The sequence below is a fragment of the Antechinus flavipes genome, chromosome 3, assembly GCF_016432865.1.
Source record: "Antechinus flavipes isolate AdamAnt ecotype Samford, QLD, Australia chromosome 3, AdamAnt_v2, whole genome shotgun sequence".
NCBI classification, from domain to species: Eukaryota; Metazoa; Chordata; class Mammalia; order Dasyuromorphia; family Dasyuridae; genus Antechinus; species Antechinus flavipes.
The window spans coordinates 422280519-422406189 of record NC_067400.1 but is presented as its reverse complement, the minus strand read 5'-3'; the positions used below and the strand labels follow the sequence as shown (position 1 = coordinate 422406189).

The following is a 125671-nucleotide window of genomic DNA, read 5'->3' as shown; positions in this document are numbered from 1 at the left end:
TTTTGGCTGCCATGTCTCACTGTTGCTTCATGATGAGTGTGCGGTCTATTAAATCTACCAACTATTGATTTTTATCTTTCTTTCTCAAAGAAGATAATCGACATCAGAAGGGTGATGTCTTGACTTTCAATGATTTGGATTTAAGTGAGGACAAGGTTATGCAACATCATCAACTTCACTCTCTCCTTTAGAGTCATATGATGAAATCTGCCAACTGGTTTTTAGATGAACTTTCATCTAGCAATACTTCTATATTTCTTTTTTTTTGTGGTGCTGAGTTTTTAACCCAGTGTAAAGTCTTACATTTGTCCCTACTGTTTCATCTTATTAGATTTAGTCCATTGTTTTAGCCTGTCAAGATATTGGATTCTGTCCTTTCTCTGAGCTTTGAGTCAACTACAGATCTGATAAATATGCTATGTTTTATCCAAATCATTAATACAAAATGTTAAATTAAGTGCAGATCCTTGACCCACTCAAATTGAAACTTTAACAAACGTTTATTAAGTACTTCTGTACCAGGCATTGCACTAAATAATGGAAATATAAATACCAATGAATAGAAAGACAGTTCCTTCCCTCAAGAAGCTTGCTTTATGATGTAAGCTCTAATGGGGAAAGATAACACAAAAAGGGAAAGTATAGGTTCAATGGGACTCATTGTGGGAGGCATGATAATTTGGCATGCAGCCTGAAAAGAAACAGGGCTGTTCTAGTTTGTTGTTGTGTTGTTGAGTTGCTTCAGTAATGTCCAGCTTTTCAAGACCCCATTTGGGATTTCGATAAAGATACTGAAATGATTTGTCATTTCTTTTCCTGCTCATTTTACAGATAAAACTAAGGCAAATAGGCTTAAGTAACTTGTTCAGGGACACATAACTAGATAAGATCCTGAGGTAAGGTTTTTATTCAGGAAGAAGAGTCTTACTGACTTTAGGCCCAGTAGTTTATTCACTGCCTCACCTAGCTGCCCTCTTTATCCTAAATGTCCTTCTTAAATGGAGATTTTGGAAGAAGCCATCCAATCAGAGGGAAAAAATCACAGAAGCAGAGGGTACTTCTAATATCTGAATTTCAGAGCCAGAGTAAGTTTCCAAGATGTATAAGTTTGTAGGGAATGGTAAACAAGGGTCCAGGATGCATCCTGGAGAGAAATAAAGTCTTTCCATTAACATTAACATTAAAATGTTTACATATATGATATGTATATATACATACCTATAATATATTATGTATATATAGTTACATATTATTTATATATATTTACATATTATATATATATATAATAGTAGTGTTTGTGTGTGTAAAAATTAAATAGATACTATATGATTCATGCCTAGGAAAGTTATTTTACTTCTTAGAAACTCAGTTTCTTCAGCTATAAAAAGAGAAAATTAGAACAGAGGATCTCCAAGGTCCCTTCCAGTTGTAAATCTATGTCTCCATTAAATTAAAGAATTTGGCAGAAGGAGACAGATGCCCTTCTAAATATTGGGAATTTTATGAGCAAAAGTAGGAAGATAAGAATAAGTCAAGAACTTGAACCAAGAATAAGTCAAGAACTACTCTTGTTGAGTAGTACAACAAGAGCAGAGAGTATATGAAGGGGAATGATGGAAAATAAGACTGGTCAGATAAACCAAAGCCAGATTTTTCAGAGCCTTTAAGTGAAGCAATTTTGAATGTCTGAGAGAGATCAATTAGGAGATTGTTATGGATAAGTCAGACTTGTGATTGTATAGACTGAAAAAAAAAAAAAAAGAAAGGTTTACTGATATAATCAAGACTTCCTAATAGGTAAGATAATGAAGGGAAAGGGAAAGAGGAAAGTCAGGAATGACTCTTGGGTTGTAAACCTGGGTAATTGAAAAAGTGACAGTGCTCTAAATAGATCTAGAAAAATTTGGAAGAAGAGTGGGTTAAAATGGAGAAGGGAGTAGATAATGACTTCCATATTGTATATGATATCTAGTTGATGATTCAGAACAAGATCTCAAGAGAGAAACTAGTATAGAATAAAGCAGACCTTAGAGTCATCTGACTAAAGATACTAATTAAATTGGGGCTGATCAAAAGAGAAAATAATCAATCAACAAGGATTTGTTAATAGATTATTAATATATGGATGATAACTAAGAGAAGCAATATCATGGGAGTAAAGGTAGGAGAGGCCCAATCCACACCTTCCATCCAATTAAAATTCTGGTAGGTATTATTGACAAACTTATAGGATACTCCTTCCTTCCTCAATGAGTTCAGTATCTGGCTAATGATCTTTCTTTCCTTCCCAATTTTTGCCTCATTCTAGGGGACTTCAACATACATAATGACAATGCCTCAAATAAGACCTACCTAAGTCCTCAACACTTCCCATGACCAACTCTTCCATCCCAATAGAGTCACACATAGAGATGGTCATATCTTTGACCTTACTGTCACCCATAAATACAACATCTCCAGGTTCAAAAATTCAGCAGTGCCTTTATCTGATCACAACCTACTGACTTTCCTTCTCTTGCTCCCTTCCCATACCAAATTCTACTCTTCATTCACATTGTCACTGTCAATCCTTCAATCCCTGAGTTATCTCCTGAGCCATCATCCCTTCACTAGCCATGTTCTCTTCTTCTCCCTATTTTGACTCCTGCATGAACCAGTTCAACTTGACATTGTCCTTTTCTCTTGAATCCCTGCCCACTTATCATATTGTCTATCGTGCCCTGCCAAGCTTCAACCTTGGATAATTTGTACTACCTCTGATTCCTTTGTTCCTACACACATGCTGTCAAATAAAGGAGAAAATCACATAAAAGTTCTGACTGGATCCAGTAAAAAATTTGTTACACAACTTCAATTGGATCCTCACTGTACTAAATAATCTTTCTATACCACTATTATTAACTTTCTATTGCATGCTCCATAGAGGCAATTCCTAAACTTTTCATTCCTCTTCAAACCTTTCAGAGGTACACTTCCCCACCCTATAAGCTGAGAAACTTGCTTCATATTTTAATGAAAAAATTAAAATCATTCATGAAGATTTCTCTCTTTTCCCCACTTTATTATATTATTCAAATGCTATTATCTCCTCCTTGATCCCTATTACCTATTTCTGCCTATCTTCCCTTGACCCCAGCCTCACATGAAGAAGGAGTCCTTTGCCTTGCCAAGATTGCCTACACAAGAAATCCCATTCCATCTCATTTCCTCCAACAGATTGCCCGTCATCCCTATTCTCTCACTTATCTTCAATCTCTCTGTCTACCGTCTCCTTCCTAACTACCTATGACAATGTCCATAGTTCCTTCATCCTCAAAAAATTCTCACTTGATCCTTCCATCCCACAGACCATCATCTTATACCTCTTCTGTCCTATGTGGCTAAACTCTCTGAGAAGATAAATGCTCCCACCTCCTCTCCTCTCACTCTCCTCTTAACTCCCCAAAATTTGGCTTCCAGCCTTGTAACTCTACTGAAACTGCTCTCTTCAAAGTTACTAACAATCTCCTCTTGTCCTTGACATTCTCTTCTCTTTAGGTTTCAGAAGTTGCCTGGTTTTTCTTCTATCTTCTAATGACTCTTTCTCAGTCTCCTTTGCTGGATCTTCATCTAGGTTATACACATCAACCATGGGACATAGAGCTCTGTCCTGAGTCCTTTTCTCTTCCCTCTCTACTGCTTCACTTGGTAATCTTATCAACTCACATGGATGTAATTATCATCTCTATATTAATGATTCTTAAATCTATCTCTGTGCTAACCTCCCATTTCACATTTCCAGTTTTCTTTCAGTAATAGACGTTCAAAATGTCCAAAATTGAAGTCACTCTTTTCCCTAAGCCCTCCCCCTCTTTCATTCTTCCCTATTTTTGTCAATATCCTCCCAATCCCTTGAGCTCACAACCTAGAAGTCATTCTCATCTGCTCCCTACTTCTCAACCCATTTATCCAATCTGTTGCCAAAACCTATTCTTTTCACCTTTTGTAACATCTCTCAGTTATACCACTTCTCTCCTCTGATAGTACCATCACCCTAATGCAAGTTCTTATTGTCTCACATGTGGAGTATTGCAACCACCTGCTTATTGGTCTGCATCCATAAGTCTCTCCCCATTCCCAATACATCCTTTTTTCAGACTCAAAAAGTATTTTCCTAAAGTACTGATCAGGTCAGCTTATCTCTATACTTAATAAATTCTAGTGGTTCCCTATGACTTCCAGGATCAAATACAAAATCCTCCACTTGCCATTCAAGGTCCTTCAAAACCTATCCCCTTCCCAACCTTTCCAGTCTTCTTGCATCTTACATTTTATCATGTATTCAATCCACTGACGCTGGCCTTCTGGCTGTTCCATGAACAAGATAATCCATATCTCAGTTCTGGGAATTTTCTCTGACTGTTCCCATGCTAAGAAATGGCTCTCTCCTCAATGCTTTCTGGTTTCCCTAGTTGTTTTCAAGTTCCATTTAAAACCTCACAGGATTTTACAGGAAGTCTTTCCCAATCCCTTCTAAATTCTAGTGTCTATGCTATTTTCTTGTATGTAGTTTGTACATATTTGTCTGTTTGTTGTCTCTCCCATTAGATCCTGAGCTCCTGAAAGGTAGAGACTGTCTTTTTTGTCTCTCTAGAACTTAGCATATGGCCAGGAATATAATAAAACACTTTATAAATGCTTATTGAGTTACTGAGTGACTGAAGAGAGACTATGGGAATGGAGATGGAGGTTGGGGTGAATACTATCAAAACTGCAGCAAGGTCAGAATGACTCAGAGTCATCTTTGACTCTTTACTTTCATTGACCCCCTCCATATCCAATCTGTTGCCAAGCCCTGCAGATTATAACTTCAAAACATCTATGTACTCTACAATGAAGCCAGAGAAGAAAATATGCATATAAATACAAAATATATACAAGTTAATTTTAAAAGGGTACATTCTAAGTATGACCAAATCCAATGCAAACTGCTACATGCCAGTTACTACACTAAAGTCTGGGGAGAATGGGGAAGAAAAGCAAAAAATGAGGAGAATCCTTCTTTCAAGAAGTTCACAGTCTAATGGGGGCAACAACATTCAAACAAATAAATTCAAACGGGGTACATAAAGGATAAATTGCAGGTTATCTCAGAAAAAAAGGCACCAAGACTGAGGAGCACTAGGAAAGGTTTCTTGTCTGCCTGCTACCTCTATCTATCTTTTCCAGGTAAACCTATACATACAAAACTCTTCAAAAAATCATGTTAAGCAGATAATTTTCAGACAAAGAAATTAAAACCATTTTTAGTTATATGAAAAATGCTCTAAATCACTATTGATTAGAGAAATGCAAATTAAGACAACTCTGAGGTACCACTTCACCCCCTCTAAAATTGGCTAAGAAGACAGGAAAAGATAATGATAAATGTTAGAGAGGAAGTGGGAAAACTGGGACACTAATGCATTACTGGTGGAGTTGTGAAATGACCCCACCATTCTGGAGACAATTTGGAACTATGCCCTAAGGGCTATAAAATTATGCATACCTTCTGATCTAGCAGAGATCACAAGAGAGAAAAGGACATATGCAAAAATATTTGTAGCAACCCTTTTCGTAATGTCAAGGAACTGGATATCCATCACTTAGGGAATGGCTGAATAAGTTACAGTATATGAATTTAATGGCATGTTATTGTTCTATAGAAAATAATGAGTAGGATAATTTCAGAAATGCCTGGAAAGACTTCCATGAACTGATACCAAGTAAAATGAGCAGAACCAGAAAAATATTGTACACAATAACAAGAAAATTATGTGCTGATCAACTGTGAAGGACTTGGCTCTTTCAACAATTTCAACATTTTCAACAATGAGGTAATTCAAGGAAATTCCAACAGACTTGTGAGGGAAAGAGTCCTCCACGTCTAGAGAGAGAATGATGGAGACTTAATGGATCCATGCATACCTTTGTTTTTTGTTTTCTTGTTGTTTTTCTCTCATGTTTTTTTTTCCCCTTTTTGATCTGACTTTCCTTGTACAGCATGACAAATATAGAAATATGTTTAGAAGAATTGTACATATTTAACCTGTATCAGATTGCTTAGTACTTGGGAATGGTGGAAGGAGGAAGGAGAAGGAGAAAATTTTGGAACACAAGGTTTTGCAAAGGTGAGTTGAAAACCATCTTTGCATGTTATTTGGAAAAATAAAATACTATTTTAAAAAACAATAATGTTAAAGAATGGGCACTGAAAATGGCCCCCTTATAAGTCTTCATTGACTCTTTATTGTTTCCAGGACCAACTTCCTACCTAGCACTTGAGGCACTTAAGGGCCTCCATGATCTATTTTTATTATTTCATTATTTTATCATTTTTTCAATTTTACTTCATATTATTTCCATGAACACATCTGATTCTACAACAAAACTAGATTACTTTCTATTCCCTAAACTCAACAAAGATCATCTCCTATGCCTTAAATTCCTTCCTCATCTCTGTCTTCAGAATCTTTATCTTCCTGCAAGGCTCAGTTCAAATAATAACTCTATGCATCTTTTTCCTTATTTCCTTATCTTAAACAATTGTCTTCTTCCTCTAATAGTCTTAGAATACTTTGTTTACCTCCCCTTAGTCTCCACTAATCCCTAACTTGTATTATATTTATTCACCTGAGCTCTCTCAGTAAAATGTAGTGAGCTCCTCATGAATAAAGTCCTAGTTTTGTTTCTGTATCCCCAGTGCCTAAGATAGTCCCTTTCATACAGTAGGCATTTAATAAATGTTTATTGAAATGAATCAGAGAGAAAAATTGTGCAAACTTGAAAACAATAGGGGTTTTCTAGGACAGAACTTAAAAACTGAATCAAAGAAATGAGGCCCAGAAAAATATGTTTTGTTTTTTTTAAGGCCAGAGTCAGGAGAACACAGTCTATTGTGTCCCCACAACAGTTTCATCTCTCCTTTCCATAGTAAATATAGGTCCTTGAGTAAGACATGTGGTTACTCTACAATGATCTTTTGTTCACAGCTAGCTAATTTTATAAAATTGAAAAGAGAAACAAATATTTGCAAGGACAGGTGGAGGAGCATGAGCACAGAGATAAGCAATATAACAAAGAATACATAGACATCATTTTCATGAGAAAGGAGGAATGTCAATAATAATACATATATGAGAGGAGAATATGAAACTGGAGAGTAAATATAGTCTGATTGATTTGTGGGCTCCAAGTTTTCCTGAAGGCTAGTTTCATCACTCAATCAGAGTAGATACTTAATAAATATTTGCTGATTGATTGATGGGTAATTTCTTAGAAATCAGATTCTCTCTCAAGTCTACTCAAGCATGATGGGATATAGACATGTTTTAATCCACTGTATATGTGTATGTGTGTGTGTGTATTTTTGTGACTTTTTATGTTTTCAGATTATCAGAGGCTTATTCTCTCTCTCTGTCTGTCTGTCTCTCTGTCTCTGTCTTTGTCTCTCTATTTCTGTCTCTGTCTCTGTCTCTGTCTCTCTCTCTCTCTCTCTCTCTGTCTTCTCTGTCTCTGTCTCTCTCTCTCTCTCTCTCTCTCTCTCTCTCTGTCTCTCTCTGTCTCTGTCTCTCTCTCTCTTGCCCCCCTTCTCTCTCCCTCTGCCTAATCAGGAGTTTCACCATACTAAGAATAGTATAGTAGGACCCTAGAAAAAGTATCATTCCTACTCTGTCTCTTTTTTTTAATTAAATTTTATTTTTTAATTTAAAAAACCTATTTTGAGGGCAGCTAGATGGTTGAGTGGATAGAGTGTCAGCCTTGGACCTGAGTTCAAGTCCGGCCCAGACACATTACTTACTGTGTAACACTGGGCAAGTCACTTAACCCCAATTGCCTCACCAAAATAATAATGATAATAATAAAAATAAGTTAGCAAAAAATCTATTTTCTGCCCTTCCTACATCCCCCCATTAAAAAAGAAAGACAAAAAATATATATAATAACTTATATAATATTATAATATATAGTCAAAGAAAATAAATTCCTACATTGGCTATGTAATATACATAATAAATACATATATGTGTATGTACACATACACATATGCATATGTGTACTTCAGCCTATATCTTGAGTTTAGCACCTCTCTGTCAAGAGATGTGTGGGTATTACATTTCATCATGAGCTTTCTAGAATCATGATTGATTACTGTGTTGTTCAGAATTCTTAAGTCTTTCATTATGTTACCAATATTATTATTATATAAACTCTTTTGATTTACTACTACTACTACTACTACTACTACTACTACTACTACTATTACTACTACTATTACAACTTCTTCTTCTTCTACTACTACTACTACCACTACTTGGTCTATATCCCAAAAAGATCAAAGAAAGAGGAAAAGAACACACATTTACAAAAATGTATATCACAACTCCTTTTGATTTGGCACAGTACTAGAAACTAAACAAGTACCAATCAAAGAGGAAATGACTGAACAAATTAAGGCATAACAAAAAGTCATCACTTTATGCTATAAGAAATAATGAAAAACCTGAAAGACTTGTATGGATTGATACAAATGAAATAAGTAGGATCAGTAGAATTTGTACAATAACAATAATATTGTAAAGACAAATAAAGCCTTAAGAACTTTGATCAATGCAATGACCAACCATAATTCCAGATGGAACATGCAAACCATTCTTTGCTAGAGAAGTGACAGATTTAATGCAGAGACTTTGTTTTTTCATGACCAATGTAGGAATTTGTTTTCCTTGACAATACATTTGGAGAAATGACTTTGTTTTTTTTCTTTCTTAATGGTGGGAAAGGGGTGTGTAAAGTAATACATATGAAGAAGAAAAGATAGTTTTCCATTTATCAAAAGAAATTTTTTAACTAAATAAACAAAATGAAGGAGAAAAAAGAAAACAGTCTGTTCATATTCTTTTGTCCTTTGTCGGGGAATGACTCTGATTCCCATAAATTTAAATCAACTCCCAAATATCTTAGAAATTAGATCTATACTACAGAAACATGCTGAAGTGATATTTCCCCAGTTGTCAGCTCACTTCTACTCTTGACTATATTGGAGGTTTTGTGCAAAATTTTAATTTTATATAATCAAAATTTTCCAATTTAACTTTTGTGCTTATCTTCTCTATCCTCTCTATCTTTTGTTTGGCTTTGAATTCTTTACCTACCTATGCAACTGAAAAGTACTTTTTTCTCTGCTTCCCTGAATTTGTTTATGATATTACTCCTTATATCTAAGTCTTGCATTTGGAGCTTACCTTAGTTTGTGGTATGAGATGTTTGTCTATATCTAAGTAGTTTTAGATTTTTCCCTAGTTTCCTTAGCAATTTTTGTCAAATACTGAGTTTCTACCCCAATACCTGTATTGCATTTAGCAAACACTAGGATAATATGCTTGTTTTCTTCTTTTTATGGTGTATTTTATCTATCCCACTGATCTTTCTCTTTATTTCTTAATTAGCACCAAATCACTTTGATGATTACTGCTTTGTGGTAGAGTTTGAGGTCTGGATTGTTAAGCTTCTTTCCTTCCCATTGTTTTTCATTATTTTTCCTGATATTATTGACTTATAGTTCCTCCAGCTACATCTTTGTTGTAGTTTTTTTCCTACCCTTATAAAGTAATGCTTTCATAGTTTAATTGGAATAGCACTGAATAAGAAAATTCAGGTAATCAATATTACATTCTTTATTACATTTGTCCATTCTCTCTTTGAGTAATTAATGTTTCTCCAGTTATTTTTATGTTTTTTGTATGTGCAAAGAATCTTTTAGAATTGTATTCAAATAGTTCCTGTGTGTGTCTTAACAAATAGGGTCTAAAGTATGTCATGCCTTCTCTATTTTTAAATGGAATTTCTCTTTCTACCTCTTCCTACAGGGTTTTGTAAGTGATGTACAAAAATGCTGATTATTATATTGTTTTATTATATGCTAGAACCTTGTTATTATCCCAATAAAAAATTGTTAATTTTCTTTACTTACATTTATTCACTGAATTTTTTTTCATCATGACAATAGCTAGCATTTTTTATACTATATCTAATAGTGATAGCAATAATAGATACATTTGCTTTATCCCTCTTCTTATTAAAAAGGTCTTTAGTCTATCCCCATTGCACATAATAGTGACTGACTGACTTTAAAGAGATATTATTTTTCATGTTAAGAAATTATCTATTCCTTTTTTTCTAATGTTTTTAATTGGAATAGTTGTGACTTGTCAAAAATTTTGTCTGCTTCTATTGATACAATTTTTTGGTTTTTCTTATTATTTTTATGATCAAGTATATCAATAGTTTTCCTAATATTTAATCAATCATTCCTGTTATAAATCCAGTCTGATAATATATATCATATAACATATATAATATAAAGAATATAAGTTTTATAATATGCTGCTACAATAGCATATTTGTACAGACATTTTATTTTGATTTTGATAACATTTTATTTTAAAATTTTGTGTCAATAGTCAGATATTAATCTATATTTTTGCTCTATTTTGACTCACCTGTTGTGGTTATAGAACTATATTTATAGCATAGATATAATTTTCCCGTTATTTTCAACAGCTTGTATATTATTGGAATTAATTTTTCTTTAAATGTATGGTAGAATTCCTTTGCAAATCTGTCTGGTCTCAGGTTGCTTGTTTTCTTTTCATTTAGGAGTTCATTTATGATTTGTTCACTTTTTTCTGAAATTACTTGTCTTCTATTTTTTCTTCTGTTAATATGAGCATTTTATATTTCTTTAGATCCATTTCATTTTTATTTCTGCTTAATCCATTTTAATTCATTTCATCTAAATGATCAGTTTTATTGGCATGTAACTGAGCAAAAACATTACCAATTTTTTTTTATTCTATTACTTTATCATTTTCTGTGAATTCATATTTTTATGTCTAATATTGGCAATTTGCTTTTCCTCTCTCTCTTTTTTAATCTAATTAGCTAATGGTTTGTCTAATTTGTTGGAGATTCTTTTGGTGGTGGTGGTGGTGGTGGTGGTGGTGGTAATTATCCATTTTCAAAGTGGATCAAAGTTACATCACTATGTTAGAATCAAGTTACAATATGTCCATAACTAACTGTGACTAATCAGATCAATACAAATTCAAAATGCTCTGCCACAGTTCAGCCACAAATAATCCATATGAACATTTGAAGTAGCATCTCAAATTTTGTGTATTTCACATTTCCTTTGGGCTAATTCAATTCTGATTTGCTCATAGAGCACAATACCTTCTCTGATGAGGGCACACCATGCTGGATGATCCTGTGTCAGAGTCTCCTATGTCATACAATCAATTCTAAAGTTCTTAAGAGATATTTTGAAATTGTCTTTGTATGGATTTTTCTGACCACCTTGTGAGCATTTGCCTTGTGTGAGTCCTCCATAAAATTTTTTTTACTGAAGTTATTGTTTTTATTATTTCTTCTATGGCCTACCTATGCTTTAAGATTGAGTCACTGACTTTTCAACTAATTAGTCACATTAATTTTTAATCTTTTATTCAATGGCTTAATATAATTTTATTGCATTGTGATCCACAAAAAAGTGTTTAATATTTGTTTTCTTTTCTAAATTTGTGGTTTTATGACTTAACATGGCCATTTTTTGCAAAAATGTCACACAGCTGACATTTTTTCAAAAATATATATACTAATGTATAGCTAATAAATATGTATAGTTCTTTATATTCATATTCAATAATTATCAGAGATCTATCATATTAAACTTTTCTAAAAATTCTATTCATTCCTTTAATTTCTTTCTTGTTGGGTTTTTTTTTTTTGGGGGGGGGAGGTTGTGTTGTTGTTGTTTAATTTGTTTTGGTCTGAAATTAGTACATTAAGATTCCCCACTATATGGGAGAATCTGTTTATTTTTCCTGTAACTTGTTTAACTTTTCCTTTAAGTGTTCAGATGCTGTGTCATTTGATGCACCTGTCTCCTATTGCTATTAATTCATTATCTATAGTAACTTTCAGCAAAATGTAGCTTTTTATTTATCTCTTTGTCAATTTCATTTTTACTATTTCCTTTTCAGCAATCATGATTGTTATCCCTACATTTATTGAATTCAGTTGAAATTTATTTTTCTAGCCTCTTAACTTTGGGCATTCTCTGAACCTTTGTTTCAAGTGTGTTCATTGTAAACAATTCTGTTTTCTAGTCCATTCTGCTATTCTCTTCCATTTTATTGGTGAATCCATCCCTCCACCTTTTCTTTTATAATTTCCCTTGCTCCTTGTTTCCTATCACGTATTTATCATGAAGGGCAAGCTAAAGGAATGTCTAGGACTAATTCAATCTGATTCTGCTCTCCCTTTTCCTCTTCTCTTTCCCTCAATCCAGAATCCAATCACAGATTCTTATCTTTTCTCTCCTTTTAAACTACTCTTCCTCAAGGGACCCATATGTGCAAGAATGTTTGTGGCAGCCCTCTTTGTAGTGGCCAGAAACTGGAAACTGAATGGATACCCATCAATTGGAGAATGGCTGAATAAATTGTGGTATATGAATATTATGGAATATTATTGTTCAGTAAGAAATGACTAACAGGATGATTTCAGAAAGGCCTGGAGAGACTTACATGAACTGATGCTAAGCGAAATGATCAGGACCAGGAGATCATTATATACTTCAATAACAATACTATATGATGATCAATTCTGATGGATGTGGCCATCTTTAGCAATAAGATGAACCAAATCAGTTCCAAAAGAGCAGTAATGAATTGAACCAGCTACATCCAGGGAAAAAACTCTGGGAGAGGACTGTGAACCACTACATAGAATTCCTAATCCCTATATTTTTATCGGCCTGCATTTTTGATTTCCTTCACAGGCTAATTGTATGCTATTTCAAAGTCCAATTCTTTTTGTACAGCAAAATAATTGTTTAGACATGTATACTTATATTGTATTTAATTTATACTTGAGCATATTTAACACGTATTGGTCAACCTGCCATCTGGGGAAGGGGATGGGGCAAAGGAGGGGAAAAGTTGGAACAAAAAGTTTGGCAATTGTCAATGCTGTAAAATTACCCATGCATATAACTTGTAAATAAAAAGCTATAATAAAAAATAAATAAATAAATAAACTATTCTTCCTCAGCTGCCCTCTATGGTTACTGTTTGCTTGTTACTAATCCCACCTTGAATTATGATACCTCTTATTTCTTGCTACTCCTTTTTCCCCCTCCCTACTGTTTTCCTGTTGAGTAACTCAACTCTGTTTGCATTCTTCCCTCTTTTGACCAATTCAAATGTAAGTTATCTTCACATATAATTCTTTCCCTAATCCTTTTCTTGTTTTTATAATCTTCTACTTTTGCAGCTCGATTATGTCAAATAGTTTTTCTGACAATTCCTCTCGTCTTCCTACACTATTGTACTTTTTTTTTTACTCTTTCTTTCCTTTCTTATTTTAAGATTATCATTGAACCTAAAGGCCTTCTGTCTTGACTCTCACTATGATCCCTGATAATATTCTAAATTCTAGGGTAGCATTTACATGATCTCCTATTATTTGAATATAAATGCTTCATTATTCTTTAATCCCCTATTATTGCTTACTTATACTTAACTTTTTAATGTTTCTTTTTACTTTTTTTTTTAACATTTTACTCTTTTTTACTTTACTTTTCAAAGTTTCAACTCATCTGGGTTCTTTCATCAGGTATATCTGGAAGACTTCCATTTTATTAAGATAGCATTTTCCCTTTGGAAGATTATACTCAGTTTTGCTAAATTAATTATTCTTTTATCATATATAATATCATATTCCAAGATCTTCACTTCATTATCTTTGTGAATGTAAAATCTTATGTCATCTTCCCTGTGGCTCCTTAGTATTTGAATTATTTCTTTCTGGCTGCTTTCAATGTTTTTATTTAAATGAAATGAAGCTCTGAACTTTAGTTATGAAATCCCAAGGAGCTTTCTTTCAGGACTTTCTTTTAGGAGTTAACAGGTGAATTATTTCTATTTTTACTTTTCTCTTAAGAAATCTGAGAAGTTTTCTTTTATAATTTGTTGTAGTATGTTATTTAGGCTCCTTTTTGGTTGTAGCATTAAGAGAATTGGATGAGATCTCTCCTTGATCTGTTTTCCATATTGGTTGTTTTTTTTTGTTTTTTTTTCACATGAAATGTCTTACATTTTCTTCCTTTGTTTAGTCTTTGGACTTTGTTTTAACATTGCTTGTTGTCTCATGTAGTAATTAAATTCTATTTGGTATATTCTAATTTTCAAGGAGTTTATTTCTTGGGGTTAGGTTTTAGTCCTTTTGTGCTAAACTGTTAATTCTCTTTTCAATTCTTTTATCTATAACTTTCTCCTCTTTTCTATGTTTTCCTCTAACCTCTCATTTCATTTACAAAGTCATTGTTATTTTTTTTAATTGATACTTCATTTCTTCTAGGAATTCTAACTAAACTTGTGCCCAAGTGATAGTTTGCTTTGAAACCTTATTTGTTGAGATTTGGACTCATCCTCTTTTTCTGGGTTTGTATTTTTGGCATACCTATCACTAAAATAACTTTTGTTAGTGGGAATCTGTACATTCCTCTACCCTTAATTTCTGACTTTATGCTTTATACTAGAGTTAGGTTCTATGCACTGTTGGAGGGAATATTTGTACTGTACTTGAACAAGTTTTGTGTTCTCTCTGGCCCTGTTACTACTTTCTCTGGGAATAGGATGTTTATATTTTTCAGTGATCTCAGTCTCATTTCAGATTGGGGATCTGTAACATTTAGTAATCCCAAAAAATTGTCATCCAAAGGGAAGTATGATCACTGTCATCCTTGTCTGAGTTTCAAAGGCTGCTTGAGCTGAATTTACTTCTAAGCAATACAACTGTGAGCTTGACCCTGGTTGTAGTTTCAGTAAACTGACACCAATCAACCACTGTTAGCTACCTCAAAAGGTGCACAGGTTCAAGATTACAAAATTACAGGCTTCTCTTTAGTCTAACTTCCCTGTCCTAGTTATTTCATTGCAGTCTTAAATGAAATATGAACTAGGAACTACATCTGACAAACCAGTCGCCTTCTGGAACAGGGTCACACAGCTGCTATTTTTCCTGTTTTTTCTCCACACCCCATATATAATTTCTGTTCTGTCCAGAACCACCACTCCTATGCCTAGGTCCACACTCCCTTAGTATGCACTGGTTCTATACCCAGCTCTAGTGTGTGAGCAACAGAACTTCCACTTGACATCTATTCCCATCCCTTGCACCATGTTGTTCTCCAGTACTAGAAGGATTTATAATGCACTATCCTGACTAGATGCAGTCCCCAATATCTATAGACCTCTCACCCTATGTCAATTTGGGCTGGTAAAATGATTCAATACAATTTTTTCAATTGCATTTCCCTATCAAGATTCAGTCTTCTAAGTCTTTGTGAAGCAGTTGTGAGAGGAACTGTGATGTACTGTTTCCTCCTACTCTACCATCTTGGCTGATCTCCCTGTCCTATTATCTTAAAGTTACATTCTTTGAAAGTTGTGGCTTCTACTTCTTTTCCCACTTTTAGAAATTATTTTAATTATAAATTTATAGATGACTTTTGCTATTATATATAGTTATTTCCAGACATACCCCACCAACAACATCATGAAATGAGATTTCCCTATAAGAAAGAAAGAATAGAGTTATAAATGAATTTATGTTTTCATTAGTTCAAGAAGATACATACTAGTGAGGGATATTCCACAAATATAAGTCAGTACCATTTCTGTAGCTTATTCTTAGAATTACCAAGAGCAGTGAAATCTTGAATTATTTGCCCAACATCCACAGCCAGTATATATCAAAGGTGAGGCTTGAACAGAGCTCTGAGACATGGATCTGAAACTAACTTTCTGTCCAGTATACCAAATGATTTGATGAGTACATTTTACAATATATTCAATATGTTATAATCACAGTCAGTAGATAAAAAGCAGCTTAGTCTGCCATTAAGAAGACATGAGCTCAAAATCAGCCTCAGATACTTACTAGCTGTGTGACCATAGGCAAGTCACGTAACTTCTGTTGGCTTCAGTTTCCTCGTCTGTAAAATGGAGTTAATAATTACACCTATTTCTCAGGGTTTTTTAAAAGATTAAATTAGATAATGCTTATAAAACACTTCCCATAGTGTCTGGCATATTACATAAACTATTAGTTTATATATCTATATATTAGTTTATATATCATAATAAACTATTTTAGCTATTGACTATAATCACCTTCCTTTCTTTCAAAAGAATTGATTCCATATTCTCATAAGAATACCCTTCTTTTCAACCCTTTCACTATCTTCTAAATATATGTCTTCTCTATATAATGAGCTGTACATTACTGGTGGATTTATTAAAGTAATTCTATATGCATAGTAATTATCTGGCTAAGCTAACATCTCATTTTTGTAATTATTTGCACATTTATGTTTAGAATAAAATTCCTCCCCAAAGAAATTAGTAAATAATCTCTTTTTTAAACTGTTTAATTTTTCTGTTTATACATGTACATTAACTTTTAAATGCATATTTCTTTTTGAATCATGTTAGGAGAAAAAAATCAGAACAAAAGGGGAAAACCATGAGGGGAAAAAACAGAAGAAAAAGAAAAACTAAGTGAACATGGCATTGTTGACTTACATTCAGTCTTCATATTTATCTCTCTGGATGCAGATGATGTTTCTATACAAAGTTTGTTGGGATTGCCTTGAATCACTGAACCATTGAGAACTAAGTCTTTCATAGTTGATCATCTCACAATCTTGCTGTTATTGTGTACAATGGATTTCTGCTTCTGCTTGTTTTGCTCAGCATCATGTAAATCTTTCCAGACCATTCTAAAATTAGCTTGTCCTTCATTTTTTATAGTACAATAATATCCCATTATTATTCATCCATTTCCTAATTGATAGACATCTACTCATTTTTCAATTCTTTGCACCACAAAAAGAACTGCTAAAAATATTTTTGTACTTGTGGGACTTTTTTCCTCCTTTATGATTTCCTTTGATAGAGACCCAATAATGGCTTTGCTGGGTCAAAGCATATGCCTAGTTTTATAGAACTTTTGGACATAATTCCAAATTACTTTCCAGAATGGTTGGAGCATTTCATAACCGTACCACTAACATATTAGTGTCCCAGTTTTTCTACATCCCCTCCAACATTTATTATTATCTTTTCCTGTTAGTTGATATGAGAGGTGTAAGGTGGTATATCAAAGTTGTTTTAAATTGTATTTCTCTAGTCAATAGTGATTTAGAGCATTTTTTGATATGTGTTTAGATGGCTTTAATTTCATCCTCTAAAAATTGTTTGTCCATATCCTTTGACCATTTATGAATTGGGAAATAACTTGAATTCTGATAAATTCTTTATATATTTTAGAATTTTATCAGAAACACTGGCTGTAAAGATTTTTGCCCAACTTTGTACTTCCTTTTAATCTTGTTTCTGTTGATTTTGTTTTTAATTTAATGTAATCAAAATTATCCATTTTGCCTTTCATAATGTTCTCTAGTTCTTTTTTGGTCATAAATTCCTCCTTTCCTCAAATATCTTATAGGTAAATTATCCCTTGTTTACCTAATATGTTTATGGTATCATGAACATATTTATGTTTATGACCAAATCATGTACTCATTTTGATTTATTTTGGTTTGGGGTATGAGATGTGGGTCCATGCTGAGTTTCTGAGATAGAGCAAATGCTACAATGCTATAATCCATGGCACTACTAAGATCAAATGTGGAGAGCATTCATCCACCTCTCCCCTTTTATTACCTCTTTTAAGAGAATTTTGTTCCCAAAAACTTTTATCTGTTCCTTAAAGAAACTGATTTATCTTTCTGTTCACTTACATAGTTCTTAAGTTGATATAATATAAACATGCTTAACTTTTTCATTTCTAGCCTTCTATGTATTGTACAAATACAACAGAGAACAATATAATGTCTAGGGGGGAAGAAAAACAGACTTTGCAATATGTTATCAGAATAATTTGTCTAGCTACAGACTTGAGATGTAAAAAGAGAAATAGTAATAATTTTACTTCTCAGAGTAGAGAGAGAAAGAAGTCTTATTCTAGAACCTTTTACTAGACAAGGAATGAGTAAGTCTCACAACCGGGGGGTGGAGGGATTTGCTGAAGCAGGATTACTTAGCTAGTACTAAGAGGTAGGGACCATCAATGTTTTATGTTTTCTTAGTCTGGTTTGGAAGAAAAAGGTATACCTTCAGAGGAGAGGAGTGAAGGGAATGACTGAAGAGAAAGTTATACATAAAGGGAACAGCAAAGGAAATTAAGAGGAAGGAGCAACCTGTCAACAGGAGTCAGAATGAATTAAAGAACTATGCTCACTAGCCGGAAGAATATCACCTCACATTACCACTGTTAACTGCAAGATCCATCATTTTAAATTAGACTTGGATTCAACAAAGGAAGAAGAATCTGGATTTTATCTGGAGGAAATTTAAAGATTACCTAGTCTAAGTTCCTCATTTCGAAGACAAGAAAACAGGCCCAAGCAGTTTAAGGAACTTTCTCAAGACAACATAGCTGCTTAGTAAAAAAGCAAGACAAGAATCCAGACCTTTTCACCTTCAGACCAGAAGTCTTGACATGGAAAAAGAAAATCAGTCAGCTAATAAACATTTAACATGTGCCAGGAACTGTGCTGGGAATAGAAAAAAATGTACTTGAGATAGAAGATTAAGAGCATTAGAAGCCCTGGGTTTAAAAAATAGAAACTGAGTCCTAATTCTAGTTCTACTACTTACTACTTATGTTGCTTGGAAAAAATCAATTAAACTCCCTAGGCCTCATTTTACCAATCTGTAAAATGAGAGTAGATTGCCCTATCTTGGTCATTCACTATTGATTAAATTGTTTTCCTAGAAACTAACATAAACATTTACATCCTCTTCAAAATATAATTTAACTTATAAACAATGTATTTTTTTCAGTAAGAAAAGTCTATCCAGATTTTTGCAAAATATTATATAGACTTTCACAGCAACACAAAAGCCTATGTATTCTCAATATTCAAAATATTCTCCAGTGGAGAAGCAATGATTTATGATCTTTTCTTTGTGTCCTGCTAAAATAGTTATCACACTTCATCAGGTGATTGATTGACAGATTATTCATAACTTTCTTTAAATGGAAATTCCTTTTGATGTGCTGCTTTTAATCCCTTAGATTCTCTCAATCATAATCTACTTTTTTCATCCTTTAGCCTTTCTTTTTTTTTAATAGTTATTGATATTTTTTACTTTTACATGATTTTTATTTTCTGATATATTCCTTCCCTTCTCTCTCACTTAGTCATCCCTTATAATAAACCAAAAAAGCTTCAAGAAAAAAAGTTCAGCAAAACTAACACATAAGCCAAATGTTACATTATACATATACATATATATACACACACACACACACATACACACACACACACATATATATATATATATATATATATTGTTCCATACTTATGGTCCCCTATGCCTACAAAGAAGAAAATTTGGTATATTTCTATATCTTCTATTTGGAGCCAACCTTAGTTATTATTTTCATAGCATTCAGCTTTGATTATTATTGTTATTGTCATTGTTATTTTACATTTACATTTTTCAGTCATTATAGATAGTATTTTTCTGATTTTGTTATTTTTTATTAGTTCACAGAAGTTACATTCATATACCTATCATTTATATTTGTGTTGAAATTTTTTATAATCCAAATCATCCTGCTTATTCTTCAACCAATATGAAAGATTGGAGAGAATGACTCGGATGATCACAAATCCTCAGGTTATATATTTTGAGAGCATAAAAACATGTTCTGCCCCCCATACCTAACAATGTTTCTAGTACCTACTATATACAAGGCGCTACAGTAATAATGATTGTGTTGGCTACAAAGTTACATGTGGCAAGGTCTCTGCCCTCAAGAAGACCTTATTGGGAAAGATAACTATAAATGCAATGTAATACAAAGCATCATTATCTGATTCAGTGCTGAAATAAGTGCTCTAGGACTAGAAAGGAGGAGGAATAACTTCTGACTAAGATAATCAGGGAAATTAAGAAGGTATTATAGAGGATGTGGTAGTGACAAGTTGCATTAATAAAAATAGAACATCGAAAGCATTGTCTTTTACTTTGGTCAAACCACATTAGGAGGATTATATTACTATTAACTGGAAACTACTCCTGGTGCCATGTTATAAAAGCATTATTAACAAACTTGAGAATATCCTGACAAAAGCATACATATGAGATGATGAAGGCACTAGAGGGCCATGTCATACTGTGATCTTTTCGATGAAAAGAGAATATTTAGCCTGAAGAAAACAAGACAGTGTGAATGTAATTCTATCTTTCAATATCTGAAGAATTATTATAGGAGGAAATTATTAGAAGACAGATTTCAACCTACTATAAAAATGAACCTCTTAATAATTAGCTCAGAAAATTGAGTGTGCTGCCTTGGAGGAGTACCTAAGTAATGCAGAAATACTGAATACTGAAGCTGGAATCAAGAAGGCCTGAAATTTTTTTTTAATAATTTTTTATTGATAGAACGCATGCCAGGGTAATTTTTTACAGCATTATCCCTTGCATTCATTTCTGTTCCGATTTTTCCCCTCCCTCCCTCCACCCCTTCCCCCAGATGGCAAGAGTCCTTTACATGTTGAATGGGTTGCAGTATATCCTAGATACAATATATGTGTGCAGAACCAAACAGTTTTCTTGTTGCACAGGGAGAATTGAATTCAGAAGGTATAAATAACCCGGGAGGAAAAACATAAATGCAAGCAGTTTATATTCATTTCCAGTGTTCTTTCTCTGGGTGTAGCTGCTTCTGTCCATCTTTGATCAATGAAGGCTCTCTTTATCAAAGAGGTCCACTTCCATCAGAATACATCCTCAAACAGTATCATTGTTGAGGTATATAATGATCTCCTGGTTCTGCTTATTTCACTCAGCATCAGTTCATGTAAGTCTCGCCAGTCCTCTCTGTATTCATCCTGCTGGTTGTTCCTTACAGAACAATAATATTCCATAACGTTCATATACCACAATTTACTCAACCATTCTCCAATTGATGGGCATCCTTTCGTTTTCCAGCTTCTAGCCACTACAAACAGGGCTGCCACAAACATTTTGGCACATACAGGTCCCTTTCCTTTCTTTAGTATCTCTTTGGGGTATAAGCCCAGTAGAAACACTGCTGGATCAAAGGGTATGCATAGCTTGATAACTTTTTGAGCATAGTTCCAAATTGCTCTCCAGAATGGCTGGATGTGTTCACAATTCCACCAACAATGTATCAGTGTCCCTGTTTTCCCACATCCCCTCCAACATTCCCCATTATCTTTCCCTGTCATTCTAGCCAATCTGACAGGTGTGTAGTGGTATCTCAGAGTTGTCTTAATTTGCATTTCTCTGATTAATAATGATTTGGAGAATATTTTCATATGTCTATAAATAGTTTCAATTTCTTCGTCTGAGAATTGTCTGTTCATATCCTTTGACCATTTATCAATTGGAGAATGGTTTGATTTCTTATAGATTAGGGTCAGTTCTCTACATATTTTGGAAATGAGGCCTTTATCAGAACCTTTGATTGTAAAAATGTTTTCCCAGTTTATTGTTTCCCTTCTAATCTTGTTTGCATTTGTTTTGTTTGTACAAAAACTTTTCAGTTTGATATAATCAAAATTTTCTATGTTGTGGTCAATAGTGATCTCTAGTTCTTCTTTGGTCATAAATTCCTCCCTCTTCCACAGGTCTGACAGGTAAACTATCCTATGCTCTTCCAATTTATTTATCATCTCATTCTTTATGCCTAGATCATGAACCCATTTTGACCTTATCTTGGTGTACGGTGTTAAGTGTGGGTCAATGCCTAGTTTCTGCCATACTGATTTCCAATTTTCCCAGCAATTTTTGTCAAATAATGCATTCTTATCCCAGAAACTGGTGTCTTTGGGTTTGTCAAACACTATATTACTAAAGTTATTGGCTGTTTTGTCCTTTGAACCTAACTTATTCCATTGATCAACTAGTCTATTTCTTAGCCAATACCAGATGGTTTTAGTAACTGCTGCTTTATAATATAATTTTAGATCTGGTACAGCTAGGCCACCTTCATTTGATTTTTTTTTCATTAATTCCCTTGAAATTCTTGACCTTTTGTTTTTCCATATGAATTTTGTTGTTATTTTTTCTAATTCATCAAAGTAGTTTTTTGGGAGTCTGATTGGTATAGCGCTAAATAAGTAGATTAATTTAGGTAGTATTGTCATCTTTATTATATTTGCTCGCCCAATCCAAGAGCATTTAATATTTTTCCAGTTGGTTAGATCAGACTTAATTTGTGTGGAAAGTGTTTTGTAGTTTTGCTCATAAAGTTTCTGATTTTCCCTTGGCAGATAGATTCCTAAATATTTTATACAATCAGTAGTTACTTTAAATGGAATTTCTTTTTGTATCTCTAACTGTTGGGTTTTGTTAGTGATATATAAGAATGCTGATGACTTATGTGGGTTTATTTTATATCCTGCAACTTTGCTGAAGGTGTAGATTGTTTCTAATAACTTTTTGGTAGAATCTCTGGGGTTTTCTAAGTATACCATCATATCATCAGCAAAGAGTGATAATTTGGTTTCCTCATTGCCTATTCTTATTCCTTTAATTTCTTTCTCAACTCTTATTGCCAAAGCTAGCATTTCTAATACAATATTAAATAGTAACGGTGATAGTGGGCAACCTTGTTTTACTCCTGATCTTATTGGGAATGGTTGCAGTTTGTCCCCGTTACATATAATGCTTACTGCTGGTTTTAAATAGATGCTACTGATTATTTTAAGGAAAAGTCCATTTATTCCTATACTCTCAAGAGTTTTTAATAGGAATGGATGTTGGATTTTATCAAATGCTTTTTCTGCATCTATTGAGATGATCATATGATTTTTGTTAATTTGATTATTAATATGGCCAATTATATTGATAGTTTTCCTAATATTGAACCAGCCCTGCATTCCTGGTATAAATCCTACTTGATCATGATGTATTATCCTGGGGATGATTTTCTGTAGTCTTTTTGCTAATATCTTATTTAAGATTTTAGCATCAATATTCATTAGGGAGATTGGTCTATAATTTTCTTTCTCTGTTTTCAACCTACCTGGTTTAGGTATCAGTACCATGTCTGTGTCATAAAAGGAGTTTGGTAGGACTCCTTCATTCCCTATTTTTTCAAATAGTTTATAAAGCATTGGGGCTAATTGTTCTTTGAATGTTTGGTAGAATTCACATGTAAATCCATCTGGTCCCGGGGATTTTTTTTTTAGGGAGTTGATTAATAGCTTGTTCTATTTCTTTTTCTGAAATGGGACTATTTAAGCAATTTACTTCCTCCTCTGATAATCTGGGAAGCCTATATTTTTGGAAGTAGTCATCCATTTCACTTAGGTTATCAAATTTATTGGCATAAAGTTGGGCAAAGTAACCCCTTATTATTTCTTTAATTTCCTCTTCATCAGTGGTAAGTTCTCCTTTTTCATTTTTAAGACTGCCAATTTGATTTCCCTCTCTCCTTTTTCTAATCAGATTTAGAAGGCCTGAAAATTTTAATCTGGCCTTAGATAATTACTATATGATTTGGGTTTATCATTTAACCTTTCTTTATCTCAGTTTTCTCACTCGTAAAATGGGAATAAAAATAGCATATACTTCCCAGTGTTAACTAGAGGACCAAATGAATTAACGGTTGTAAAATGTTTTGCAAAACACAAAGTACTATCTTTAATGAGATTCCCAGTTTTTAAAGTTCTTTTTTAAAGTCTTCCATCAGAGGCTAGATTATTTCTCATTCAAGATGTTAAAGAATGTTTGAATTAGGTGATCTCTGAAATCCCTTTCATGTCTGAGATTTTAAGATTATGCAGTTTGGTCCTTTAAAGATGGGTGAGATTTTTAACAGTTAACAAAGAAGAGAAAGGATATTAGACTGAAGAGTAAGCAAAAACTCAGAGGTAGAAAGCATCGGAATCCAGAGTAACTTGAAAACAGGGGGCATGTTGGGAGTTTTTATGGGATGACTGGCAGGCTATAATTCTGATTTGTACAGCCAGAGACAGTGAAGAGAATCAGAGCATATAAATACATGCATCTCAACTCCAAGGCATGCTACAAATTGTGAAATGTAAAATGTGGGAATGGCTTAATTTTTCATCAGCACTTTGAGCTGCATGTTCCAAAAGTTTCCCAAGCTGACTTGATTAAATTTTATCTAATGTGAGATTAGTGAGGCACGTTAGATTAGTCAGTATTGTAAAATGTTAGAGCAGCTATAGAAAGAAGAAACCTCACTAGACAGATGATCTGAATAAAGTGGGTATAAGTATAAATGTGTGATTTTATTCTCCCAATAGATTACTCTATCATTAAAGGCAGCCAGAGCTTCTCTTTTGCTATAGGTTTTGAAATTTTTACTGGGATTGCCTGTCAAGTATTTTGAAAGACATTTAATGAAAGTGCCCTGATTCCCCATAATCCTTTGTGACTGATTAGGTAGATGAACTATGTTAGAAATCCAAAGGTCATCTGCTCCAGGCTTGATATTCACTAAGTAGTCAATTTTTCACTCTTCTTCGAAGGTGTTTGCTTGGTTAAAAATCTTCACAGAAAATTAGTTCTGAGGAAAGAACAAATCTGCAGACCTTGAACCCTGAGATTATTAAAGTAACTATTCTATTCAGTCAACCACAAAGGAGATTAGAATAAGAAACCTAATACTGCTACCTTTGTACATCATTAAATGTGCCACTGTCAACTATGTGATTCATATGAACATAAGATTTATGTGAACTTTATACATATAATGAAGGAAACAATATGAATGGAAAAAATTAAAAAGGGGGAAGAACCAAACAATAGACAAACTAATGTTATGAAGTTATAATGACCATTGAAGCATTTTTAAATATATAGAAGAGAACAAAAGGAACACTGGAAAGAAATCAAAGTTATAGATTGAGTTTATTACTCTTTTTTAAAGCAAACCATGCATGACAGATTCACAGATTCATATGCAATACATAAAAATGCCTCTTTTCTTGGAGGGGAGGGGAATGCAATGGATGGAGTATTAGACCTGGAGTCATAAAAATATCTTCTTGAGTTCAAATCTAGCCCCATATATTTACTACATGTGTGACCATGGGCAAGTCACTTACCCCTTTTTGCCTCAGTTTTCTCATCTGTAAAATGAGTTGGAGAAGAAAATGGCAAACCAAGCAAGTATCCTTGCCAAGAAAACCCCAAATGGCATCATGAAGGGTCAGGCAACAAAAATGTTATTTAGTGTTCAAGTTCAAATTTATTTGTTTGTTTGTTTTTTTGCTGAGGGAATTGGGGTTAAATGACTTGCCCAGGATCACACAGCTAAAAAGTGTTAAGTATCTGAGGCCAAATTTGAACTCAGGAACTCCTGACTTCAAAGCTGGTGCTCTATCCACTGTGCCACCTAGCTGTTCCCCAATTTTTTTTAATTTTAAGAAATTAAAATGAACTCAATTCTCCTTCCCAAAAAAGAGATATAAGAATTCCTTTTCTCCTCATTCTCTGTTTTCTACTACTTTGGGTCAATAGTGTGCAAGTAAAAAAGGGGAAGTTATACCCTAAGAATGTTTAGGCTACTTAGGTGATATTAGGTATCCATTGTAACTGTCACAACTATTTGAAGGAGGATCTCAAACCTATAAAGCTGCTGTTGTTTTGAAAGTAAGAATCCCTGTTAACTTCTTTGTGAGTTTAATTTGTGAAATACACTGCTGAGAAAAACTCTAGGGGTCCTTGAGTTCATTTTCCAGTCAGTCCAGGGCAAATGAATTACTTTAACCCTCTCTACTGTCTTCATGCAGAGAAAAGTGAAGTCTAATCCTTTCCTGTGGCTTTCAACCTATTTCCCTGGTTACCGACTCTACCCATGACCCCTGAAATTATAGGGACTTGTGTGTTTCCTCTGAAAGGCAAAAAAAAAAATCACTAAAACAAGTCAACTAACATTATTCGGATGGAAAGCTACAACTGTGATTCTCATGAAAGGATTATGTCGATGGTTGGTGTTTTAATAAATCTAGCCCTACAAATTTGACATGTCAGAGCTGAATTACTTAATATGTAACTGTATAGATTACAATCTTTCAAACAGTAATTAAAATAAATTCTAGAAGCAGATATACCCACTTGATGAACAAAAGCTCTTAATTTTTTTTTTTGTCCTGGATTTTTTTGGTAGTCTGGTAACTCCTACAGACCACTTCTCATAATAATGGTTTTAAGATTTAAAAAAATAAAATATATAGGATTTTTTTAAGTTTTAATGAAATAGTTGTTTTAGGTATTTTAGGCAGCAAGGGTTTGGGGGAGGGAGGGGCCATCAAGATTAAATGACTGCTCAGGATAGTAAGTATCTGGGGTCAAATTTGAACTCAGATCCTCTTAACTCCAGGGCCAGTGAACCAACTAGCTGCCCATAAATGGCAAGTATTTTTAAAAAAACAAGTTCATTGATCCAAGATTAGAGTCAAGGTACAACTTCACACTTCTCTGATTGATTGAGTTGACAGGAAAAGATAATACTAATGCTGGAGGGGATGTGGGAAAATTGGAATACTAAGGCTTTGGTGAAGTGTAGAGTTGTGAAGTGATTCAACAATTCTAAAGAACAATTTGAAACTATACTTAAAAGGCCATTAAACTGTGCATATCCTTAGATCTAGCAGTATCTCTATTGGGTCTGTACCCCAAAAAGATCATGAAAAAGGGAAAAGGACCCACATGTGCAAAAATATTTGTAGCAGCCCTTTTTGTAGTGGCAAAGAACTGGAAATTAAGTGGATGTCCATCAGTTAGAGAATTGCTGAATAAGTTACGATATATGAATGAACTGACAAGCAGTTTGATTTCAGAAAAGCCTGAAAAAAACTTACATGAAGTGATGTTGAGTAAAATGAGGAGAATTAAGAGCACATTGTACACAGAAAGAACAAAGTTTTGATATTCAACTGTGATGGACCTAGCTCTTTTCAACAATGAGGTGATTCTAGGCAATTCCAATAGATTTGTGATAGAAAGAGCCACCCACATGCAGAGAGAGAAGTATGGAGACTGAATATGGATCAAAGTATGGTATTTTCATCTTATTTTTTTGTTGTTGTTTGTTTGCTTGAGTTTTTTCTGGTGGTTTTTCTTTCATATTTTCATCTGATTTTTCTTGTGCAACATGGCAAATATGAAAATATGTTTAGAAAAAATGTACATGTTTAACCTATGTTGGATTGCTTGCTGCCTATGGGAGAGGATGGGGGGAAGGGAGGGAGAAAAATTTGGAACACAAGGTTTTACAGAGATGAATGTTGAAAACTATCTTTGCATGTCTTTGGTAAAATTTAAAAAACTAATAAAAGTGAAGGGGGAAGAAAAAAAAATCAAGGTACAGGGAAAAGTTCCCTGGCTCTGGAGGTTAAAGGACTTGAGTTCAAATTCCAATCCTAATGTTTGAGTTAAGAACTTGAGTAAGCTCACCCTCCCTGGGCCTCAAGTTTCTCATTTGTAAAATGAGGACTAGACGACCTCTGAGATCTCTTTCAATTTAAATCTATGAGCTCATCATCTGTATTATTCTTCAGACATATAGCCTTTCAAAAACAATGATGTAGGAGAAATTTGTTTCCCTGTTCTACATTTTCCCCTCTTCAATGGAACCCTTAGATTCCCAGTGTCCTCTTATTTTCTTCTTTTTCCCTGTAAGTCTGCTTTGGGGGAAAGATATAATCATTTCATTCATACTGTTATGAAAATGACTGAAAATGATACATAAAATGCTATCTCTCCTGACAATATTTTCATTTTAATAGAGAACAAGGCTTTAAGCCAAAAGAATAGAACTATGATGAAATTTAAGACATTAGTGAGCTAGAGGGAGAGTAATTGAATTCAAATTCTTACTATCTAGGAAGTGTAACACTGTGCACTAGGAATACAAAGACAAAAAATGAAAAAGTCTTCACCTTCAAGTATAATAAAAATGCATAAGTAAATACAAGGTAATTTGAGGAGAAAAGGAAAATGAACAGTTAAGATGGTTCAGGGAAGTATCACAGAGGAGGTGGCACCTGAGCTGAATCTGGAAAGAAGATAAGAATTCTGATCATTTAAGATGAAACAAAGTGCATTCACATAGGGGACAGCTTGTATGTTGCATCAAGGCAAGAGATAGAATGACAAGTTCAAGGAATAGCTAGTGATTCAATTCGGCTGTCATATAGTATATGTAAAGGAGAATAATATGAAATAAAAATATGAAATGATATTAGAAAGGTAGATTGGGGGTAGGTCATTTAGGGTCTTAAATGCCAGGCAGGATAAGTTGTTCATATTTTACCTCAAAGACAATAGAGAGACAATGAGGGAAGGGAGTAACATAATCAGACTTGGGACTTTAAAAGATTTTGTCACCTATTAACAGGCTCCCCCAGAAGAATGAGAAACTGGAAACAAGGAGACTAATTAGGAGACTATTATAATAATCCAGATGAGACTCAATGAAGGTCTGAAACACAGTGGTAACAATGAATGAGGTGAGAAATATATTGGAGAGAGAGTCATCAAGACTTGACATTTGACTAGACATGAGGTGTGAGGAAGAGATAAGAGTCAAAAATGACTTGGAAATTAAAAAAGAAAAGAAAAGAAAACTTGTATGACAAAGATGTCAGCAACAGCTAGGAAAAAGAACCACAAATGGCAACTTTGGGATCACAGAGAAGCTTCATAGTAGCTCAGCTGATGGCTGAGAAATGGAACTATGAGATATGTTGCAATCAGGATGCAGTGTGAAGAATATGAATTACCTAGAAAGTGTTTCCTCTCCCTTCAATAGCTAGAAATTCTGTGGAAAACAATACCCTTTTGTATATTGGAGGGATTTCCCCTTATTATCTACTTTATTATTCTGTCTTAATTAAAAGCTTTGCTATCCAATGTACTTATATTCATGAATATTGAATAATATTGTTTTCCCATCCAGTGTCTTATATCCCAAACAACTAGGGACTCAACATCATCCTTAATTGTGAGTATATGCTTTTTTGTGTTCTGGACAAAAGTTTTGATTTCATTTGTTTCCTCTTCAATTAATGTATGTTAGCAATGGCTCTGTAACATACAGATAATTTCCTGTGATACTGAAAAGACCAGTGACTTGCCCAGGGTCACACAACTAGTATATATGTCAGAGGTAGAAGAGGAATCCAGGTCTTTCTGACTTCAAGGTAGAGACCTAGGATAGAGATCTAGTATAGCCATGTTTCTATTTTATCTTGGGAAAATATTGATGTGATAACTAGCTTTCTTGCAAAAAAAAAAATAGTATGTACAGTTTCTATACATTTGTGGCAATTTACACTTTTATCATTTGCAGACAAGAAAATAATTAAAACAAAGAGAAGAATTGATTTCAAATAAATAATAAGTACATTTCTGGGAATCACCTATGACAATTTCTTCAATTATGACCAGCCTAGTTAAGTGTGAAAAGATTTATTACCAAAGGCAAGCCTGACCATCAAGTTGTGAAAAAAAAAATTTTTTTTATTTTCAGTACCCACAAAGACTACCTGTTTTAAGACTCTAGCATTTTTGGAATAAGGAAATCTCAGGTTCTGACAATGGATTAAAAAACTCCAATTATTAAATATGATCATTTTTCTTTCCTCCATGGTTATTTGTCCTTCATTATTAGACACATATACATACATTTGCAAGTGTCTCTTGAATATATATCCTGATTTGAGGATGATTTTCTGTTTTATGATTATAACAAAATTTATATAGTATTTTAAAGTTTACAAAGTATTTTGTATATGTTAACTTATTTGATCTTCAGAAGTTCTGTGAGGTAGCTATTATTATTATTCTGTGAGGTAGCTATTATTACAGATAAGGAAACTGGAACTGATAGATATTAAATGACTTTGGGAGGAGTTAAGGAGAAGGGAATGAAAGGGAAAGGAGAAAGGGGAAAGGGAAGGGAAGATGGAGAAAGGAAAGGGGAAATATATGGGAAAGGGAAAGGGAAAAGGAACAGGAAAGGGGAAGAGAAAAGGTTTTCCCAGGGAAGTGAAAAGGAGAAATGGAAGGGAAGGGAGAGGAAGGAAGAAGAAGGGAAGGGAGAAAAACTTATAAATAAGCATTTATATAGCATTTACTCTATGCCAGGCACTGTGCTAAGTACTTTACAAATATTATCTTATTTGATCTTCACAATAAACTTGCAAAGTTAATGCTCTAATTATTTCCATTTTATAGTTGAGGAAACTAAGGCAAACAGTGGTTCTGTTTGAATTCAGATCTTTCAAAGGCAGCTAAGTACTACATCATAATAATAATGATAGTGCATCAGAGTTAAAAAGAGCTGAGTATGAATGGTACCTCAGACACTTATTAGCTATGCAACTCTGACAAATCACTTTGTGTCTGTTTCCTTATACATAAAATAAAGATATAATAGCACCTCCCTCACAGGCTTGTTATGAGGATCCAATATGTTAAAACAAAAAAGTACTTGTAAACCTTAAAACATTATATAAATGCTATTTATTATTATTATCATTATTCCTAACTCCAAGTCTATCTCTTTTACTTATGCATCAGTTGAGAAATTAACCAGTTTATTGGCCAAGAGACATTCGGTGCTTCTACATTCTTTCATAAGGTATGAGCCAAACTTCCTGATATAGCCTTTTAAGTAGTAGCAAAAGAAAGAGAATGAAAAAATGATCATAACCAAAAGTTGTTTACTTATTTTAAAATCATAATAAGAAGGAAATTGTCCTAAATATCATATTAGAGGAAGGAAACACCTGTTTATAATATAAAAAGACAAATGTTTTAAATCATTCTAGACAGCATGATTGTGTTGGAACAAGAATAGTCCATCTTTAATTCACTCATGCAGTAAACATTTACATTTATTTTGTCTTTGTAAAATCATATGGAAAACAATCATTATCTCCTAGGGCAAGGTATAATCATCTCTTAGTCAAAAACAGTCTAAAAATTCCAGGACTTTGCAGCCTGAGAAATACTAACTACCTATAATTCATTCACAGGGTTTAATCTCATTCACTCTATAAGTTCAACTTCATTCATCCAAGTTGAGTTTAAAATCAATAGTCCATGACCCAAATAAAAGCACTATCTTGTTTTTTAAAAAAGGAAAAAGATTGAAAGTATTCTCATTTTGCATATGGAGATGACTTTTTCAAGATTTTCTTGCAAGGTTTAAAATAAATTTATGAAAACAAAAATTGGCAAGCATTTCCCTAGAGCAATTCTAAGTGAAGAAAGCCTATCAATTTACTCTTTTCTGCTAAAAGCTTTCCTGTATGCAATTAGTAGAGTAGAATAATCAGCTTTTTTGAAAGTTGTCACTTTGAGATGGAATTCTGTTTCCTCCCTCTCCCAAGAATGGCAAATTAAAAAAAAAAAAAAAAAAAAAACTCAAGCTGACTAACTGCAAAGAGTAGAAATTCCTATTTTATGAAATCTCCCTTCACTTTAGCTCTCAGATCTCTAAAATGGAGATAGTATTGGAATGTGGATAGAGATTGTAGTGGACTGTGAGCAAAGGATCTGCTCAATGGATAGTTCAGAGGCAACAATTTTTTTTCAAGCAAATTTCCCAACATCAGTCAATGAAAAATACATGTGTGCAACTGCTCTCAGGGCCTCATATTTCAATACCTAAGTGAAAATCATGGCTACATTCCATTTGGATCAGATACTCATTGGTTATTTTTTTCTTTCTACTAAAATTGCCACCGATGTTATGCAATATTGATATGGGAGCAGAGTTTCAATGAGTGGTTATGACTAAAATGACAATTGTATTCAAAATATGAGAATAGTTTATCTCCATCTGATTGGTATTTTGAAGAAATGACTTTTTTATAGTGCATAGAACAGAATTGGCCACACTTTCAAAGGTTCAGAAGCTCATAGGATTTTAGCATTAAAAGAGATTTTTAGAGATCATTTATTCTAAGTCCCTCATATTAAAGATATGAGATGATTGGGTCAGAGAGAGGTTGAATGACTTACTCAAAATTACACAGAAAATTAATGTCAAATAAAGGACTATTTATTTATTTATATATTTGTTGAACTGAATAAAATTGTTAATGTCAAAAGAAAAATAAAACCAAAATGTAGGTTAAGTCTTCTGAAAAATTTACTTTAGGCAAAATGTAACCCTTCTGTACCCCTTCTCTCTGCTGATTTGCCCTCCTTGATTATCCCCCCTGAAGCCTCTTTGAATTTCTGTCTGGTTTCATTTACTCATAGGTGCCTTTGATCTGGTTCCTGGCTCTGTGATCCATGCAGCCAGAATCTTAAGAGTCTCCACATACCTTAAGTAGGGAGCAAAGGGATGATGAATAATTACATGAAACAAAAAGAAAAGCTGACAAGGGACATTTCAATTTCTGGGAGCTTATTTCAAATCAGAATTCTCATCCATTCCTTAAACAGATCTATGTGTTCAAACATGAACACACTATCATATAGAAGAAATGGACAGCTATCAGATGTCAAAACATAAAGGTTTTCTTTCTCTGAAGAAAAAAATCGAAAGTTGAAATTAATAGTATTTCCACTATGGGAAAGAAAAAATTTTGAATAATTTGGAAGAAATAAAGGATGTTAGAAATGACTTGCAATGAAAAGTGTCATTCACATCTAGAGTAAGAACTATAGAGACTAAATGTGAGCTGAAGAATAGTATTTTCATCTTTGTTTGCTTTTTCTTTCTCATTTTTTTTTCTTTTTGATCTGATTTTTCTTGTACAACATAGCAATTATGGAAATATGTTTAAAAGGATTGTACCTATTTAACCTATATCAGATCTTGGAGGGGGGAGAAATAAATGAGGGAGAAAGAAAAAATTGGAATACAAAATCTTACAAAAATGAATGTTATAAACTATCTTTGCATGCATTTTTTAAAAAAATAAAATACTATTGAGGGAAAATATTAATTATTTTTAAATAGTTTTCTAATAGAGGTTTTCAATTTTTTTAAATAGATAGAAAATGTAGTACCTCTGATATGGATACAATTGTACTACTGAAAAATCATTGTTTAAGATACATGGCAACCACCTTTGCATGTGATTAATTCAGATTTTTAAAATGTGTACAACTATTAATTCCTTAAGGGTATCCACCCTTTGCTAAGTATTATGACTGATTATGCTACAAAAGTTGCATTTCAAATATTGTATTTGCTATGGTGGGTCCATAGTGAAACCATATTTTCTTAGAGGAAGCCCTTAATTAAAACTTGCAAAGGTGAAAATCATGGCAAAAGATCAAACAAATGAAAAATGGGTGGCAGGCTTTGGGCAGTTCCACATCAATAGCATTCAGCCTCCTCCTCCTCCTTTTCCTTGATAAAAACCCATTAATTCCTACTCCCTTTTGCTCTAACATTCATTGCAGGAAAAATATGCTTGGACCTGCCTTCTGCATGCCTTTCAAACTACCAAGAGTAAGATCATATAATCTTGCTAAAAGTCAATCAGCAAAGAAACAGCTCTGCTTTCCCTTGCACACATATCTGGCATCCAATGAATGCTTTCAACTTTCTATCAATATACGACATCCCTGAAAGGTACAGAATAGGTACCATGAGCTCCCCTGAACAGCAAGAGAAAACTAACAGAGGAAACACAGCTGCTAACTCAGCTATATTTGCTTACATCCCTGCATCTCCAAACATGTCTTGTAAATGGTTACCATGCAGTATGTTTTATTAACTATAATTTTTTAAAGTAAGTACCTTTTGAACTGCAAACTACAAACTGAATGGATGCCTATCAGTTGGGAAATGGCTGAATAAATTATGGTAAATGAATGTGATGGAATATTATTGTTCTATAAGAAACAATCAGATAGAGCACCAACCCTAAAGTCAGGAGGACCTGAGTTCAAATTTGATCTCAGACACTTAACACTTCCTAGCTATATAACCTTGGGGAAGTCCCTTAATCCCAATTGCTTCAGGGAAAAAAATCAGCAGGAGAGACTTGCATGAACTGAAGCCAAGTGAAGTGAGTAGAACCAAGAGAACATTGTACATATCAACAACAAGATTATATGATGATCAGATTTGACTGACATGGATTTTTTCAACAATAAGATGATTTGGACCACTTTTAATAGACATGATGGAGAGAGCCATCTTAATCTAGAAAGAGGACTATGGGGACTGAATGTAGAGCACAGCATCATATTTTCACCTTTTTAATTACTATTCAACTTGCTTATTTTTTTTCTTTTTGATCTGATTTTTCTTGTACAATATGATAAATGTGGAAATGTATTTGAAAGAACTGTACATGTAACCTATATTGGATTACTTACTGTCTGGGGGAGGGGAAAAGGGAGGAAGAAAAATTTTGAACACAAGATTTTGCAGGGATGATTATTGAAAGCTATCTTTGCATGTATTTTGAAAATAAAAGATTATTATTAAAAATTAAACATAAAGAAAATAAATGAAAAAGAACAAAGTACCTTTTGAAAAAATGAGACTTGAAAGAAAAGTAGAACATTTAAAGTGCAACCTTTATTATTCTTGATGACTATCTGGAATCTCATTTATTCAGGAGTTTTTTGCATTAATACATACATATCACAGTCAATCCAGGCATACCCTTTTTGTTCAGGTCTTGTTCCCATAAGATCACTACAATAGTTATATCCAATGTGCTTGAAACCATTTTTGCTATGTCCTATTAGTCATCCACCTTCCATACCACATTCTTGCCACATGACCAAGTCATCTTTCTCTTCTAAATCATTATATCATAAGCAAATATAGTTTTGTTTTTTCTTTGTTGTCTTTGTGGCTTTAATTCTTTCCTGAAATCTTTTACTTCTTTTATTCTTTGGAACTCATTGATCATATATTTCAATTTGTTTATATTCATTATTTGTCTCTTGATTGTCCTCAGTGTCTTGATACCATGTCTTGATATCACATAAAAATAATTTGTTTTCCAAGAATCTTGGGGTGAGTAAAGGAGCTTTGTAATTTCCTAAAGGCAATCTAACCCTTTCACTATTTCCAGCTCAATTCTGAGCTCAAATCATGGCGTCCAATCATATGTATGTTGAAACCAGAACAAAATTATGACAAAATGCAAACAATATGGAGGCATAAATTTATCAAAAAACCATAAAATATTTATATAGATTCATTTACAAAATGCTCCTTAAAGAAATAAAGAACAATTTAAATAGTTGGAGTAATATTCAGGGTTCAAGAATGGGCAATACCAATATAATAAAAATTACAACATTGCCAAAGTTAATTTACACTTCTAATGTTATACTAATCAATCCACCTGATCTTTCCTGTGTGAATATATAAGTGAAACTCTTTTAAGTGATTACACATCTCTTCCAGGAAATCGGTTGATGCAATCACCACAATGCATATAGAAACAGGAGAGTCTGAAGAACTTCATTCTCAGGGAACTTTTCATTTGATCCTCCATCATACTGTGAATATATTTGATGAGTACACATATCCTAGTTTTATCCTCCAGATATCTATTATCAGATGGTCATTGAATAGTATTATTTATGTTTTGATGTTTGAGTAGAGGATATTTTAAGTCAGAGTTTTATTTTATGAAATTGTGCCCTTTTTGGTAATCAACAAACCTAAATACCATAACATCTTATATTCTCTACACCTTTCAGTTAATTTTCAAATAGAAAAAAATATAGTCTATTGCTGCCATTGTTGAATTTTAATTATGAAAACCTGCTTGCTCCCTGTTAAATTCTAAGAATACCTTAAACTTGTATACATATAACTGTCATTAAAATTTTTATATACAGGGGTAAAACAGTGATGCCTATTCCTTGAACTCATTTATTATAGTTCTCATAATTCTAGCAATATTAATAACACAAGAATAAGAAACTAAAGCCATACAGATAGACAAAGAAAAGATCAAACTATCTCTATTTGCGAATGACATAATGATTTACTTAGAAAATTGTAGGAAATTAGCAAAGAGTGAACAAGAAATAAGACAATAGCTTCAGCAAATTTGAAATAACCCTCCAAAGAAAATAGAATCTATATATAATGATAATAACAAAATCTAAAGGCAACAGTAGAAAGGGAAATCTCATTCAAAATAACTCCAAATGCATAAAATATTTAGGCATCAATCTACCAAAACATAAAAAATACTTATATAGATTCAGTTGTAAAACATTCCTTAAGAAAAAAAAAGAAAAAAGAAAAAATTAAAAGCAATTAGATGACACAGTAGATTGAGCATTGGTCCTGGAGTCAGGAGTACCTGAGTTCAAATCCAGTCTCAGATACTTAAGACTCATGACTTTTGTGACCCTGGGCAAGTCATATAACTCCAATTTCTTTGATGCAAAAAAAGAAGGAAGAAAAAAAATTTTAATAGCTGGAGGAATGTTCAGTGCTCATGGCTGAATCAAATTGATATGATAAAGATTACAACATTGCCAAAGTTAATTTACAGTTTTAATGCTATGCTGATCAAACTATCAAAAGGAGATTTTACAGAACCTAAAAACAGAAATAGAATTCATTTGGAGAAACAAAAAGATCTAGAATATCAAAAAAAAACCAATGAAAAAGGTAGGGATTAAGAGGAAATAGCTCTTTCCAGGCATGAAATTATTTCATAATACATCAACCTTCAAACCATTTGGTACTGATTAAAAAATAGAGAAGTCTATCAATGGAATAGACTGGACAAGAGAAAACCATGTTGTATCAGTGGAACAGAGTAGAAGTATACAAACACTATGTATGTATGTATGTATGTATGTACATATATAACAGAGTAAATGATTATAATAACCTTATGTTTGACAAATGTAAAAATTTAAGGTTTTTATATAAGAATTCCCTATTTGGTCAAATTATTGGGAAACTGGAAAGCAGTTTGTCAGATTAGGTCAAAATGGATTCATGACCTAGATATAAAGGGAGATATCATAAGAAAATTAGAAGAACATGGAACATATTACCTAGCAGATTTATAGATAAGAGAAGAATTTACAAATAAATATGAAATAAAGAGTACTGTGACATGTGAGTATATACTGTTTATTACTTTAAATTTTAAAAGATTTGTATAAATAAAACCAATGTAGTCAAGAATAGAAGGAAAGAATAAAATTGGCAGGAGAAAGAGAATTTTAATATATAGTTTATGGGATAAAGACTTCATATCTCAAATACATGAAGAACTTTGTCAGATTTATAAGAATATGAGTTATTCCCCAATTGATAAATGGTCAAAGGCCATGAACAAGCAGTTTTTCAATAAAGAAATTATAACTATAAATAGCCATGTTAAAAAATTTTTCTAAATGATTATTGATTAAAGACATGAAAATTAAGATAATTCTGAGATATCATCTCATATCTATGAGATTATTCAAAATTATAGAAGGGGAAATGGGAGAGAATATAGAAAAATCATTTTGAAAAGCAATTTAAAATTTTATCTAAAGAGTTGTAAAATTGTGTATACCCTTTGAATCTGCAAAGCACTACTAAGTTTGTTTTCCCAAATAATTAGGGAAAAAGAAAATGATCTATATGTTCCAAATATTTATAGCAGCTTGCTGTGGTAGCAAAGAACTGGAAATTGAGGGAATGCCCATCAGTTGAGGAATGACTGAATAAACTGAGGTGTATGATTTGGTGGAATACTACCGTGCTGTAAAAAATTATGAACTGATTTTAGAAAAACATGGAAATACTTTCATGAACTAATGTAGTGACATGAATAGAACCAAGAAAATATTGGATAGAGTAACAGCAATATTGTTCAAAGAACAACTGTGAAAGACCAAATTATTCTAAGTATTATAAATACTCAAACCAGCTACAAAGGAGCTATGAAGAAAGATGCTTTCTACTTTCAGAGACAGAACTGATAAATAGATGCAAAGAATGGTTTTACACATTTTTATATATCTGTGTCAAATGGCAGCCTTCTCTGGGTAGGAAGGGAGGGAGACAGTTCAAAAATTAAAATGTAACAAAAACATTAATCAAAATAACTTTTAAAGAGAAAACCAGAAACAGTGGAACTCAGTAAGATACAATGTTTGACATACCTAAAAATATAAATTTCTTAGGCAAGAATTTTCTATTTCATTTTTTTTAAACTGCTGGAAAACTAGAAAGCAATATGGAGAACTGGATAAGTCATTAACCATACAAAATGAACTGGAGAAGAAAAGAGAAAAACACTCAGTGTCTTTACCAAGAAAATGTCGTTTGTGGACAAAGAGTCAGACACAATTGAAATAACTGAATAAATTACCAAATCAAATTGACAAACATTTCTGAAGTAGGTGCTATGTAGAGAGAACTTTATTAAGTACTAACGAGAATATAAAGTTTATATGACAATGCATCGGAGAGCAAAAACTCAATACTTCATTGTCCTGTTTCCATTATTAAGGGAAGTTTCTCTAACGGAATTGAGACACAAATCAAAAATCAGTAATAAATAAATACATTTGTCTCCAACTCCTCAAAGATCCTTTTTTAAAACATTTGCCTAAGTAAGTGCCTGAGTCCAAATTGAACTCAGATTTTTCTGACTACAGGTCCAGCACTATTTCTACTACAATTGTACTACAAATACATAAATTATTTTGCCTTTAAGGTAAAAAAGGAATAAGTGCCTTGATGGTTTAGGAAGTAGAGAGAATGTGTTTGCAAAACCATAAACAAGATTCTAATTAGAACCACAGAATAATACTTTTTGACTGGAAAGAAGAGCAGAATCCTAAGAAGTAAAGATTCTTAGGGAAAGTAGTCTTCAGCAGGATAACTTTTATAAGCAAAGTTTATTCCTCTTCTTCTCTTCACTCCATTCTCCATCCACTCCCCCACTCCTGTTATAGATGCCTACTACTTACTATCTACTTCTTCTTTCTTCCCAAATATGAAAATCTGTTCACACAGGAAAGATTTGTTTCATCCTTAATTAATGGTTCTTCAGCTTTTGGAGTAGATCCTTTTGCTATCCTGGTAATGCTTATACACTCCTCAAAATTACCTTTTTAAACACAGAAAATAGATATATAGAATTATAAAAGAAACCAAATTAATTGAAATAATAGTCATCAAAATATTTTTAAAGAAAAAGTTCATATGCCCAAAGGGCTATCAAACTTTGCATATCCTTTGATCTAGCAGTGTTTTTTACTGGGCTCATATCCCAAAGAGGTCATAAAGGAAAGAAAGGGGCCCACATGTGCAAAAATGTTTGTGGCAGCTCTTTTTGTAGTGGAAACTGAGTGGATGCATATCAGTTGGAGACTAAATTATTTCAGGCAATGGTTAGGTAAAAAAGAAATGTTATGCCAAGAGAACAACAGGACAGAGTAGAAAGTCTATGATATCTTTTTACCAAAAATCATCCAAAGGCAAAGTCACTCAGTTGTTGTTGCTATTCAGTCATGTCTGATTCTTGGTGACCTCGTTTACAATTTTCTTGGCAAACATTTGGTATTTCCTTTTTCAGATCATTTTACAGATGAGTAAACTGAGACAAACAGGGTTTAAAAAAAACTTGCCCAGGGTCACACAACTAGTGTATGAGGTCAGATTTGAATTCAAGAGGATGAGTCTTCCTAACTAAGCCTGGCACTAACTACTGCACTACGTAACTGCCCTGAAATCATTCAAAGAGAAAGGCAAAGGGGGCAAAACCTCCCCTTAGTTCCCTCATATTTATAGTAGCTTTTTGTGGTGACAAAAAATTGGAAATCGAGGGGATTTCCATCAATTTGGGAATGGCTGAACAAAAGTTAATGTAATTGTGCTATAAGAAATGATAAGCAGGTGGATTTCCATGAAACCTGGAAAGATTTGTATTAACTGGTACAAAGTAAAGCGAGCAGAACCGGGAGAACATTGTACATAGTAAAAGTAACATTGTGCAATAATCAACTAAAATGGATTTAGCTCTTCTCAGCAATGCTATAATTCAAGACAATTCCAAAGACTCTTGATGGAAAATGCTATCCACATCCGGAGAAAGAACTATGGAGACTGTATGTAGACCAAAACATACTATTTGCACTTTTTTCTTTCTTGTGGTTTTTCCCTTTTGTTCTGATTCTTCTTTCATTACATGACTAATGATATACTAAATATGATTTTACATGTATAATCTATATCAGATTGCTAGGGAGAGAAAAGGGGAAGAAGGGAAATAGAAAAAATTTGGAACTCAAAATCTTATGAGTGAATATTGAAAACTATCTTTACATATAATTGGAAAAAAATAAAATACTATTAAGTGGAGGGAAAGCAGAAGGACAAATTTGGGCTAACTGGTTCCTAAGGTTCCTTCTAGTTCTAATATTCTATAATGCTATGTTTTCTGTCTGCCTTATTAGTCTTGAAGGAATCAGTGCAGCTTCAAAAAGAAACTATGTTGCAATAATATGGTAGTGGATCTTCCTACCTCAAGTCTTTTCCTGTTTCTGTCCACTTTCTACTCAGTTGTCAAAGCACAGATCATGTCTTATCTCCCCATTCAATAAACTCTATTGGCTCCCTACTATTTCCAGGCTTAAATATAAAATCCTCTGTTTGGTGCTCAAAGCCCTGCGAAACACACCTCCTGACTGTTTAGTCTTCCTACACCTCACTCCTTTCTATTTGTCTGTGATCCAATGACCTTAATGTCTTCCTGTCTTCCAAGTCCATGAAATACAAATAGTTCCAAAGCTATTTTGAACTGGTTTTATAGATGGCAAGAATTCAGGGCACAATAATTCATTTTTTAAAAGAACTTCATTGAGTTTTCTATAGATCTTAGTGTAGAAGGAGTAAAGGTGGAAGAGAATGCTGTAAAATTCAACAGCAGCTCCCTAAAAATCTGGGGGTACTTGGGTTTATACACAGAAACAACAGGTAACAATTACATCAATTTTAGACAAATTAGTGGTATTATTTATCCAAACTAGTTTCCGGGTAGGTTGAACATAATGGAAAGATAAATTTAAGAAGGAAACAGTATGGATTAATTGATGATGAGACTCGTTTGAGCAATTTAGCTTGGAATCACAGATATGAGCCTTGATATTCCCAATCTGGAATGATGGAAACATGCTAAATTTGAGTAACTCAGAGATAGATAAATATATTCAAGTGACACTAATTTAATAGAACAATTTAATTCTATTTGTAAATAGCTGATTCGATCTCATTCATTTAGAGGAGAATCTGCAGGTTATTTGGAACTTTATCTAGCACCCAATAGTGGATATTCTTGCTATGTAGTTCCTGTGATTGTGTTCTTAAGGAGATTTATTCCAGATCTTATAAAATAAACAGAAGTTAGATGTATACTGGAGACTGGTGAGTGTTTGGACATGGGGGTAGGGAAAAACAAAGGGGCAGGGGCAGATCAAAGACTTGCAGACCACTAGAGGTGAGTCCTTTCATACATATCTGCTTTCTATTTCTTCTAATCTGGATTGCCAGGTCTGGTCAAATTCTTGCCTTTTGGTCCTGCTTCTTTTTTGAAATTCTAAGAGATAAGAACCTCAGGACATTCACTGCTATCATTTTTTTTAAAATACATTGCATCTCAAAGACACTTCAGCCCCCACAAAGAAAGCTATGTTTTAGAGCCAATAAATCACCAAGATTTGACTTACAGAGGGGGGATCTGAAAAAATCAATCAGCATAAATAATTAGAGCATTATCCAGAAAGGAAATCGAACTAGTCATCTCTGACGAAGATTGCAGCTTTGCAGAAAAAGGTTAATAAATAAAGTCCAAATGATGCTAAACATTTTTTTAACTAAATAAAGCTTTGCTTCAATTGCTCCATCTTCATTTTTCTCCTTGCACTTTCTGAAGGGAAGATTAAGTTCTGCAGTGGAGAAAGAGTAATCACAGAGACTTCAAAGGAGAGGATATGTCATTACGTTCATTATTAAATGAGATTGCTCCTAAAACTCTCTGCAGAGATAATTATCAAGAAGCTAAGTCACTGCTTTTATTTTCTAAAATTGTTCACTAATTTTAAACGTGGGTCAAGATTGACACCCAGTGGCCAAATGTATTCCACCACCAACTTTCCTCTCAGTGTGACTAGCTGTTTTCTGAAACTTTCTTTATCCTTAATTCAACTCTACAAACAATTATCAATTGCCAACCATGTACAACAATGTACAAAAATATTAAGCACACAAAGAGGGAAAATGGCAATCCCCAAACTCAAGCAGCTGAAGTGGTAGGGACCAAGTAGGAGGTATATGACATAACGCAGATATGTATAATAAAAGCTAAGTGATAAGGCCAATGAAGATATGCACAGTATTTAGGAATATTTGAGGAAAAGAAAACTTTCATATGTGTGGGATTAGGGGATCCAGAGAAACTACAGAAAGAAGGTGGCATCTGAAATAAACCTCAAAACCTTGAAGTAATATTCCAGCCATGGAATTTAGTCTGTGAAAATTCGTGGACATTTAATATTAAATATGGGGAATAGTTAATGGTCCCATTTGGCCATCAAGTGAAGAGTAATATGAAATGAGGTTGAAAAAATTAGATTAAAAATGTCCTTATATAAATCTATATAGTATTTTCTGAACCTAAACTCTACCTTTAAAAAAAAAAAGACTAAATAAATAGAGGTGACACAATGGATGGGACCCCACATTTGAAGTTAGGAAGACCTGAGTACAAATCCAGCTTCAGGCACTTACTAAGTGTGTGACCCTAAGCAAATCTCTTAAGTTTTCTTCAGTTTCCTCATCTGTAAATTGGAATGAAAAAGGAAATGGCAAACCACTTCAGTATCTTTGCCAAGAAAACCCCAAGTAGGGTCATGAAGAGTCAAACAGGACTTAGATAACTGAACAATAACAAAATAAAGAGACTATTATACAGGTTTTACTAGATATTTGCCCATTTTTTTCAAAGTGTTTAACCAAGCATCAAATTGCAATTAGTCTTGATTATATAAGTTTAAAAGGTTTTCTACTAAAAAGTCAAGACAACCAAGATTAGAAGGAAAGCAGAAAGCTGGGAAACAATTTTTTCAGCCAGACTTTCCAATAAAGACCTCATTCTAAATATATATATTATATTATATTATATTATATTATATTATATTATATTATATTAGGTAGCCATGTGGAGAATCTCTGAGAGACCAGAGGAAAGATTCATAGAAGAAGAGACAGTAGAAATGGATTACTATCACCTGCCATAGAGGGAGTGTCCTCATGGATGACTGAAGTTTTGGAAGAATAGCAAAACATTTTTACAGTTAAGGAACTAGGGCCATAGGGCCAGCAGTTGGCTAAAAGAAACAGTTCATCTTAAAATTTTAACCTATGTTATTTCTAAAACAAATTTGCTGTTTATATATTAAACTTATTGGTTTCCTAATAAAATAATTTTTTCTCAATAAAATAAAATAAAACATAGAGTACTGAGCCAAAATTTTAAGAATATAAGTCATTCCCCACTTGATAAATGACCAAAGGACATGAATAGTTTTCAGTTGAAATTACAATCACCTATAGACATATGAAAAAAAAATGCCCTAAATCACATCAGTTAGAGAAATACAAATTAAAACAACTCTGAGGTACCACCTCACACCTATCAGATTGGTTAATATGACAGAAAAGTAAAATGCTAACTGTTGGAGAAGATATGGGAACATCTAATGCACTGCTAGTGAAATTGTGAGCTTGATCCAACCATTCTGGAGAGCAATTTGAAACTAGGTCCAAAGATCTATAAAACTGTGTATTTCCTTCAATTCAGTTATACCACTACTAAATCCATTCTAAAGAGATTATAAAAACAAAAAAGGACCTATATGTACAAAAAATGTTTATAGTCAACTCTTTTTGTGGTGACAAAGAATTGGAAATTGAGAAGATGCCTATCAATTGTGGAATGACTGAACAAGTTGTGATATATAAGTATAATAAAATATTGTTATGCTATGAGAAATGATGAGCAAGTGAATTTCAGAAAAATCTGGACTTACATGAAGTTATACTGAGTGAAATAAGCAGAACCAATAATTGAACATAGTAACAGCAACATCACAACTATGATAAACTTAGCTCTTCTCAGCAATACAGTGATCTACAAAAATTCCAAAAGGCTTGTGATAGAAAATGTCATCCATATCCAGAGAAAGAACCATAAAATCTGAATGCAATCTGAATAGCATACTGTTGTTGCTTTTTTGTTTTTTCTTTCTTGTAGTTTTTCCCTTTTGTTCTAATTCTTTGACAACATGACTAATGTGGAAATAAGTTTTAAATGATTGTACCTGTATAACCTCTAACAAATTGCTTGCTATTTTGGGGAGAGAGGTTGGAGAGAAAGGGAGGGAGAAAAAAATTGAAACTCCAAATCTTATAAAAGTGAATGTTGAAAACTACCTTTCCACGTAATTGGAAAAAATAAAATACTTGGGGGGAGAGGGGAGAATGCAATTGGTTCCATAAGATCTTAGATTTAAAGCTGGAGGAAACCAGGTAACTATGAAATAGAGTTGGAAGAGCATATAACAATTAATAATGGAAAAGCTAGTTCCCTAGTGAAATTCATAATTAACTAGGAGAAAAGGATTTCTAACTGGACATTGCATAGTGGGAATATAAGGTTAAATCGATTCTCATTAGTGCCCTTCCCTGTTTGCCTCAGGGAAATTTTAGAAACCAAATCCAGAGACACTTGTTAAGTAGTGTCCAGAAACTGGAAGTGAAATACAGTGGCTAGTGGGAAGGAAGAGTTACAGAGGTCAAAGTTTGGTGATACCAGAAAGGTACAAAGTTGGTTACCAGGACACAATAAAGATTAGCACAGGGTCAATTTGCTCTTTAATAGGGAGCCTACTCAGACACTGGATAATATTTTGCTGGAGTCCATTCACCCAAACAATCAGTTTCCCCCCAAACAAATCAAGCCCAAAGTCCTTTGGGATATGGGGCAATGAACTCATCTTCTGAAACCAGTTCCTGCTGGAAGGGACTTCTGCTGAGTCATCCTACAAAGTTCTAATTTGGAGGGATAATCAACCAATCCCACCCCCTCACTTTTGAATAAGGCAACTGAAACCCAGAGAAGCTAAATAATTTGCCCAAAGTGATCCAAAAGAAGTCACTGAAGTTGGATCTGAACCCAGTACCAGTTTCAAATTCAGTGCTTTTTTCCACTACTGAAAGCCATTTGGATTATCAAAGAATTTGCCTATTACTAGCAAACTTTGGGAAAAACTATAATAAGATTTTATATCCAATTAGATGAGAGAGGGGGACCAGTCAATGAGACCAAGTTCTTGGAGCACATGCAGTCTCTTCTGTGTAATATATAGAGACAGATAAAGATTGTATATATATGTTTGTGCGTGTTAACGTGTATTCATATATGTGTGTCTATGTATGAATATATTGTAGATGTGGAAACTTGAAGAGCCTATTTCCATAATTATGAAATGATATGTAATAGAAGGGTCTTGTTCCCATTCAGAGAATGTCCAGTTATTCTATGATTTCCCAGTTGATTTACAGAGTAATGATAAAATAAGCCAGAACTGGAGGGGGGGGTTGCCTTCTTTTTTTTTCTTTCTTTTTTTTGAGACTGATTCTCCCTATCTCAACCATATTAGAAGTTCACCAGCTCACTGCACCAATTCCAACAAGGATCAGTTCTCTCCTCTTTAGACAACTCAGCAGCACCCTGATCCTAGGGAGCTCCCCATAGGGTGTGAGACTTAGAGTGGACATCCCAAACAGTTTAGTCCTACTACAACTCAGAATTCCTGAATTTAAGTTATCTATCAGCTTGGTAGCTGGTTGGTAGCTGATTACAGGCATGAACCACCATGCCTGGTTTTCAGAGCCTCTCTTTGAATCCAACTGATAATTATTTGTGAACATATTGCTCCAGCATTTTTTTTTTTGCCTGTTTGTGTTTACTTTTCCCTAATCTTATGGGAAGGTATAAAAAGACCAGATGAGTCAGGTCTCTAAAGGATGGTTGATCCACTAGATATCCAGCAACTTAGGTATATAACAAAATCTGTCAACAGCAGCAGCAGCCAAGCCTGAAGAGTAGCGAGCCCTGAGGAGTTATCTACTTGAGAAGTACACCAGTGAATCTACTAGGTCACCAAGACATCAGGTTCTACAGATAAGGGATTTAATTGTCCATTTGCTATGCTCTCTATCAGAGGTAAAATTGATGGGACAAATGTGTGCAGGAATCACTTTTAGTTTGAGCTCACTTATCTTAGAGACCATGGTGGCAGATAAAAGTCTGCTCTGCTTTAAAATATTTCTGTATTTCAGGTCCTACTGTATTTTCTCAATAAATATCTCTTTGTAAAAGATAATTGAAGATAATTGGTTATTAAAGATTTAGCTGGGTCAATGATAGACCAGTTAGATGATGTGGAAGAGATAGTAACTGGGTTAATGATAACAAGAAAACACATTGGATGGGGGTTCCGGAGCAATAGTATTTGATAAAATACCCCCGATCACTAAAATTACCCCTAGAATCCTAAGGGTAAGATGAAAGGAAGGAAGATGGATGGAAGGAAGGAAGGAAGGAAGGAAGGAAGGAAGGAAGGAAGGAAGGAAGGAAGGAAGGAAGGAAGGAAGGAAGGAAGGAAGGAAGGAAGAAAAGGAGAGAGGGAGAAAGGAAGGAAGGGAGGGAGGGAGGGAGGGAAGGAGGAAGGGAGGAAGGAAGATGTAAGATGTAACCATGTTCTGGGAAGCCACGCTATCAAAGCAAGTTGAGATTAGAAAAACAATTACAGAGTATATTCTAATGTGAGGCCTCTTCTGGAATAAATATTGGGCCCTTTAGATTTGTAGGGGCACATTAAAGAGATATTCTTCACAGAAACATTTTCCAATTTACTTATTTCTCCTCAAATTTTCAGTATCTCCTTTTTAGTGCTTATTGTTAAGTTTGTTTATTTGTTGAATTTCTCATTTTCAAATATATATATTCATTTCATTAAACCTCTCCTTTCCTATTTTGTTAATGTATGCTTTTCCTCGATACTTTGGTTATATCCCAGAAATTTTGATAGGTTGTTTCATCGTTATCATTTTCTTTCATTCAATTATTGTTTATATGTTTTATTCTTTTTTGTTAGATTTGTTAAAACCTGAGAGAATATTAAAGTATCCTACTATTATTGTGTTACTCTCTCTGTCTTCTTAAAATTCAAATCAATTTTTCCTTAATAACTTTAGAAACATTTGGAGTATACACATTTAACATTGATATTGGTTTGTTGTCTATAGTTCCTTTCAGCAAATTTAATTTCCCTGTTTATCTTTAGATGGTAGTGTTTTCATATGGGAAAAATGCTGACATACAGGGTCTAAGATAATGTTACTTTTCCAAGAATTGGGACAAGAACACATAGAAGAGAAGAGATCACAATCTACTTAGTCAGTCTAGCCTATTACTGTTTCCATTTTTTCATGACCCTCTTCTGAGTCATTCTTACAAATAAAATAAATATTAATAATTTTATGTAGAATGTTTTATGCAGGTCCCATGAGTGATATTCCAAGAGAAAAACAATTTTTAGAAATAAAATAAGTCCTTAAATTGACTATTTTAACCCTTGATTTTGCATAGAGCTTTTAATTTCGCTACATATAGAATGTTTAGGGAGTATTAGTATCTCTGGTGTGTGGGCTAATTAAACCTTTTTAGGGCTACTCATCTATCTCTGGTGTCTACCTGTCACCCAACTTTCACCTTTGACTCCAAGAAGCATAACAGCAGCCACATCCCAGTAAATTGTCTCAGTAGATGGGTTAAACCAAGAAGCCTCAAATCTGTCAGTGCAGTAGAGAGATATTTATTCCCAAATATGTGAAGACTTGAATTCATGAGTAAGAAAATTTTGTTCCAACAACCATGAAGGAAACAGAAGCAAGCACTTTGGACCACTTAGAACTTGGTTAGACACCAAAGGTGCCAAGTTCATCCACTGCATCATGGGCCAGTTGTCTTTTTATCCTGTCACTGGATTTTGGTAACTCAGGAAGAAAGAGTAAGTGCAGCTTTACCTCACTTAAATACAATTCATGCACAAGTCAAAACATCATCCATGATGTCATTTGTCCTCTTTGAAAAAGATGAACAACAAACCAAGTTCTCAAAATTTTCTCATATTTCTAAGTGAAGGGCTAAAAATCAGACAACTTGTTGGTGGCAAGGTCAGGGCAAATACCCAGGTTTCCTAGCTCTATGTCCTGTATTCTTTTCACTACATGTCATTTTGTCAAGAAAGGAGTAGACAACTCTGTGCTATGGAAAATTCACTAGATTTGGAGGGAAGACATGGAGTTGAATTCAATTTCTTACACTTATCATCTGTGATAAGCAGGTCTTTAGCAGGTTTCTTCATCCTCATATTTCTTGGTTCCCTTTGCCTCCTCGGTCCCATATTAATTAAAGCCTTGATAAAATACCAGACTTGGAGTTTACTAATCATAAGACAGTGTTATAACAAAGCAAAGTGTCAAGGCAAAACTCAACCTCTCTAAGCCCCTTTTTCCTCAACTGTAACATGAGGATAAAATATATAGTGCTTCAACTGTAAGTCTTTGTAGGATTCAAACAAAGCTTTTTGTAAAAAATCAAAGCACTATAAAAAATATCAGTTACTATTATTAATGTTTCTGACAATCTCCCAAAAAAAGTGTTAGCTGACCTTCAGGATCCCTTTCAACTCGAAAATTCATGAGTCTATCATCATGAAAGAGTTTTTGTAGGTAATTACTATCCTCCAATCAGATCAAAATATACTAAAGCAGAAGCTTTAGTATATGCTTTTTTACCCCCAGTAATAGGCCACATTATCATGAGATAGCCAACTGACGTAGTGAATAAAATGCTGGATTCAGAACAACCTGAGTTTAAATCTTACCTCAGACACTTACTTATATGACCCTAGGATAGTTATGAAAATCTCTTCCTTGGCCTCTTTCCTTATCTGTGAAAATGAGGATAAAAATAGCACCTACCTCACAGGATTTGTGAGGATCCAAGGAGATGCTATACACATACACATACACACACATACACACACACACACTCTCTCTCTCTCTCTCTTTCCCCCTCTCTTTCTCTTTCTCTCTCTTTCTGTATATATATATATGTGTGTGTGTGTGTGTGTGTGTGTGTGTGTAAGTATGTACATATGTCACTTTGCACATTTTAAAGTGTTATATAAATGCTAGCTGTTATTACTCTTATTGTTATAATTTTTATAGAATTGTACTGAACCTTAGAGGCCATATTATCCAACCCCTTCATTTTGCCAATGAGAAAACTGAGTACAAGAAACATTAAATGATTTGCTCAATGTTAATAAATAGCAAGCAATAGATCTGAAATTAGAACACAGATACTCAGACTAAAATCAAGATCATTTTCTCCTGCATCAGTTTGCCTCCACAATCATGAATCTTTAAATTTTGCCAATAAGACATCTACCAGCACTCAATTACATAATAGTAGAATCAACTAGGTAATTTCACCCTAGTAGTTCACTAGTTAAATACATTCAAAAAGGCTACATCCAAAGATCAAGTAGACTATATTTGGTTCAAGGGCACCATGTTGAATAGCCATATTTGCAGTATGAAGACTGTATTCTCTCAGTAAGTCCATGAAAGATAGCTTTTTGGGCATAATTTTAGCTACTAGCTCATATCTTGCTATTATTACTATGATTATTTATCATACCATTATTTCTTACACACATTTGAGGTGACTGTATATTTGGCTTTCCATTATGTTATTATATTTGTAAAATTGAAAAAAAATTTGTGAGCATATGAAATGCTAGTCAATAGAGATAGAGCATTGTTATAAACAATCTTACATATATTATGATTTCTGAAGACTCTAGTAATCAGGCAGCTATTCAACATGGTGCCCTTGAACCAAATATAGTCTACTTGATCTTTGGATGTAGCCTTTTTGAATGTATTTAACTAGTGAACTACTAGGGTGAAATTACCTAGTTGATTCTACTACTATGTAATTGAGTGCTGGTAGATGTCTTATTGGCAAAATTTAAAGATTCATGATTGCTCTTTGAAAACTCACCCAATAAATTGTAATGAACTGGAACACTTTACCTCAGATGAATTGTTGCCCACAATCACCAAGATATATTTTTGGTTTATAAAAATTTAAGAAAAAAAATTTTTGCAAGGAGAGACACAGACAAAACTGTACATGTACTCATGAAAAAATACATACACATTCCTTCAGATAAATTATTGAGAAGACTTTTAAGGTTAAAGAAATGACTGAGACCATGGAACAATTGATTTTTATGTTCATTTCCAAATGACCGTTTGTTTGTTTAATTTGAGAGTTTATAATTGACAAGGTAGTAAATCAAAAAACAGTTTTGAAATTATGGGAAAATTAAATTAAGACTGTAAAATTTATGGCTGAGCATAAATTAGATGTTTACTTAATAAGGGATAAACAAGACATGACCACCAAAGGCTCTGATGTGAGGCATTTGAGTAATAAAGACTGAAGAAGTAGAGTTAATAAACCAGTCAAAACAATTTGAAAAAGCTAACTGAGGAATCAACTGATAAGAAAACTTTAGCTGCTGTGTTGGAAGCTTGATAATTGGAAGACAGATAATACTTTGCAGAAAAGTCTGTGGCACTTGCCAGAAGCTCATTAGAAGCTCTAATATAACACCAATTTTAGCTTGAGATAGGTAAAACCTCCCAAAGGTAGTTGCTCTCCCCAATCTGATTCAAGAGGAAGAAATAAAAGGGAAAAGAAAGTATTTCCAACAGCTTTTCTGTGAGAAGATGATAAGAATTAATTGAACAAAGCAGAATTCCATTGAATAAAGAGCCGAGTTTGTCTGCCTTACTTAAAGATCCAATCTGATCGAACCAGTTCCACTTGATCAGTAATGAAGAGAGCCATCTATATCCAGAGAGAGAGAGAGCTATGGGAACCGAGTGTGGATTACAACATAGAATTTTCATTTTTTCTGTTATTGTTTGTTTGCATTTTTGTTTTCCTTCTCAGGTTTTTTTTTTCTTTCTAGATCCAATTTTTCTTGTACAGAAAAATAACTGTATATATATGTATATATATATATACATATATATATATGTGTGTGTGTGTGTGTGTGTGTGTACACACACACACACACACACACACACACACACACACATATATTGGGTTCAACATATATTTTAACATATTTAACATGTATTGGACTACCTGACATCTAGGGGAGGGAATGTGGGGAAGGAGGGGAAAATTTGGAGTAGAAGGTTTTACAAGGGTCAATGTTGAAAAATTACCCATGCATATCTTTTGTAAATAAAAAGCTATACTAAAATTTTTTAAAATAAAAAGATCCAATCTGAGAGACTACACTAAGAATATGGTTTAAAGGAGCTGTTTTCTGACTTTGTTGGTGCCTTTTCAAGGGTGATTGTGAATTAAAAGAGCTTGCTTCTTATTGCTTATCTGTTCAAGAGAAGAAAAGTAAATGTGTTCATCAAGAGAACAGTGAGAATCAAAAGGAAAATGGAAGAAAAGCAATTTCAAGTAGTGTCAATTACTTCTGAAATCATAAAATACATCAAAGTCTATAGCCCAGAATGAGTTGCCCCAAGCATAGGAATTTCCCCATTCATATAATTAGCTCCCTACTAGATTTTTATAAGTGTGCACCCACTATCCTTCAAGGATGCAACATGTATTAATATGAGAGTATACTATTATATTAAGTTGATAGGTAGACTGTGATATGGTGACTGCTACTGTGTTTGCCTTATATTGAATGATTATAATGTTTTGATTATTCTTGCTTTTGCCTTCGTGTTCAATAAATGTTTTATATTTAAGAGCTAATAGTGTTTATTATGACATTTATCATGACAATGATCAACTGTGAAAGATTTAGCTACTCTGATCAGTACAATGATCCACAACATTTTCAAAAGACTCATATTGAAAAATGCTTTCTATCTCCTGAGAGAGAACTGATGAATTCTGAATGTAATTTGAAGCATATTTTTCACTTCATGTTTCATTCTTTTATTTGCAACACGGAAGTATATTTTATATGACTTCACATGTATAATGGGCACTGTATTGCTGACCTCCTCAATAGATGAGGGAGGAGCTAAAATGAAGAAGAGAATTTGGAACTATTTTAAAATTAAGGTTAAAATTTTTTTAATAAAAATATTTTATTTTTATAAAAACAGTGAGAAATAAGATATTATCTCCATTTCATTTGGCAGACAGGCTAACTGACTTACTCAGAGTCATTCGATTTGTAAGTGCCTGAAACCATATTTGAATAAAGATCTTCCTGATTAAAGGTTTAGTGCTCTGTACTCACTGGAAGACATTTCAGTTGAATGGTATGAGTGTATATCTTGAACAACAGAATCCTTTGGATCATTGGACCCTATGAGAGCTTGATATGTAGCTATATGGTGGTGCTCCTTCTTTGGGAATCCCAGATCTTCTGATATGAGGGCGGGTTGGAGTAAGCCAATTGAAAGAGTAGGGGTAGCCATAAGTGCCCTATTAAGAGTGATGGTACATTAAAACAATCTGGCCTACACTCAAAATTTCCAAGCTAAACAAAACTAAAAGCTTCCAAATTATAGAGACATAATCCTCCCCAAAAAACCCAAAACATGTAGGAACAGAAAAAATACATATTAGTGTCATCATCTGCCTCTGCAATAATTTGAACAACATTAATTGTAAAATAAAAATAACAGAATAATGAACCAAGACTATTTCTATTTAAATTTCACAAAATAAGATGAGAAGAATGATTTTTGATAACTTAATTAGTTCATCATCACTATTCTCCAAGGTTACTATGGTTCACTTGGTTGGACTTGGAGTAACAAAACCTGGCTTTACATCCTCTCTTAGACTCAAGCAAGCTGTGTGATCATAAGTAATTAAACCTCTGAGAGCCTTGTTTTCCTAATCTAGAAAATGGGAATAAGGATTCACCACTTACCTAATATAGCTGTTTTTGAGGAAAGTGAGTCTATAACAGTATTTAAACACAAAGTAGTAAGTCATTCTATCTATTCCAGTCCAGTCCATAATATTCATTCTATCTAATTCAGTCCTCTGATTTGGAGTTGCTGAGGGTGCTCTCCATGATCAGACTATAACAAGGTCATAGGAATCCCTATCCAGCATGTTTTCCCTATCTACATTTACTTCCTACTAATCAGATATATTTCATCTTTTAGTGTTATGGAATATGGCATGAAATATTAATATCAAAATTTCAGGAGCAAGGTATGGTGCTCTGTCAAAGAGCAGGCTCTAACATGAGGGGAAAATGTCTTTGGCATAAAGAATAACTTTTCCAACTGTCAAGTAATAGTTTTTTCAGTCTTGAAAAGGTCAGGTCATTTTATTGTCTTAAGGAAACCAAAATGCAGGTTCCAATTTTCTTATTCTTCTGAAAATTTATATTGTCTATTTAGGGAGTGATTGTGTTACAGGCTGGAAGTAGAATAAAGATACACACACACACACACACACACACACACACAAACTATACAAGTATAATCCTCATAGCTATCAAGCTAATCCATCACCAATGTGGGCATGGGGGTGGGCAAGGTGGAGAGTCAGATCACAGCAGAAGACCTGAGGATGGCAGCAGGTAAAAGCAACTGGATGAAGAAACTGTCCTGCAAATAACAAAGAGCAGGTGACATTAATGTGATATAAGGGCTTTAATAAATGTTTATTGGTTGACTTGAGTGACTACTTAAAAAAAATGACTCTTTCCTTAATGAGATAGCTGTAGCAGTTAATGTAGGGGAAGACTTGGACTTTTGATTATAAGATCCTTGAGGGCAGAGATAAGCATAATACCTGGCTTTCTCATGGCCCCAACAGAGTATACTTAGCACAGTCCTCAGACAAGTACAAAGTTTAGCTGATCTATCAATTCTAGCTGCTCACTTGTGATGCCTTGTGATCCTCTTTCTTGAAATGCAGTGTTGTATAGTGGAATAGTGTTTAAACTCTTACATCAAAGGACTGAGGTTCAAATCCTCTTCCATTATACAAATTTATGTCTATGTAGCCATTTTTATCCTCTCAGAACCTCAGTTTCCTCAGCTGTTAAAATGAAAATAAATCACTACCTATTTCACAAAGGTCAATATCCTTGAAACTTTAAAATGCAGATAATGTGAGTAATTATGTGGATACAAATATATTCCTGCTTACTAAAAACAAAAACAAAAATCCCAAACTAAAAACAAACTAACACTTCATTACTAACGTATTTTATGAGTATATTTTAACAGAAGATGAAAGAGTAGTTGCCCAGGTGTTCATGTTACTAAATGTTATTTCTAAGATGTGAAAGTAAATTTTAAACAATTCTCTTTCAAAGTAGTCTTTTCCAAGCAGACAACTAGATTGCTAAAACCCTTCATTTTGATTTTAGAAAACTAACCTCATGGTGCCTCAAGGTTAATAATTACTGCTATTGTTAAATATAGCATTGGCAGATGGTGGAGGAAGGTGTCAAAATCATCAAAGCCCAAAAGTTTCATCTTTTGAACAGTAGATCATTCTTATGTTAGGGAATTTTGCCTTTGAATACATTCACAGCACATACAGGGGGAAGTAGCTTCAAGAAAGACACAGAATTATAGCTTTTGACAACACTCATTTTTTAAAATACTGTACCTGTTTTTACAAAATAATTATTATAATTGCTTTTGTATATACTCTATATAGTTAAAAAAATTTTAAATCCATAGTGAGGAACATTTTGTTCAATGTAATGAATGTTCTTTAAAGTTCAGGACAGCCTACAGTATAATTGACAGTATTCATTCTGTAAGTCATTATGGAGCCTCCCTTCCTCCTTCCACCACCCAAAACCTCAATAATAGGCATTATTATAATCAAGTAAGCATTCTCCCCAAATTCTCTTCTGGCAATTGCCAAAATCTAGAATTTTTACAACCATCATCTAGCAGAGGTAGGAGGAAGGAGAAGAAGAGTTGGAAGGATCAGTAGAGTCTAGTGAATGAAATACTGAATTCAAGAGACTTGGATTTGAATCCTGGCTCCAATATTTACTAAGTGTGACTTTGGACATCAGTTAACATCTCAGAACCCAAATTCCTCATATGTATAACAGTGCTTTAACATGTACCCAGATAATCTAATATGATAGATTCTAGGGATCTCCTTCTGGGAGAAAACATTTTATTATTTCTTAAATGTGGGTAGAAGTCACCTTTTTTCATGTAGTGGAACCACCAGAGACTTTAAAACTACTAGACTGAGACATAAACCCAGGGAAGGCTTTGGACTTAGAGCTTAGTGCATTAACTGTGGGTAGCATGGAAATTTGTTTTGTTTGTACACATTTACTATAAGGGTTTTATTTTTCCCCTATTTCAATGGCTGGAGAGGGAACGAGGGGAGATAAAGAAGGTAAGTTTTTTTGTAATTGAAAAACATTTCATTTTTTAAAAGGGAGAATATTTTAAGAATCATTGAACTACCTAAAAACCATGATTTTTTAAAAAGGAGCTTAGACATAATGTTTCAAGAAGCTATGAGATGAAATTGCCCAACCAAATTCAACAAAAGGGCAAAATAAAACTAGTTATAATCACTGTTCACTCTTGAAAGAAATCTTAAAAGGAAAACCCTCAGGAATGTTAGAATCAAAATCAGTTCTTCAAGGTCAAACGGAAATTCTATAAAAAGCCAGAAAAGAAGAGTTCAAGTATTAAGGAAACGCATGATTAGCATGATTTACTATAAAGAATCAGGAAACAGGGAATACAATATTCCAAAAAGGCAAAATATAGAAATTTACAAATTTTCAATTAATTCTAGCTGTTTCAAGGCTTGTCCCTAATGATTTATCTTAACTACATTTATATCAGAGCCAATTATATGTAAAATTATTCTCAGTAAATCAGATTGCAATGCTATAGCAGGAAAAAAAATGAACTTATAATGAAACAGAGGACTTCTAATGAAAAGATTGGAGCTGAATAAAAATTTTGAAATACAAACACTAGAGTCAAGTGAAACATTAAAAAGAGAACAAAAACTATCAATAAGAAAATTCAGGATGAATGATGAGGGTGGATGATATAAACATCTTCTGAAAACCATACTGTCAGAAGGACTATAGAAGGGATCAAATAAAGTGGGAGTGATTTGTATTATACTGTGATGATCTTTTAAAAAGAAGAGGATGTTCTGTAAGGAATGACCAGCAGGATGAATACAGAGAGGACTGGCGAGACTTACATGAACTGATGCTAAGTGAAATGAGCAGAACCAGGAGATCATTATATACCTCAACGATGATATTGTTTGAGGATGTATTCTGATGGAAGTGGATCTCTTCGATAAAGAGAGCTAATTCAGTTTCAATTGATCAAAGATGGGCAGAAGCAGCTACACCCAAAGAAAGAACACTGGGAAATGAATATAAACTGCTTGCATTTTTGTTTTTCTTCCCGGATTATTTCTACCTTCTGAATTCAATTCTCCCTGTGCAACAAGAAAACTGTTCGGTTCTGCACACATATATTGTATCTAGGACATATAACCTATTCAACATGTAAAGGACTGCTTGCCATCTGGGGGAGGGGGTGGAGGGAGGGAGAGGAAAAACTGGAACAGAAGTGAATGCAAGGGATAATGCTGTAAAAAATTACTCTGGCATGTGTTCTATCAATAAAAAGTTATTTAAAAAAAAAAGAGGAAATGATACTCTAAAAAGGAAAAGGAGAGGGATGAGAAGAGGAGCTTATTATCTCATCTATATAAATGAAGGAAAAGCTGAGGGTAGCAGGCATCATTTGAACTTTAACCTGCTGTAGAATGAAGTGAACGGAGCCAGGAAAATGATTTACATTATAAAAAGCCATATTTTAAAAATGAACAATTTTTAAAGACTTAAGAACTTTGATTAATGTAATGACTAACTACAGAAAACTGAAGATTTAGAATGCTGCCCACTTCCTAAGAGATAGGAAGGTGATAGATTAATATGCAGAGTGAAGCATACCCCTTTTTTTAATTGCAGTTTTAAAAATTAAGTTTTGTTAAATGAAAAATCTTTACATCTTTTGGTTTCTAAAATATTTCTCCTAAATCTTAGATGAAAAGCAATAAATCCTTCTTCTAGATTACTCAACATAATTTTCAGTTTTTACATATATCACAGATATTAAGGGTAAACAAATAGTTAAAAGCAGAGAATGCCTTCTGGCTGTATTTCTAATTGGTGATTGAAATAAAAAAGACTAAATTCCTCCAGTCAGACTGACTATTTGAATTTGTCATAAAAAGCATAATGTACAGGAGAAAAAAAAGCAAGTGAACAGACATATCACCTGATGAACTGCTAATATTCAAGGTTCACAGATGCCACTGTGACAGGTAGATCATAATAACAGATGAAATATAAGCAAATAATTCCTAGCTTGTGACATCAGAATAACACTGGATGAAATACTATATGCAAAATGAATATAAGTTCAATTACAGGATGATTCATTCCAAGAAAACATCCTCCTTATCACTTGACCCCTTTGATTTTCATCTATAAATATTATTTCTTTTACTAATCTCTCTCCCAAGATCCATTTCAATATATCAGAAAATATACATTCTTCCTATAGTTTTTGCCCTCCAATGAATTAACTGCAAAGAGATACATCTAGAATTATGTTTTCTATAGAAGACCTCCATATTCACTGTTGTATGCTTATGCATTGCATTTAGAAGGTATCATGGTTCTTCATTATTATATGAAAAAGCAATTTGAACAATTATTATTTGACCAATGTCCATTCCATTTACATCTGTGATCTAAGCAGCCAAATCAAATTCACAATCAATTAAATGTCTAGATAGGATATAAATGTCTAGAAAATATCAATATATTTTTAATATATTATACATAGTGTCCCAATAGTCTTAGTCAAAGCTTTAATAACAGAACTGCATTAAAACCTTTGGGATCCCCTGTATATAATTAATGCCCTAAGGAAGTCGGTCTTCGAACACTATCATTTTAACAACTTAACAACAAAACCAAAAGATCATCATGTAATAGAAGTGTTTCTGTTAGTTCTCTAAAACTTCATCATAGCTACAAGTTATGTAGATAATTGTATAACTACAAGTCTAGAAATGCACAAAAATACTACATTAAACCTGCCACATACCCAAAATTCTAGGGAGAAGACTGTCACATGTCATAAGCAGTCAGCTATAAAACTGCTAAGTTAAAAGACATCTTCCACAACTTCAGTACACTTGATCCATGATTTGTCCTAAAGGTGATATCCATTCATAACTAATAGAAAACAACAAACAGTCAAGAATTTCCTCCCGGTTAAGGAAAGGTCATGTCATAAAGATTATTATCTTCACACCAGGCTGAAAATGTATATTGTTAGTGAAAGACTGACAGTGTTTTTAAAAATGAACTCCTAGGGTAGAAATGTACCTTATGCCTGCTTCTAGGTGGGTGACTATGTGACTTTAGGTGAAGGATTTTAATCTTTCTAGGCTTCAGGCCCTTTTCTTGCAAAATATGAATAATACTACCTACAGTGTTTGCTAAAAGAGTTTTTTGTGAGACTCAAGAGAGATAATAATCACTAGCATTTCTATAGCACTTTTAAGATTTAAGAAGTGTTTTTACAAATATTATCTCATTTTATTCTCACAATCCTGGGAATAGGTGCTATTTTTATTGATAAGGAAACTAAGGCGAAGAGATCTTAAATGCCTTGCTCAGGATCACAAAAGTAGTAAGTGTCTCAGGCTAGATTTAAACTCCGGTCTTCCTACCTCCAGATCCAACATTCTATCAACCATACCACCTCTCTAAGATAATGAATGTAAAGTGTTTTGCAAAACTAATAATGTATAAAATATCTGTTCTCAGTCAGGAAAAGTAGTTTCTAAAATGTATAGTATTTCTTTAATTTTTGTTGACAACTCTCCTGACATCTGATTTCTTAGAGATTATTGATATCATAATTGACTTGTAAAAAAAAAAAAAGAGGAATTTGGTCTCCCTCCCTCCAACTTAATTAAAGTATTCATAGGGCATGGTCACAGATGAGAAAGTATTGATGTGATAAGGGTGTTAAACCCCTGGTGATCTCTTTCCAAAATATGGATACCTTTCTCTGTTGGAAGTAAATTCAGGCTGTCTGTTGGATGATCAAACAAATTGGTGGCATTCTAGAAGACTTCCAATTAAGCCCTGGAAAAATTAGTAGCTCAGATTTGTTGAAGAGAGTCATCAACTAGGGAAAAACACAAATCTTCACAACTTGGAAGAGAAGGCAGAATGTTCTCTCCTTCGTGTTTTTTATCAAGTAAGGCATCTAGCAATGGAGCTATTCACTCAAGAGGAGACACCTTATTCAGCCGTCAGAGAGTTATTTCAAGAGAATCTATGTCACAGTTAAAGGAATTAAGACATATGTCAAATAGACATAAATACAAACAGTCCCTTGAAGCTGGAGGTAATTTCAGAAAGCAGAATCTCTGGCAGAACAAAGAGTTGGTTATGGATTCAAGAGAAGAGATAGCAAACAAAGGTAAAGCTGTGAAGAGGAGCCGACTCTGAGAGCCCAGATGAGTGACATACCAAAAAGAAATGATATGCTCTGTGAGGAGTGAACCCAGCCTAGCCATGATGCAATCTGCCCAGAACAGATGCCATATCTACTGGGGAGCAGCTCAAGGACATCATGAAAGGTGAAAGACTTCAAAACCCTGTAATACTGGATTTATAAGTTGCCTTGGCCACATGTGTACCTCACTATCATCATATTTTAAGTTGATGCTCACTCTTTCCATGGATACTGTGTATATTTCTAGGACAGAACATCTCAAGGCTAACAAGGCATTGTTTTGTAGCTAATGTTTATTACTGTGCTATTTGGGTAAATGCCTTTACTGAGAAATAATTGTGTCTTACTTTTAAAGGGAAATATGATGGTAGAAGCTCATAAATTAGTTTTAGAAGTTTGGTCCTACAGATTATACTCTAAAACTTGTATAAATTAAAAGAACACATGTTATGGTGTGCTACCTGCTTAATATATTTTGGCCAGATTCAAAATGCACATGTATCAGATGCCAATTTTGTCCTGAAAATCATTCATTTTCTAGAAATCTACACAAAAACTCAATAAAATCTGTCTTAAACAACAATGCTCATATATTAGATTTTAAATTCAAATCATTTTAGATACAATGACAATAATTTATGGAGAATTTCAATTATATTTGAATTAATGAAAAAGCATTTATTAAATTATTGCTATGCCCCAAACAAAGCACCAGGAACACAAACAGAAAAAAGCAAGACAATCTCTCCTTTCAAATAGCTCACATATCAATGGAGAAGACAAAAGAAAGCTCAACTTAAAGGGAGATGGAAAGGCCCCAAAGTCCTAAGAGTTCATTATGGCCTAAATGCTAAGTCATTAGCCTATATCATAATTCAAAAAATAGTGCCTGGGTCTTCAAGCTATAGAGTAAGGGCAGAGGGTAAATAATCCATTTTACCAAAAGGAATAATATTGGTACCCACCCCCCATCCCCATCTTGATCTCATCCAACTTATGGAGGAATCAGCCAACTGGAATGAATTTGCCCTGGAAATGAGTACTCATGGTAGTCTTCCTTATAACTGAAGTATTGGTTGAATTCTGGAATCCCAGAACCTGGGCCCAGGAAAGATTTGAGGGAGGAAAGCAAAAACTTATTTAAGTGTTTGTTCTACAAAAATAAATAAATAAAATAAAGCTAACTAAACTAAATAACTTTAAATGTTCTTTTTGGAATTCATCACATTGTAAACTCCTCAAGGACAGACTGTTTTTTGCCATTTTCTATCGTCTCAGCACTTAGCACGGTGCCTGATACATTTGTTTATTGTTCATCTTTCATCTTTAAAGATAAACATTGATATCACAGGGAGATGTCTTGATTCTTGTGTAATTTGGATTTAAATAAGGCAAAGTCATCAACCTCACTCTCTTTCAACCATCAAGTTGAAGTATATTGACAAGACAAAAGTCAGGATGAGTGGTAATGGCCCATATTGCAATGTCTTTGATATTTAACCAAGCTTTAAGCACCTCATAACAAATACTTCAGTTACCTCAGTGGTAACTGAGGTTTTTAGAACAAATTGTTTTTATCTGCAAATTCTACCAGGGGAAGTCTTTATATTTCTTGAGGCAGACATCCCCTAACTCTCTGACAAAATGCCTATTAACTGACTGCAATCTAATGTTACATTTACTTTCCTGGCTTCAACATCACACTGTTAATTCATTTGGAGCTTTCATTCCACAAAGCCCCTTAGATACCTTTCCAAATAATTTGCTGCTTCTCAAGCAATAACCCACCTATCTTATTATTATGAAGTTGATTTTTTAACTCAAATGTAAAGTATTACACTTAATCTTTCAAAATTTCATTTTATTTGTTTTAACTGAATATTCTTTTTAAATCCCATTTCTCATATGTTAGCTGTACCTTCCAACTTTGTGTCATCTATAAATTTAATAATCATGCCAGCTATGCCTTTATCATATCATTGATAAAAATATTAACCAGAACAAGACAAGGACAGATGCCTGGGACATTTCACTGGAGAACTCTTTCCAAGATGACATCAAGTAATTAATTAACAACTTCTTTGAAAAGTTGACCTTGCAAAGAGCTCTAGAGCTGCCTAACTGTATTATCATCTAGCTCCAACTTTTCTGTAGGAATAGCATAATGGCCTTTGTCAAATGCTATTTTAAAATCTTAGTAAACTACATCCACAACATGTTCCTGAGCTTAATAATTCTATCAAAAAGAAAACAGTCTAGTGTGATGTGCTCTATTCTTGAGAAACAGTTGACTTTATAACTAGAGAACAAGACTTGGAGTTAAGAAGAGTCAGATTCAAATCCAACGTCTTATACTTCCTAATTATTTAACCATGGACAAGTCATTTAACTTCTCTGAAGTTGTTTCTTTACCTATAAAAAGGAAAAGAAAACTATCTAATGTACCTACATTACAGGGTTGTTGAGGTAATACTTAAAGTACTCTGCAAACTTAAAAATACTATAAATGTTGGTTATTATGATGAAGCCACAATGGCTCTTCATGGTGTGTTATTATTGTTCAGTCGTTTTTAGTCACGTTGAACTCTTCATGATTCCTTTGGAATCTTCTTGGCAAAGATAGTGGAATGATTTCACACAGCTAAGTGTCTGAGGCTGGATTTGAACTCATGAAGATTAATCTTCCTGAATCCAAGCCCAATGCTCTATCCACTGTACTGTCTAGCTGCCCCTTCTCTAAAATTAATGTTCTCTTTCTTATATGTTCATTAAATATCCCTTTAATTTGTTAACCTGTCCTAATAATAACAATAACTATCTTACATCGTGCTTACTATGTTCCAGATACTTTGCAAAGTACTTTATAAATAGTATGTCATTTGATTCTTAAAATAGCCCTGGGAGGTAGTTGCCATTTTTATTACCATTTTACAGATTAGGAAACTGAGGCAAATAGAACTTAAGTGAGTTGCTCAGGATAACATAGTAACATCTGATGCTGTATTTGAACTTAGATTCCAGGCTCCAGGCTTAGCATTGTAACTAGTTGACCAGTTATCTGCCCTTAGAGTATTTGGCTTAAAGTCAAAGGATACTAGTTAGATTGTTAGGTAGATAGATTGGTCAGTATGTAGATAGGTAGAACATTTATTAAGTGTTAATTATATATACCAGGTACTGAGCTAAGAGTCAGCTATAAAAATACAAACAAGCAACATAGTGTCCTTCCTCAGGGAACTTGTATTCCAATGGGAAAAGACAACATAAGAGGTTGGCTATATACAGAAATTGTCTTGTTTGCTTGTATCTGTAGCTACAACACTAGCACAGTCCCTGGAACATCATAGGCACTTAATAAATGCTTTCTTGATCTATCCAATTAAATGTAATGAATAATTTTGGTTCCAATTTATGATGGACCACAACTGTTCTTTCAGTAGAAGGATTGGGTACAACAGATGAGGAATATAGAATACTCTATCAATTATGATCACTATATATCAGGATAACGTATATGTATATTGTGTGTGTATATGTATACATGCACATAGTATATATAGTAATATATAATAGTATATATAGCAAATTTGACATATAGCTTTCAAAGCTGTACAACTTGTCTCTGATTCCCTCTGGTCTACTTTCTGTTCCTATCTGTGCTTTTTTTTTTTTAAATTGCTTCAATGATCTTTTTCCTCTGCCTTATTTTAACTCCACTGTTCTTATTTATTCCCTTTCTCAGGAAAAAAAAAGTCCACATTATTTTTTTTGTAACTATGATATATTGCTGACTCCTATTGAGTTTTAGTCCACTAAAATTCCATATCTTTTACATATTAATTGGTTCTAGGCAGCTGCGCAGAGCAATGGGTAGGAAATAGTTGATAGTAAAAAGTAGAAAGAATAGACATTAGTTCAAACCAGATCTCAAATATCTACTAGCTATAGGATTCTGTGCAAATTCCTTAATTTGCTTCAGTTTCCTTAACCATAGAATAGAGATAATAATAATATCTATTTCCCAGGGTTAATCCCAAGGATGAAGAAAAAATATTTGTAAAGTACCTACCACAGTACCTGGCATATAGTAGGTGCTTTATAAATGCTTATTTCCTGAGAAGAACCAAGAGATCCTTATACACGACAACAATATTATACAATAATCAATTCTGATGGATGTGCCTCTTTTCAACAATGAGATGATTCAGACCAGTACAAAGATCTTGTAATGAAGAGAGCCATCTATATCCAGAGACAGAATGGTGGGAACTGAGTGTGGATCACAACATAGCATTTTCACTCTTTTTGTTGTTTGCTTGCATTTTATTTTCTTTCTCATTTTTTTCTTTCTGATCTGATTTTTGTTGTGCAGCAAGACATTTTTATAAACATGTATGCATATATTAGATTTAACATATATTAGATTACTTGTCATCTAGGAGAGGGAATAAAGGGGAAGGAGGAAATGGGACACAAGGTTTTGCAAGGGTTAATGTTGGAAAATTATCCATGTATATGTTTTGAAAATAAAAAGCTTTAACAAATAAATAAATAAATGATTATTTCCTTGATTTCTAGTTAGTTGTTCCTCATTTATTTTATTGTAATTTTTGAATTAGAGTATAATGATATTTATTTCTATTAAATTTAAGTTTACTCTACACAATTCATCAATTAAATTTGTGAAGCCCTTTTTATATATTGCTTCTCTCTTTTTATACTATCTATCCCTCCCAGTTTTGTGTCACATACAAATATGATAAGCACACCATCTATTACTTCATTGAAATCATTTATTTATTTACTGTATATCTGAAGAAAAAGCAAGTTGTTTTAGAAATCTGAGGTTTCGTGTACAGTCCCCTCTGACTATACCATTTATAACATATACATAATTCCCCTCTTGTTACATAAGTATATGGAAATGTCTTAAGTTTTATTTGTTTTTTGTTCAGTTCAGGAATTTTTAAGTAATTTTCCAACCCTTTCCTCTCCTTCTGTCTGGACCTTTCATAAAAGCACTTAAGAAAGTTTCTACAATTTCAGTATCTACAATCTACAATTTCAGAATCTCAATCATTATGATACTTGATTATCCTCCCTCTTCCGAGGTCCCATCCAACTACACTGATGTGAGACTCCCACCCTAGTTGCCCCTTCTGGATCCGCCTCCGTGGCTCCAGGAGCTTTAAAAGCTCGGAGTTCTCTGCATCATCTGAGGAGGGCATTGCATTCCGCTGATCACAGACAGACGCCTCGCAGATTGATTCCCAGCCTCGGTAAGAGCGCTACAAGAGGAGGATTTGTAGGGGAAGGGCTGGCTTGGAAACCGGGGCCGGCTTGGTTTTTTACCTTTAGCCCTCTGTGTGTGTCAGGCTACTTGAAGGTTCTCTCACCCAGAGCTGTGGAGGGAACTGTCCCAGAACTGAAGACGACTGTGCCCTCTACTGAAGGTGACCCTGCCCGGGGGAGGGAGAGTGGAAGGGAAGAGATCGGTGGGAAATGTATTGGGGCTAGACAGGCAAAACGGGATGGCAAAGCTCTTTATTTGTTGTGCCAGTAGAGGATGAAAAAAAAGACTCTGGGTTCGAGAATACTACAAAACGAACCAGGTGAGGAAGAAATTCCTCCCAAACTGGGCCTGTCACCCATTTACTTTCCTAATCTTAGGATCATAGATTTAGAACTGGGAGTAACCTAAGAGTCTCTCTAATCCAATCCTTTCATTTTAAAGATGAGAAAACTGAGTCCTAGAAAGGTTAAGGAATTTCCTCAGGGTGACACATCTAGTGTCTCTGAGGCCTGATTTGAATTCAGGTCTTCCTAATTATAGATCTAGAGCTACCTCTTTGTTATCTTTTTGCCATTCTGTTCCTATCTACCAACAAGCTCAGAATAACGCAATGTGAAGACACTTTGGAGATCACTCAGCCTAGTTTCCTCATTTCACAGTTGAGGAAATGAGCCCAGTGAAGTTCAGTGTGGTGTCCAACATCAATCCAACAGTAAGTAACAAAGTGAGGATTTGAACCCAGGTCTCTTGTCCCCAATCCAGAACGCCACATGGTTTACAAGAGTTGCAGCTTCAGTAACCTGAACCCTGAAGCTCTGAGAGGTAAAAAGTAGAATCTAAAAGGAGGGAGATCAGAGAAGCATAAGATTTAGAGATGAAAGGGATCATTTAGTTCAATACCCCCATTTTGGGAAATTGACTCCTAGAAAGGGAAAATAATTTAAGGTTACATAAGTAATTAAGTGACAGTCAGAACTTGAACCCAGTAACCTAAGTACAATTCTAGGTTGATAATATTTCCCTATAATACCAAGGGAATCCAAATGACAGTAACTACTACTTGTCTCACCAACCCTATGCAATGGAGAGAGGAATGATTAATAATTTGAATTTTAGACATATATGTGTCCTTTCTATACTATGCTCTTTATCTCCATAATATTTATTTAATTATATTTGTTATTTATTTGTCTGATTTGAAATCATAAAGACATAGGCTCAAATATTACCCAAGACATGAAGATGAGTCTTCCTGATTTCAAACCTACTACTGCATTACCTGTCAATCATATAAGGCCATTGATTTTTTTTAATTTACACATTCAAGATAATTTCATTGTTGCTCATTTCCAAAAATAGGCCCTCCTTATGAATCACAAACATAAGTTTTTTAAAATACTAAAATAAATAACATTTTGTGTCAAATATATATAAATATATATTATATATGATATATAATATATAAAAAATGACTTCTCTTTTTATTGTACTACTGTATTATAGAGCAAGTTTTTGAGGGCAGGGGCTTTCACTTTCATATTTGCATCTTTGGCACCTAGCAAAATTGCTTGAAAATTATGAAATGTTTATTGATATATATCTCCACTTTTTATTTCATCCTCTTGGATTTGTTGATTTCTTAGAGTGAGTTCAATAAGGTATTTCAGGATTGTTTGTTTGTGAATGACTTGAAATGGTCATTTAGAAAGGAGCATGATAAATGTGGGAAAATGTTTAGAAGAATTGCACATGTTTAAACTATATTGAATTACTTGCTCTCTAGGGGAAGAGGTGGGGAGAAGGGAGGGAGAAAAGTTTGGAACACAAAGTTTTGCAAGGCTGAATGCTGAGAGCTATCTTTGCATGTATTTTGAAAATAAAAGGCTATCGTAAAAAGTAAAGAAAATTTTAAACAACAACAACAAAAAAGAAATCAGTAAGAACAGTAAAATTCACCTAGGTAGGAAAAAGAGAAGATGATTTGAGAGAGAAAGATATTCTGGTACCTTTTCTTTTATCATGAAAGCCCTGTGCAGAAATATCGCTGTTTTCTAGAAATCTTCTCTGGTTTGCCTCATATAGAAATGCAGCTCTTTGGGAAGCTGTTTAATATCTACCTACCACTATGAGTGTTCACTGAGCTGTATGTGCTCCTTCTTAAAAACATCAAATTAAGAGTGCACAACTCTTCAGAATTGCTAAAAAAAAAAAAAAAAAAAAAAAAACCTTTAACAACAATCCAGTAACTTATTATGCCCTCACTCTCTCTCTGTCTCTGTCTCTATCTCTCTCCCTCTCTTTCTGTCTCTGTCTCTGAGTCTCTCTGTCTCTGTCTCTCTCTGTTTCTCTCTCTGCCTCTCTGTCTCTCTATCTCTCTCTGTCTCTATCACTGTCTGTGTGTGTGTCTCTCTCTGTTTCCATATTGCTTTGTTTACAAACTCAAACTCTCTCTCTCTGTTTCCATGTTGCTTTGATTGTTTACAAACACTTTGAGTAGTGGGACATCTTCTTTTCCCTTTTGAGGGAATTGTATCTTTTCACTCTCTCCCTCCTAACTTGGAAAATCCCTCATCTTATCTCCAATTAGAAATCAAATTATCTAATGTTGTATTGTTTTCTTTTAATTAATTGACCTTTGACTAATTATTTTTAATATATAAAAATCTAATTTCCATATATTCAAGGTCCATTCCTAAATTGAGAGGGTCTGGTTCCAGTTTGTTGGGCAAGTGGCATGCATTGCTGAGTAAATCAATATGCACAGAAGATCAAACCTTTCCTCTCTCCATTTCATCTTTCACCCAACATAGTAGGCAGATGGTCTACAAAAATAAAGTATCAGAACCAAATTAATGGTGCTAGGGCAAATCGTGGAAGCTGCATAATCAAGGCAAATAAGCTGATGGGGGAAAACACCTATATTAAGAGTTAATATGCCTCTGTTCAAATCTTGGTTTTTCTACTTACTACCTGTGTAACTTTGGGTAAGAGACCTCATTGGTATAGCAATAGCATGCTTCTTGGAGTCAAGAAGACCACTAGCCTTTGTGCAAAACACATCTCTGAGCTTCAGGAAACCTTCTAAGATTTATCTGTGGAATTAAAGGCCACTTTTTATCTGTTAATAGAATGACTTCTAGATCTTTGAGGTATTTATGAAAAGCTCTGAATCTCAGTTTCTTCATCCACAAAAGGAAGGAACAAAACTTTTATATTTTTTAAGATTCTTTCCAATTCTAAAATTATGATCCTAAAGGAAAGGAATCTTCAGTAGTCAAACGGATAAGACTATCTTGTCAAGACTAAAGCTTTTTCTCTACACACAATGGAACATGGAAAATTGAAGCAATTATTTGAATAACTGAAGTAAAAGCAAAAAAAAACTTAGAACTTTCTTTTAATTATCTAGCTACTAGATCTCAAATATACTACAAAACTTTAATCATCAAAACAATTTGGTACCGATTAAGAAGTAAATTGATCAGTTGAACAGATTAAATGTGCAATATGCAGAAACAAATGAGCGTAGTAACTCATGTTTAAACCCCAACATACTAGCCAATAGACTAAGAACTCACAATTTAACAAAAATTGTGAGGAAAACAGAAAAGCAATCTGGCAGAAATGGATATAGATTAACATTTCACAAAAGATAAGTTCCAAATGGGTATTTGACAGACATATGGGGTGATATCATAAGCAAATTAAGAAAGCAAAGAAGTTATCTGTTGAATCTATGAATGGAGAAAGAGTTCATAATCAAATAAAAGATAGAGAAGATCAAACATGATTACATAAAATTAAAGAGTGTTTGCACAAATAAAACTAATTTAGCTAAAATTAGAAAAGAAGCAGATAAATGGGGGAGGAAGTCTTTGTAGAAGTTTCTCTAATAAAAAATTTCATTTCTAGGATATCTATAGGGAACTGATTTTAATTTATAATAATAAAAGCTATTCCCCTTTGATTAATAGTCAAAGGATATGAACAAGTGATCTTCAAAGGAATAAAGCCAAACTCTCAATTGCCATATGAAAAAAATGTTCTAAATCACTAATAGAAAAATTCAAATTAAGACAACTCTAGGGTTCTACCTCACACCTGTTTTGCAACTTTGCAAGAAAAAAGGAAAAGAAAAATGCTAGACCACTGTGGGAAAGCAGATATATTTAATTCACTGTTGTTGGAGCTGTGTACCACTTCAGCCCTTTTGGAAAGCAGTTTGGAACCATGTTCAATAAGCTGTTAAACTGAGTTTATCCTTAAACTCAACAATACCACAACTAGGTCTATACCACAAAGAGATCAAAAATAGAGAAAAGGGACAAATATATACAAAAATATGTACAGAAATTCTTTTTTTGTGATGACAAATAGTTGGAAACTGAGGATTGGGAAAATATTCAATAAATTATGGTATTTGAATGGGATAGAATGTTATTATGCTGTGAGAATGATGAAGATGCTAGGGGAAAAATTATATAAACTGATGAAGAATGGGAAAACAATTTATATAATAGCCACAATAATGTAAAGACAAATAACTTTGAAAGACTTAAAGATTCTGATCAATACAATGACCAAATATGAATCCAGAGAACTCATAATGATACATGCTACCTACCTCTTGATAGAGAGGTGATAGACTCAGTTTGTTTTGCCTGACTGTGCATGTTTGTAATAGGATTTTTGTTCTTTTTTCTCAATGGGAGTGAGAGGGAACAATGATGGAAAAGAGAAAGGGCAGATTTTTGTTGATTAAAAAATTTAATTTAAAATAAAAATAAATTTTGAAAGTTTCAAAACAATTATTTGGCTACTTCTGGAAAGAGGAAGGAGTTCCTAGCTTTAAATTGTCCAGATTAACAATTCAATTCTCAATTCATTTAGCATTTTAACTGTGACCCCACTGGGGAGATCAATTTTTTATTTGAGTCACAATGAAAGTCTTAATTAAATTCTTATATGAACTTAATTATCAGTACTAATAGAAAGGAACATCAGTCGATAAAAGATTATTCTCTTCTGTTAGTCCGAAGAAACCAGTTTTCAGTAGAAGCTGGCCAGAGGATAGGGATCTTGGGGTGGACTATGAAACTAAGAAGCACAGATGCAAGGCAATGATTAAGAAACCAGTTGCAGATGATGAAGGTGAACTAAGGACTAAATTGAGCTTCAGGGATATAAAAAGCCAAGAATGATAATTCTGCAAATATTAGTAAAGTAATCACTCAAAATATTTTATAAAATGTGTAGTCCTGTACGGATTTTGTTCCTTTCTCCTCTAAGCCAGACTACTCCTCTTTGATAATAAATCTAATTTGAGTTCTAGATAATCTGTGAATCCTAATAGCATAAATGTAGTAACAACACTTTGATTGCTATCAGTAATCACCATGGCTCATGGGAAGGGAATCAGGGACTCAATCCTACAAATACTGTAGAATAAAGACAAAATTGTTCTGGACCTTCTTTTTTTGTTCCTGTGGAAAAAAGAAGTAGACGCAGAGGTTAGGCTTTCACATAGGAATAATTTATTTTCTAAACAAATACTATATGTATCTTGGGTTAGTTGAATCTGCAGGAATAGAATTATTATTAACAACCTGTTATATTTTGTCTAACATTAATTATGTTCATAATTCTTCTGATATATTAACAACTTTGATGCATCCATGATCTCACCATTATGGCCACTTCCATCACTTCTGACAATTATGTCCCTTCTCTGTCTTTTCATTCTAATTCATTTTATTCCCTTTTACCCTACATATTTTCCACAGATCATTTATCTGCTATATTTACCAATATTTCATTTTCAATAGTTAAAATTTGTATAAAATAAAATATTTTATTAATTTATTTTACAGTCACAGACATCTCTGGTTATAACCTATATTATCCAAATTAAAGATTTTTGAAAATCTTTTTCAGCACAAATTCTGTGATCTAATCAACTAATATTTTGCTTTTGTATTACTGTTGTCTCACTTTTGTATTTGTGTCCCTATACACAATGCTCAGTATCTAACACATAGTTTTCTGGCAAAATGTTTTCTGATTGGTTGATAATGCTCTTTTTTGTATAAAATATCATTAAAATTTTTCAAATAAGTCCAAAAAATGAAAAAGAAAGAAAATGAATCTGAGATGGAGGCAATTATTTAGATAACTCCAGAAAAATAAATGTGCTTTTATTGGAATTATCTAGAAATATATAAAAAAGCAACTAATAGAATATAAGTTCCTTGGCAGCAAGAATTATCCAGTTTATGTTTTTATATGCTCAGCACCTGTCAAAATGTCAGGTATGTATTTAACAAATATTTATTTACTTAAATTAGCTGAATCATCTGAATAACTTTTATGCTTAGTCTTGCTTTACTAAAGGAAGGCTGGCCTCTGATTTTAGATCATTCTTTTTTTTTTAACAAACAATTAAATTTTGTTTGAACCTTACAAATTTGTTGATTGGAAAATTATTCTAAGATCTAGTTATAACAGCATAGAAATTCAGCACAGAACAAATAATCAAGCAAAAATGTTATATAAAATATTATTTAGAATCACCTTTGAAAAAATTAGTTCTAACTTCATAGAAAAATATAAGGGAAGCAAACATAATGAAAACATGACAATTAGGATATTTTCTTAATCATGTCATTTAACATCATATCAATGATATTATGCTAGATTTAAGTGTGTGATATTGTCAAAGATATAAAAGAAACTTTCCCCTCAAGACCTCTATATTATTTCATTGAGAGAAATGATCATACAACCCACATTAATAATCAATTGTTGAATTAGGACTAGAAGTTTTTTTTTTCAGAATCCTGTTGTTCAGTCTCTGAAGGACATTGCTCATTCAAACCCTACTCAACCTTACAAAGAACTTAATCTAAGTTGGGAAAGCCCTTTGTGCTCTACATAGGTATTAGATTGGCCATGGCTGGGCAATTTGGAAGTAAGTGACATAATCCAAGGTACATTTCCCAGTCCCTTATTAGAATAGATCCACCTCTCCTTTCAATATTCATTCTTTAATTCTACTTCATTCTCTAATTATTAACTAAATAGAGTTGATTGCCAGCTTCAGGAGCACCCACTTTTCCAAGGGCATATAAACTGTGAACCCATCTCCATGATTGGTCTTTGGCATTCAAAAGTGTCACTGACCCTTTTATTAACAAAATACTAGCATTATTAATAAAGTGATTAATTACCCAGAAATTATATCTCTCAGACTCTTTAAATATCACACATCAAGTATACATGCACTGTTGAGATCTGTATCAAAGGATGGGCATTTTAATCATCGTTCTCCCTGTAAATGGTGATATCATTTAGGTCATTCTCTTGCTAAATTTCTCAGAAAGATAATCTAAATGCTGTCAGCCTGAAGATTTTTCTAAAATGGTTAAAGAAGATGTAGTTACAATCAGAGCCAGATCTATAGTGGAATGTCTGGAGCTTTTCCCAAGAGCACTGAAATTTACAGAGTGCTAATGGGACTTGCACTCCTCATGCAGCACAACTTACTGTCCATTTAGAAAAAAAAAAAATTGTTAAAATAGAAAATTACCAGATAGATAGCATACCATACCTACTAGTCAAGTGAATTCTTCTCCAAAATGCCTTGCTTTTCCCATACAGTAGCCTCCCTGGCAATTACATTTAGTATAAGACAGATAATATGACAGATATTGAAATAAAATTAAAAGGATTGCACATATTTAATCTATATCAGATTACTTGCTGTCTTGGGGAGGAGATGGTAAGGGAAGGAGGGAGAAAAATTTGTAACATGAAGTCTTACAAAAATGAATGTTGAAAACTATCTTTATATGTATCTGGAAAAATTAAATACTATTGAGAGAAAAAATCATTTGTCTATTAGCATTAAGAGCTGAAAGTAGACAAAAGTTGTCTTTTATTAATCTCACAGCCCTGTGATATGTACTGTAAATATGGAGTATTTTTTAACTACTGTCTTTTGGAATCTTTAGGATTGAGTGATGCTCATGAAGTCTTGGTGCTTTCTCTGGTTGTTGGAATGCCAGGTAGTTCTGGCCCAGAGTGTCTGTGGGGGGAAAAGAAATGGAGCTAGGAGACCAAAGGCTAAACAAGTTTTATCAAATAATGTTGAAAAATTCCCTGGTTTCAGTAACAAAGGTGAGTCATCTTCTTTTATATGGTCTCGTTCTAAACTTTAGAGCAAATTACTTGTGCTTAAGTGCTTTCAGCTTCAAATCATTTAAACAAAAGTTTCAAGGGCCCATTTGTTGGAACTATATCATTTATGAGAATTACTGTATGCCAATTCTATTATGTTCAAAGCCTTTAGTCTCTATAAAATCAAATCTATATTCTCTATTCCACATATCCTTCTCAGTATCTCCTTATGCATTTCAACAAGCAATTCTGTATGCAGCTATTTTGTCCAAAGTTGTGCTCAAAATAGAAATGAACCTCCAACATAGAAAAAGATAGGGATGGACAGATGTAGGGAAAGTGTAGTTAGAATCAGAGTCATAGCTGGGGGAAGGTAGCTGGGACATGATCTCCAGGATGCCAGATTTCCAAGGGTACTAACACTTTAAATATTTGGACAGCATAGAAAGAAATGAGTTTTGCCCCTAATTAATAATAGTAATTACTTAAAATGAATGCATTAGACTCCTTTTAAGTAAGTATTTTCATGAGCAACTACCTCACACCCATGTGATAACCTCCACATTCAACATTTGAAAAGATGTTTTCAGGGGCAAATAGGTGGCACAGTGGATAAAGTGCCTGGGGTCAAAGAAATTCATCTTCCTAAATTCAAATCTGATCTCAGATACTTACTAGCTGTCTCAGCAAGTCACTTACCCTCATTTACCTCAATTTATCATCCATAAAATGAGCTGGAAGAGATGGCAAACCATTTCAGTGTCTCTGCCTAGAAAGCAAATGCCAAAGAGTTAGACAAAATTGAAAAACTACAGATTTTCATGGGAACAAAAATATGAATTACTCTAATGAAAATAATATAGTTATAAAAATGTTATAGTTACAAAAATATTTGTTACAATTTCAATTATAATTGAAAACTCAATCAATGGGAGGGAATTCTCCCCTGTATAAAAGCAATTTTCCAGAAGCAGATTTTCTGTGTCTTAACCCAAATAGAAAGGTATATTTGTGATCAGACATATATGAAATATGTTGTTCAGCCATTCCAGTCATGTTTGACACTTAGTGAATGAACCCAAATGGGCTTTTCTTGGCAAAGATATTGAGGTAGTTTGCCATTTCTTTCTCCACGTCATTTTGTAGATAAAAGATTGAGGCAAGTAGGGTTAAGTGACATGGTCACACAATTAATGTCTAAGGCGAGATTTGAACTTAGAAAAATGAATCTTCTGACGTTAGATCCGGCACTCGATCCCCTGTGTTACCTAGCTGTCCCACATTAAACATGGTATCTCTTATTTGATTCATTTGACAAGATTTGAAGTAATCCTTTGGAATTCACTTTTGAACTTTTGAAAAATAATCAAGCATTTTGTGGCATAACTGAACAATTATTTTTAACAATTATTCCACAGATAAAGACTGTATCCTAGAAATGGCCTTTTTGCTGGATAGTTCTGAAGATGTGAGCAATTATTATCATGAGCAACAAAAAAAATTTGTATTGGAAACAGTGAATAAGATGAAAGGTCTACAACTCACTTCTGGTCATACCCTCCAATGGAAAATGTCCTTACTGCAATATAGCAGTAGTGTCCTCATGAATCAGACCTTCCACAGTTGGGAGGGTCCTGAAGACTTCCAGAGCCACGTTGCATCCATCACACCCACTGGTCCTGGAGCCTATGTGCTTTATGCCATAACTAACTTAACGTGGCTCTATAAGACAGAAAGCAATCCTGGCAGTGCCAAGGTTGCAGTGTTCTTTATAGATGGGGCAAAACATGCAAGAAACAGAGACATTTCTGCAGCTGCCAAGAAGGCTAAAAACCAGGGCATTGTCTTCATTATTGTGGGACTGTCCAATATAGCTGAAGAGACGGTAAATGCTGCCATACTGCCTTGCCTTGCCACGGTCCCTGTCTCACAAACTGTCTTTAGTCTACAGGAGAAAGATATTGTGGAGAAGGTTCTTAAAAAAACAGTATGTACCAACCTTATTATTTTTTTCAAATCTAGGTTCTCAGTATATTTATCAACTAAAAAAAAAAGAAAGAAAGAAAATCATCCAACACAGATTTATGGAGTCTACCAATTTGGGGTTTTTTTAATGTATTTTGATTCCTTATGTATTACTTTTTAGTAATCCTGTTTTATATTATGTATTTAAAAACCTTATTCTGAGTGGTCAGTAAACTTTCCCAGACTGCCAAAAAGGCCAATGGCATTTTTAAAAAGATTATAAACATCTGCACCAATAAAAGTCACCTTGTGGTTTCTTAGCAAAGGTATATAGATTTTGCTAAATAAATCAATTTTTTAATTGATAGTTTGTTGACAAAGGCTTCAGGCCATTGTTTCCATATTAATTTACTACACCAGGGGAAATTTGCTTAGTGGACTTTCTCTTAGGAGAACTTTGTCCAGTCTGCAATGCCTCTGTGTAGCAGGTAGGAGTCCTATCTGCTTATTTCTTAAAAGGTTTCCATTCATCTGACATCTCGCCCTGCAGACGCCTGTATGATACCATACATTCATGAGATACAAAGCTGATGAGCTTTTCCTAGCTAAAAACTATGTTAATTTTACCCTACGACTTGCCAAGTGAGAACAATATCAGTTATTATTTTAGCAGAAGGCAGACATCACATTTCTAGTTTTATAATCATCTACTTAAACAAGTGCATTTTTCTCTTTAAGTGGATAATGGCCCATTTTTTATAATTTATTTCATTTTTTATATTCACAGAAAGAACTGACAGAGGAAAAGGTAGGTGTTATTTATATAAACTTGGTAAATAGTTATTGTGCATTCACTTTCATTGCATAAAAAATTAGATATGTATGCATGTATATGTATATATACACATACAATATACATGTAACATATATAATGCTGTGAAAATCTTAAAACAATTATATAAATATTTAACTATTACTATTATTGCAATTTGTCTACATTTTGGTTTTCTTTATGGTGTAGTGGAAAAGGCCATTTATTATTTAATCTGTAAGTGAAAAAGTCAGGAAAACTGAATTATAGTTTTGTTTCTACCTATATGCTAATCATAATCTTCTATGAGTGACTTATATTTAAAGCTTCAGTCATCTCATCTGTAAAATGGGAAGACAGATGAGTTCTAAAGTTACAGTTCCCTTCTAAATCTCATTTATTTATACTTGGAAAATGGAGTGTTTGTGAATTCCAATACATATACCATCTGTCTTTTTTTAGCCTTTATTTTTATTATTATAGCTTTTTATTTACAAGATATATGCATAGGTAATTTTTCAGCATTGACAGTTGCAAATCCTTTTGTTACAACTTTTTCCCTCCTTCCGCCTACCCTTCTCCCAGATGGCAGGTTGATCAATACATGTTAAATATGTTAAAGTGTAAGTTAAATACAATATAAGTATATATGTCCAAACAATTATTTTGCTGTATAAAAAGAGTTAGACTTTGAAATAGTGTACAATTAGCCTGTGAAGGAAATAAAAAATGCAGGCAAACAAAAATAGAGGGATTGGGAATTCTATGCAGTGGTTCATAGTCATCTCCCAGAGTTCTTTTGCTGGATGTAGCTGGTTCAGTTCATTACTGCTCTATTGGAACTGATTTGGTTCATCTCATTGTTGAAGAGGATCATGTCCAAAAGAAATGATCACCATATAGTATTGTTGTTGAAGTATATAATGATCTCCTGGTCCTGCTCATTTCACTCAGCATCAGTCCATGTAAGTCTCTCCAGGCCTTTCTGAAATCTTTCTGCTGGTCATTTCTTATCAAACAATAATATTCCATAATATTTACATACCACAATTTATTCAGCCATTCTCCAATTGAGGGGCATCTACTCAGTTTCCAGTTTCTGGCCACTACAAAGAGACCTGCCACAAACATTCTTGTACATACAGGTCCCTTCCCCTTCTTTAAAATCTCTTTGGGATATAAGCCCAGTAGTAACACTGCTGGATCAAAGGGTATGCACAGTTGGATAACTTTTTGAGCATAGTTCCAAATTGCTCTTCAGAATGGCTGGATGTATTCACAATTCCACCAACAATGATATTACCATCTTTCAATGGACTTTTTAAATCCAATGTTCTATAGGCTTCTCACACTCACTACATTCAAAGTAGAACATATCATCTTTTCCCTCAAACCTGTTCCTCTTTCTTTTCCCTATTTCTGTTAAGGACATCCTCCTGAGATTTCCGCTTGGAACTTCAGGATTATCCTGAAGTCATCATACTTCTGCATTCTATTTATCTATCCACTGCCAAATCTTGTTACTCCCATATTTTCAATGTATTTTATGGCTAATATTTTCTCTCTGCTCTCCAGGTCCTTATTACCTCTTTGTTGTTGATGTTGAGTTCTTTAAGTCATGTCCAACTCTCCATGACCCCATTAGGAGTTTTCTTGGCAGAAATACTGGAATGGTTTGCCATTTCCTTCAACTCATTTTACAGATGAGATGCTGAGACAAATAAGACATTTGCTCACGCTCACAGCTTGGGCTGTCTGAAGTCAAATTTGAACTCAAAGTTTTTCTGACTCCAGGTCAAGCACTTTATCCATTGTAGCATTCTTCATTACCTCTAATCTGAACTATTGTTATAATTTCCCAAAAGATCTCTCTGCCTTGCTTCTCCTATCTCTTGTTCTACCTTCATGATTGCCAAAATGATTTTCCTAAAATATGGGTCTGACTGACCATGTCATTCAATGACTAGCTCCCTATTGTCTTTGTTTTGTTTTTTGTTTTTTTTTAAATTTTATTTAATAATAACTTTGTATTGACAGAATCCATGCCAGGATAATTTTTACACAGCATTATCCCTTGCAATCACTTATGTTTCGTTTTTTCCCCTCCCTCCCTCCTCCCCCCCCCCAAGATGGCAAGCAGTCCTATATATGTTAAATATGTTGCAGTATATCCTAGATACAATACATATTTGCAGAACCGAACAGTTCTCCCACTGCACAGGGAGAATTGGATTCAGAAGGTAAAAATAACTCGGGAAGAAAATCAAAAATCAAATAGTTCACATTCATTTCCCAGTGTTCCTTCTTTGGGTGTAGCTGTTTCTGTCCATCCTTTATCCAATGAAACTCAGTTAAGTCTCTTTGTCAGAGAAATCCACTTCCATCAGAATACATCCTCATACAATATCGTTGTCGAAGTGTATAATGATCTCCTGGTTCTGCTCATCTCACTTAGCATCAGTCCATGTAGGTCTCTCCAAGCCTCTCTGTATTCATCCTACTGGTCATTCCTTACAGAGCAATAATATTCCATAACATTCATATACCACAATTTACCCAGCCATTCTCCAATTGATGGGCATCCATTCATTTTCCAGTTTCTAGCCACTACAAACAGGGCTGCTACAAACATTTTGGCACATACAGGTCCCTTTCCCTTCTTTAGTATTTCTTTGGGGGATAAGCCCAATAGAAACACTGCTGGATCAAAGGGTATGCACAGTTTGATAACTTTTTGGGCATAATTCCAGATTGCTCTCCAGAATGGCTGGATTCGTTCACAACTCCACCAACAATGCATTAGTGTCCCAGTTTTCCCGCATCCCCTCCAACATTCATCATTATTTTTTCCTGTCATCTTAGCCAATGTGACAGGTGTGTAGTGATATCTCAGAGTTGTCTTAATTTGCATTTCTCTGATCAATAGTGATTTGGAACACTCTTTCATGTGAGTGGTAATAGTTTCAATTTCTTCATCTGAAAATTGTCTGTTCATATCCTTTGACCATTTATCAATTGGAGAATGGCTTGATTTTTTATAAATTTGAGTCAGTTCTCTATATATTTTGGAAATGAGGCCTTTATCAGAACCTTTAATTGTAAAGATGTTTTCCCAGTTTGTTGCTTCCCTACTAATCTTGTTTGCATTCGTTCTGTTTGTACAAAGGCTTTTTAATTTGATATAATCAAAATTTTCTATTTTGTGATCGGTAATGGTCTCTAGTTCATCTTTGGTCACAAATTTCTTTCTCCTCTACAAGTCTGAGAGATAAACTGTCCTATGTTCCTCTAATTTATTTATAATCTCGTTCTTTATGCCTAGGTCATGGACCCATTTCAATCTTATCTTGGTATATGGTGTTAAGTGTGGGTCCTTGCCTAATTTCTGCCATACTAATTTCCAGTTATCCCAGCAGTTTTTATCAAATAATGAAATCTTATCCCAAAATTTAGAATCTTTGGGTTTGTCAAACACTAGATTGCTATAGTTGACTATTCTGTCTTGTGAACCTAACCTTTTCCACTGATCCACTAATCTATTTCTGAGCCAATACCAAATGGTTTTGGTGACTGCTCCCTATTGTCTTTGAAATAATAATGATTATAATTTATATAGTGCTACAATGTATCAAGTGATTTGCAATTACTCTTTTACTTGATCCTCACAACAACCCAACAAATGAGTAGATGCTATTATTATTTACCTTTTGCAGGTGGGGAAATTGAGGCAAACCAGTGAAATGACTTACCCTTGTCAGTAAGTTTCTGAAGTTGGATTTGAATTTAGGTCTTTCTTACTGCTGACTTACACAGTTATCTATGGCCAGCTAGGGTAGAGCAGTGGACAAAGTACTGATCCTAAACTTAGAACACTCATCTTCCTGAGTTCATATCCAGCCTCAGATACTTATTAGTTGTATGACCCTGGGCAAGTCACTTAACCCTTTACCTTAGTTTCCTCATCTGTAAAAAGAGCTGGAGAAGGAAATGGCAAAATATTCTGGTATCTCTGCCCAGAAAACTCCAAATGGGATCATAAAGAGTTGGACACAATTAGAAATGACAGAACAACTTCCTTACTCCAGGCTTGTATTTATTCCACTGTACTACCTTGCTACAAATAAAACATAAACTTTTCATTTGGTATCTAACGTCCACACTTGACTCCAACCTGTTTTTTAAAGATTTATGGTATTTCTCCCCTTATGATTCTGTACAGGTCATAAATCTGTATGTGACTTTTTATTTTTTTATTTTTTGCTGCTCCTCATTTAACACACTCTTTCTCTCCTGTCAAAGTGTCTTTGCATTAATTATTTCATATTTCTGAAATGCACTTCTTCCTCATCTCCATTTCCTTCAAGATTTAGCATAAGTGCCACCATCTACATAAAGCCTTTTCTGATCATCCTTCTTTCCTCCTAGAACCCTATTTGCAGAAATTGTGCTGAAAACTCTAACAATCAGTTGTTGGAAAATATAAGGCACATTTTTAGGTTTATTTCACACTATTAATATTTTCTTCATCACTTTCTTAAGTCTAGACAATCAACAAAACAATAAAATACCTCTGATTTGTAACATTTGCCAGTTCCCAAGGTATAAATGATTACACTAAAAATTTAACTGCTTAGGGGCAGCTAAGTGGCGCAGTGGATAGAGTACCAGCCTTGAAATGAGGAGGACCTGAGTTCAAATCTAGTCTCAGACACTTAAACACTTCCTAGAAGTATGATCCTTTACCCTGGGTAAGTCACTTAACCCCAATTGCCTCAGCAAAAAAAAAAAAAAAAAAAAAAAAATTAACTATTTGCTCTCCAAAACAAGGATAAACTGGCTCTAGCATACATTTGCCTTCCTCTCCAAATTACTTTGTATTTATTTTGTACATATTTCTATTTATATATACATCTCCCTCTTAATCTTTTTTTTTTTTTTTTTTTTTTTTTTTTTTTTTTTTGCTGAGACAATTGGGGTTAAGTGACTTGCCCAGGGTCACACAGCTAGGAAGTATTAAGTGTCTGAGGTCAGATTTGAACTCAGGTCCTCCTGACTTCAGGGCTGGCGCTCCATCTACTGTACCACTTAGCTGCCCCTCCCTTTTAATCTTAATCTTAATCTTTTCCTCCAGCACCCAGAACACTAGTTTATAGGTTGCTGTGGTAATTATTATAGTTCTTATTGATGAGAGTCACAAAACTGTGACTCTTTAACATTCAAAGATGAGAGAAAGTGACAGAAAGACCCTATATTCTCTGACCTAGTGACCCTGGAAAAGTCATCGAACTATTCAATCTCCTCAGGCAACACACTTAAAGACTAAATGTTTGAGGCAGGTGTTAAGGGAGTTTTCATACCAGAAGTTCTCTATACTGGTTAAATTAGAGGTTCAGGTCAAAAAGAAATCTTTGTTGTTGTTGTTTTGTTTTTGTTTTTGTTTGTTGTTGTTGTTGTTGTTGTTTGGGGGGGTTTTTTGGGTGTGTTTTTTTTCCCCTGAGGCAATTGGGGTTAAGTGACTTGCCCAGGGACACACAGCTAGGAAGTGTTAAATGTCTGAGAGCAGATTTGGAACTCAGCTCCTCCTGACTTCGGGGCTGGTGCTCTATCCCCAAAAAGAAATCTTTTTAAAAATATTTCCAGTACTTTACAAAGCTATAAAAAAAACTTATTTACTCTTCTAAACTTGAAAATACTTGCTTTCAGTATAAATAGTTGAGTAAACATATTGTCTAATTAGCATAGTACCAGAAAATATTTCTCTTTTGAACCAGCCAGTTTACAGATTTAACAGCTTTCTGAGTGAGACATTTCTCAGTTCATTCTTTTGCTAAATGGTGCTGATACAAATTAAATTTATTTTTTTCCTTGTAATGCCTGAAGTCTTAAAATATAATAATTGATTTTTCCTTGATTAATTCCTCAAGTTCTGGCTAACGTTTTCAAAAGGCTTCTCTCTTGTTTACAGATTCTATGTTATTGTTGTCCTTTTATTTTCTCTTTACCACTTCCATTTTAAATGTTCTAATTGATAGGGGGTATTTTTTCAGTGCCTTCAAACTTCTGAATGCTTGTGTGAGAAAGGGGAAAGAGACTTTCCCTGCCCTGATGTAAGTAATCTTAATTTTTTATGTTTCTCCTTCTGCTTTCATATTATAAATAAATCTAATTAAGCCAGTTCCACTTAAAAGGTCATTAGTAGTAATTAATAGGTACTATTACTGGGATGTAACACTACACAAAAGGAAGGGAACACAGAACAATTATCCAGGCTAATCATTCAGTCAAGATGAATACTTGTTTTACAAGTGAAATTTTTGGCCTAAATTTCTGTATTAATTGCCTACATTAATAAGAATTCATCAGGTTCAAACCTCCTTTTCACTTCTGTACTGTATAGACTGGCCAAATTTTAGGTTAACTATACTTGATACAAAAAAACTTCACTAATTTGGTTTTGGCGAGCATTAGAAATAAGGCATTCTGTTGAAGTTTACTTCTATGATGTAAGTTATTTCTGAGGCAATATTAAAATGCTTAGGAGAATAACTTTTCAGATACCAGCAACTATTTTAGAGTCATTTACATTACAATAAATATGGTACATCATAGGCACTGAAGATGAATAATAATCTAGACCTAGAATTGATTGGGAAGAAGAGAACTTGGGTCAGTTGGTGGTAAAATGTTTACCTGCAGGTACAATTTTCAGGGCTTGCAAATACCTTGATGTAGCAGTGTGGAATAGATAGAGTACTAGATTTAGGGTCAGGAAGACCTCAGTTCAAATCCTAAGTACATATTCATGTCCACCATGCACCTCTTCATTACACTTTGCATGATCTAAAATTATTATTCTTTAGGTACTGTAACATCTCATAATTCCAAACCACATAATATTATAGCAATAACATTAATGTTAAAATGGTGGATCTTAGTTTAAGGGAGACATATTTTATCACTAATAGGAAAGGACAAAATTCCCAAGGGTAATCCAGCTTGTTTTCCCATTCCTGTTTATTCATTGACTATTCATAGTACCTGTCCAAGTTCAGTACACCAATGGAAGAGCACTATGAACTATTATTCATCCAAATGTAAATCATAGAATAGAAAATAGATATTCTTCATTAGTCCACTTGTTTTTTTCATTGTAGATAGTTAGGTCAAACTCTTTTTAGTGAATATTGGTTAGTGATTGATATAGTCAGCCAAATGTTACCTGCTAATGGAAACATCTAAAGAGCCTTACCATTTGTAGGAAATCCTTCCGTTTGGACATTACATTGAACATAACTACTGATAGTAGCAAACACCTTTGGTATATGCAATACTTGCTCTATTTTATGCCTCATTTGAGGTTAATAATCAGAGAGTAATTGGAGTATTCACTGTTGTTACATTTTTCAAAAACTTATATAATTTTGACACATGCATGAGAGATACCTTTATGCATCTGGAGTCAAATCTTAGCTCTGATGATTATTACTTGTGTGACCTTAGCCAAGATATTTAACTTCCTTGGGCCTCATTTTTTCATCTATGAAATTAAGGTGTATGACTAAATGGGCCCCTTCTGATTCTAGTTCCATAATCCTGTGATCCTTTAAGGCAGTATTTTGTTTTACTGAATCAAATGCTTTTTTATAGTCAACAATCAGAACAGCTGGCTCTTATATTCCCTAGATTTCAATCAATTACATGTCTATGAAGTTATGGTTTTCTATAGCATACTAATTATGCAAGTCTGGCTACTGACTTTTCAAACTTTCATCTCTTCAAAAATATTCTCAAGACAAGAGCAGATGATTTGCAAAGATTTTGTAAAGAGAGGAAAGTGGGAATATATAGTAGTTATGGATATTTTCTCACTTCCCATTTTTAGGTAACAATTAGATTTAAGATTTTTTTTCCTAATTGTTGGCATCCTCTCCCTTTGAAGCATCTTAAAAATCAGTCTCTGACCAACCTCAAAATTGTATTGCAAGCAGACAAAAATGGAAAATATTTGTCAAGATTGCTTTAACAAACTATTTTTTTCCATCAACAATAACAGGAACACTACACTTGAACTCTGAAATTACAATCCTTGTTATGTTTCTTGAGGAAACAGAAAGGACACTAAAGAAAATAAATAAGAAAATAAGATCTAAACCAGGAAAGAAGTCCATGCTGGAGGTAATACAGTTTTGAGGCCATTAAGGGACTGGTTTTTCAATATAGAAAGGAGAGAATAACAAAAACCTCCAAAAAAATCACAAACTATTACTGGAAAAGTGGAAAAGGAGTAGTACCAATTACTACTTTTTCATCTATACAAAATCTTCATCAGAATCATATATGGATGGAAATCATCCTTTTAAGTGCACTCTTAATGAGGTATGAGGTTTTTAAAAGTGAAATTCCTTTTTCCATTTTATGTATTTATTCCACAAATTTATTACCTTTCTCCATTTCTCTACCCCAAGTGAACTATTCAAAATTAACAATAATAATTACAAATAAATAGAGTTCAATAAAACAAATTCCCACATTAGCTATATACAAAAAGAAGAGTCTCATTCTAAATTTTAAGTCCATTTCTTTCTGGCAAGAAGTATATAGCATCCTTTGTCAGTCTTCTGGACTCGTAGCATAACAAAAGAGTTCTAAAGCCTTTTGAAGTTGTTTTTCTTTATAGAACTGTTGCCATTATATAAATTGCTCTCCTAGTTTTGTTCACTTTGTTCCATATCAGTTTACAGCAGTTTTCCAAGTTTCTCCTAAAGTTTTCCATTTCATTATTTCTTATGGCACAATAATATTCCATTACATTCATATAACATTCCCTAAATAGGTGGATACTTCTTTAGTTTTCCAGTTTTTAGTTCCTATGAAAGACCTACTAAGAATCCTTTTGCACATATTCCTTTTTTTTTTCTTTTTCTTTGACCTCGTTAAAGTATAGACTTAGAAATGTTATAGTTGGGTAAAGGTGTGTAGACAGGTTCGTGACTTTGCAGGAATAGTTCCAAATCACTTTCTGGAATGGCTGGACCAAATTACAACTACACTATTTGTGTATCAGTCTGCTGATTTTTTCTTAACATGTCCAACATCTACCAATTTCCTCTTCTGAAATTTTTGCCAGTTTGATAGGTTTAAAGTGGATTATCGTCATTGTTAATTAAAACAATACCAATTAAGGTATTTTTCTAATAATTAATAATTTGGAATATTTTTCATATAGGCACTATTAACTTGAATTTCTTCCTTTGAGAACTGCCTATTCATATCCTTTGGGGTTTGGCTCCTAGTCGTGTTTACCCTAGTTCTTTATATATCTTGGATATGAAATATTTACAGAAGAATTTACTACAAAGATTTTTTTTCCAGTAACATACTCCCTTTCCAATCTTAAGTACATTAATCTTATTCCAAAATTTTTCATTTTCCATAATCAAAAGTATCCATTTGATCTACTGTGATCTTCTTCCCTATCCATAAAACTGAAATATAATTTCTTCCTTGCCTATCTAATTAATTTATGTAACTAAGAGCTTAAGAGAGATGTTAATATTTGCATAATGTCCCATAACGTCCTTCACATACTGATAGATAAATTGATTTGTTCCATGTTTCAAACCTGCATGAGGAGTTGAGTTGGCAAGAACTTGAGAGGAGAAAAAGTCTAGTCTTCTGGTTTCAAGAAAAGAAACATGAAAATCTAAACTGTATTCAGATACCTGAAGGAAAATAAAGACTCTAGGAAGAAACTGACATGTCAAGAATCAGGCGCCTTAAAAAATAGAGCCTTTGGGAATTTCACCTTAAATGAGATTGTGAACTAACTCTTTCCTCTCTCTCCTCTCTCTCTTTCTGTGTGTGTGTGTATGTGTCTCTGTCTCTCATATCTCAGTTATGTTATTTTTCACTAGAAATATATTGAAGGAACCTGATTCATGTCCCTGCTAAAATCAAGGGTTTACATCTCCTAAGATTGCAAAGCTATCTCAGAGCAGTCACTAGGTCTTACAGGAGTGAGATTTGTTCCAAATGACTAGTTGCTGTTTGTACCATATGTCACTTTAGAGCTGAGTTCTCTGAAACCCCCTGCTGGGAGAGCAGGACCTGCACTCTGGCAGCCTCCCAGCCACCATGAGCCTTTATGTGTAGTACACATCGAGCATACAGAAAGAGCTAACATGCCAGTGATTAGAACAATTACTAAAACTAAGAGAAAACTTTCCCTGCTAAGAAAAGAAGGGAAAATTCTCTAAATTCTCTAGTATGTTAAGTTGGGGAAACCTCTCTCTCTCTCCCTCTCTCCCTCTTTCCATCTCCCTCTTCCTCTCTTCTTCTCTCCATCTCCTCTCCCTCCCTCCCTCCTTCTCTCTCTCTTCTCTCTCTCTCTCTCTCTCTCTCTCTCTCTCTCTCTCTCTCTCTCTCTCTCTCTCTTTCCCTCTCTCTCTGTCTCTTCCTCTCTCTGTTTCTCACCAAAAGATCTTTCCTCTCCCAAGGTCTCACCAACTCTGCCCTTTACACAAGCATAGTTAAGAAATCATCCTCCACCAATAAGGAAAGTCTTAAACAAATAACCTGATGCCCAAAGTCACAAATGAGTAAATAATAAATGAATGAATGGCACTGGTATCATAAGAATTTGAATAAAACTGCACTTATTTTTATGCATCTCATCTTTCAAATTTTTTCATCATTTGACTGCCCTTCTCCTAATTAGTCTGAATTAGTGAAATTTTATATATTCATCAAATTTTTTATGTCATCTTTTGGGATCAGACTCTACCCTTACTACTTACATCTCTAATGTAAAGCTGGACATATTTCTTAACATTTCTACTACCAAATCTTATCTATAAAATAAAAATGATAATTCAGAATATTCTGTGAGATATATGTAACTAATAATATCATTAATAAAATGAAAAATGAATGAATGAAGCAGACTGGAAGTAGGACCAGCAGTGAGAGGCAGTGATGTCATTCTCAGGGTTCCTGTGCTCCTTTTTGTTGGCAGTTGTTTATCAGTTGTCACTGGTAGTGATTAGAAAAATATTAATAAGTAAGTTGTTTAGGGTTTTTTATTGTTTTTTTTTTTTTCTGAGGCAAGTGGAGTTAAGTGACTAGCCCAGTGTCACCCAGCTAGGAAGTGTTAAGTGTGAGGCTATATTTGAACTCAGGTCCTCCTGACTTCAGGGCTGGTGCTCTATCCACTGCACCAATTAGCTGCCCCAAAAAGTAAGTTTTTTTTTTTTTAAATTTGGAGACAGCTGGGGTTAAGTGACTTGTCTAGGGTCACACAGCTAATATGTATCTAAAGTCCTTCTGACTTTAGGAATCTTCTCCTAGGAGTAACTTCTGCTTTGAATTAAAAATTGTAAATGTTGCACTATATTTTTAAAAAGTATATAATATATAGGATCTCTTCCAAAGGGCAAAAGAGGTGATTGTGGCATTCCAGGGATAAAAGGTGACTGGGTATGTATCAATCTTCTTTATTATTATTTTATTTATTATGATTTATATTTCTTATTTGTTTGTTTATATTAAGAAGACAAGACATATACAAGTAACTGTTCCATAAAATAGAATGTAATTATGGTATAGAAGAAATTAAACAGAGGGCATAGAGAATCAGGAGGATTAGGAATCATTTTTATCTAAAGTAGAAGTTCTTAACAATTTTTGTGTCTTGTACCCCTTATTGCAATATTTTTTAAATTGAATGAAATGCTAATTTTTATCTACAAAATTTATAAAGGTAAATAAATACATCTATGAAAATTAGTAAAAAAAATGAGGTAATTTTGTCTTCTTCAAGTTGGCTAGCCCCTTGAAATCTATCCATAGATCCCAAATTAAGAGCTTCTGACCTACAGAAATCCAGGAATATTGCATAAAGAAAAATATATTCAAAGCCCATTTTGAAAAAAACTATGGAAGTAAAATTTCACCTTTCTGAAAAATTATACAGTTGAAATTAATCCAAATGACAGTAATTTAAATAATTCTAGCAGCTATTCTAATTTACATTAATCAATACCTACTTATATATCCTGAAGAAGAGAAATAGGGATAGAAAGCCAAACAAAATGAAGAAAGTATCTCTTGACATTACTCAAGCCCTCTATAAGCTGGTGCCCTCCTAAATTTCCAATTCTCTTATATTAACCAACCATACCCATTCCTCAATTCAGTGACATTGGCTTCATTGCCGTTCTTCAAACAAAACACTCCATCTCCTAACCCTGCATCATTTTCACTGGTTGTCCCCTGTGTCTGGAATTTTTTTCCTCCTCATCTCCACCTCCTGGATTTTCCTGACTTAATTAAGTACCAGCTAAAAATCCTACTCTCTTCATGTAGCCATTGTCCTTAAAACTAGTATCTTCCCTTTCTTGATTATCTACAATCTATCCTGTCTGTATTTTGTTTGTACATTGTTGTTTTCACATTGTGTCCTCCATTTGAATGTGAAATTCTTGAGAGAACAGTTGGCCTTTTTGCTTTTTTTTTTTAAAATCTCCTGTGTATCCCTATATGCACAGTACCTAGCACATAGTAGGCATTTAATAAATAAATTTGTGTTGACTGATACATATAAATATATGTGTAGAAATATATGTTAAGTGACTTACCCTCAAAGTACAGGCAACTCTCTAAAACTCTAAGTTATAGAAAAGTTGTTCTGTGTTGTGACTTTTCATGCTATGAATATCCCACACCATCAAAATAATAGGTTTGGATGAAAAGTCTCCGTTCTACGTGGTTTCCCTCCCTAAACTTCATCTCCTTTCTCTTTTTTCTTTTTGAATAATTAATTTTCAACAAGATAATTCTTGTTTAGCTACTTTAAAAGTTTTGTGTAGTTTTTTACTGAAAACCTGTAAAAATGGATTAGACAATCTTCCCAAGAAACTGATTCACCTTTCTATATCCAGTTTTGTCTGTAGCAAAATTATGAACCAAATGATCTTTTAGACCATGTTTTCAATGATAATTTTTAAAAAAACATATCTGAATGTATCAATAAATGAATCTAACTACATATTTGTAGAGGGCCTAAATTTTGGAGAAGTATATTTAAAACAAGGACACTTACAACAAGGTGTTAACTCAGTGGAATTGATGAGATAATGGTTCTCTAGTTTGCATATATCTAGTATGATATAATGATATAATCACTCTAGTTGGCATATATTCAGTATGCTATAATGATGTAATTGTAATAGGGTATTTAAGGGCTGAGAGAACTGGGGACACAGTGAGTCAGAGTGAACAGACTGTGAAGGAGACAATAAAGACTTTAGATTCTATTCCTGATCATCCTAGTAATGTCTATCCTGCTGAGACCAAGTCTTGTCCAGAAGACTTCTAGAAAGCTAGCTTGAACATTATACATATTTTAAGTACCATTAAAAAATATTACCAGATTTAATGCAGATTATATCAGATTGTCTTGATACATTGACTATTAAAGTCAGAGATGCTTTTCAAATATTTTCTGTTCCTGACTTCATATTGAAAAAAAATGTTTCCCACTACCATTACCCCCAGGGGAAAAAATTCATCCCTGTGATCCTTTCCTATTATTTTAGCCTCAGATTTTTCCAAATGACTCCCTACACCAATAAAGCAGAAAAAGATCTGGCGGGTGTCATAGTGGACCACTAGTTAGAAAGAGAGCCAAGACTAAAGCCCAGTTTTCTCGATGCCTTATCCAATTTTTATAATTCATATAGTTATATATGATTCACATAATGCATAATTTGTAATTCTATTTTAATAAGACATAAGAAGATATATGTACATATATATACAAAGAAATATCATCAAATTAAATGTTTTCTAAAAACTTTTTTTGACAACTTGTTTTACATTTGCAATTGCACGATGTTTGGTTATTTTGCAGGGATCTCAGGGACATCAAATTATTCAAGGAGAAAGAGGTCCTCAAGAAAAAGAACTCCCTCAAACAAAGGTAATCAGTTATTTAAAAAAAGAAAATAGCTAATTTGATTATTAATTAACATTTCCATCATTTGAATGATAAGAAAGCTTGGATTATCTGTATATATTTGACATTTTTAAGAATAATAGGATATAGCATCATAGACATAGAGCTCATTTCTATTCAAGGGAAATAAAAGCCTTGCCATTCAGATTTTCTTTTCTTCTATTATACAGATGCATAACAAGACGCATATAATAGAGCCATAATGCAGATGTTATATGCAAATACAAACATCTCATTTTCTATTACTTTTTCTGCAAAATTATGTGCTTTGCCAGCTGTGCCACTACTGTGGCAGTGCTCATTAGGCACAAACAAAATTGTGCTTGGCAAAGTCATATTACTGGGTGAATGTTTTCCTCTGTTATGAGCCTTAAAACTTTTCTCTATGGTTGCAAGACACTAAATACACTTTTGAAAAAAGTAAACAAAGAACTTTTGATGCATGGCTAAAACCTGTATAAGGCAAAATTCCCAAGAGGCTGAGCTAGGTTGAAAATAAAAGCAATGTAGTAAGATATTCAAACATTTCACTCTAGCATTGGGACATATCTCTGTAATTTATGACTTACTTTATGTTTAAATCTAATTTATTAAAAAGGCTTATGCTGATGAAAACATGAACAAACATCTACAGCTTGAAATACCAGCTGATTTACTATATCAAGTCCTTAAAACTATTTAAGAGTTGCCTTGTAGCTTACCTAAAAGCAAATATGTTCCTTTGTATAATACAAACATTTGTTTCCACTATAAGACATCAAACTCAACTTATGAATTTCACTGAGTTAAAGAAGGAAGTCCTAGATTGTACCTGACTTATAACAGCAACCTTGAGAACTATACCTGACAGGTTCTAAAACAATTCTCTATTTTCATACAGAATTGAATGATGCCCATATTTGTGGTCGCCCATGATTCAATGACAAGGCAGTTTTGATCCATTAAAGGTTTGAATCAGAGAATTAATGGATGGCAGTTTCTTGATTCATAGTAGAAGAGCAGATTCACTACTTAATGAAGTATGTCTTCATTGGTTAAGCACGAGTATATCTTTAATCTCTTGACTCTTTCGAAAAACTTACAGGCCATTTGTAGATGAGGATAAAAAAAAATTTCAAAAAGTATTGTACAACTTTGACTTGGCCAACATCATGGACTGCTTGAAGTAATATTAGCAGGATCTTTGTTACACATAATTACCAATATTCTGGATCATATCAGACCAAAGATGATCTGGGAGAGGTCAAGCTTACAACTTGGACCAACTAGAGCAACTTAATTAAAGAACCTTAAATAAAGCAACCACACTTGGCACCACAACCACTATATTCCAGGATGCCCTATATCAGAGGAGAATTACTCCCACAGCTAGAAAACCTAGGAAATAAACCATCTCTAGATTTTGTACCTGTTTTTTTTCCTTTGCCCTGCATTCATATCCTAATGTTAGTTGCCCCTGACACCAATAATTCTTTAACACTTGGGACTGGACCTGAATACCGTGTTTTACAGTAGTTTAAACTAGTGAAATTTCTTCAAAGTATAACTTTTAGATCCTTGCATAGAAATCCTGTTGTCTCCTTTAATTACCATCTTATTTCTTTATCTCTTTTCTCAGCTGAACTTAATAAATAAGTGATCTCTGCTCATCTTTCCACTTCCTCACCAAACACTTATATCCTTCACTAAACCCCTGTAATCTATTTGGGGTTCCTACCACTCTACTAAAACTATACTCTCAAAAATTAAAAATAGCTTCCTGGTCAATAAATTCAATGATTCTTTTCCATTAGTCATCAACCTTTAATGCATCATTTGATACCATTGATCAAAGTCCTCCAAGTTGCAACATTCCACTTTTGCCTTCTATGTATTATACTCTTCTGGATCAATTCAGTTCAAAATGCATTTGAAGGAAGTTGATCAGTGTGGGACCAGGAATTTAAGGTCTAGAAATTCTCTTCTGAAACTACATAAATGAGAGCAAATGTATCTCTATCACACTCTTATCTGCTCTCAGAAAAAGAGAAAAGACCAAACTTCCAATTAAAAGCTCCCTTTTACAGACCAGCATAAATCATCCAACTTGTAATCAAGTGTTTTTTCTATCACACTATCTTGCATCTTTACAACAATAGGCATGTAGTTGTATCAATGAAAGAATGAATGAAACTAGTTTAGGCCAAAATTCACTCCTTCCATCCATTGTATGCCCCTATCAAGAGTGTGGCATCTGGATCCCTATAAATGTTCTGTTGAATTCTTTTCTTCCAAATGAAGTGAATTTCTTAAAAAAAAAAAAAAAAAAAGCACATATAAGACATTTTTGTTTATGTTCATATAAAAAAGAGATAATTGTTTTCCTTGGAAAATCAGGACTTTCCCACAAACATTTTCCCCTTTAGAGGATGGAAAGTTGGGCTATATGCAACATTAAGTTTCATATAGCATGAGTATAAACATGAGCAGGCTTTCAAGCCAAGAAGAAATTATCTCTTGCTCATTAGCTTAGGCTAGAAAATTTGGAATCAAGAGAAAACCATTCATGTCATTTGCCATCATTTCTTCTTTTAATATGCATCATTTGTGGTCCAGAAGCTTTAGTGACTCTGCTGAACCAAACACGGAGCTGCGGGTTACTATTGTTAAATAAATGTGACTTGGTCATGCACAGAGCCTCCAGCTTTGATGGGTTGAAAGGACCTCATGGACAGCCAGGGATTGGCATGAAGGGGGAAAAGGTGAGCTATAAATCCATCAGTTCTCTAACAAAGTATAAATGATTTTTATATACTGTCAAGATCAATTTGGGCTTACAAAAGATGCACTGAGGCAAAATTTATTTGGGGTTTACAATAGACACCAAAAAGGTCTGTGTTAAATGGATGGATTTATGGCCAATAAGCTGTCCAAAACCATTCTTTTGCCTCTTCATAGGAGAACATGCCTTGAAGCTAAAAGTGATTGATTCTGTTGGGAAAATTCTGAGTTCTGAAGTGAAAGAAGATCAAAGCAATATGTTGGAGTGGCCATGTTTGTGTTTCTTAATGAAGAACCAGGTTCTAAGATAAAATTTGTAAGGATAAAATTAGCACAGTGACTGGCATATAGTAGTCATTCCATAAATGTATATTCCCTTCCTTTCTCATAATAGACTTTTCTTTTGTCAAAGGAGCTAAATAATAGTTATGTCTGCTCTTGCAGAGTGAAGTTGGACCCCAACATCTACCTTCCAGCTTTCCTGATATTGGGATCAAAAGAGAGAAGGTACTGCTCTACTCTCATTGTCTAGAGGTTTTTCCATTGAGGGAGGAGAAGAAAAAAATATTTACCTTTTGAAATTTTAATTTATTTAAAAATCATAAGAGAGAGTGGAACAAAAAGATCCATCTGACTCCCAAGGTACTATGGAGGAAGGGCTCCCAGACTTATAAAGATAAGGATTTTCTACCACCACGATTCACAGTTTGAATATATACTTTACTTCTAATAAATAATACTTCTCTCAATCCTGAAATAGTTTAGTATAATAGAAACACTGTATACATTTGGATTTAGCATTTAGAAGGTAGAACAAATACCACTACCACCCACCAGATTGAGATCAAGTAGAAACCACTACCTAGGTACCCAGAATGGCTTCATACCCCCAACAAAAAATTCAGTTTGATAGGCTCATAGCCAAAGAACTGGAAGGGACTTCAGAAGCCATCTAATCAAATTCCTTCATTTAAAAAAAAAAGGAAACTTCAGCCAGGGAAAGGTAAGATGGTAAGCTTCAGATTCATATCCTCAGTTACCTCTCTGAGGTTTTCCATCCCCTACAGATTCTCCAGGTCAGCAAATCTAACTTTTGTCATTATATTCTTCCCATTAAAGAAGTTTTAAGGGAAGAATTGTATCACATAGGTATATCTAAGAGCAGCAAAAAGTACTATATAAATTTCTAACAGGAAAGGTCGCTTGTGTAATCTTTCTTGGAATGGGTGGGATGGGTACAATTTGTTCCAATAGCTTTGAAGGATACTGAAGTAGGTGCTGTGGACAGCTTAGAGCTTGATTAGACATTGAAGACACCAAAGTCACCCACTATATCCCAGGCTATTGACAGTCGATTTTGTCCTGTCATAGGACCTTAGTGACTTTGGCAGAAAAAATAAAACTATCAACTGTGATGAACTCTGCTTCACTTAAATCCAATTCATGCGCAAATCAAGACATCACACATGATGTCATTGGTCTTCTTCAAAAATGAAGGATGAACAACCCTGTAGCATAGTGGATAAAGCATTGGGATTGGAGTCAGGAAGAATTGGTTTCAAATCCCACCTCAGATATGAACTGTGTGACCCCAGGCAAGTAACTCAGTCTCTCTGTGCCTCAAGAAATTTCTCCAAGGATCATTGGATTATATCTGGAAAGATTTTTAAGATGCATTCTAGTCCGTATGCAACATATCACAAAAGAAAACTAACACCCAGACAGGTGACTTGCCCAAAGTCAGATAGGTAGTCAGAGGCAAAGCTAAGGTTCATCTATTAATCTGTAGATATATTGTATCTGCCTGGTGGAGGAAGTTCTCATATTGAGAATTACCTCACAAGGAAGAAATCACAGCTCCATTGTATAGTCTCATAATTCTTCATAGGAAGAGCAACCATCTTCCAAAAAAAGGGAAAGAATTCTTTCCCCTGCCCCATTTTTTTCCCATCCATTATTCCTTGAAGTCATGGAAAGGAAAAACCACTAGAAAAAATGGGTGCATCCACAACTACTTGAATAAGCAAAAATACTTTTATAGAATTACTACCTGGAGTCCTACCTGTGCTTTAAATCATCCCTGCTTTCATTAGTGCATGAGCTCAGGATGTGGACAGCCATTTCAGGATACAGAAAAAGGAACTATTTTCTCAGGCCCAAAGGAAAGAAGATATATTACACTTCTCCCACTAGGGTCAGTGAGTAAAAGCTTAGTCTCTTACATGACAGTAAACCCAGCTCACAAGTTTGCTAGGAGATGAACTAAATTAGATCAAATCAATCTGATCAAATAGAACAAGTCAAAGTATAACTAAAAAAAAGAAGAAAAAAGAAACCACTTTTTACAGCTTGTGGATTTGTTTTGTTTTGTTTTTGTAGCAACTGTGTCTCTCTCTTCGGGAATTTTCACATCCTTTGTTGCAGTTTCCCAACTGTATTAGGAGGTCCCGGATACCAAATGATCTTTATTCCTGCTCAGTTTTCTTTTTTAAAAACTGCTCATTTTCATTAGGAATTTCTGGTCACTCAGTATAATGTTATAGGCTTGCTTTGTAACTCCTTTAGGGAAGGTAGCTACCTGGGAAACATATATAATTGTTATTCTCATGTCTAAATGATTTACTGTTAGAGTCTTAAGAGATTTTCAGTATAACCAATTTCACTTGTTCTTTATTAGAGCCAGGGGCACAAATTCTGTCCTCAGACATGTCCTGGTTTGTTAATGCAGTTGTACCCAGGTGACTGCAGAATAAAAAAAAAAAAAACTAACAGGAATTGTTTCTATTTTCTAACACTATGTAAATGTCACCTACTTTATGCCAGTAATTTTACATTTTATTTGTTATTCACTTCTCCTGGACGACCTTTTGAAAGACCTAAATCCAAATTCCAGTCCTCAAAAATCTAACTGGATGATCAGGGTTGGAAACCAAAACATGCAGTCCTCAAGGTCCAGGCAGGTTTGATGTTAGTTAGACTTCCAGGAGTCAGTGGGAAATAAGGGTCTTCACCTCTAATACTCTTAAGTCAGCCCCAGAGGTCAAGAATTTCTGAGAGCTAGATGCAAAGAAGCATCCTTGATTCTTCCCTCTCCCTCAATGCCCAGATATTGCCAAAGAAATCATTTCTAGCTTCTATTGTCCCTAGAGTAAAAGATAAACTCTACTTTATATACAAAGTCTTTCACAATCTGTTTCCAGATTTATTTTACATCCTTTCCCTTTGTGTACTGTCCATTCTAGCTCTTGCCTTGCTGCTACTCCCAGGACTTGGTATTCTATGCCCCCTTCCTCTCCAAATGTTTGCATGGGCTGTCCTATAATCCTAGGATTCTCACTTCTGCTTCTTGGAATCCTTGATTTCTTTCAAGGTCTAGCTCAAGCACCATGGCTCCTTAACCAATCAATCAATAAGTATTTATTAAACACTATTATGTTTAATATGACTAGTATGTCATGATACTAAGCACCATCAATACAAAGAAAAAAAAGAAAACAATCACTGCCCTTAATGCACCTGCTTTCTAATAGAAAAGACAATGTGAATGTATAAAGGTACAGACAAGATAAATATAAAGTAGATAAAGTGACATTAGTGGAGAAGACATTGGCAGTCCAAAGAACCTGGAAAGACTTGAACTGTGCCTTAAAAGAAAGTAGGAATGAGGAGGGAGAACATTTCAGGCATCGAGGATAACTGCCAATACAAAACCATGAAGGTGTACAATGAAATGGTGGCAAACATGATAACAATAAGTATAATAAATAGGCCATTGTTGCTGTGCTGGAGAGTGCATAGAAGGGAATAACATAATAAGATTGGAAAGATAAGGAGGAAACAATGTAGTAAGTGTCAAATAGAAGAATTGGATTATTCTAAATAATGCTTTTTTTGGTAGGAGGAAAAGTTCCCAGATGATCTGTGATTCTTTCTGTGTAAGGACTTCCTAGTAAGGAAATTCCCCCTACAAATGCATTTATTCAACAATTATTCTACATCTTGTACTCTTAGATAGTTGCCTAAGTCACAAAAGTTGACAGTTATTAACTTTCCCAAGGACACACAATCAAGATATATCAGAGACAGAATTTGAATCCAGGTCATCTTGACTCACAGATAGCCCTCCGTCCACTCTCCTATGCAAACTCACTCATCCACATTCCTGGATTAATCTGTGGTGACCAAGGAGCACTCATCATCTCTCCTCCAGTTCTAAGTGCCTTTGTTCTCTCTCAGAAGAATTAACTCGGAGTTCCCAAGTGGTAAACCAGTTCCCAACAGATCCCATAAACCACAAGGAGCAGAGAAGAGCCTCCTTCTCTTCCTCATCATCATATTATTTTCCCTCCCAAAGTTCTTTTTTCTTTTTACCTTTCTCCTTCTCCCTTCTCCTTCTCTCCCTGTCTTCTCTCTCCCTCTCTCCTTTTTCCATTCTTTCTCCCCTTCTCTCTCCCCTTCTCTCCCTCTCTCTCTCTCTGTCTCTATCTGTACCTCTGTCTTTGTGTCTCTTTGTTGCTATGTCTGTCTGTCTCTGTTTATCTCTCTGTTGCTATCTCTGTCTCTCTCTGTCTTCTCTGTCTGTCTCTGTCCCTGTGTCTCTCTGTCCCTGTGTCTCTGTTTCTCTTTATCTCTCTCTCTGTCTCTCTCTTTCTTTCCTCTCCCCCTTCCATCTTTCCTTCCCTCTCTCTATCTCTCCCCCATTCTTTCTTTCTCTCCCTCTCCCTCTTCTTCTATCTTCTAATCAGAGACAGGAGCCTATTTCTACATTAAAAAAGTTTTCTTTCTGATTTAGTTAGATATTTGATTCCTGTGTTCACTCAAGTATTCAAAAAGTTTTTATTAAGCATCCACTACATACAAAGCATGCAATGAGCTAAGGGAGGAACCAAATAAATATCAAATATGATTCTATCCTTAAAGAAAAGACTCAACTTTATTTAGAGCTTTAAAATTGACAAGACACTTTTTGTACACCAAATCCTTGAGACAGGCAGTATTTTACTTTAAAAATAAAGTACATTTAATCTTCATTTTAATAAAGAAACTAAGGCCCTAACCTTTTGAATGACTTGCCAAAATTCACATAGCTAGGAAGTGACAGATTCTAAACCGATCACCTAAATCCAAATCCAGAGCTCCTTTACTAGGTCAGAGAAGGATAGAAAATAGCCTAGTTAGCCCTGGTTGGCTAATACCTGAAATTGCACACTTTACATGAGGCAGCTCCTGGAAACTGTAGAAAATCTCCAAACCTTAGTCCTTAACCCCTGTCTTACATGTTTGCACTATCACACATGGAGAACATACTTAAGCAAAGAGCTGCACAGAACTTAAAGGCCTGCAAGCTCACCCTCAGAAAAGAGCAATAGACATACTGATCTTTCTGCAAAGTCATAGCCTAAGCTGATTTTTTTATAAAAATTTATTAATTCCAACATGGATCAACAAGCATTTATTAAGTGCCTATTATGTGCCAAGCACTGTGTTATTTTATTGTTCATTCTTGGAGGTTCTTTGTGATCCCATTTAGGGGGTTTTCTTGGCAGAAATACTGGAGTGATTTGCCATTTCCTTCTCCAGGAAGGAAATGGTGTGCACAAGCAGTGTGTGTATGTGTGTGTGTGTGTATGTGTGTGTGTTATACATCCACATACAAATAATATATATGTATTATATAGAGAGATAAAAATCATATAAATATAGATGTAGGTAGATACACACTCTAAGTCTGACTTTTGTATATGCTGTAAAATAGAGTTGTCAATTTTTTTTTTTTTTTTTTTTTTAGTATTTTTTAACAGGCATTTTTTTCCCCTATAGGGTGATCAAGGTTTGCCAGTAAAAATAGCAGTAACTGGACAAAAAGGGATTAAAGCAGTTCATCCAAAGGTATAAAATCTCTCCAGAAGACTGCCAATTTCATTGGGGAAAAAATAATGTCACGAGATATAAGTGTTTGTTTATTAACAATGACTCCATATGTGCCAAATAAAGTTTCATTAAGTAGTATTGAAGAAAAAAATGGATGTTTCTGCCTTCATATAGGAAACTGAAACCAACTCTTTTTGACCAGGGGGTGTCACTATTGTACCAGGGAATTAGCCAAAACAAGCAATCAATATTCAAAGCCTGGGATAGAAGCCCAAAGTTTTTTCAATGACTATAACTGAACATAAGATCAGAAATCCATTAAATTAGAAATTCAATTAAATGAGTCAATTTTATGATATTTCAGAACTTCCCTAGAAAAATTAAAGGAACAGTAATAGAATGAAGTCATTTCATTCCAGTTCTAACACTAACAGAATGAAGAAAGAGAAGGAATTGGAGGCCTTCTTGTCCAGATTTTTACCTGAATAGGAATCCCCTCTAAAAGGTCACACTGTGGCTATCAGGAGTTTCTCAGAACTGTGCACCTGCGAGATTCCTTCTTTCTTCAGAACAAAGCATGAGTGAACATTAATGATATATTTATACAGGTGCAGACATAAGGGAGCCATGTCAGGAATGAGAATCTAGCAGGCTTTAGTCAGTTCAGGAGAACTTCAAAAGCCATATAAAGTACTCATATCAGAGTACACAATTCTGGGAAAGTGAAAAAGAGAAGAGGGTTTTGAGAGATTCTATTTGCAGTTCCTAAAGTCAAATAAAAACATTTGTATGATTTGCCTTTATAGGGAGGAAGTACAGGAGACAGTCAACCCTACCTGGCAGAAAGAATAGAATGAAGATAAAACAATCAGTGGTTGTTAGTATTTTAAGAGACTATTTCTGCAAGATTTTCAGATCTGTATTTAACAATGGATGTATATTTTCATCAATTTAAGACAAATCAAACAGGCTACTTTGTTTCTAACATAGAAAGATTGTGTATTAAATATCTTCAACATTCCATGACCATGGCTTGTAATACAGATAAGGATTTCTGTAGAAAAGTACATCTAGGATAGTATTAAGACATAAATCTGGAAATTGTTAGGGATTTAGGTATATATGGCTATTTCTTAATTTGACTGTTCTATTTGACCAAATTGAAATGATTTTTTTTTAACAGAATGTAAAAAGTAGTTGAAATTAGCCATTCTGGAATGGTTCATTTGATATAGGATCAACCAGAAAACTATAATCTGTTTTATTATATTTTAGCTACATAGTAACACATTTGAGCTATGCAATGTTACAGGCATACTCAATGAAAATAAGAAACTTTTATTGGTTAATCTGAAATAAATATTAAATAAATTATCTTCCTGATAAAGTAGCTTCCATTAACCTGTACATACGTGGAGAATGGAAGCTTATATTATAGGATGAGGAGAGAGAAACTTTCCCCTCTCCATACAGAAATAGAAGAATAAGACCCAACATTTCTTTGTTTATACCTCAATTCATGCAACCTAAAAATAGAGCAGGGAGGGTAACCTGAGCTAGAACAGGAATGGAAAGGACTGGAGCTGGTCAGTCTGCATTCCCCTGAAAGTCTGGGAGCATGTTGGCTGATTTTCCTTGAATGCCTTTTAGAGGTCATCTACTGAATCTAGTTCTCTATTCACCCCCACTTCCATTAGGCACAAATATTATAGGTCTATATATGGCTAACTGTTTTTGCATTAACAAGGGAGTGGATAGAGCTTGTCAGGGGAATAGAGTTGGCTGTCCCATATATTCCTTCCACAGCTTCTTTATGCCACTAATATAAGGGTAAGAGAGATTTCCTGCCAGCACCTACTTAAGCTGCCATTATTAGGTATTGAAACGTGGCCAAAGGGATGAGTCCAGGAAAGCAAAGAAGGGAAATGTTTTTTGTTTTGTTTTTTTCTCAGAAGTAAAGAGAGTAATTAGTGTGTTTTGGTGGCAAGAGGAAAAGAGATCTTGACATTGCCAACATCAAATATATTCTTAACTATGTTTATTATAGGATGAATCTCGTTCTTCGAACCCAAAAGGTCAGCCTGATTACCCAGGACAGGTTGAAATCCCAGGACAAAAGGTTAGTCCCTCACATCAATCAATCAATCAATCATCATGCATTTACTGAGAACCTACTATGTGCCAGGCACATTCATATAAACTGGTAAAAATCTAGTTCTTAATCTTTCAACAGTTAAAATTGTTATCTCTGCATTTTACTCTTTATGTGTCACCTATGGAAAGTAGGATTGGGAACAAATAATAATAATAATAAGCTTTAAAATTTTTGCAAGATATTTTTGAGACATTCAGATCCTTTTAGCGATTTTATATGCATAACCTAAATTAGATTTATTGCTGTCTTGGGGAGGGGGGAGGTAAAGGAGGGAAGGATAAAAAATTTGGAACTCAAAATCTTACAAAAATGAATGTTGATACACCCAAAGAAAGAACACTGGGAAATGAATGTAAACTGTTTTCATTTTTGTTTTTCTTCCCGGGTTATTTCTACCTTCTGAGTTCAATTCTCCCTGTGCAACAAGAGAACTGTTCGGTTCTGCACACATATACTGTATCTAGACTATATTGCGACATATTTAACATATACAGGATTGCTTGCCATCTGGGGGAGGGGGTGGAGGGAGGGAGGAGAAAAATCGGAACAGAAATGAGTGCAAAGGATAATATTGTAAAAAATTACCCTGGCATGGGTTCTGTCAATAAAAAGTTATTTTAAAAAAGAAGAAGAAAGAAATGAAATGAATATAAAAGAAGATGTAAATGTAAAAGAAATAAATGTAAAAATAAAATGTAAAAAAAATTTAAAAGTAATAATTAGAAAATATATAAAATATCTGAAAGTCAAGCTAATAAAGAGAATACTTAATAAAAAAAATTTTTAATGAATGTTGAAAACTATTTATATATGTAATTGGAGAAATAAAATACATTGAAGGAAAAAAAAAGATCCTTTTTGGTGGTCCTCCATGAAAGACTATAGCTACTGACTAGAATCTCTTTACAAAGAAATTGATTTTTTAAAAAAGTCCTGATAGAATGATAGGATTCTTTTTCTGTGATTCAGAGGGATCCAAGAGTACCTGCTGTCCAAGATACAAGTGTAATTCCAGATATCAGCATCCCAAGTGAAAAGGTAAGAAACTAAAAATTCATCTTCTCAGTATAAATCCACCAAATAAAAACTAGCTATGACTTTTCTATATGCCTATGGCTTAAAGGCAGCCAGGTGTTCATCAAACTCAGTGCTTAGATACGAATACATCACACATCAAAGAAAAAAGCTAATCACTGAATGGTTCTTCATCCTTCTCTCTTCTCTCTCTCCCCAATATTTATAATATGTTACATGGGAAGCAAAAAGACCCTCACCAAAGGCAGGATTCCATTTGAATGGATTCATACCTTAGACTCTTAAGTCTGGGGAGTGCAGATTTCACTGACATATCAGTTACAAAAGCAGATTGGCCCAACTGAGTCCCTGGCTCAGAAACCTATCAAAGTACAAGACATCTTGTTACTCTGTGAAGCAAACTGACTGGGTTAAAAAAAAAAAAAAAAAAAGTTATGTTCTTAAGATTCAGAAGGAGGGATATCCAAAACCATATGTCTAGAGAAGATATTCCAGAAGCATAGCCTTTGAAATTAGAAGTTGGAAAGTAAAAGAGTTCAAGGGAAAAGCTGTTATGTTGATCTATTGTGTACCAATCTCTAAAATTCCCACTGAACCTAACCTCATTTCTGTGTTTGAGAAGCTTCATTATCAAAAAAAAAAAAAAAAAAAGCCCAATGACTTTTCAAAAGGAAAGAAGTCATTATTGTAGATTCCAAATTTATCTTATATCTGTTCCTTTTCTTCCTCCTTCCATTCTCAAGATTCATCAGCCTTTCAATCTATTTGTCTGTATCCTTTATTCAGGGAATACATGTGTTGTACATTGCAGAAGGAGCAAGAAGTGCTTTTGAGTAGCATTTTGTTATAATACAAAGCCAGACTTTAGCTTCTTTTTTCTTTATCTCAGAGTCTTAGATCATTAATCCCCAGCCCGTGTGTCTTGAATGTCAGCCACACATTATTCATCAATCAGAGAATTGATGAGAAGTGATGAGGGCTTAATGCCTGAGAGAATGTGAGAAAACCTAAAGTGGCTATTTTCCTAGTTTATACTCATACTTATGAGTTCATTTGCATGCTTTTCAAAAGACTACTGCCAAATATATTGACCTGTTTTTCTATTCAAGAGTAAATAAATTAAAAGTTAGCATTCATTCATGTAATACCCTTTGTATTACATCTGTATATGTATATTTTGTTAAAAATTTTTCCAAGTTTTTTGATGGTTTCATGGATGTCCTGGTTGTGTGTGTGTGTGTATGTATGTGTGTGTGTGTGTGTGTGTGTGATAAGGGTCATTTAAACCTTGTCATTCATACTTTTTTGCCAGTTTTCAAAGAAGGAAATATATTTATGTGAAAGTCTTAAGACAAATGCTCAAGTGTTGCCATTCAAATTAATATCTTATATTCAACATATGTAGTTCATTGAACAATAATAATAGCATTTAAATAGTGCTTCAGGATTTGCAAAACACTTTAAATATATTATCACTTGATCCTCACAATAACCCAGTGAGGTAGGTACTATTATTATCTCCATTTTACAAGTGAGAAAACTGAGGCTAAAGAGTTTAAGTGGCTCATTCATAGTCATACAGCTATCATTTGTGAGGCAGGTTTTCCTGACTCTGGGTCTAGCCCTCTATCCTCAGAATACGATGAATAATTGTTTAAGCTGTAGATACATTGCCATTTCTATAAAGCATGTGAATTAATATTAAACATTTTTTCATTCCTTTAGGGTAACCAAGGTCAGAGAGTCATGCATGACTTAGCAGAAGCAATAGGAACACCGGGGACTATAGGATCTAAAGTAATTTTCACTTTTTACATGCAAATCAATAGATATAATGACTACTGCTGTGACAAGTCAGTGTCATTTTCTTTGCACATGATCATCGACTGTCAACTAGAATAGCTGCAGATAGATGGATGAACCAATTGCTAGAACATTCACTGCTTTCTGTAACATAACCCAATTAGTCTCAAAGTATTCCCCTCTCTGAGTCTGTGGGTTTAAATTGAGGAATAATCAACAGATCTTTTGGCCTTTTGTTTCTTCAGGAAGTCCATTATGAGTCCTGATGCTGGCTTCATCAAAGTCTATTCAAAAAGATTCTTAAAAACATTTCATAAGTAGAAACTACAATCAGTCTAAAATACCACTTATCAAAAGATCTTGAACTTTTACTTGCGAGGATAAAAGAGATTATGTAGTCCAATTCTCTCTATTTAAAAATAAGGAAAGAACAGCTAGAATTTGAACCCAGGTCCTGGGATTCCAATTGCAGTACTCTTTCTTCTAAACACCATGATACTTTTCCATTGCTTCCCTTTCTCAATTCCAATTCAATTCAATTGTAAAACACAATAAAACAAAACAAGTAACCCCTCCCTCTCTTACCTATACATTCTTTGATTCTGTTCTAAATCTATTTGCCTTCTGACCCTAGAAGAATTCTTTTTCATATACAGAGACTACTAGGGGATTAGAACTATGCCAGTCAGTTCACATTTGCCAAGGTTGTTATCCCATTTCCTTAATATTATAATCACTATGTTAAAATAAGTAGTGCATTCTCTTGTATTCTGGAATTGATTACTTAGATACAGTCTGGAGATTCCTTCCTCTTCATGCAGAATTAATTCTCAATTACTCCCTTGCTATTTAAATAGAGGTTCACCTAAGAGGAAATAATACACCCTCTGGGGATTCACACTGACAGGCTTTATAGATAGATAGATAGATAGATAGATAGATAGATAGATAATCATACAATTTCTTGGGAACTGAATATATTGCTACAAACCTATAATCATACAATTTCTTGGGAACTGAATATATTGCTATAAACCTATGGTCCCTGAAATAAATTAATCACCCTTATGCTTTCAAACAGTCACTCAAACCAAACATTAACAGTCTTTTGCAACTTCAAAGTCTATATATTCCATCACACACCACTAGGAGGCCACTTTCCAAACAAGTCTACTTCACTGATCCAGGGTCAGGAGAATAGCTTGACATTGTCCTATAGCCTAAGTTGGAAGGTAGAAGGGATGTCCAAGGCCATCTAGTCCAATGTGAACCTGAAGATAAATTTCTTTTACAACATAACAACAAATGGTCATCCAAGAAAACATAAGCATAGACAATCAATCATTAAACATTTATTAAGCCAGTACAGGGCTAAGCATTAGGGATGCAAAAGGAGGCAATTCTGTCTCTGCCCTCAAGGAGTTTCTAATAGGGGAGATGACATGTAAATATATACAAAGCAAATTAGATACAGGATAAATTGGAAATAATTAAAAGAGGAAAAACAGTGAAATTAAGCGGGACTAGGAAAAACTTCCTTAGAAGGTAGGTTTTATAATATTTATTAAAAGGAAAGGAAGATCTAGCTGGGATCTAGTCATAATAGCACAATGTAGTTGGGGGAGTCAGATGTTCCTGAATGTTTTTCTTTTTGAATGTCTATACTTGTATTTTTTTGTGGAAATAGAAAAGTCAGTTTCCATTTTTTTCTCCTAACATTTGATACTCATGCTAGGCTATCAAAAAATTTTAAAGGAATTGGCAGTGATGAATTATTTTCTGACACTTTTTTCCTACTATCATATGTATTGATGTCAGAGATTTCAGGCCTTTGATTGTCAGAGATTATGGGACCCTGACACACATAGAACTTGGTGGCTATTTAAAAAAATCTTTTTGCTCAGTTATTAAGTATATCTTAATATGCAATAATATACAAAAACTTAAAGAAGTTGTTTTTACTCTTCCTATATCAGCATAAAGAATCTAGTTTTCAACATGGAATACTATATAATTATACAGTTAAAAAGTTGATCTGTTTAAGGATTTAGAGTAAAAAAAGGGGAGTATTTCCCTCCCTCTTAATGGTTGGCTGGTTGCCATCCATTTGATGAAAAATAAATGGAGCTTAACTATGAGAGAAAAATACATTTCCCTATATGGTAATCAAGACTAAGAAGATGGAGTAGGGTTTGATTTGGGTTTTGCAATGATTCTGGGACCTTTAACAATGAAATTAATCTATATTCAACTATCTCCCTGAGGCCCTAGCTATGAGTCAGTGAGTTGGAATCAACATTTGAGGAAAAAAAACTTCAGGGAAACCCTACAGAAGGGTACTTAGAAGCAGGTGGTAGGAACTCTTCTTTCTTATGGCTCAGTGAATTTAATGTTTTAAACTGGGTTTGCCTTTACATAGTCTACATTTCCCAGTACACATCATAGCACAGCCACAATATTACCCATAATATTCTGGGTTCAAAGTCAAAAAGGACTAAGTTAAATTCATTTAATTGTGGCCAACATTTCTTCCTTTTATTAATCTTTCTGAAGAAGGCTAAAAAAATTAATGATAATTTTAATAAGTATCTAACACTGCCTGTTTTATCTTATTTATCAGGAAAACACTAACCTGGATGTTCTGATTTTTAGGTTGATATGGAATTATTCCATCTTTCTAATACAAGGTGTTGAGTCAAAAGTAAAAACAAATAATGAAGTACTTCTGTGTTTTATTGCATGTACTGACAGAGAACATTTGTAAATTATAAAGGAAAGAATATAAGTTTATTCTCAGTACATATGAATTTGAAGGAAAATAAAGATGCTAATAGATGGAGGTGAGAAGGAAGAGCATCCATTATATGGAGTGAAGTCTTAAATAGATATAGAAAGAAGGAAGAGCTAAAAAAACTGGAGGGAAAAAAAAAAACAATGAGACCAGTTTAGGATATGTTGAGTTTTAGATGCTGACTGTACATATAATGGGAGATATTGAACTGAAGCATAGATTCCCAAGGTTAAAAAGAACTTTCTGGGAATCATCTGTTAAGTCCTCTATGGGGACATAAATTTATTGGTTCTGCAGTATCCTGAATGAATGATCATTCAAGCTCTGCATAAATATTAAAGTATTTTTCAGTTATTTTTTAAATTAAATTTTACTATTATTAGATATTGTTTAATATTTATTAATTTATTTTTACTATTGTTTAAATTTAAAAAATAAGAATAGCTTAGCTTAGTGACTCAGAACCACTTTGGTTTTCTGACTGCCCCTTCTCTGTCTCTATTTATTGGTTTCTATTTTCTTCATGACCCCTAAATGTGGGCATACCACAAGATTTTCTCTTTAACTCTCTTCTTTTGCTAAACTCTTTTGATTTAATATTATATTTCCCCCCAATTACATGGAAAAAAACGAGTTTAACATTCATTTTTTACAATTTGGGGGTTCCAAATTTTCCTCCTGCCTTTATTCCCCTTCACCTTATATTAAGAAAGCAAGCAATTTGATACAAGATATATATATATGCAACCATGCAAAACATAGTTCCATGTTAGTCATGTTGTGAAAAAAAACACAAATTTAAAAAATAAAGAAAGTAAAGAAAAAGTATGCTTTGATCTGCATCAGTTCTTTCTCTGGAGATGGATAACATTTTTCATCCTAAATCTTTCAGTATTGTCTTGGGTCATTATATTGCTGAGAAAATAGCTAGGTCATTTATAAGCTGTAACTATATACACTTTCCCATGGTCACACAAGTGCTAAGTATCAGAAATGGTCTTTTAAACCAGTTCTTCCTATCCTAAATCTTATACTTATACTTATATTCTATCTACAATGCAATGTTTCCAAAAATTTCCCAGTTCCACAGGCTTAAAACGTTAGAGTTAGCAATTCTAAGTAAGAACTGTGCTTTCCCAGAAAGTAATTGGATATTTGGCTGATGGCTTGTGAGGTAACTTGCAGTTTTTGGAAGTTTGTTGTGGCATAGCTGGGAATAAAGCCAGAGAATAGAGGAAAAGAGAAGACCAGAGAATTAGAATGGAAGAAACTGCAGTGACAGTTGTGGCGGTAACAATTAGCATTTAAATATAGTGTTAAGTTGTAACAAAGATCAATTGTGAAGGACTCTGATCAATACAAAGATACAAGACAATTCCAAAGGCCCCATGACAAATTAAATCAAAATTTTATATTTAAAATGAAGCTATCCACCTCCAGAGAGAACTGAACTCTAAGTACAGATCATGATTTTCTCATTTTCTTTGCTTTTCCAGCTTTTTAAATATATATATAATATGGAAATAACTTTTACATGATTTTGCATGTATAATTGATATATTACTTTCATTCTCATTGGGTAAAGAAAGGAATTGGAGGTAAGAGAAAAATTTGAAACTCAAAATTTAAAGAAAAGAGTGTTAAAATAAATAAATAATTTTTTTTTAATTAGCTAGAGTGTTAAGATTTGCCAAGCCCTTTAGAAATATTATCTCATTTTATCCTATCAACAACCTTGGGCAGTAAATTCTACTAGGTACCATATAAATATTTAATACCTACCTACCTTTGCTTATATATTAGTTACTTAATTTCAGTTCAGATAAGAGAGAAGAAGAATGTTCTAGAAGGGAGTCATTTTGAGAAACATGGAGCCTTGCACTTCTCTCAAATCACTCTGTTCAAGTGATTATCTCATCTGCTAATGACTACATCATCTAAAGCTAAAATATGGCCAGTAGGTGCTTAACTATGACTAATAGGCAAATGCTAACACTTGTATTATCCTAAAAATGATCTTTGCATTGATTGTGAAAGGGGACAAAAAAGTGAAAAAAAGTGATATTAAGGAACCCTAAGTGATTTTTTTTATGTTTTTTTTTTTATTTACAAGATATGTGCATAGGTAGTTTTTCAGCATTGACAATTGAAAAACCTGCTGTTCCAACTTTTCCCCTCCTTCCCCCACCCCTCCCCCAGATGGCAAGTAGACCAATGCATGTTAAATACATTAAAGTATATGTTAAATACAATATATATACGTGTCCATACAGTTATTTTGCTGCACAAGAAGAATCAGATTTTGAAATAATGTACAATTAAGCTGTGAAGGAAATAAAAAATGCAGGTGGACAAAAACAGAGGGATTAGAAATGCTATGTAGTGGTTCACACTCATTTTCCAGAGTTCTTTTGCTGGAACCCTAGTGATTTTGAAGTTTTAAGTATCATCTGTTTGTTCCAGTATGATTTCTACGTGTACTTCCTAACTTCTCCAGCATTAGTAATTTGTGTCCTATAACTGTAAGAACACTTTTATGATGATAAGCCAATCATTGATTTTCTTGATTCACTGAATGAATTGGACCCATCAGAGTCCTAAAAACCAGGCAGAGGCTTCATGTTTCTCATTAGCTATCATTTATATAGTACTTTAGAGCTTGCAATGCACTTTACATACCTCATTACATTTGAGTTTCACAACAGTCCTGTGTTTCCAAATGTTTCTCATTTGGATTTGAGGCTTTGTGTGCCAGAATTAGATCTAAACCCTCCATTTAATGCCACAGTCTGTTTTAGGCAGACACCCTAACACACTAATGTAGTACTCATTAACACACCAGGCCCTGTGTGAATAGAGCACAGAAGGCTATGTAAGAGACAGCTGGTGTGTGAGCAATTTTGAAACTTTGGTTTGGGCTTTTTAAAAAATAAGCCTCAAAAACAGCACCAGTTTAGAAGGATACAGACTATGAGTGCCCTGCAAAAATATGTCATTGATGAACTTGCAATGCAAGCAAAATGTTCTTGAAATTTTTATTTATAATAACTAATAAATTAATTTTCACACAGGACAAAATTGGATCCAAAGATGATCAAGGCCTCACAGTAAGTGTCCTAGCTTGAAAATTTTGAAATTAGAATACATAAGCAATATAGTTTTATGATTTTGTTATATTATCCTATCCATTTCTTCCTATCTTTTCCATCTTTTGTTTGCCATCTTGTGTCAAATTCCATGTTCTCTAACTCCTCTTATACTTATTTTAAAATAAACATTTATATTCCAGCAGACATTACCTTAATCCACTGGAGAAGGAAATGGCAAACCATTCTAGTAACTTTGCCAAGACAATCCCAAATGGGGTCATGAAAAGTCAAGATACAATACAAACAATTGAACAACAAAATGACGCAATAGAACAGGAATCATTAGCTTCTATATTATAAGTTTGCTGCTATGATTTCTTGCTTCTCAGTTGATGGGGGAGGTAGGAAGAGAGAGAATCTGGAACTGAAAATTAAATTAAGTTAAATTGAATAGAAATGAAATTATTGCTGTGAGCTCAACAGTTGCATGAAATAAATTTATTTAGCTAGAAAAAATAGAAATATTTTGAAAGTCTTTCTTTAAAGAAATAGGACTTATTGAAATGACATTTGACATTTCATTCATAACTTGTATTCTTAAGTTTGTAACTCAAAATAAATATTGTAATAATTTTGCCTCTGAATCACAAAGATTGCTAAAAATGGTCAAATAATATTATTTATTATTAATTAATGGTCCTATTTGTACAGAGAGAAGATATAATTAAATTAATTAAAGAAATATGTGGTAAGTTTATTTTGTTTTATAAAACTGATATTTTGTGTTTATCTTTTTTAGTGTTTTCTTTTTTAATTTAGTCTTTTCTGAAAGTGTGAGTGGGCAAATTGTGTGTCTGTGTGTCTATGTATATCTTCTACCACTCACTCACTCACTCTGATGACTGAAACCACTGAAACTCATTTATGATTTTGACAGTAGTCTCACTAGTCCTTTGTATATTATATTCCCTTCAAAAACCAGTTTTTCACTTTGCCAAGAGATCAAGATTCAGTAAATGGAGATTTAATGGTAAAGGCAGAAATAGGGATAAAATTCATGAAAATAAAACCTTACTCTGCTTGTTCTTCCCTCTTCCCAAAATCTAATAGTAAGGTCTAACTACAAGGTTCATAACCTAGGATCCATGAATCTGGATTTTTTTTTAAATCTTGATAAGTTAAAGTTTTCAATGTAATTTATTTCTTTTATTATCCTACATATTTTATTTTATGCCTTTGGAAACATTATTCTGAGAAGGATTCTTGTCATAAGGATTCATGACATAAACAAGCTTAAGAACTCCTTATAGATTTGGTGACTTCATTGCTGGCTAGTTTAAAAATATTTAAATATTTTAATATGTCCTGGACTCAAGGATACCTAACCAGATACATAAGGACAGAAATTAACTTGTGATTTTATTGACATAGGGAATTCCAAGGTGAGAAGACTCTGGGTCCAATTTATCTGCATATATCTGATTTGTACATAATTTTCATATTTTCATGTTGTCTCCCCCATTAGAATGTGAGTTCCTCACAAATTATCTTTTGTTTTATATTCCCAGTGCTTAGCACAGTAGCTAGCATACAGTAGGTGCTTAATAAATGTTTTTTGAGGGACTAACTCTTCTATAAGGGAGAGAGAAGATTCAGTCATCTCAGAACTCCTGCTTATTTGACATTCTGCCAGTTCCCAAATACAAGTTTCCTTTACAACCTACCCAGCTAGTAGTCAGCTCTTATTAGGGCAGGATACCATTATTTCCCTTAACTAACCCTGTAGCTAGACTACCTTAGAGAGAGATTACCTTTTTGTCTATATTCCTTGACATCACAAACCCAACTACCACATTTCCCCATGCAATCCTTTCCATTCTTAGCTTTGTCAAGAAAGTTCAAAAGTAGATAAATAATATATTATATTATATTATTTATATATATATTATATTATATTATATTATACATTATAATCTACTTCTATCTTTTATTCCAAAAAATACATGTCTTTCAGTGTTTTTATTTGTTTTTCAGTTGTTTCATATTTTTCTCCCCAACTAGGCTGTAAGCTTGCTGAAGGTAGCAAGGATTATTTATTTAGGTTTTGGGCGAGGAATAAGAGAACTCTTCATAGGATTTCAATTTTTCTGGATACAAAAGAAGAATTCAGAAATGTTGTTTGATTGTGAAGTCATTATTATGGCAGAGAAAGGCCTTTTGTGGCAAGATTGATGTAAACCTTTAAATATGGGGAGTTTTATTTCAAGTTATTGTTCCAATATAAACATTAAGAAAGTGACTATACCATCTGCTAAACCAAAACTAATTCTTAATTTTCCTGTGTTTTTATTCTATAGGGTGTACCATTAATTGTAAAGACATACCAATGGAGCTTGTTTTTGTGATCAATAGCCCTGAAAGTTTGGGACCTGAAAACCTAGAGGTCATCAAAGACTTTGTCATATCTCTAGTTGACAGAGTCACTATAGGGAGAAATGCTACCAGGATTGGCCTTGTGCTATATGGTTCAGAAGTTCAGCTCAGATTTGGTCTGGACAGATTCATTGCCAAACAGGATGTGAAGCATTCAATTAGGAAAATATCATATATGGGAAAAGGCTCTTATACTGGCACAGCCATCCACAAAGCAACTCGAGAAGCATTTTGGGGGGCCCGGACTGATGTCAGAAGAGTAGCTGTTGTGATTACAAATGGCCAAACAGAGAAGAGTGAAGCTATCAGATTAGAAGCTGCTGTCAGGGAAGCTCATGCAGCCAATGTTGAGATATATGCAGTTGGAATTGCCAATACTTCAGATCCAAGACAATATGAATTTGTCCGGGAATTAAACCTGATTGCATCAGATCCAGACAGGGAGCATATGTACCTCTCTGACAGCTTCAGTGCCCTTCCAGGTAAGTGTGTATCATATAATAAGAATTATTACAATAATGTATCGGCAATTACTTGAAGAAGGGTCAATATCAGCAACAATGTGGAATATCTAAATAAGTTTCTATTTATTCATTCACTGAGCAATCATTCTTTAGGCACCAGTTACTATGTGCAAAGCATGGTGGTAGGCACTAGAGAGATACCCCCTTTACATAGAACAAAATCCTCATTGTCCCATAAATTACTTAAATAAGTACAAAATTCAGTACTTTGCATTGATTTTGAAATATATATACTGTGTCAATAGAATACCAGGCAAAAAGGTCAAGGCACAGAATTCCAGGACCCAGATAAATCATTTGTCATAATGAACTCTTGCCACATCTGAGAATTAAGTACTGTTCTTAATAGTGACCCAGTATTTATTATAAACTGCTAAAGATCTGGAAGAAAGTCTATCCTTTCCTCTGAAATCCCTTTAATATATAATATAATGTACTGTATATCAGGGCTTGCTTTAACATCTTCCTCCCTTCTCTTCTAAAGAATTTCTTCTCATTTCCTTGTATCTTTATCTCTTCTGTGTCTCCTCATCCCAAATCCCTACCTGCTCCAAGATAATTGTCAGTTAATACCTCCAAGTTCTTAGCTGATAAGTGCTTATGGTATTATGCCTCCTAGAATTATTTGCTTTTTTCTGGAGAAATTCAATACAATCAAAAATCTTTATTACCCAAAAGAAGCAGAGTGCAGTACATTAGTGAGATATGAGAAACTTTTTAAAATATATTTTAATAATTGGTTTCCTTTGCAATTCTATGTACTTTATTTTATAAATATAAAAACAATTATGGAAAGGGTCCATAGGTTTCAACTGAGGGAACAAAAAGTGGTTAACAGCTTCTGATCTTAGGGATGCTCTAGAGATAGAAGAAGAATAGAACTTTGGAATCATGGCTTGAAAATCATAAATAGGTACTACATAAAAAAAAGTAAATAACAAAGAGAAGCAAGATGAAGACGAAGGAAAATAGAAGGTTATCATTTTTGGAAAAGAAAGAAATATATCATCCCTTTATTTCCTTCACTTTTTATTATCTCTCTTATTATTAACTCTCTCCCCTCCCCACCACCACATGGATAAGAATTTCCATTGGCGTTAACAATCTCTATATACTCTTAGATCTAAAGATCATAGTTGATAACTATATTTCAGTATAATTAGTTTTCTTTTTAAAGCCTCTGTATTTTATTTTATGCATTTAAAAACCATATTCTAAGAACTCTATGACATACATAAAAAGGATAAGAATCCTTGCTTTAGACCATCATTTCATCTTATTCTTTTTTCCTTTTCTTTTCTTAAAAAAAAGATTTGGAGTTCAAGTTGGCAAACCAATTTTGTGCTAATGAACATAATGCATTAATTTCTGGACAAATTAGAAATGATCAGATAACTGGAAAGCCTTTTAAATCTGCATTGTCCAATTCTGCAAATAACTTACTCTACAACAGCAACAGAAAGAATGAACAAGTGATTTCATCAGACAAACAGAAAGCAGATATAGAAGAAAACTATTTTGGCTCTAACAAGCATTCTCAACCAGTCACAATGGTATAGTATAAGTTTCTTAAAATGCATTCTAATGAAATATAAGTGTGTGGGCATTTATGTATCTTTCTAATTAATTGTGTTGTAGAACTCTTTAATTAATAATCTTGAGTTCTAGTCATTGTAATTGTTAGAATATAAAAAACTAACTTTCATATTTTACCTACAAATTAAAAAGTTAAACAACTAAATTAGTATCATCCTTCAAAGTGGTACTTTAGAAGGGTATATATTCATTCCAATGATTCTTTCATTGTCCATTTATGAATTGGATTTTGGCATCCTGCAAGCAAATCAGAATTATTACTATGTATTGCCACATTCAGTTTGGAAGTAAAATTAATATTGTACAGCTTGGCTAATCACATTATTAATCACATTTAGCTCTAAATTATTTTTGGCAATTTTTTAAAAAATATATCAACAACTTTAATACACTTGGCTCTTTTTATCAATGAGGTGATTCAGAACAATTCCAATAGACTTGATGGAGAGAGCCATCTGCATCCAGAAAGAGGACTATAGGGACTAAATGTGGATCACAACATAGTATTTTCACCTTTTTTGTTATTGTTTGCTTGCTGTTTTTTCTCTCATTTTTTTCTTTTTTGATCTGATTTTTCTTGTGCAGCATGATAAATATAGAAATACATTTAGAAGAATTATACATTTTAAGCTATATTGGATTACTTGCTGCCTAAAGGAAGGGGATAGGAAGAGGGTAGGGAGAAAAATTTGGAACACAATGTTTTGAAAGGATGAATGTTGAAAACTATATTTGTATATATTTTGAAAATAAAAGGCTATTATTTAAAAATAAATTTATTTTTTTTAATCAAAACAACCTCCTAAGAACTAATCCTGGATTTGGAATAAATGGACATGTGTTTCAAATTTGTGTGAATTTAAGCAAATCACTTCATCTTTATAGGACTCAGTTTCCACATCGGTAAAATGAATGTGTTACACTATATGATTTCTATGTTCCCTTGTAGCTCTAAATCTGAAATCCTATCTTCCTAAGACTTACTACCATGAGAATATTCAAAAAAGAATGCCCCAAAATGTTGAAAGGTTTTATATATATATATATATATATTTAAAAATATATAAAGGCAGCATCTCTCAAGTAAATTGGAGCCTGGCCCCAAAAAAACGAGAGTCCTAGTTTTTAAGGGAATGACACTCAGTTGGATCTCAAAATATGTTTAAATCTATGAGTATGTTTGCATAAAACTTAGTCACATTACCTTTTTATCACACCTTTGTTGTCTTTAAAAGTAGATAAAAATATGGTAGGGTAGCTAGGTAACATAGTTGATAGAATGCAGGGCTTGGAGCTAGGAAGACCTAAATTAAAATCCATCTCAGTCACTGGCTATATGATACTAGTCAAATCAATGTGCCTCAGTTTCCTAATCTGTAAAATGAGTCAGAAAAGGAAATGGTAAATCATTCCAATATCTTTGGGGGGAGGAGGGATGAGGTTCCAAAGAGTTATACTGAACAACAATATAAAGTAACCTAGGATCTTTTGAGGCTCCTTTTAATAATACAATTATTTTTCAAATTTTGCTTGTTTAAAATATATTTGAAATAAATTTCTTTCCCTTTTCCTACCTCCTGCCCTAGAATAGCATTCTACATCCCTTGATTACAACTATTCTTAGGACTGAAATTTTAATTTCACAACATTGATATAGAAAGCTCAACTATATAATAAGAGTATTGGACAAGATTTGTGTATCCCTTAACTCACTCTTTTTCGGACAATTATGGATGAGTACTTAGCGCTTCAAGAATTTAGCTATGTCAGATATCTGTATGGAAAGTGAAAAAGTAAATTCATATTTTGTTTGTGAGACACAAAATATCTGGATATTTCTGAATGTCAGAATGATTGATGGAGTGTTAAAACTTCTTTTGGATAGTTATGTATAGTCTTTCTGAAAAACAGTATCTTGAACATAGTGAAGATTTGATAAATATGTATTAATTGATTAAAGGAGGATGAGTATACTCTGAATGATTCCATAGTGAAAGATTCAAAAGGTAGCAGAAAGCTAGAGGGAGCAGAGAGGGTTCTCAGAGTCCAACCAAGAATTAATCTAATCCTAATCTTTTATGGACTGAAGTAAGTATATAGGGGGGTGCATTTCTTTTTTGTTTGTTTTGTTTTGCTTTTTTACAGAACAAAGAATCACTGGTATTACTATATGAAAACTATGAAGAAAAACATGAGAAAGTAAAACAGCTACCTAAATCTTCAGTGAATCTGCAAGGTATTAGACAATTAATCATAAATTCAATTCAATAAGCACTTACTGAACACCTATTAGGTGTAAGATATTGTGAAGGGTATTGGAGACATAAAAACAAAATTAAATATTTCCTATACTTTTTGTACTTATATGCTACTGAGGGAGGCAGCTGAGCTGTGCTTGAAGGAAGTTAAGAATTCTAAAAGGTAAAAATGAGACAGCACAATACAGAATCACGAGAAGGGAAGAGGAAAGGAAGTTAATCATTTGTGGAAAGTCCTTGAGGTGGGAAATATATATAAGAAACAATTTGCAGGTTATTTTGATTAGAATAATGAATATATGAAGGGTATGGCAGGAAATATAACTGAAAAGGGTGATAGGAGAAATTGTGAAGGATTTTAAATACTAGGCAAAAGAATCTATACTTTGATATAAAGGCAATCAGAAGACTCTGAAGCATTTTAAATAGCAAAAGGATATAGTTAGGTCTTGCTTTAGGCACACAAATTTGGCTGCTATATGAAGGATAAATTGGAAAGAGGAAAAACTGGTGACAAAAGAGACTAATTCGGGTATTACTAACAACTGTCCTGATTAAATATAATGAGGTTCTCTACTGGGATAGTGGTAGTATAAGTGGAGAGATAGAGGAGAATATCAAAAAGGTTGTAGAGAGAGACTCAAGACAAAGAAAGTTATTGGATGTTAGAGGTCAGGCAGAAGGAAGACTCAAGGGACCAGTTTCCAAACTTGGATCACTAGAAGAGTGATGGGCTCTGAAAAGAAAGTTTGAGAAGGGATGAGTTGAAAAAATAAGCTCTGTTATAGACATATTGAATTTGAAATGTTTTCCATGATATCCAGGTGGAAATGTCAAACAGATGTTGCTAATATAAAACTAGAGTCTGGGGGAAAGACTGGGACTAAATATATAGATGTAATATGGTCATCAACATAAAGATAATAATTGGATCCATGAAAAGAATTGAGTACATGGGAAAGGGCTATAGGGGAGGCAGGAAGAAAATGAAAAGTTAAGGTAATAGAAATTATAAAAGAGGAATACAGGGAAAAAAAAGAAAGAACGGTGTCACAGAATCCAAGGGAAACGAGTATCCAGTAAGAAAGAATGGTACATAGTATCAAAAATTTTAGAGAGCTAAAGAATTAGGATTGAAAAAAGGCTAGGGAAGTTAGGTAGTTGAGTCCAGGACCACTCCTACTTAGAATGAGCTGGAGATCTAGATATCAACTCCCAGTAAGCTGTCCCATTCTACTGGAAATCTAGGTCTGGGGGCAGTAATCTCATTCAACTGAAACTTCAATTCAAAGATTTAGGTTTGATTTCTTTTCTTTTTTTTTTTTTTGAATATTGATACAAATATTTTATTTTATTTTTTTAATAGCTTTTTATTTACAGGTTATATGCATGGGTAATTTTACAGCATTGACAATTGCCAAACCTTTTGTTCCAATTTTTCCCCTATTTCCCCCCACCCCCTCCCCTAGATAGCAGGATGACCAATAGATGTTAAATATGTTAAAGTATAAATTAAATACACAATAAGTATACGTGACCAAACCATTATTTTGCTGTTCAAAAAGAATCGGACTCTGAAATATTGTACAATTAGCCTGTGTAGGAAATCCAAAATGCCAGCAGGCAAAAATATAGGGATTGGGAATTCAGTGTAATGGTTCTTAGTCATCTCCCAGAGTTCTTTTTCTGGGTGAAGCTGGTTCAGTTCATTACTGCTCCATTGGAACTGATTTGGTTCATCTCATTGCTGAGGATGGCCAGGTCCATCAGAATGGATCATCATATAGTATTGTTGTTGAAGTATATAATGATCTCCTGGCCCTGTTCGTTTCACTCAGCATCAGTTCATGTAATCTCTCCAGGTCTTTCTGAAATCATCCTGCTGGTGATTTCTTACCGAACAATAATATTCCATAACATTCATATACCACAATTTATTCAGCCATTCTCCAATTGATGTGCATTCATTCAATTTCCAGTTTCTGATCACTACAAAGAGGTCTGCCACGAACATTCTTGCACATACAGGTCCCTTTCGCTCCTTCAAGATCTCTTTGGGATATAGGCCCAATAGTAACACTGCTGGATCAAAATATATGCACAGTTTGATAACTTTTTGAGCACAGTTGCAAATTGCTCTCCAGAATGGCTGGATGTATTCACAATTCTACCAACAATGTATCAGTGTCCCTGTTTTCCCACATCCCCTCCAACATTCCTCATTATCTTTCCCTGTCATTCTAGCCAGTCTGACAGGTGTGTAGTGGTATCTCAGAGTTGTCTTAATTTGCATTTCTCTGATTAATAATGACTTGGAGCATCTTTTCTTATGGCTAGAAATAGTTTCAATTTCTTCATCTGAGAATTGTCTGTTCATATCCTTTGACCATTTATCATTTGGAGAAATTTAGGTTTGATTTCAACTCAAACTGCACTTAACACCTAGCAAAAGTTTCAAATTATAAAAAGGGGCAATTTGGGGCACTTTTTTGCAGAGGGCCAAAAGCAGGAATCATGCCAGGCCAAGGAAGCTCACTCTCTCTCTCGCTCTCTCTCTCTCTCTCTCTCTCTCTCGCTCTCTCTCTCTCTCTCTCTCTCTCTCTCGCTCTCTTACTCTCTTTCTCTGTCTCTTTCTCGGTATAGCTGCCTAAGAGGACTCTCTGCTGGCTGAGAAGACATTCTTCTTTCAGCATTAACCCCTCTTTATTTGTCTCACCTGTTTCCTTAACAGGACCACACCCCTCTTTACCTCTCTGCCAGGACTCCTCTGTTAGACTTTTACTTTTTTGTCAGGACCTTGCCATGAAGGAAGTCAGTCTTTCTAGCAAAGGCTTGTTTCTCAGTTCCAACAATAAACTTCTTTTTGCCAGTCTTATTTTTAGGGTTCGTAAATTCTTTTATGAAGGACCTGCACCAATCAGAAGGGGTTACCACAACTCTCTGCCCTGCGCCAAACCTCATCAGAATGACATGGATCTCATTCTCTACCTACAAGATTTGAATATTCTCACACAGATGTCTAAATTTTGAAAGTTTTTCATTCCATGTAGCTTAAAGAAAGCAACTATTTGATATGGTGACAATAATTTATGATATTGTTCTTAAGTTTTTATGAATCAGTACTATTGGGCAATGGCTTGTTCTATGATAAAGGTCCAGTTCTAGTAGAGTTTATTGGTTAAATTTTCCAAGACATTTTGAAGTCATACTTATGCTATAAGATTTGTAGTCTGTTGGTCCATGAAAGACAACAAACTTTTGATGTATAAGTCTAGTCATCAGGTCATTCTTATTAGATATTTATCCCATAAGTGTGAAATTTTTCCAGTTTGCTATCATGTTTTGATCTCTATCACTTCTTTGAATTTCCAGCAGATGAGGGATTGGTATTCCTAATTTATTTTGATCTATCTAACCTTCTCTTGGTTCCAGTGCCAAAGAATACTACTTGGTCTACTGTACTAGTCTGCCAAACTAATTATCATCATGGTTTCAAATAGGATCAGCCTACAACCCTATGCTGTCCTATTTATTTCTTAGATTCACAGAATTGATCATCTCACTGTGATGCTAAAGCAATCCATGGAATTCTTAGAACCTAATTTACCAGCATACTTTGCCATTGTTCCTTTTCCCCCCATGACATAGATGATGGGAGACTATTATTATTCATTTATCTATATACAACTTTACATTTGAATTCCTCAAAGGGAATATTAAGATATTAATAAATGTGAAGGGGATTATTTTATAACTTGACAAGAGAATTTATCTTTCTAAGTATGTTGAAGTTGTCAAGTTTCATAATATACACATGTATTTAAACTTACATTAATAATACTAAGAAATACACATAAAGTTTCTGTTTGAATTCATACCAGTTATTAGGTACCTTAAGGTATGCTCATTATAAGCTATTGCTATTAAAATTTCTCAGGCTAAGATGCTAGTTGAAGGATTGATTTGGGTTCCAGGCAAAAAAGACCTAAGAAGTTTGATCTGATGCTGGCAGGATTGGTTCATTTTCCCAGGCAGAAATCTTTGAGTTAATGAAGGGGATTTTCTACAAATTCTGTCTGCCTTCTAATAAGCAGATTGGTTAAAATCAAAGAGACCAGTCACCAAATAGTCTTCAAGGTGATGAATTTCTTAGACAAAGAAACTCTTCACCTTCATTTGCTCATCAGTGGATAGAGTAACTATATAGAAGAATGCCCAGAATCAGGAAATAGATTTTCTTGTCTGAGGAACAAAGAAGCTAGTGTCTGTATTTCAGAGTAAGTTGAGGAAATATAAGGAGTCTGGAAAGGTAAGCAGAAATCAAGCTGCACACGGCTTTAAAAGCTAGAGAATTTTATATTGGATTCTATAGGTGAGGAAGAGACACTGAATTTTACTGAACAAGACAGGTAGCTTTAGGAAGATGGCTTTGACAGCTGAGTGGAAGATGTATGGGAGTGGGGAGGTCTTAAGAAAGGAAAACCAACCAATAGGCTATTGAAATAAAACATGTGAGATGATAATGCACTAAAGTAGTGGCAAGATCAGAAGAGAGAAGAGAGTCTCTATGATAGATGCTGTGAAAGTACTTAGTTACCGATTGGATATGGGACATGAGAAAGAATAAGAAAACAACTTAGGAATACCTGCATTTTAACAGAAAGATGATGGATTCATAGAGCAGATTGAAACAAACTATATAGACATATGTAGATGTGTATATTTATGTATGTATATATACATATGTATATGTATATATGTATATGTACATATCTCCAATGAGGCTATCCATTTTTCTTCACTATGCATGATTATTACAAGGGCCTTTTTTCTTTCTTTCTCAGCTGGGAGGGGGAAAAAAGTGAAAGAGAGACAGGTGAATTTTTGTTAGTTGAAAAAATTTAATTTAAAAATGAAACTCTAAAAATAGAATAAAGTAAAGATATTACATTGAAAAAAAATCACTATACTGATCAACCATAATTCCAAAAGACTGGTGATGAAGAATGCTACCCACCTCTTGAAAATACGAAATGAGATATATATTTTTGGACTTGGCCAATGAAGAAATCTATTTTGCTTAACTATGAATATTTGTTATAAGGGTTGTGATTTTGTTTTCTCTTCGATTTGAGGTGGAGAGAAAGAAGGAAGGAAAAAAATTAATGCTTGTTAATTAAGGGGAAATGATTTTTGTGTTTTTGTTGTTGCTGTTGTTTAGTGAGATTATTGGCAGCCTTGGGAAAAGAACTCTAAATTACTTATGCCGATCAAAACATTCTTCATATACCACCTTCTACCACCACCTTCTAGAATAGCAAAAATAGAAAATATATATAATTCAATGTTAATGCTTCAGAAAAACATTTATGTTAATAATATGGTAGTGTGTGAGCATAAATTGAGCAAAACTTTTGACCAAATAATTCCATTTTATCTTTAAAAAATTTTAAAAGAACTTGCTTGTGCAAAAAAAAAAAAAAATAGAACTTGTTTGTCTTATTTGTAATAGTAAACAACTGGAAAAAAGTTAGACATCCAACAATTGGAGAATCATGGGAATTTTTAATTTTGTCCAGATATATGATTTAATTGGTGTCAGGAACCCAATGAAAAAGCTCCTTCCATCAATATGGATCAGTACCTGATGAAAACGAAATCAAACACAGGAGAAATTCAAGAAGTTGACATAGAGCAAATGCATTTTTATTTGCTTCTACATATAAAATGCTAAGGATTTCTATAGATTTTTATTCTTTATGTATTTAATTGTTTCATTCAGTTGATAAGCGTTAAGTGCATAATAAAAATGTCTTTAGTGCTATATGATTACTAACAGGTACATTTCCTATTAACTTTGGGGTTTTTTTTTTAATTTATTTTTCTTTTGTTTTTTAGAAAATACATGGAATCCACAATGTCAATTAAATTTAGATCAAGGATCATGCCGTATATATGTTATAAAATGGTACTATGATAAGAAAGCAAATGCTTGTGCTCGGTTTTGGTATGGTGGCTGCAATGGAAATGCTAATCGCTTTAACAGTGAAGATGAATGTATAAAGGCCTGTGTGTTTTCCCACAGAGGTACAGTGCAATAATATATTCAACTACAAAATGAGGGAATGATACAAAGTAAATTAAATTCCCATTGAAATCACAACTGAAAGTTTCTTCAGAAATGATAGCAAATTCACTTTATTTCTTTCCATTTGCCATATTAGGGAAACCTTGTTGAAAATCCTGGTTTTTTTTTTTTCCCCATCATTGCACAGGGAAAGAAAAGGTTTATATAGATACATATTTGTGGCCCACAGGCATTTTCACTTATATTTAAATATGTTGTGAACTTTGAACGATGACATCAAATTATCAGAGGAAATGTCTGATGCTCTGAGCTACTCTGCTTTTTATTTAGTATAATAAAAATTAGGGAATAGGGTTGGATTGGGGGAAGAGTAATGGTATAGAAAGAATAGGAAAAACCTTTAGAGTGTGTGTGTGTGTATGTTTATATCAGAAACTAAAAGTTTCTTTTTATTTTTCAGAAACCTGAAGAATTGAAGTAGATTCTCCAGTTCTATAATAGGAGAAAAAATATGTTTTAATTCAAAGAACAAAATATTGTATGTATTCAACTTTTTGTTAAATCACTTATCACTTGATTTTAAATAATACTTGTTATTTATTTCATATCACTTTATAATGACTTTATACATTTCAATCTTTTTTTAATTATTATAACTTTTTATTGACAGAACATATGCATGGGTAATTTTTTACAACATTATCCCTTGAATTCACTTCTGTTCCGACTTTTCCCTTCCCTCCCTTCACCCCCTTCCCTAGATGGCAGGAAGTCTTATACATATTAAATATGTTATAGTATATACTAGAAACAATATATGTGTACATAACCATGCAGTTCTCTTGTTGCACAAAAAGAATTAGATTCAGAAAGTAAAAATAACCTGGGAAGAAAAAACAAAAAATGCACACAGTTCACACTCATTTCCCAGTGTTCCTTCTCTGGCTTTTACATTTTAATCTAATTAACAGTAAATATCACTTAGGGATTCATAACATTTATTGAGTGAATATTTTGTCTTTTAAGAGAAAAAGAACAAGATAAATGACTGTAATGGTTCGATTTTTTTTCCTTGAAAGGCTTTGTTTTGTACCTATTGACTAGATACAAAGTTTCTACTGTCTATAATAAAGTTGTTTTCAAGTGAATTCCAGTTTTACTTCAATCTAACAAAAAATTTTACCAATTCCAGATATGTTCAAGTAAGGAAATTAAATTTTTTAAAAATTTATTCATTTCTTATTGCATTAAACCACAGAATGTTAGTATTTTGTATTATTAAATTCTTGTACATCTGCAATTTATCTTCAACTAGAAATAGTCATATAAAAATAAGTTAATAAGAATAATAACTTTGATTTTATCGAAAATTTGCTAATATCTAAGCATGTCTGCTTAGTTGTAGTTTTAGTTAAAAAAGAAATTAGGTCATAATTCACATTTCTATTGGGTATTAAAGTATTTAGAGTACTTTCTTCATTTAATTATTAAGTAGCATTGCTAGCCACTAGCCTAATCTTATTTACTGAAAGATGGGGTCCTCTGGCAGTTATACACACCACCTACTATAGAGGAAAGCACTATGGAAGTGGTTACCTTTCTGTGGTTCTTAGAAAATGGACCACACAGCCCTGTTTGTAGTGGCTAGAAGCTGGAAAATGAATGGATGCCCATCAATTGGAGAATGGTTGAGTAAATTGTGGTATATGAACGTTATGAAATATTATTGTTCTGTAAGAAATGACCAGCAGGATAAATACAGAAAGGATTGGCGAGACTTACATGAACTGATGCTAAGTGAAATGAGCAGAACCAGGAGATCATTATATACCTCAACAATGATACTGTTTGAGGATGTATCCTGATGGAAGTGGATCTCTTCGATAAAGAGAGCTAATTCAGTTTCAATTGATCAAGGATGGACAGTAGCAGCTACACCCAAAGAAAGAACACTGGGAAATGAATATAAACTGTTTGCATTTTTGTTTTTCTTCCCAGGTTATTTATACCTTCTGAATCCAATTCTCCCTGTGCAATAAGAGAACTCTTCGGTTCTGCACACATATATTGTATCTAGGCTATACTGTAACCTATTTAACATGTAAAGGACTGCTTGCCATCTCGGGGAGGGGGTGGAGGGAAGGAGGGGAAAAATCAGAACAGAAGCGAATGCAAGGGATAATGCTGTAAAAAATTACCCTGGCATGGGTTCTGTCAATAAAAAGTTATTAAAAAAAAAAAACAGGAAAAAAAAAAAAAGAAAGAAAGCTTTCCGTATGATTCTCTGAGCCTGTCAGATTTATTCTGTCACCTCTATTCAATCTACCTATACATTTTTTATTTGATTTGGAGTGGGAGGAGAGGATGGTGGTTTGTTTCATGTTATTGGATTCCCTTCTAAGCTCGACTTTAATTAAAATATGAATGTGTAAGACATTGAGTACACTTCTTAGTGCTTTCTATTTAGCTGTATAAACATGAAGATGATCAAGGCCAACTTTTCTCCCACACATCTGCACAATAAAATTTGACTTTGCCATCTCTTTAAAAAAAAAAAAAAAGAAAAGAAAATGGACCACCTAGATCCTCCTTTCTCTGTGAAGTCATACTCATCTCAGTAATCTAATGTCAATCAGATAGCTCCAAGCTACTAAAAAAAAACTTTGCTTCCCCCATGCACCCAGCCCTAGACACAAGATTTTAGCATAATAACCTCAATAATAGTGTCATAATAGTGTATTCAAATAGATAGATTGCATACATTTTTTTCTTTTTGCATCAAACTAATAAAAGAGACAGAAGAACATCTACTGCACCACAATGTATACACAATTTCTCCTAGTCCTAGAGGCATGTAGGTAGTGTCTTGGATAGAATGATAGACCTGGAATGAGGAAAACCTGAGTTCAAAGGAGGTTTCAGATTCTTCCCAGATGAGTGACCTTGGGCATTAATTAACCTCTCTCTACCTCAATTGTTTCATTCCTAATATGGGGATAATAATAGCATTTACCTCTTAGGGTTGTTGTTTTTAATAAAATATTATTTGTAAAGTACTCTGCAAACCTTTCAGCAT

At 33.8% G+C, this 125671-nt stretch overlaps 1 protein-coding gene across 2 annotated transcripts; it reads left to right on the top strand.

Moving 5' to 3' along the window:
• Nucleotides 1-65188: 65188 nt before the first annotated feature.
• Nucleotides 65189-125029, top strand: LOC127554575 (collagen alpha-1(XXVIII) chain-like). 2 transcript variants are annotated; one of them, XM_051986213.1, is made up of 18 exons: nt 65189-65387; nt 73237-73402; nt 74821-75389; nt 76155-76175; nt 82226-82285; nt 87609-87653; nt 90088-90156; nt 93397-93459; nt 98773-98841; nt 100871-100942; nt 101948-102016; nt 109679-109714; nt 110408-110444; nt 112054-112611; nt 113965-114206; nt 116395-116485; nt 122406-122594; nt 123056-125029. In XM_051986213.1, exons 2-18 carry the CDS (start codon nt 73246-73248, stop codon nt 123061-123063), a joined length of 2355 nt encoding a protein of 784 aa, XP_051842173.1. In that variant the 5' UTR covers nt 65189-65387; nt 73237-73245; the 3' UTR covers nt 123064-125029. The 2 variants fall into 2 exon arrangements, with proteins under 2 accessions (XP_051842173.1, XP_051842176.1); XM_051986216.1 differs by lacking the exons at nt 113965-114206; nt 116395-116485.
• Nucleotides 125030-125671: the final 642 nt, after the last annotated feature.

What these genes read in the sequence shown, in the direction of transcription:
- LOC127554575 (XM_051986213.1), top strand. Translation starts at nt 73,246, where the DNA reads ATGCTCATGAAGTCTTGGTGCTTTCTCTGGTTGTTGGAATGCCAGGTA. An exon ending in TTAAAGCAGTTCATCCAAAG is followed by an intron (nt 98,842 to 100,870) that starts GTATAAAATCTC and finishes TGTTTATTATAG; the next exon opens with GATGAATCTCGTTCTTCGAA. An exon ending in AAGATGATCAAGGCCTCACA is followed by an intron (nt 109,715 to 110,407) that starts GTAAGTGTCCTA and finishes CTATTTGTACAG; the next exon opens with AGAGAAGATATAATTAAATT.